Raw genomic sequence first — 144,179 nt, 5'->3', positions numbered from 1 at the left:
TGAAGTGCGGGCAATTACAGTGCCTTTTACCTGCCTCTGTGAACACAGAGTGGGTGTTTATCGTATGTGCAGTGTTCATATGTGTTTACAGTATTATTATCAGAATGAGGTTGGCATTTGGTAATGGTGTGTGAGCGAAAAATTGTGATTTTAGATCGCTCACTTCTAATGGCACTGCCCATCCAGTGATAGTCAACGAAATCATGAAACCTACATCATTGCAAAGCCGAAGGTTAGTACTTTCTAATGGTACCTTATTTTTCGCTCTAGATTTATTTGTGCAGAGTTATAAAGGTTTAACGTTTGTTTACATTTTGGCTGGAACCCCCGCGGGAGAGGCCAGTCGGGGCAAAACAATGCCCGCGGTTAAAGGGTTAATTGATGAATGAGGTGTGGCAGAGTGGAATGAGAGACTACAAATGTGTCAGCTCAAGGTGTATGTATGTAAAGTTCAAGTTTGAGAAGGTGAAAGTGGCAGTGATTGTAGCATATGCACCATGTGAGGACCTGGAGTGAGAGAGAGAAAGATAGATTTTGGAATGAGCTGGATGAAATAGTGGGAGAAATGCCCAGGAACTACAAGGTGATCATAATGGGAGATTTGAATGGAAGAGTAGGCACTGGTCCTGAGGATGACATAATGGGTTGTTATGGAGTTCCAGGAGAAAATGATATGGGAAGCGACTAAAGGATATGTGTCAGGAGAGGAGGTTGTGCATTTGTAACTCGTTTTTCAAACACAAAGATGCACATAAATATACATGGTATAGAGGAAACGGAGATCATGTTGAAAGAAGCCTGATTGATTACGTGCTTGTAGAGACGTTATGATGGGAATGGTTGTGGATACAACAGCCATGAGAGTATGATGTGGAGGTCTGTCAGATCATATGATTGTGGTATGCAAGATCAAGCTGAGAGGAGCGAGGTGGATCAGGAGAGAGAGGAGCAATCAGGGAGAGAGACTGAAAGTTGAGAGGCTGAGGATCAAAGAAATGGCAGATGATTACAGGATCAAAGTAGAGGAGGAGTTAGAAACAGTGAACTGGAATGAAATGGATCTGGACAGCCTGTGGAATGCATATATATAGGGACTGCTTAGTTAGGAATGCTAAAGTTATGTGTGGTGTGGCAAGAGTAACAAAAAAGAAGAAAGGTACAGCATGCTGGGATGAGGTTAAGAGAGCAGTGGAGGAAAAGAGGAAGAAGTGGCTAAAGTGGTTACAGGATAGGGGTTCAGTTGAAACAAGAACTGAGTATATTGAGAGCAAGGAGCACATAAAGAGACTAGTGAAAAAGAAAAAGGAGGTGGTAAACGATGATCTGAGAAGAATAATGAATGCGAACTACTCTGAAAATAGGAAATTATTCTGGAAAGAGGTGCGGAAATGTCGAAGTGAAAGTGGAAGGAAATGTGATGGTGTGAAGGATGCAGGTGGTAGATGATTAACCCTGGCACTATGCACAGCCATTTACCTCGTACACTGGCGGTGGTTGTGATCACGCAAAAGCAAGTTAGGAGTTTGATCCTCTGCCATGTTGTCTGAGCCACCAACATGGTCTGACTTAGTGGCAGTTTCAATTCTGTGGTAGGCCTTAGTGGTAATTGAGATTATGCAGTCTGGCTTGGTGACATTTCTGATTATGCAAAGTCTGGGTTAGTGACAGTGTAGAACTTGTGGTAATGGTTATGTGCTGTACTGTACACTAGTTTACTGGCCCCAGAAGAGAGTGTGTGTGTGTGTGTGTTACCACCAAGGACCAGGGCTAATATGTGAATGGATGCTACTTTAGTGCCTTTTTTACCTTTTTGTAGTTTTCAGCCATAAAGTGTTGTGAAATGTTTTTAGAATATTGACTTTCTTTTTTTTTTTCTTTCCCCATGAACTTGAATTCCAATTTTATACTTGTTGCCAGTAGGTTTTAATGTTGCTGTTACCTGATGATTTGGTCTCGCTGACACCACATGATTTAATTCAGCTTGAATTGCTCTGACTGAAAGCATTAATGTCCACTATACTTTACAGACACTGACTTGACTGCCAGACATGGAACCACATTAGCCTAGATATAAAAGCCAAGGGCTTACTGTATGGTTGCTGACATCATCTGTGTGGAATTAATTCAACATTGCCAGTGGCCTCCACCCTCATTGTAAGTGTCAAGTGTGATTCCGTTTTGTACATCAGGTGATCTTGATTTTATGTAGATAGAATGATTATTTGGCAGCTGTTTGTGATTGTGAGGTTGCTCTGGTGCCCACATCGTTTCCCATGACGAGTTGTAGTTTCACACAATTGTTATGTATTACTTACAAAGTTGTTTATTCATAATTAACCATGTATAATATAGTGTGAATGATAAGCAACCAAACACCATTTCACTGTAAAGTGTGGCTTGGGATAGGATGCGCAACCAGACAGCCATTTTCAGTCAAAACAACCTAGGGTAAAGGGAAGGCAATAGAGAAATATGAATTGTATATATGTTTAAAGTCTTGGGGAAATATTAACCTTGCTGGTATACTTTATTGTACTGTAATCAATACTATTTTACTGAGGTGTATAATATGCATGGTAAAATTGTGATGCTTCTATTCATGTATAAATCCCAGTTGTCTGTGGGATTTGGCATCTCTGAATATGTTGACCTCAGCGCCACTCCCAGAGGGGACGCCGACCAGCTAGGGCAGAACGCACTTAACATTCAAACGAGGGGGACGTATATACTCTGGGCTCTCTCTGTGTCGCAGTTGTATCTTTCTGTGGCCAATAAAGAGAGAGAAATCTGCTCAGTTTTCAGTTCACCTGCACACTCTACCTACTTCTACAATTTCTTCAATGGGATCTACACCGATTCCCACCATCTCCAGTGTGTGAGAAAGACACTTGGTGGAGAGTGTCAGCCGGAAGTGACTTCAACCAGGTGCAACATTATTAACCTTGCTTGGAACAGTGAGGTCACGTCTAACCTGATATATAATTATTGATCGGCTGTGGGGTTCCAATAAGATTATATATTAGTGACCAGTTGAGGAATTCATACAAATCAACACAAGGTGGAGTCAGGATTTGAAGGGCTTGAATGGTCAGTGAATGAGAGTGTGACTCATTTAATTAAGGGTCCAGTGTGATTCATTTTTATACACCAGGTGGTCATGATTTGTTGTAGATACAGGTGTATGATCATTTTGGAGCTTTTTATGTGAGGTGTAATCAGGATTTGAGGGCTTGAATAGTAAGTGAATGAAAATGTGGCCCATTTGCCATGCTGTTGATACGTCTCTCTCTGTCAGTCATTTTCTTGTACTGTGGACCCTGCCTCATCCCATCCTTGGGGTGGAAAAGAGGTTATTCCTGCTTCTATAAGCTCTCTGATCTCCTTTACACTTACCAACCCTCACCATTTTTCACCACACACACACACACACACACACACAGGAAGGAGGAACCAAAGATTAGAAGCCTTCAAGAAAAATTCAAAATCCGTTCATTTTGAGATTCTTGAACACATTGCATTTAAAAGACTCAAGATCTCAGACATTAGAAAGTATAAACAGGAAGACAGTTCCAGAATTGACCTGTTGCATACCTGAAGGACTGGGCATATCCAGTAATTCTTGCATTAGAGTTGCACAGAAAATGGGTGAAAGTTTGCTGCCAGATGGGTGCCACACCCCTGCCATAGTAGAGAAGAGTTGGTTAAATTGGAAAATCTTGGAAATCAAAACAACTTATATTTTAACTCTTGAAACTTAATGATTATTTACATTATATTACAGCATTCTGCATATTTGTTGCAGCAATGTTTGAGCATGTATGTATTCCATGTTTGCATATGTTTACCTTCATATATTTTTGTGTAATTTGTTGCAGATGTTTTTATGTATGCTTAATAAAAATATGTATATGTTGCAAACTTATTTTGCATGTTAATGTTGCAGGTATTTTGTGCATACTTTTGTTGCAGTTGGACAAGTTGAGAATGAGAGGCTGACATGGAGAGTGTATGTGGGTGAGGTTGAGAGGGGGAGGGAGAGATAGGGTGGAGAGGTATATGAGAGAGGGTGGTGTGAGTTGCAGAGAGGGGAACCTGATGGTGGAGGACAGGTTGACATGTAGTGATTGACACATTGTATATATATATATATTAGCTTGCTCTTTGCACTCTTGTGCTTGTTTCCAGCATTGTGTAGTGTTTTATGGTATGTTGTATGTATATTAAGAGTTCTCAAACCCACATGCTTACACTGAATTCATTTGTACCAGACTGTGGTTCAGTATATCTACAACATTTAATATTGTACTGTGAAAGTTTGTGAAACTGTTTATATGTGTATTAACCTGACTGGATGTTCCTTTAGTTTGATGTAGTGATGTGTTGCTGTAGTAGCAGTATATTCTATGCAGCTGTTGCACCACTAACTGAACTCATCTCCTTCAGTGGTGTGCCAATATCAACAGTGGATGATTACCTGACCCTTCAACCCTCTTGTCCTGCTGATGGCAGCAGGTGGTAATGTTGACAAGTAATGTTGTGGCTGACTGACTTGACCATTGTCATCCTTGGAGTCACAATGGTACCAGTTACTGACCCTGGCTGACTGGTGCTGGCCACACTGTGCCATAACATCTGTACTGTGTGAGGGGTCCTGTATGCCACAACAGAATCATATGAAGGATGTTGTTTTACTAAAGGAGATATTTACTGCAACTTCAGAGGTGAGTTACTCTATTTATACTCTACCAGTAATTTGTACCAGTGTTTCATACAGCAGTCAAGTCATATCATTTCAGATATATCACTTCCATGCTTCCTCACAAGGAATCCCATACTGTGGTTGGCCCTTGGTACTGCTGATGTTTTCTGTGGCTGGAAAGGTCAACCAAGCACCAAAACCAGCTAATTACATGCCACATCTGGTATTCACTCAGCATTAACCAGGCAGTCTAGACATTTTCCCAGTTAGTTTTTTAAAGCTCAGTCAGGGTTCTGAGGACATGGGTTTAATATATTTGATCTCTGTGAAGACTAAATAAGCTATGGAAGTATTGTCCATTTCACTGGCCACAAGGATAACCTGTTTACCTTCAGTAATGTGCTCATACAATTAATGTGCAGTTCATAATCATTTATGTTGAGAAAAATAATAAGCATACTTTGTTTTTATTTATTTATTTTTTTATTTTTTTTTTTTCCCAGTATATATAATTATTGTGGTAGGTGGGGGTGCTCCCCATCCACTCACTCAATGTAGTGTTCTCTAATGCCTGCCCCTTCCTTTCTTCTTTTCTTCCTTCCTCTTTTCTAAGTCTTTCCTTCATTTTTTCCTCATCTGTATGTGTGTGACTCTACACTGAGTGACAACCCAAATGATTTCCTGTACACCTGGAAACCATTTACCATGCTGGGTGATGACCATATAACCAGATTATGGCACCTGGTGGTTTAGTGGGTAATTACGGCACTCCAATGAGATTGATTCTGTGTAGGGTTATATCCAAGGGGTGGTTGGGGTTTATTGCCCACGTAATGCCACTCAGGGATGAGCGAGGCTGGTCACTCTTGTCTTAAATGTCAGGACCAACTTGCCTAGCCCCGGGCTTCTATGCTTCTCATGCGGCAACACAGGATTTGATGATGTGATTCTGGCCGTATCTGGATGTGAACCTGGTGGACTGCAGGCTGAACTTGTCTTTTTCCTGCAGCCCACTATCCAGCTTTCAAGGGACAGGGAGGAGGGTGAGGGAAATAACAGTGCCTCCACAAAAAAGCACCCCCAGTACCACACACTGAGTACAAAACAACAATATAATGTAAACTGGAGGAAACTGTCAAATCAGCTTTATTGGGTGACAGTGGAACTTTTATGTAGATATTTTTGTTATGAACTTTGAGAGATTTATAATGAAGGTGGACTTTATGACTGGTGGTAATAATAGAAGTGTTGCATCATTAACTAGTAATATCTTGCAGTGCAGTGTTGTCCATCATCAGCAGTGGAGTCACCTCAACTCATCATCCTGGCTTCATGATGGCAACAAGATGTGTGCAGCTTTTATGCCATTGCAGTGTTGCTGTGGCTCTTTACATTGCACATCAGTAACAGATAATAATCTGATGGACTGGAGTTTGATGTGCTGCTGCTACAGTAAGGCAGGTTCCTTGTTTGTGTACTATTTGTAAACAAAATACCACACATTTTTAAAGCTTTATATCAAGCAGTGTTAATGGTTTATATCAGGTATTGCTTATGACATACCAGATATTACTAATGGTTTATTCTAGACATTGTTAATGGTTTGTACCAGGCCCATTCAATGATGTTTTGATAGTGGTGGTGTGATGGCAGAAGAAATTAATTTGAATGATGGTTAGGTTTTGTGTGCCTGGCACCTGATCATCAGTCCTGTTATACTCTAGTGATTTGTTGTTATCCGACAGAACTGGGCCACTCCCACAACTTGTTTACCAGGTTGTGGTTACATGAAATATGATGAGCCTTAGTTATTTAGTTAGGAAGTAGTCTCTTTGGTTGTTAGTCAAATCTTCCCTCCTGTTTGAAGACACTTTGCCATCAGCTAAGATGAAAAGGGTTACAGATCTTTGTCAGGGTAGGGTAAATGCTGTGTGCCAGGGATATAGGTGTGTGTGTATCAGGGATATACTGTAGGTTTGTGTGTATCAGGGATATAGGTCATTGTCACAAACACAAATATCGTAGATTATATCTTGACAAGGGGTGGGGATATTACCATTGTTCAGTACAGTATACACGTTTGTTCGTTCATTTTTATCAAGGCGTCAACCCACTTGCACATGTCAGCGTTGGTCAGCCAGTGGCGGCTGTCCTCGCTGTCACAGGAAATGTGTGGGATAGTTTGGGTGGTGATTGTTGGCTTGATTTTGATCATTTCTGTATTGGTGTATTATGATGGGTTCATTTGTTATTAATGGACCGATAGTTACTGATAACCTTATGCCAGGAATTGGTCTCCCTCATAATTGGTGATGATAGTAATTAGTTGTGCTGGCAGTGGTAGTTGTGATGTTGATAATTTTAGTGTAGGTATTGGTGGTGGTGGTGGTGATGATAGTTGTGATCCTGTTAAATGTGATGGTGTTGGCAGTTGTGAAGGCTGTTTGTGATGGTGCTGGTAGTTGTAAAGGTTGTTCATGATGGTTGTAATTGTGATGGTGTTGGTAATTGTGATACTGGTAACTGGCATTGGTAGTGGTGATATTGGTACCCACTATTCACCCACCTGCCCATTCACCAAATCATGCAACTGTCTTTATCTGATTACCTTTTTATCAATTAACCCACCTACATATTTACCTGGTTACCTTTACTGGTTTACCCACCTGCTTATTTACCTGTATACTTATCAGTTTACCCACCTGCATATTTACCTGTATACTTATCAGTTTACCCACATACATATTTACCTGTATACTTATTAGTTTTTTTATCAGTTTACCCACATACATATTTACCAGGTAACCTTTGTTGGTTTACACACCTACATATTTACTTGTACTCTCATCAGTTAACCTACCTCCATATGTACCTACTTATATAGTTACCAGCCAGCTTGTTGACCAACATAAGTTTACCTGTGTATTTACTTTAATGTTTATTTATCAGTTGCTGCTAGTTTAAATACAGATAGTCCTCAACTTATGACGGGGTTGTGTTCTGATAGATCAATCACATGGCAAAAATGCCTATACAGTACAGTACTGTCAGAAGTTTGACATACAGTACTGTACACATTAGTCACACATGTGTGCAGACACTTTTATAGTTAATAATATGCATAAATACTGCAAATAACTAACTCAGAATATAGAGGAGTATTTAAATGATTACAGAACAGCAGGAATAAACAAATAAAAACAATTCCTCCATGAACGTCTCAGCTGCCGTCACGTTGGCACAGCAGCCTCACCTTGACGTTATGGAACATTCCTTTAGCATCACATAGAAAACAGGCTGTAGGCTTGGCTTTGAGATGAAACAAGTACATCCTTGGTAGCAAAGTGTATACAGTGTGATATATATATCTTTGCAGTAAAAGAAACTGTAAACAACATGTAACAATGAACAGTACATTCAAATATTGATGACACAGCTGTTTATTACAGCTGTACAGTATTATTAATTTGACATTCAGTGCCATTATTCATACCGCTGGCATCACAATCAGTTTATTGTGTGTGTGATCCTCGGGAACGCCACCACTGATGACTACAACTGCTGTCGGTTGCAACTCGAAAGTGCTTGTGAAGGCTGTGTGGGGCCTTTGTCGTAAGTTGAAGACTGCCTGTGTATTTTTAATAAGTGAACAAATAAATACAACTGAAATTAAGCATTTTTGATACGCCATTTAATGTATTAAAAATTGCTGATGTAATTCATGTTTAAATTGCTGTTCTTATATCACATTTTAAATTCTGCCAACTGCTTAGGAGGGAGTGTTGGAAGTGGAGGCCGTGAGTTGTCATGTACTGTTTAAAGAATTATGCATGTAGTGAGTCTCTGCTGATTAATGTTGATATAGAGTTGTATTGAAACAACTTTGTATGTACATACAGTAAGTCTTCTGATTTATGTTGTTATTTAACTATACTGTGATTGCACCTCTGTACAAATAATAAAGGCGAGCAAAGTGAGTGCAAGAATGATCGTGGCATAAGTTTATTGAGTGTGGTAGGGAAGGTATTTGGAAGAATTATTCTAGAGAAAGTAAGAGAGAGATCAGAAGTCCTAGTGACTGATGAACAGGGTGGCTTTAGGAGTGGCAGAGGATGTGAGTATCAAATATTTGCAGTGTGACAGATAGTGGAGAGAAGGCTTGTGAGAATGACTGTAAGGAGTTTATGGCATTCATGGATCTGGAAAAAGCATATGACAAAGTAGACAAGAGAAGGATTGTGGAAGGTTTTGTGCGTGTATGGTGTAGATGGTAAGCTGCTAGGTGCCGTCAAGAGTTTTTATGATGGTAGTGAAGCATGTGTAAGGGTTAATGGGCATCTAAGTGAATGGTTCACGATTGGTGTGGGGTTCGACAAGGTTGTGTGATATCTTCATGGTTGTTCTATATATATATGGATGGGGTGATGAGAGAAGTAAAAACACGAGTAATGGAGAGAGGGATGGCGTTGGTAATGAATGGTGATGGATGGCATATCTCAAATTTGTTGTATGCTGATGATGCAGTACTGCTTGCAAATACCAGACAAGAACTTGGTAGGCTATTGCAGTTTTGCTGATGTCTGTGAGCGTCATGCCTTGAGAGTAAATGTAGAAAAAGTGATGGTTATTGAGAGAGAAGGTGACTCCCAGTGCAATGTAACAGTGAATGGAGAGAGACTGGAGTTGGTAAGAGAGTTCAAATACTTGGGTACAGTGATAAAAAAGGGAGGAAAATGTGCAAAAGAAGTTAAAAGTCGAGTGACACAAGAAAGAAAAGTAGCTGGTGTAATGAGGGCCTTGATAAGAAACGAGGCTTGAGTGTTGCAGCTGCACAAGGATTACATGAAGGAGTGTTAGTGCCAACTTTAACATATGGATGTGGGACTAAGGTGTGGCATAGAAATGAAAAGTCAAGAGTAAGAGCAGTGGAGGTGGGACTGATGAGGAATGTATGTGGAGTACAGAGAGTGGATTGGATACAAAATAATGTGATTCGTGAAAGATGTGGCGTGAGGAAGTCTGTGGACACCAGAGTCAAAGAGTGTACTGAGATGGTTTGGGCGTGTGGAAAGAATGAATAACAATAGAGTGGTGAAAATGGTATATCTGAGTGAATTTGAAGGAGGGGGGAGGTGAGGTAGGCTAAGGAGAAGGTGAAGGGATATGGTGGATGAGTGTGTGAGGAAGAGAGGCTTGGAAGTCAGTGAGGCTAGGGAACTGACAAGAGATCGAGCTGGCTGAATGAATATTGTGAGAAGCACATGATCAGGGATTCGGCACCCCTTTTTAATGTGACTGTGTCCGTATTGACCCTGTTGGGAACATTTGTGTAAAGCTACAGAACGTGGTGGATGTTTTTGGCGTATCAGATAGAGCCAGGATTCCGGGGGCCTGAATGATGAGTGAATGGAAGCCTGGCCTATTGGATTGGGCAAATTTGGGCTGTCTGGACATTGCTACTCTTCACCCTGCCCTGGGTGGGAAAGGAGGTTCGGATAATGATGATGATATCCAACCAACAGCAGGACTACATTGTTCACCTCTCCACGCTGCCAAAATTGGGTTTGTAAATCCCCTTCCATGACATTCTAAGTTTCTTCTAAATTCACTCATTCCTTTTTTATAATCTTTTATTGTCTTTGTTCATTATTTAAAAAAGAAAAAAATTTGGATAATAAAAGACCAGAATATCGGATGATGTCATTTTTTGTGTTTGTGATAAAGCCGGATGTGTGGGGGAGATTTATGCATTCTTTTATGCACTATTAATTATTGTAATGCTTAATTTCTTTGTTTTTCTTTAGCTTTCATGATTATTATGAATGCATATACAGTATATTTATATGTTAGGGAAATATATCTGTACAGTATGAAGTTTTGTAATTGGTGTCATAGGTATGGGGCCATATTTTACAAACAACGTACAGGGTTTTGCCATCAGTGATCCACTAAATTGACGGTTTACTGTATGTCAGACGTGGCAGACTGACCAGCATACAGCTGCATTGTCCTGAGTATATACACTTACCCTGCTGCTATACACCTGCATTGTCCTGAGTATATACACTTACCCTGCTGTCATCCTTCATTGATGTAATTTATTAATAACAAAATCGTTCAAAATATATACAGGTAGGTCCTGTTACACAAGCCTGGGCATTGTAGATCCATTCTCGGACATCCAAGGTTCCAAGCTTTGCCAATCTGCTGTTATCAGTGAAAGCTTGGAGGTGAGAGGAAAATTTGCCTCTTACAGTGTTTTGATACAGATGATACTGCTTGTTGACATGTTTATTATTCAGGGTTGCTACACTCTCATCTTAAATGTCAGAACCAACTTGCCTAGCCCTGGGCTCTTACGCTGCTCATGGGGCAATGTAGGATTGGATGATGGATGCTACATTCATGTTTCCCTACAAGCTGTTTGCAATCACTAATCAGATTTACAAGTTTGTGGACTAGATGCAATATCAGTGACATTTCTTGGGATATTTATCTTTCTGTTACAACAGATGAACATTAGTATAGAATTTGTATGTGTTTTAAAGGTAACTTGTTTATAATTCCTTTACATAATATTATGGATGTCAGCTGGTGGTGGTCAGTTAACCTAACCTTTTTCCCATAAGTTATGTACTTTTTTTTACAAGTTTACACTCAACAAGCAGATTTCCATAAGCATAATTATTACTTGTAACATCAGGACCCACCTGTACATGTTTGCAATATTTGTAATGGAAATGTACACTTGCATATGTTTGCAATAGTAAGTTGTAATGGAAATGTACATTTGTAGCTTAAAGGTCTTGAGTAAGGAAGATCCAAATCCACAGCCATCATGACAAGATTTGTACTGTATACCCTTGGCTGAGTTGATCCATCATTTGGCCCAACACTGATGTACAGTGATGGATTCCTTCCCCACCCCCCAGTGAAACAACCCTTGGCTGAGTTGATCCACCATTTGGCCCAACTCTGATGTACAGTGATAGATTCCCTCCCTCCACCCCCAATAAAACAACCCTTGACCGGGTTGATCCACCATTTGGCCCAACACTGATGCACAGTGATGGATTCCTTTCCCTCCCCCCAGTGAAACAACCCTTGGCTGGGTTGATCCACCATTTGGCCCAACACTGATGCACAGTGTTGGATTCCCTCCCGTCCAATGAAGCAGTCATAGTTTTACTTCACCCCATAATTCAGGAACTTTCAGCTGCAGGTGTACCTAATGTACACACATAGATATATATAATGAACATATGTTTATGTATTAAGATGTTCAAACGTCAGACTTCAAACTTTATATTGTACCAATGCACTGCTTGTCCCAATTATAAATCATTAAGAGGGGTTGTTGTATATTATGTGCTTAGTTTCTGTACAGTTTTATTTATCTCAGGACTCTTGAAATGGAAGGGCCAGAAAATACCTTCTGTAACCCTTTGATACAAAACACCTTTTTGAATTAAAATGGTAGCAGAGCATAAAAGATGTTACCACACTGAAGGATAAACACCTGTATTATCATTCGTTAAAAATAAACCACCTGTAGGTAGTAAGCTTAAAAGATGTAACCAAACTGAAGGGCAAACACATGTATTATCATTGGTTAAGAATAAATTACGTATAGTTAGTAAGCATAAAAGATGAAACCAGACTGAAGGACAGACGCCTGTATTATTTTTGGTTAACAAGTGTATGTATTATTTTGTACACAACATTAGTCTTGTTATGTATTTCTCTCTCTCTTTTCTGTATTACTCCGTATCTTACTGCCCATCTCTCTCTCTCTCTCCTCTCAAACTGACCCTCTCTCTCTCTTCTCTCTTCACTGACCCCCCCCCCTCTTTCTCTTCTCTCTCACTGACCCCCCTCTCTCTTCTCACCTACTGACCTCCCCTCTCTCTCTCTTCTCTCTTACTGACTCCCCCCCCCCTCCTCTCTTGTCTCGTACTGACCTGCCCCCTCTCTCTTGTCTCATACTGACCCCTCCTCTCTTCTCTCTTACTGCCCATCTCTCTCTCTCTCTCCTCTTAAACTGACCCTCTCTCTCTCTCTCTTAAACTGACCCTCTCTCTCTCTCTCTCCTCTTAAACTGACCCTCTCTCTCTCTTCACTGAACCCCCCTCTCTCTCTCTTCTCTCTTCACTGACCCCCCCCCTCTTTCTCTTCTCTCTCACTGACCCCCCTCTCTCTTCTCACCTACTGACCTCCCCTCTCTCTCTTCTCTCTTACTGACTCCCCCCCCCCCTCCTCTCTTGTCTCGTACTGACCTGCCCCCTCTCTCTTGTCTCATACTGACCCCTCCTCTCTTCTCTCTTACTGCCCATCTCTCTCTCTCTCTCCTCTTAAACTGACCCTCTCTCTCTCTCTCTTAAACTGACCCTCTCTCTCTCTCTCTCCTCTTAAACTGACCCTCTCTCTCTCTTCACTGAACCCCCCTCTCTCTCTTCTCTTTCACTGACCCCCCTCTCTCTCTTCTCTTTCACTGACCCCCCTCTCTCTTCTCACCTACTGACCTCCCCTCTCTCTTCTCTCTTACTGACTCCACCCCCCCCTCCTCTCGTCTCGTATTGACCTGCCCCCTCTCTCTCGTCTCATACTGACTCCCCTCCTCTCTTCTCTCTTACTGCCCTCCCCTCTTGTTTCTTACTGACCCCTCCCTCTCTCTCTCTTTTACTGTCCCCCCCCCCTTCTCATTTTCATTTCCCCTCTTTCATTCTTATTGCCCCCCATTCTCATTTTCAGTCCCCCCCCCCTGTTCTCTTAATGCACCCTCACTTTCTCTTACTGTGTCTGTCCTTACTAACCCCCCCTCTCTCTTACTATTGCCTCACTCTTACTCCCCCCTTCTCTTTCTTGCTGCCCCCTCTGCTCTCACTACCCCCTCCTGCTCTTACTGAACCTCCCCCTCTTTTTCATACTGCCCCCTTCTCTCTTTCTTTAACTGTCCCCCTCTTGTTTCTCTTACTGCCTCCCCTCTCTGTTACTACTTCTTACTGAATCTCCCTCTCCCCCCCTTCTCTCTGAATCTCTCACTCACTGCCCCCCTCTCCTCTCACTCTCACACTGAAACCCCTCTCTCTTTCTCCTATTTAGTACTAGTGTCCCTTGTCTCTCTCTTATTGCCCCCTCCTCATTCTTACTACCCCCCCCCCCTTTCTTACTGTCCCTTTCTCTTTTTAACTGCCCCCTCCTCTCTATTACTGCCCCTCTCTCTTTCTTACTCCCCCCCCCTCTTTCTTACTGCCTCTCTATCTCTTAATCCCCACCCCTTCTCTGCTACTGTTCCCCTTCTCATTTACTTCCCCCTTTCTCTTACTAATCTTCACGCCTCTTGCTGCCTCTCTCTCTGCCCCCTCCTCTTCTAAGAACTGCCCCTTTCTCGTTTGCAGTCCCCCCCCCTTTCTCTCGCTGCCCCCCTCTCTATCACTTCCTTTATCATTTACTACCCCCCCCCCTTTCTCTCTCTTACTATCCCCTCTTGTACTTCCTGTCACTGAACTCCCTTCTCTCTCATACTATCCCCTCTTTCTTATACTGTCTCTCACTAAACTCCCTCTCTCTCTCTTACTGTCCCTTTCTTGTACTGCCCCCCCCCCTCTCCTCTCTCTCGCTGCCCCTTCCTCTACTTCTTACTGAACCCCCAATTTTTTTTCTCTTACTCCCCCCCCTCTTCCTCTCTGTCTCTCTTTCATACTGCCCCCCCCCCCCATCTCTCTGTCCCACCTCTGTCACTGCCCCTCTCACTCGTTGTCCCCTTTCTATCTCACTGCCCTATCTTCTCTCCCTCTCTCTCACTGACCCCTCCCCTTTCTTTCTGTAACTACGACTCACTCACTACCCTCCCCCCCTCTCTTACTGCCTTCCCTCCCTTTCTCTCTCACTGAACCTCCTTTTCGCTTTTTCTTACTGCTTCTGCTCTCTTTCTCATACTGTTCCCCCCTCCCTCCTCTCTTACTGTCCCCCTTCTCTTTTTTTTTCTAATTCTCTTCCTGTACCCCTTCTCTCTTTTAACTGCCTCACTCACTACCCTCTCTTATTGCCCTCCCTCCCTCTCTCTTACTGCTTCTTTCTCTCTGCTTCTGCTGTCCCCCCCCCCCACCTTTCTCTTACTGTCCCCTTCCTTTCTCGTTCTTTGTGTACCCCTTCTCTCTCCCTTGTACTGTCACTTCTTTCTATTGCCCCCGTTGTGTCTTTTACTATCCTCCTCTCTCTTACTGTCCCTCTTCTCTTTTTCTCTTAGGGTCCCCCCCCTTACCTCATTGGGCCCCGGATGGAGCATAATCACCTCAGGTGGGCCCTGGACGGAGCATAATCTCCCACCCAAGGAGATTATGCTCTGTCCGCCCCCTCCCCCCAGGTGATTACAGTATGCTCCTTCCAGGGCCCACAGTGATATAACCATCACATACTGTAACAGGCTATTAAATAAATACATAGTATAATAATTTTCTCTTTGTACTTTATTAAACCCTCTCCCAGACATGAGATGGAGGGGGAAGGGGAGGGGGAACAAGGAGGAAGGGGAAGGGGAACAAGGAGGAGGAGAAGAGGAAAGGGAACAAGAAGGAGAAGAGGAACGGGAACAGGAAGGAGAAGATAGAAGAGGCAGGATTAGGAGGGGGAAGGGGAAGAAGCATAATTAGGAGGAGAGGGAAGAAGCAGGAGGGGGAAGGGAAAGAAGCATAATTAGGAGGAAGGAAAGGAGAAGAGAGAGGAGGGGGAAGAGGCAGGAGGAGGAGGAGAGGGAAGAGGCAGGAGGAGGAGGAGTGGGAAGAGGCAGGAGGAGGAGAGGGAAGAGGCAGGAGGAGGAGGAGTGGGAAGAGGCAGGAGGAGGAAGGAGAAGGGGAAGAAGCATAATTAGGAGGAAGAGGAGAAGGGGAAGAAGCATAATTAGGAGGATGAGGAAGGAGAAGAGGGAGGAAGAAGGGGAAGAAGCATAATTAGGAGGAAGAGGAAGGGGAGGAGGAATAAGCATAATTAGGAGGATGAGGAAGGAGGAAGGGGAAAAGGGAGGAGGAGGAAGGAAAGAAGAGGGAGGAGGAAGGGGAAGAGGAAAAGGAGGTGGATGGAGAATAAGGAGGAGAGGGAAGAGGCAGGATGAGGAGGAGAGGGAAGAGGCAGGAGGAGGGAGTAGGAGTGGGAAGAGGCAGGAGGAGTGGGAAGAGGCAGGAGGAGGAGGAGGAGTGGGAAGAGGCAGGAGGAGGAGGAGTGGGAAGAGGCAGGAGGAGGAGTGGGAAGAGGCAGGAGGAGGAGGAGGAGTGGGAAGAGGCAGGAGGAGGAGGAGGAGTGGGAAGAGGCAGGAGGAGGAGGAGGAGGGGGAAGAGGCAGGAGGAGGAGGAGGAGTGGGAAGAGGCAGGAGGAGGAGGAGGAGTGGGAAGAGGCAGGAGGAGGAGGAGTGGGAAGAGGCAGGAGGAGGAGGAGGAGTGGGAAGAGGCAGGAGGAGGAGGAGGAGTGGGAAGAGGCAGGAGGAGGAGGAGGAGTGGGAAGAGGCAGGAGGAGGAGGAGGAGCGGGAAGAGGCAGGAGGAGGAGGAGGAGGAGTGGGAAGAGGCAGGAGGAGGAGGAGAAGGAGTGGGAAGAGGCAGGAGGAGGAGGAGTGGGAAGAGGCAGGGGGAGGAGTGGGAAGAGGCAGGAGGAAGAGGAGGAGTGGGAAGAGGCAGGAGGAGGAAGAGGAGTGGGAAGAGGCAGGAGGAGGAGGAGAAGGAAGAGTGGGAAGAGGCAGGAGGAGGAGGAGTGGGAAGAGGCAGGAGGAGGAGTGGGAAGAGGTAGGAGGAAGAGGAGGAGTGGGAAAAGGCAGGAGGAGGAAGAGGAGTGGGAAGAGGCAGGAGGAGTGGGAAGAGGCAGGAGGAGGAGTGGGAAGAGGCAGGAGGAGGAGTGGGAAGAGGCAGGAGGAGGAAGAGGAGTGGGAAGAGGCAGGAGGAGGAGGAGGAGTGGGAAGAGGCAGGAGAAGGAGGAGGAGTGGGAAGAGGCAGGAGGAGGAGGAGGAGCGGGAAGAGGCAGGAGGAGGAGGAGGAGTGGGAAGAGGCAGGAGGAGGAGGAGAAGGAGTGGGAAGAGGCAGGAGGAGGAGGAGGAGTGGGAAGAGGCAGGAGGAGGAGTGGGAAGAGGTAGGAGGAAGAGGAGGAGTGGGAAGAGGCAGGAGGAGGAAGAGGCAGGAGGAGGAGGAGGAGTGGGAAGAGGCAGGAGAAGGAGGAGAAGGAGGAGTGGGAAGAGGCAGGAGGAGGAGGAGGAGTGGGAAGAGGCAGGAGGAGGAGTGGGAAGAGGCAGGAGGAGGAGTGGGAAGAGGCAGGAGGAGGAGTGGGAAGAGGCAGGAGGAGTGGGAAGAGGCAGGAGGAGGAGTGGGAAGAGGTAGGAGGAAGAGGAGGAGTGGGAAAAGGCAGGAGGAGGAAGAGGAGTGGGAAGAGGCAGGAGGAGGAGGAGTGGGAAGAGGCAGGAGGAGGAGGAGGAGCGGGAAGAGGCAGGAGGAGGAGGAGGAGGAGTGGGAAGAGGCAGGAGGAGGAGGAGAAGGAGTGGGAAGAGGCAGGAGGAGGAGGAGTGGGAAGAGGCAGGGGGAGGAGTGGGAAGAGGCAGGAGGAAGAGGAGGAGTGGGAAGAGGCAGGAGGAGGAAGAGGAGTGGGAAGAGGCAGGAGGAGGAGGAGAAGGAGGAGTGGGAAGAGGCAGGAGGAGGAGGAGGAGGAGGAGTGGGAAGAGGCAGGAGGAGGAGTGGGAAGAGGTAGGAGGAAGAGGAGGAGTGGGAAAAGGCAGGAGGAGGAAGAGGAGTGGGAAGAGGCAGGAGGAGTGGGAAGAGGCAGGAGGAGGAGTGGGAAGAGGCAGGAGGAGGAGTGGGAAGAGGCAGGAGGAGGAGTGGGAAGAGGCAGGAGGAGGAAGAGGAGTGGGAAGAGGCAGGAGGAGGAGGAGGAGTGGGAAGAGGCAGGAGAAGGAGGAGGAGTGGGAAGAGGCAGGAGGAGGAGGAGGAGCGGGAAGAGGCAGGAGGAGGAGGAGGAGTGGGAAGAGGCAGGAGGAGGAGGAGTAGGAGTGGGAAGAGGCAGGAGGAGGAGGAGGAGTGGGAAGAGGCAGGAGGAGGAGTGGGAAGAGGTAGGAGGAAGAGGAGGAGTGGGAAGAGGCAGGAGGAGGAAGAGGCAGGAGGAGGAGGAGGAGTGGGAAGAGGCAGGAGAAGGAGGAGTGAGAAGAGGCAGGAGGAGGAGTGGGAAGAGGCAGGAGGAGGAGTGGGAAGAGGCAGGAGGAGGAGTGGGAAGAGGCAGGAGGAGGAGTGGGAAGAGGTAGGAGGAAGAGGAGGAGTGGGAAGAGGCAGGAGGAGGAAGAGGAGTGGGAAGAGGCAGGAGGAGTGGGAAGAGGCAGGAGGAGGAGTGGGAAGAGGCAGGAGGAGGAGTGGGAAGAGGTAGGAGGAAGAGGAGTGGGAAGAGGCAGGAGGAGGAGTGGGAAGAGGTAGGAGGAAGAGGAGGAGTGGGAAGAGGCAGGAGGAGGAAGAGGAGTGGGAAGAGGCAGGAGGAGTGGGAAGAGGCAGGAGGAGGAGTGGGAAGAGGCAGGAGGAGGAGTGGGAAGAGGCAGGAGGAGGAAGAGGAGGAGTGGGAAGAGGCAGGAGGAGGAGTGGGAAGAGGAAGAAGGAGGAGGAGGAGTGGGAAGAGGCAGGAGGAGGAGGAGGAGTGGGAAGAGGCAGGAGGAGGAGGAGGAGTGGGAAGAGGCAGGAGGAGGAGGAGGAGTGGGAAGAGGCAGGAGGAGGAGGAGTGGGAAGAGGCAGGAGGAGGAGGAGGAGTGGGAAGAGGCAGGAGGAGGAGGAGGAGTGGGAAGAGGCAGGAGGAGGAGGAGGAGGAGGAGGAAGAGGCAGGAGGAGGAGGAGGAGGAGTGGGAAGAGGCAGGAGGAGGAGGAGGAGGAGGATAACAAGCATAATACCAGACTTGTGTTATAACTAAAATATACCACAAAAAGTGATATGAAGTGAGACAAAATATATCAGAAAAAGCAATATGAGGCACAAAGAGCAAAATACTGTGACTTCATACTGACCTATAAAAGCCCATTTCAAACACACACACACACACACATATATATATATATATATATATATATATATATATATATATATATATATATATAGAAAATACAAAATTATCACACCATGCTTTGCTGTAGATTTTTTTTTTTTATGAAACTGAATCACTTTACGATGTCACCCTTATTATGTCACCAAACGACAAGATAATCCAAGTACCTCTTATGACTAAACCTTTAAGTAACGTCACCAAGTATTATGTCACCAAGCATATACTGGTACTTCGTCACCAAGCATAGATTTTAATGCCAACAACCATTTTATAATGCCACTAAGTAATTGTGTTACTAAACAAACTTTGTCAAAATTGCAGCTTTCAGCTAGAGTGATCTTCATTCATATGCTCTAAAATATGGTCATAGTGAGGGACGCCTTCATGTGGTGGCGCTGATGTAACTGGGTGCTTCTACTGCCCACCCACACAAACATCCCTCAACTATCTACCAAACAAGAGTCGTATCCTGCAGGAGAACAATTTCAACATCCCTCGCCTCATCTTCCAAACAACGGTTGTGGGTTGCAGGAAGGCAATTTCAGGCTGCAATCCACAGGGTTTATATTTCTAATGAACCTGGAGCCACAGCAACGATATATACATGAAGATCACTCTACCCAGGTCCACCACGAGGAGGTAAGCTGCTCGGACCCACACCATGCCCGTCCCAACCACCCTTCCATTGGACATGCTGCCATCATCATCATTGCATAGGCCTTGCAGTTTGATAGGCTGAAATCTGTGTTGAACGATGGCAATAGACGTTTGACATTTGGAGAAACGTTTCAAACTGGAAGCATTTAGTCTTCAATTTCTTCTTGATCTTTGTCTTTGGAACACTCCGAGAACAGGAAGCGGTGTGTGTGACAAAGAAACCACACCATGAGCAGGAACTGGTGTGTGTGACGTAGAAATCACACCAGAACAAGAACTGGTGTGTGTGAGATGCAAAGAAACCACACCAGGAACAGGAACTGGTGTGTGACGCAAAGAAACCACACCAGGAACAGGAACTGGTGTGTGTGATGCAAAGAAACCACACCAGGAACAGGAACTGGTGTGTGTGACGCAAAGAAACCACACCAGGAACAGGAACTGGTGTGTGTGACGCAAAGAAACCACACCAAGAATAGGAACTGGTGTGTGTGACGCAAAGAAATCACACCAGGAACAGGAACTGGTGTGTGTGACGCAAAGAAACCACACCAGGAACAGGAACTGGTGTGTGTGACGCAAAGAAACCACACCAGGAACAGGAACTGGTGTGTGACGCAAAGAAACCACACCAGGAACAGGAACTGGTGTGTGTGACGCAAAGAAACCACACCAAGAACAGGAACTGGTGGGTGTATGGAATTGTAAGCTCATGCCGAGAACGGAATCGAATGCTGGCCGCAAAGCAATCCCCGCTGGTGCAAGCTTAGCACCTTCCAAACGAATGTACATCGAAAGAGTTCTTTCTAGCGAATCAAGCTGGCCCATACCACAGGCTTTATCCGGATATACTTTTTATACAGTGTAGCTTGGTGACATTTTGGTGACATCGTACTTTAGAATACCTTGGTGACGTTTCGGTGACATTGTACTTTTATAATATATAAAAGTACGTCTAATCTGGAAACCTAGCAGCTTGGTGACATTTTTAACAATTAAAAATCTCATCCATTTAGGAAACTAATGAATTGGAGGCACCCTGGAAGACACACACACACACACACAAATGCCTTTCTAAAGGCTTGCCAGTTACTACAGAATATTCAGGTGGTCCATGTGGCTGTGATCAAAAGCGATCTAACTCAAGGGGTGTTTGGGGTGCCATGCCCATCAGAGCAATGGTGCATAAATCATTGCCATCAGAGCAATGGAGTGAACCATAGTCATCAGAGCAATGGAGTGTGAACCATAGCCATCAGAGCAATGGTGTGTGAAGACTGGGTGGATGTGAAATATGTATCAGCGTCCCACGTATGACATTCAGATAAGTGCTGGTGCCCTGATTAACGAGCAACACATCGGCCCAGACTATACTCAATTCAACAAGTCCGACACCATCAGGAATGACATCAGTGCCTCAGGTGTTGATGACCCCACAGATATGGTGCCAGGCAGGGTGAAAATGGCATATAGTCCGGTTGTTTGTTGTACCCAGGGGTTATGGCCTCAAAAGCGTCCTCTCAGGTACATCCAACACCCACACGGCACATAATAAACATTTGTGATAAAAATGACTAAAATCAAAATTGAAAATACATTATTCAATGGAAAAAAATAAAAAACAAACAACCACGTGATTGTCACACGCAAGGGCCGAGTGCATGTGATGGCCGGAACGTCCTCCCTTTGTGACATCTCGCCGTTCACCTTACGTGCCTGTTGTGGGTTCGCGCAGTACAACCTAGGGCCAGAGCATCACATTTAAGACCCCTTCTTAGCGACCCCCTCGTAAGAAGACCATCCCCACACAACAAGCAAGCATGGCGAGACGACATCAAATTGACAGAAACTGGGAAGATATGTATGTGTGGACTATTCTAAGTACCCAACCATCCAGACCTCACACGAAGAGAGACAGTGAGAGAGAGGTAAGGGGGAGGGAGGGGGGGACATGACTCAGCCAGGGAAAACACCTGATATTCAGTCAGCTAAACGGTACGGTAAACCGTACCGTGTCTGGGCTTGGCAAATTTTTACGGCCGGACACCCACTCCTGACACCAACCCTCCCCAATTCATCCGGGCTTGGGACCGGCATTGAGTTGAGCCGGCATCCTCCTGGGATCAAACGCAACTCAATGGCTGGGTTAAAAGGTCATATACTCCTTCTAATTTAACTTGGCCTAAAACTGCCATCTACCCATGATTCCCTGCAAGGTTAACAAGCACCTGTCATCTGGTGTACGGATTATTTCTTTATATTTTTCCTCCCTCTGTTCTGTTATTTTATAATCATCATCATTGAGACCTCCTTGCCCACCCAGGGCAGGGTGAGGAGTAGAAATGTCCAGACAGCCCAAATCTGTTCAATCCCATGGACCATGCTTCCATTTACTCATCATTCAAGCCCACGGAATCCTGGCTGTATCGGATAATTATTCAAAAACATTCAACATATTCTGTGGCTTCACACAGCCTAAACATATTCAATAGTCAATCTGGACACTGTCACATTAAAAAAAGGGTTGCCAATTCCCTGATCATGCACTTCTCACAATATTCACCTTCTGCTTGGCCTACCTCGCCTCCTCCCTCCTTCAAATTCATCCAGCCAGCTCGATCTCTTGTCAGTTCCCTAGCCTCACCAACTTCCATACCTCTCTTCCTCACACACTTATCCACCATATCCCTCCACCTTCTCCTTGGCCTACCTCTCCTCCTCCCTCCTTTAAATTCACTCAGGTTAACCTTTTTCATCACTCTATTGTTATCCATTCTCTCCACATCACCATACCATCTCAGTACACTCTCTTCGATTCTGGTGTCCCCAGACTTCCTCACTCTGCGACTTTCATGAATCACATTATTTCGTATCCTATCCACTCTCTGTACTCCATATACATATACAAGACAACAGCAATAATATGCAAATATATCAATGAAAATTACAATAGGAAAAAATCTACATGAGTAATCAGAAAAATCGTACATCACAAAACAACAATAATAATAATGATAATAATAATAATAATAATATAGAGCAAATGCATAATAACAGGGTGAGAAAACGAATAACTCCCCTACATTTATTGCAAGCTAATTCAATAAGCATTTTATAACCTGAGGCTGTTTCCCTCTTCTTTTCTTTCTCTCTCTTTCTCTTTTCTCTCTCTCTCTCCTTTTTTTTCTGTGTGATTGTAAGTTTACTGTTTCAACGTAAAAACATGACCCCTTTCAGCTCAGTGACTATTTCACTAGTAACCAAGGAGATTCTAGAGTACAACTGCAGTTGATTGATTTGATTAGTAACCAAGGAGATTCTGAAGCCTGATTGCATGAAATAGAAGATTCATTTGACTAGTAACCAAGAAGACTACTGTACAATCACATGAATGAGGTTTGATTTGACTAGTAACCAAGGAGTATGATCGCTGGGGAGGTCTGACTAGTAACCAAGGAGATTCTAAAGTATGATGGCTGGGGAAGTTTGACTAGTAACCAAGGAGATTCTAGAGTATGATCGCTCGGGAGGTTTGATTTGACCAGTAACCAAGGAGATTCTAAAGCTTGATTGCAGGAGTTTAATTTCACTAGTAACCAAGGAGATTGTACAGAACGATTGCTGGAAATAGGTTTGATTCGACTAGTAATCAAGGAGGCTCTTAATGAACTTAGACTATATTATTTTTTTAACAATCCAGAAATTAATTTGGTTTGAATAAAAAAAAAGACAGGTTATAAAATACTTAGCCACATGTTAATAATAATAATAATAATAATAATAATAATATCAACAATAATAACAAGCTGCTCCTCCACTTATGAAATTATAATTTATCATCATCAGTCATTATCTATCTATCATCTGTCTATCCGTCATTGTTCATTTATCTATTAGTTTATATATCACTATCTATAAATTATCAATCACCATCTATCTATCATCACCACTACCTATCACAACTGTCTAGCCATCATTATCACCATCTATGTATCATCATCATCATCACAACTGTCTATCCATCATTATCTATCATCATCACAGCTGTCTATCCATCATTATCTATCACCATCATCACAACTGTCTATCCATCATTATCACCATCTATCTATCATCATCACAACTGTCTATCCATCATTATCTATCACCATCTATTTATCATCATCACATCTGTCTATCCATCATTATCTATCATCATCTTTCCATCATCACAACTGTCTATCCATCATTATCTATCACCATCTATTTATCATCATCATATCTGTCTATCCATCATTATCTATCATCATCTTTCCATCATCACAACTGTCTATCCATCATTATCTATCACCATCTATTTATCATCATCACAACTGTCTATCCATCATTATCTATCATCATCTTTCCATCATCACAACTGTCTATCCATCATTATCTATCACCATCTATTTATCATCATCACAACTGTCTATCCATCATTATCTATCACCATCATCACAACTGTCTGTTCATCATTATCTATCACCATCATCACAACTGTCTATCCATCATTATCTATCACCATCATCACAACTGTCTATCCATCATTATCTATCACCACCATCACAACTGTCTGTTCACCATTATCTATCATCATCTATCTAATCATCATCACAACTGTCTATCCATCATTATCTATCACAATTGTATCTATCATCATCACAACTGTCCATCATTGTCTATCACCATCTATCTATCTATCTATCACCATCATCACAACTGTCTATCCATCATTATCCATCAGAATTATATCTATCACCTATCTATCAATCCATCTATCAGAGGAACTCAATTTAGTGGTGATGCAACTCTCAACATATCTATCCAACTATGTCAGTCTATCTATCTATAACATTTATCTACCTGCCTAACAGTCTACTGTACCTAAAAGGTGAAGGAACTTTTAACACTATTTATCCACCAATCTATCACTATCCACCAATCTATCAGTCTGTCTATCTATAACATTTATCTATCCTATCCACCAATCTATCAGTCTATTTATTACACTTATCTATCTGCCTATCAGTCTATCTAAAAGGTGCAGCAACTTAACATATCTATTTCACAGGAGCTCATATGGTGGAGAAACTAACATCTATCTATCTATCTATCTATCTATCATAAGTGGTGGTGCAACTGTCAACAGACTTTAACTTGGTCAAAGAAAATGCTAGTCACAAAGAAGTGCTATGGAGGGATGTATTGCATAGTAATAACACTAGAATATGATGCTAGTCACAAAGAAGTGCTATGGAGGAATGTATAGCATAGTATTAACACTAGAATATGATGCTAGTCATAATGCAACGCTATGTAGGGGTGTATAACATAGTGTTAACACTAGAATATGATGCCAGTCACAAAGAAGTGCTATGGAGGGATGTAGAGCATAGTATTAACACTAGAATATGATGCTAGTCACAAAAATGTGCAATGTGGAGATGTACAGCATAGTATTAACACTGGAATATGATGCTAGTCACAAAGAAGTGCTATGTGGGGATGTATTGCCACAAAATTACAATATATTGGCCAAGATAAACTGAAAGAAATATTGAATAACTCACGATTTTGATGCATTGTAGTTGTCATGGTGGTGGTGGTGGTGGTGGTAGTAGCAGCAGCAGTAGTAGTAACAGCAGCAGCAGTAGTAGTTGCAGTAGTAGTAACAGCAGCAGCAGCAGTAGTAGTAGTAGTAGTAGTAGTAGCAGCAGCAGCAGCAGTAGTAGTAGTAACAGCAGCAGCAGTAGTAGTAGTAGTAACAGCAGCAGCAGTACTAGTAGTAGTAGCAGCAGCACCAGCAGCAGCAGTAGTAGTAGTGCTGACAATTTCCTCATCATCGTCACTACACAGGATGGCCTTGCAGGAGTGCTTCTTGCCTGTGGTTGATGGGTTTGCTCCTTTAGACAACTGGGGTAACGCAACAACTGAAAAAATAATCTGATTTTAGCAAACGATATCTAGGAGGCGGTGGTTCAATCGGTAGGGAGGTGGCCTGCAGTCCCACCGGACCCAGGTTCGAATCCCGGCTGGGGCAGGGAACAGTTTAAGGATTTGAATTTCATTAAATCAGGCTTTACTGACCTACCAGAAGACCCGCCGACATGTCATAAAAATACCCCCGCTAATACCAATACACCAGTCCTGTATGAGACAGCCCTAGCATGTATTCAATATGGACGGTGGGTGTTAGCGCCGAAGTGGTGACATGTAGAGGTGTATGGTATGTAGGAGGACTGCTGGGCCTTGATAGCAGGCTGTGACGCCTATGCCCAGAGTCGGACACATAAAAAAAAAAAAAAGTTAAGGAACTCACTCTCTCTCATGGTAAGTTTTATCTAACCATCTATCTACCTATCTATCCATCTGATCTACCTTATCTATCTTATCTATCTATTCTTGTATCTACCTAGCAAACAGTCACTCTATCTTCTAACAATCAATTCATCTATTGAACATAATAAACAAACAATAACTTTGTGTGCAGGGGAGGCATCATTCATTTGTATCGTTTCTGGAACATATTATTAACATATTACAATCTTTTGAGTACCGGTAACATTATTAACACATTCCGATCACTGAGTAACACATTAACACATTCCAATCTTTTCAGTAACACATGAACCCATTCCAATCTTTAGCGCATCACCAATAACCCATTACAATCTCTTGCGTATCACTAACAACACATTACAATAATTTTGCATAGGGTGTGCCTGCTGAGACAGATGAGAATGGAAGTGCTTTAGTGGGCATTTGTGCCAGGAGGGGGTTGGTGATAGCCAATACCCTCTTCAGGCACAAAATGATCCACAGGTATACATGGTGAGTGATGATACGGATGGGTGGTGAACTGAATGAAAGGAAGGCAATGATTAATTATGTGTGTGTGGATGAAAGGATGCGAAGGTGTGTAATGGATGCAAGAGCATATAAAGGTTGGGGGCGTGGACTTTCTGACCACCACTTGGTGGTGGCCAGAATTAAGGTCCAAGTAAAACGGAGAAATAGAAGAAGGGAAGGACAGGAGGAGGGAGTAGGTACAAGGAGTGGAAAGTTACAAGAGGATAAGAAAAAGGCAGAATATAAGAGAGAAGTGGAGGAGCGATTGGGTAAATATGGATTGGAGCAGATAGAGGACGTGGAAGGTGTGTGCAAGATATTTACAGAAGAAGTCCGTGCAGCATGTGAGGTGGTGTGTGGGGTGAAGAGAAGACGAAAGGGGGTGCAAGGAACAACATGGTGGAATGAAGAGGTGAGACAGGCTGTGGCACAAAAGAAGAAAACATATAGTGAGTGGATGAGAAATAGGGTGTGAAAGAAGTTCAGAAACGGAAGAGAGAGTTATATGTAGAGAAGAAGAGAGAGGTGAAAGGATTAGTAAGAGAGAGTAAAAGGAGGGTGGATAAGGAAATTCCAAGGAATTTGAGTGTAAGGTAGAGGGACTGCAAGAAAATGTTCTGGAAAGAAGTAAAGAGAGTCAGACAGGGTGGAGATGAAGTTAGTTGGGGAGTGAATGATAAAAACGGTAAATTACTAGTAGAGAAGGGAGAAAAAGTGAGCAGATGGAAAGAATACTTTAATGAAGTGTTGAACACAGAGAATGAAAGTAATGTAAGTATAAGTGGCTGGGGAATGGCTGGGAGAAGGAGGGAGGTGAGAAGACAGGAAGGAATCAGTAGGATGGAAGTTGTAGAAGCAATGAAGAAAGTCAAAATGGGGAAAGCCCCAGGAATTGATGAAGTGTGCGGTGAAATGCTGAAGCATGGGGGAGAGATAGTAGTAGAATGGATGTGGAAGATGTGCAGGTTGGCCTGGGAGGAAGGTAGAGTCCCGGGAGGATTGGAAGTCAGGTATAATTATTCCTTGTACAAAGGAAAAGGGGAAGAAGTGTGTGGTAATCATAGGGGCATTTGTCTTCTTAGTGTAACAGGAAAAGTATATAGTAGAATACTTATTGACAGAGTTAGGGAAATAACAGAGGAATTAGTTGGAGATGAACAGGGAGGTTTTGGGAAGGGAAGAGGTTGTGTAGATCAGATATTCATTCTTAGATCATTAGTCGAAAAGTTTCTAGAGAAGGGAAAGAAGTTGTATGAGCCTTCATGGATTTGGAGAAAGCATATGACAGGGTGGATAGACAAGGATTGTGGAAAGTATTATATATGGAGTTCTTGGAAAGTTGTTGAATGCAGTGAAGAGTATGTATTAGGAGGCTAACTCTGCAGTGCTTGTGGATAGCGACCTGAGTGAATTTTTCTATCTGAAGGTTGGGTTGAAACAGGGATGTGTCATGTCTCCATGGTTGTTCAATCGGTATATGGATGGGGTTATAAAAGATATATAAGGTAGGGCAGTGGATGTTGGAGTGACCCTGGTGAGAGAGGGCAGTGTTTGGAAACTCCCTGTACTGTTGTTTGCAGATGATACTGCGTTAAGTGACGATGAAGGGGAGCTGCAAGGCTTGGCGGACGAGTTTGGGAGTGTGTGTAAGAAACGGAATCTAAAGGTGAATGTAGGGAAGGGTAAAGTTATGATCTTCGAGAGAAGTGAAGTCAGTGAATGTACAGTGAGGTTGGATGGTGAGGAAATGGAAAATGTGAGTACCGGTACGTTTAAGGACTTGGGTAGTATGATGAGTAAACATAGAAGTTTGGAGGGTGAATTGCTTGACAGGGTACAACAAAGAAGAAAGGTTGATGGTTCCTTGAAAGCAGTAATAAGAAACAGGGAAGTGAGCATGGAAGTGAAAAAGTTACATGACAGTATTGTGTTAACAACTCTAACGTATGGAAGTGATGCTTGGACGTTGTTGGAGGGACAAAAGTTAAGAGAGCAGTGGAAATGAGTTATCTGAGAGGAGCATGTGGAGTCACAAGGAGTGACAGACTGACAAATGAGGATATAAAGAAGCGTTGAGGTGTGGGTGTGATATAAAGCGTTAGGAGAAACACAATGAGGTGGTTTGGCCATATGGAGAGGATGGAGAGTGAGAGACTGACGAGGAGTTTATGTGAGTAAGGTGGAGGGGGAGAGAGGGAGGGGAAGGCCAAGGATGAGATGGTGGGATGGAGTGGAGAGGTACGAGGGGTGATTAGAAAGAAATGACAGTGAGTCCATAAACTTTTATTAGCATGAAGAACTATCAAACTATGACTCACATTCCTTCAAAGTACTCCCCTCCAACCTCTATGCAGCGTTCCATTCTCTTTCTCCACTTCATGAAGCAAGCGTGGTACTCTGAAGACGGTATACTTCGGAGTTCTGAATTGACGGTCCGTGCCAAGTCTTGGATGCGATGAAATTGCTTCCCAGCGATGGCAGATTTAATTTTTGGAAACAACCAAAAGTCACAGGGAGCCAGGTCAGGGGAGTAGGGTGGGTGGGGGAGCAGAGTTATACCTTGTTGTTCCAGGTACTGCAAAATGAGGCGAGCTTTGTGGGGTGCAGCATTGTCGTGGTGCAGCAAAAGGCGAGACCGACGGCGGGTTGGTGTGGTGTTGGCCTTGTGTTCCAAGACTTGTGGAAGGACCTGGTCTGTGTAGTATTGGGCTGTGATAGTGGACTTTTCAGGCATCACATCCACGCATATTGGTCCTTGAGAATTGAAAAAGATGGTGAAACGGCGCTTCCGGCTGCGAAATCCTTCCTTCAAAATCTGAGGTCGAGGGTCTTCATCGCCCAACCACACCATGTTTGACTGCTTGTCACGGGTTGTGAAGAATGAAATCCAACACTCATCTCCAGTAGCAACATCTGAGAACCATTTTGGACCATTTGGTTCAAATTCAGCAAGCCAGACACGACAAATCCTCACCCGTTCAGCCTTTTGCTCATCAGTCAACAAATGGGGTATCCATCGACAACACTTCTTCCTCAGGTGTAATTGTTCATGCACGATGTCATATGCACTCCCATAACTGATATCAAGCTCCAAGGCTAAGAACCTAAGAGTTACAGTTGGATCCTCGTCAATGATGGACCGTGCACGGACAGTTGTTGCTTCGGTCACGGATGTCCGGGGGCGTCCAGAGCGTTGTTCATCTTTCAATTCAGTTTTTCCTGCTGTGAAAGCACGAATCCAGCGGGAAACAGTTTCCAGGGAAGGAGTAGTGTCTGGATAAACTTGTAATAATTCCCCTCGAATCTCTGTTGCTTTCTTTCCCAGTTTCCACCTCGTAAAAATGTAGAACCTGCAGCCTTCTTTCGAGTAATCCATGTTTCTGGCCAGAGAGCAAAAACAAGAGTGAAGCATTCACTCACAACAATAAAACAAGAAAAGTCAGGCATACGGCGACAAGTTCAAACTCGTAAGGACAGGCAACTCTGCACTCTCCTTGCTCCCCTACCTCCCATCATTCAAGGTTTTCATGTTATAGCACGAACTGTCATTACTTTCTGATCACCCTTCGTATATGAGAGAGGGGTGTGTGCGCTGGGAGCTGGGCAGTGAAATGGCTGGGGACACGGCGACACGGAGGCGTTTTGTTTGTGGCCACCTCGTACGGGATTAAGGCGTCTGGCAATAGATAAACAGATCACTAATAACACATTACGATCTTTTGCGTATCACTAATAACACATTACGATCTTTTGCGTATCACTAATAACACATTACAATCTTTTGCGTATCACTAATAACACTTTATGATCTTTTGCGTATCACTAATAACACTTTATGATCTTTAGCATATCACTAATAACACATTACGATCTTTTGCGTATTACTAATAACACATCACGAGCTTTTGCGTCTCGCTAACTGCATATCACTAATAACACATTACAATTTTTTGCATACCATATCACTAACAACACATTACAATCTTTTGCGTACCATATTACTAATAACACATTACAATCTTCTGCATACCATATCACTAATAACACATTACAATCTTCTGCGTACCATATTACTAATAACACATTACAATCTTCTGCATACCATATCACTAATAACACATTACAATCTTTTGCGTACCATATTACTAATAACACATTACAATCTTCTGCATACCATATCACTAATAACACATTACAATCTTTTGCGTACCATATCACTAATAACACATTACGAAATCTGCGTACCATATCACTAATAACACATTACGAGCTTTTGCGTACCATATCACTAATAACACATTACAATCTTCTGCGTACCATATCACTAATAACACATTACAATCTTCTGCATACCAAATCACTAATAACACATTACAATCTTCAGCGTACCATATCACTAATAACACATTACGATCTTTTGCGTATCACTAATAACACCTTTCAGTCTTTTCAGTAACACATTATTAACACATTCCAATCATTTCAGTAACACACTAGTAAAACACTGTGATCTTTTCAGTAACAGTATAAAGTATATTACCACACTGATCTTCTGAGTAACACACTAACACAGTTCGATCTTTTCAGTAACACACCATCAGCACAGTCTTTTGAGCTACACACTGTATTAACACAATCTGATCTTTTGACTAACACTTTATCACATTCCGATGTTTATAGTAACATGCTAGTAACATATTCTGATCTCTGAGTAACAATAATAACACACTCCAACCTTCTGAGTAACACTTTTGTAACACATTTTGTTCTTCTGTTCCCATCCTCTGCCTAACACATTCTACCATGTAATCATGTACCTCTAGGTGAAGGGAACAATTAGTGAGACAGGTGAAAGTAAACTATGTTTCTTATTATTACCATCAAAAAAAGTTACACCCACATGCATATACTGAAGCTTTTTTTAGAACAGTAAACCCTCGCTTTCCCATACCCCACTACACCAGATACCAGGCCTAAACTCCCACATACATGTACTGATGCTGTTTTTACTACACCAAAACCTCGCTGAACTGTACCTCGCTGGACCGGAAATCGGATTTAATGAACACTTTGAGATCCCTCGACAAACCATTGTACATACCAGATACCATCCTGTTAAATGGGACAAACCATGAGGACCAACTAAACGACTCTGGGCCCTCCGGACACATTTTTATAATTTAACATACTGTACACTATCAATTACATGGGACGTAGGACACACCGATGCTGGTGGCGGTTCTTCCCTACTGTCTGGGCTAGTCATGAAGAAAAGCAATGCAAGGGTGTGAAATTATGGGCCAAGTCAGGGCAAAATGGGACGTTTTCATTTTTTGTACCAGAACCTGCTGCTTCACTCATTATTATTTCTATTATGAGTTTGAAATCCCACTTCAGGGGGGGACCATCAGACCATACCAGAATATCAGCTTCATCAGATTGGGAAGAATGTGAAGCAGTAATACTGTCCTATTCCGGCACTAAGCTACATGAAATTAATAGGCTGCAAAAGGACAACAAACTGGACAAAGTTAAGTGAAGAATACAGAACAATGTAAGAAAATTAGCTGCAAATGGAAAAGGTGTCCTCAGTAATTAGTGCAAGTTAACATTTTTCAGTTTTTTTCTTATACAGGATCACAACACAAAACCATTTAAAACCACCTTACTCCTATTTACCTCCTTTAACATACTTAATATTAGCAACTAGAATTGGCTTACCTAATACTGACAACTAGATGGAGGGATGGAGTGATGCAGGAGAGTGCAGTCACATGGCAGGGGCAGGGCGACGTGAGCGAGGGATGAGTTGAGGGGAGACAGCAAAATGGCTCAGGACAGGGCAACGTGGTGCCTGTGCCCATCCTCTACACTACACCTACGGAATTAAGGTGCCTGGCAATAAATACGATAATGTAGGAAAATCAGCTGCAAGAAGACAAAACGTGTAACTGGAAAAGGATAACTTTTCAAAAATTCCTATCAATAGCCGAGAACTATCCCAAAACAATTCCCCCCCCCCCAAAAAAAAAATCCTAGTTATCTTATTAACTTATAGATTAGTAAGTAGAATAATGGAAGATTAAAGTGGCAAAAAAGGCAAAATCAGAGCAGGAATTTCTTGTCTAAAAATTTCGGTATAAACCCTCAAAAACCGACAGCCATTAATCATATAAATCAGCAAATTCCTTTACCATACTTTTATTTTAGTTACCTCCACCAACTTATCTAACATTAATAAGTAGAATAAACTGTGTAAATAATTTAGCCTGTGATGAGGGGAAAAAAAAATGAGTATCTCAGAGTACTTGCTATGGCAACGTTCTTTGGTATCTGGTCTCACAATATAACCACTTATCAACCTAATTTCCAAAAATGCCTTAGTATACTTATATCCCAGTTCTCTCCATTAACTTTTCTAACATTGATAAGTATAATTAATGTAAGTAAATTATTCACAAGTGGTCAAAAATGATCAGAATACAAACATCCAAGGCAACCATCTTCTGTGTACCTCTCACAATAAATCATCACATAATACACCAAGATTATCTTCACATATATCCTACTAATCTCCATTCACTTCTCAAACATTAATCATAATAATAATGTACGCAAAATACCTATACGTAGTAGAAGAGAACGGGATAAAGAGTAACTAACAGGACGAAATTTGAAACGACTTAAAAACAATCAAATAACAGTATAGTTTTTCACACTAACTTGGCCCAGATATTTGTCCTTTGCAGCATATTTCACACAGCTTATTGATAGAAAAAGACAATTCTACGGCTCTACATCCATTCCATAGCACTTCTTCGTGACTGGCACCGTATTCTTGGGTTAATCTCTCGTTAAAACCCAGTATTCAAGGCAGAGATCTGACAATTTTAGGACAAGTTAGGGTAAAATGGGTATAATCACCTAAATGCCCTAACCATATTCACCTCTTTCTTACCTCTATTAACTGATTTAACATTCATAAATGGATAAACAAGCTGTGCCAGTAAGTAGGTAAAAGGTGGAATTAGAGATGGGGACTTAACAACTTTCTTAGACTTCACCTCACAATAGCACCAATCATATCCTCAAACAATCCTAATCTCCACTTACTTATAATTACATGTACCGGTAAACAGAAACGTGTTCATAAAATAGCTGCAACTAGAAAAAAATTAATTAAATGTGGATACTTCTAAAGACGAAATTTGAAAAAACTAAAATCTACCTATCTATCTATTGCTGTCAATAATTTATCACAAAACACCAATTTCTTTACCATACTCTCATCCTCCTTATCCCTATTATATAACTTATTTAACATAACAGAAAAAGGTGAATAAAGAGACTGTAACAAGGTAGAAAAATGGAGTTACATCAGGATATCGACAACTTTCATCACCTCACAGTAACACAATTTCATCTTAAAACATAAAAATTCCCTTAACATTTATATCCTAGTTATCTCCATTTGCTTATCTAACACTAGCAGGCATATTATTGTACATAAATTACCCGCAAGAAGTCAATACATATAGAATTATACGTGGATAATTATCTAACTTTCTTACATTTGTTCTCACAAAAACACGAAGATTTTCTTAACTGAAATCTAAGAGTGGTTCCCAAACTTTAACATCTGCCGGAACGCTTTCTCAATCGCTGTTGCTTCTTGGCACACACACACACACACACACACTTAATGATGTGAATCAATTGAAAATCACTGCAGAGCTTCGTCATTCTTACAGTTTTCAGCGTGATGTATTGGCTTGCTTTTGGTCACAAAGACTATCAATATCTGAAAGGATGCTTGTTAGTTGCAGGCGCTTATCAGGGTCTGCATACAACTTGTGTCTGCGTTTGTTTTTAGTGGCAATATAGCGTGAGAAACCAGCTTCACGCCTAGACGGTGTTGCAAATGGCATGATTCAGATGTTTCATAGCTCGTTTTGTAATATCAGGATACTCGTGCAAGAGCTTTGCCCAAAAGGTAAGCAGCGAGTCTTTAACAAATGTTGTTCTGAGCGTTTGATCTGTTGAAATTTCAATCAGTTGCTTATTCTCGTTCACAGACAGGGTTTGTCCTATTACAGAACCAGAATCCATAAATGGACAGAGGGTCTGCCTGCCTGGGAAATTATTCCCTCAAAGTATTACTTAATTGTTTTAAATGGCGAACAACGCATTCTCCTGAACTTCCATCCAACTGCAAGGAATATTTAGTCAGGAACAGATGAAGAGTTGGAAAACATTCACTTTGTTTTGCCTTTGCACAATCAACCTAAAAGTTTACTTTGAGAAGATTCAATTTTGTCCTGAACCTTCAGTATGTCACATCTGAGCCTTGCAATGACAAGTGCAGTTCGTTTAGTTTTTTAAAAACATCTTGTAAGATAGCCGTTTCATTGACTAGACTTCGTCACTACTGTAAACCTATCTGAAAAAGAAAAGGTGTTTCCTGTAAGAAAGATTCTAATCTCATCTTTCGTATCACACACACGTGACAGAATTTTGCCGCGGGATAACCAGCGCACCTCCGTGTGCAGTAACTGAGGAGTATGACTGGGCCCCATCTCCTAGCAGAGCCATACGCAGCTGCGAATTTCGTGGTCTAGCTTTGATGAAATTTACCACCTTGAATACCTCATCAAGCATAATTTTCGTTCGCATGGCATCTTCATTACTGCAAGTGCACGTCTATGAAGGCGACAGTGTCTGCCCGATGGAGCAACGTTTCTAATAAGAGCCAAAACACCTTTTACTGGGCCTGTCATTGCTTTTGCACCATCAGTGCAAACGGCAGTACGAATACAGTACTAATTTTAGCGAATTTAGTTCCCTTAGGTATGTTGTATAGTTACCGTACAGTACACCAATGACTTCGAATTTAAAATTCAAATATTCTAGTTTCTACCCTTCATTACAAAGTAGCTGTCAATAATCACAGATATTTAAGTCAGACACGTATTGGATGTGTGCCTTGACACACGGAAACTTTGGTAGCCTACCACGGAATCGCGTAACACTGGGAACCAGTGATCTAAGAAATTTACATTAACTTATCTAATTATACTAAGTAGAATAAAAGTAAGTAAATTACCTGTATCCTGTACTGTATATGGGAAGGAAGGGAACTGGTGCAGCATCCTTACCGGGACGAAATGTGGGGACGTAACCTGAAAAGCAGTCAACAGTTTTACACCACAAAACAATAAAAGTTCCTGACCATTCTAACCTCTAAACAATCTCTATTAACTTGCCTAAATTTACCAAGTGCAATAATGTAGCTAACTTGGTTGAAAACGGTTATAAGTTTGGAATCAAAGCTAAGTACGTGGGACGCCGGCCTCTTGGGCGTCTGTTCACTCCATCACCATTTACCATCTCAAAACACCAATAACCCTTATGATACCTAATTCAAAGTTATCTCTGTTACCTTTACTAAAACTAGCAACAAGAATAAAGGGGGCAAAATATGTGTAAGTAGTCAAAAATTTGAATTAGGATGGATACTTACGAAGCCAACTTTTCGGAGTCGCCTGCCCCATCTCATGTCACCTAAAATCATCACCATTAAACCATTTCCCTACCATACCCACCTCCAAGTGATCACCATTAGCCTATCTAAGATCAGTAAATATAGTAATGTTTGCAATTTAACTGTGACTAATAAGAAAAAAGATGAATTAAGGTCGGATGCTTACCAGGCTGTCCTCTCTTTCTTCAAAATGGCGTCGGGAACTCGGGATACAACTTCCAGTCCGATCTGTTTGGCATTCATAAAACATCGTCAACAATTTCTGGGATTTTCTGGCGTCCATTAGCAACTTACTATTACCCGAAAAAGGCTTGTTTGGTCAATTTTTTTTCAGTTTAATATTTCCCTACCTTGGTTGCAGTGAAGGAAAAAATATAAAAAATAAAACATTCTTATCCACGCGCACCTGCTGAAAACCGTTTATAATTTTGGAATCTGCCCGCCGATTTCAAAAGTTCAAAGTTTGCTTCACTCATTTCACTTTAAACAGACCAAAAACTGCCACCTGTATATTTTGACCGATGAGTTACAGCAATAAATTAATAACAGAATATGAAGCTGCTCATGACTTGGTGTAGAAATAATGTAAGGCTGCACTATTCTCTATGCCATTTAGCTACGGGACGAGCAACAAAAATTTGAGCCAAGGAGTTTGTAGCTTTGCATTATGATCAACAGCAGTGTAAGAGATTTTGTGCTAAATAAGCTATTTGCATGATTTCTAAGACACTGCATGATAATTTAATTGGTTGATGAAAAGACGAAACCATGGCTAATAAGTACGATAAAAAAATAAAAAAAATCCACATCTCCCTTTATCTTAAGGTTTTAGTGTTTTTATTCTATTTTGACCTAAAACTGACACTTAATGCAGAGTTAACTACAGATAAACAATTGAGTACGAGGCTTGTCACGAAAATTAATCTAACGTAATTCTCAGGATAAGTTAAAACCCAGCTACTGGGGGCACAAGCCAGTGCAACTCAGTGCCGGTCCTAAGCCCGGATAAATGGGGAGGGTTGCGTCATGGAAGGGCATCCGGCGTAAAAACCCTAGCCAACTCAATATGCGGAGCACAAAAGGAAACTTCATACCGGGTCGGTCGTGGCCCGGGTCAACAACGACCGCCACTGGTGCTGTTGTCCAACAGGGGGCCGGTGGAAAGTATGCGACTGTTGGACAAAGGAAGAAGAGGAGGAAGACAGTCCCAGAGGAAGCGGGAGAGTAGAAGAGTGGAGATAAGAGTGGGATCTTTGAATGTGGGCACGATGACGGGTAAAGGAAGAGAGCTGGCCGATATGATGGAGAGGAGAAAGTTGGATATACTGTGTGTGCAGAAGACAAAATGGCAGGGAAGTAAAGCGAGGATGATTGGAGGAGGGTTCAAGTTGTTTTACCATGGCGTGGATGGGAGGAGAAATGGTGTAGGGGTGGTAGTGAAGGAAAAGTATATAGATAGTGTATTGGAGGTGAAGAGAGTGTCGGGTAGAGTAATGAGTTTGAGGATGGAAACTGAGGGGTTCCCGATTAATGTCATCAGTGCATACGCCCCGCAAGTGGGGTGTGACTTGGAGGAAAAGGAAGAGTTTTGAAGTGAAGTAGAGGAAGTTATTCAGAGCATACCCAGGGAGGAAAGAGTGGTTATGGGAGCGGATTTGAATGGGCACGATGGAGAAGGAAATAGTGGTGATGAGGAGGTGATAGGCAGGTACGGTGTCAGGGAGAGGAACGCTGAGTGTCAGATGGTTGTTGATTTTTCAAAACGGATGGAAATTTCTGCAGTAAACACTTATTTCAAGAAGAAGGAGGAGCACAGGATTACGTATAAGAGTGGGGGAAGGAGGTCGCAGATAGATTCTATCCTATGCAGGAGATGCAATTTGAAAGAATTCAGTGACTGTAACGTAGTGCCAGGGGAGATTGTAGTAAGACAGCATAGGGTGTTGGTTGGAAAGATGAGTCTGAAAATGAAGACAAGCAGGAAAGTGAGAGCTGAACCAAGGATTAGGTGGTGGAAGCTGAAGGAGCAAGACTTCAGTAGTAAATTTAGGGATGAGATGAGCCAGGCTTTCGGAGGCAGGGAAAACGAGGACGGATGGGCAGTTATCTCGGAAATGATGAGGGAGAAAGCCAGGAAGGTACTTGGGGTGACATCGGGACAGAGGAGAGAAGACAAGGAGACTTGGTGGTGGAATGAGGAAGTACAGGATAGCATAAATAGGAAGAAGCAGGCAAAGAAGAATATGGATAGACACAGAGACGAAGAAAGCATTCGGGAATATAAGGAGACGAGGAACATAGCCAAGAAAGAGGTTGCTAAGGCAAAAGAAAATGCTTACCAGAAGCTGTAAAATGCCATCCGCCGGACCACCCACCCCGCCACCCCCCACCCCACCACCGGGCCACCACCACACCACCACCCCAGGACACAACGGGGGGGCTAGTGACCCAGGTCAAGAGGGTCACCCGTTCACTACTGACCTGAGCCCCTCTTCCCCGCAACTGCCCCGACACCAGGTGACCGAAGAACGACAACGACCTTGCAGGCGGGACAACCATCGTCAGCAGTGGGGTGGGACTGAACAGGATTCAGTCCCAAGTAACGTCTTGGCGACGGCCATAGTTACACACTCAAGGGCAGGAGGCCCAAGGCTATGGCCTACAGTGTGCACCAGGGCGCTTGCGCCCTTAGCCACTTCAAGGACAGGAGGCCCTAGGCTTCGGCCTACCGTGTGCACCAGGGCGTCAGTGCCCTTAGCCACTTCCAGGGCAGGAGGCCCTAATGTGTGCACCAGGGCGTCAGTGCCCTTAGCCACTTCCAAGGCAGGAGGCCCTAACGTTTGCACCAGGCCGTCAGTGTCCTTGGCCACTTCAAGGGCAGGAGGCCCTAACGTGTGCACCAGGGCGTCAGTGCCCTTAGCCACTCCCAGGGCAGGAGGCCCAAGACTACGGCCAGAAGAGTGCGCAAGGGCGAGAGGCCCCTTAGCCACTCCAAGGGCAGGAGGCCCTAGCAGACAGCTAGAAGTGGGTCCCAGGGCGAGAAGACCTGAAGCCACGGCTGTAACAGACCCAGGAGAGAGAGTCGCCTCTGTGCTTCCCTCCCTGTATATAGGAGAGGACACGGTCTCCGTGGACACTCTGCCTATCTCGTTCCCCTGTGGGAACTGTTCGTCACCACCCGGGAGTGTTGCCCCGGAGGTGTCGCCAGAGTGGTGACAAAGTCCGAGATCGGACCTGCCTCCCACGCCTGGGAAATCTCTGTCTTTTACAGACACCAGACGGAGACGAGGCCGCAGTCCAACCCTGACGGCGCGTCTCCCAGCAGACGATTGCACCCCCAGGACCCCCAGGCGAGACAAAGCAGACTACAGGCGAGGGCGACCCTGACTCCCTCACCCCGCGGAGCCGCAGACGCCAGGCCCGCCTCCTCCAGCTGTTTGGCCCCAGTCCCCAGGGCCTCCCCTCAGGTCGAGGCCCCCAGACAGGAGGGTCTCCCTGCACCTAACCGACAACCAGGACCCGGGCAGTGACTCCCCTGCGGGTAGTGTGTTGCCCATTGTAGGCAGAGTCCCCCTAAGGCCCTCTCCTCACGCCCCGACGACAGAGTGTATCAAACCCAGGACACACGGGTAAATAAGTGACGCCCCTTATACCGAGAATAAGCCAGGGGAAAAACAACAGTGAACAGTGACAGAGTGCGACTAATGTAAAACCAGTGACAATTGTTATTAACCTAAAAGAACTCTATACCCGGCAGAATAGAAAAGTACTTGGGCCGCCAATCATAGAAAGTAGAGTAATTATACCTGCCCCAGAATAAAAGAACTTTCAGTACTTGTGAACGAAGACCAGGGTGCGCGGGAGAATCAAAAGCCTGTGTAAAGTGCCGCCGCGACTAGGTGACTGTGTCAAGTGTCGCGATCCGCACCCTGTCTTCTTTATAGTAGTATTTCCCTCACGGACTCTTAACCTTGTTTATTCCCCTTGTTCTCAAGTGCATATATGTTTTGGATTTAAATGAAATACGGGTATCTCCATATATATAACTAAAGACATTGGTATACATGTATCATATCGTGTGTTAAGTGCAACTGTATTTTGTGATATCAAAGTCTAACTCTGTGTCCCTGTATCTTAAATATCACTCTGTGTTATATTGTAACGGTTTAGAATTAAGGCAATAGATGTGTTAAGGTATACTGCCTGGTTTTTATGTCCTGTTCCTTTGTTGGTGCTTTACTTCCGGTCCGGAAAGAAGACCCCGCTCAGTCGCTAGTGTTTTTAGGACGAGGAGTCGACCTAAAAACACTCAGCATAACAAGCTGTGCGAGAAGTTGAATAGTAGAGAAGGGGAAAAAGACCTGTACCGAGTAGCCAGGCAGAGAGACAGAGCTGGGCGGGATGTGCAGCATGTTAGAATGACAAAGGATGCCGATGGCAATGTACTGACAAGTGAGGAGAGTCTACTAAGAAGGTGGAAGGAGTATTTCGAAGAGCTGATGATTATAGAAAATATGAGAGAGGGAAGGTTGGAAGAGTTGGAGGTAGTGAGTCAGGAAGTGCAAGAGATCAGCAGACAGGAAGTGAGGAAAGCCATGAAGAGGATGAAGGATGGCAAGGCAGTGGGCCCAGATAGTATACCAGTGGAAGCATGGAGGAGCTTAGGAGAGATGGCTGTGATGTGGTTTACCAGATTGTTTAACAAAATCTTGGAGGGTGAGAGGATGCCGGAGGAGTGGAGAAAAAGTATTCTAGTTCCGATTTTCAAGAACATGGGTGATGTGCAATGCTGCAGCAACTACAGAGGTATAAAGCTGATCAGCCATGCAATGAAAATATGGGAAAGAGTGGTGGAAGCTAGGCTGAGAAGAGAAGTAAGGATCTGCGAGGAGCAATTTGGTTTCATGCCAGGGAGAAGTACTATAGACGCCATATTTGCTTTGAGAATGGTGATGGAGAAGTACAGAGAAGACCAGAAGGAGTTGCATTGTGTGTTTATAGACTTGGAGAAGGCTTATGATAGGGTACCGAGAGAGGAACTGTGGTACTGTATGAGAAAGTCAGGAGTGGCAGAGAAGTACGTGAGGGCGGTGAAGGACATGTACGATTATAGTGTAACAGCAGTGAGATGTGCAGTAGGAATGACTGGGGGTTTCAAGGTGGAGGTGGGATTGCATCAAGGATCGACTTTGCGTCCCTTCTTGTTTGCAATGGTGATGGACAGATTGACAGATGAGATTAGACAGGAGTCTCCATGGACAATGATGTTTGCGGACGACATTGTGATATGTAGTGAGAGCCGGGAGGAAGCTGAGGCAGAGTTTGAGAGATGGAGATATGCACTGGAGAGAAGGGGAATGAAAGTAAGCAGAAGCAAGACTCAGTACATGTGTGTAAATGAGAGAGATGACAGGGGAACCGTGAGGCTGCAAAGTGTAGAGGTGGCAAAGGTACTGCAGATGAATTCAAATACTTGGGGTCAACTGTACAAAGTAAAGGAGAGTATGGTAGAGAGGTAAAAAAGAGAGTGCAGGCGGGATGGAGTGGGTGGAGAAAGGTGACAGGAGTGATCTGTGACAGAAGGGTCTCTGCAGAAATGAAAGGGAAAGTTTATAGACTGTCGTAAGGCCAGCCATGTTGTACGGAATGAAGACAGTACCACTGACGAAAAGACAGGAGGCACAGTTGGAGGTAGCAGAATTGAAGATGTTGCGTTTTTCCCTAGGAGTGACGAGGTTGGACAAAATTAGAAATGAACATATTAGAGGGACAGCACACGTAAGTCAGTTTGGGGACAAAGCTAGAGAGGCGAGACTGAGATGGTTTGGACATGTGCGGAGGAGGGATGAGGAGTATGTCGGGAGGAGGATGCTGGAAATGGAGTTACCAGGCAGGAGAAAGAGAGCAAGGCCAAAGAGAAGGTTTATGGATGCAGTGAAGGAGGACATGCGGGTGGTAGGTGTAAGAGAAGAAGATGCAGAAGACAGAGTAAGATGGAGACGGGTGATCCGCTGTGGCGACCCCTAAGGGGAGAGCCGAAAGGAGAAGAAGAAGAATTCTCAGGATAAGTTAAGCTACCATAACTTAACCTACATTAATCTAAAGTAACTGAACCTACACTAATCTAACATAACCCTTTCGCTGCGCTTTATGACTATAGTCGTTCTATGAATTATTCTTTTTCACGCAGAATACAGTACGACAGCAGTCGACGGGCATGTCTCGTCAACGTTGCTATGGCAACGGCGTCCCAGAACGTACTGCCCTCATGCGGATAATGGTACACAAGCAAAATATTTGTTTACATCGGCGATGAGCGTGGAGGAGAATTCTGACTCGAAACCCATTCGTCTCTAAATCGTTCAGGTTAGTTGATCCTAGATAGGAAGACTTACCTTCTGACCTCGGGATATAAAAGAATATATATACAAAGATGTTTTAATCACTATATACTAATGGAGCTGAAATACACATGTAACTCCTGTGGAGACCAGGATGACTAGGAATTAATAAAAAACTAAAATAGATACATTAATAAGTTACTTGAAAAACAAAAATAGTGAAGGGAAAAAGTAATACTGACATATTCTCTTCCAGAGGTGCACATACATGGAATTGAGCAAGAAAAACACCTAAACCTATAAATCTAATATCTAAATATCACACAATCGGCCTGCCAACCCTGGGTTCCACAGAAAACTGGGTGCATGGCATAAATGGAAACAGGTAATAAATATATACACCGCTAGCCTCAAAGCACTCAATGTGTCGGGCTTCTGTTGTGGGTCCTTGTGTGGTGTAATGACGGCCGTCACACCACCACTAGGGTCACTGGTACACTCAGTGTCATATCACCCACACTAACTAACATCATGGGTTTCTGTGTCACTCTGGGGTCCGGTTGAACTCCTCCGACTTCAGACACTGTGCCAGCTCTTCATCTGGCAGATATCTTGTTCCTTTGGGTTCCATGACTACACACCTGTAAATAATGATTCCCAATTCCCAATTATTCTGGCCACCATTGACCCCCCAAATCACCCCGTTATGGGGTCACTGCTACACTAGGTCAGTTTCCCATCACCCACAATAACAATCAAGGGTTTCTGTGTCTCTCAGGGGTTCTAATGTGATGTCAACAGTCCTCTTGAAATACACCAGCTTCAGAATATTCTGCCAGCTCTGTGTGGGACAGCTGCCTAGCTCGTTTTGCCTCCATTACCTTTACAAATACACTAAAAACCAAAGAAAACCATATATACTACTTTATACTGCATATAGTGGGACATGTTACATGCATGTACATGGTCATATTGTGCCTAAACACTCAAACTGTGCATTCAGGTCTTCAACCTTGGCCAGAATGGCCCTCCTCTCTCTCTCTCTCGCTCTTATTTTGTACAAAAATTATATGTTACAGGAAGACATGTGCCAATTAGATACACAGGCACTCACCAGAGAGTTAACAATGGTTGGAACTTGAACCTGCGGGCAGAAACAGCATAGACTGGCTTAGGACTGCATGGTGTAAATACAGAAAAAAGTTGCCCATTACCCATTATTCTGAACACCATTAACTGCGAAACTTAAACGCACCCTGGCCATGTAAAAATATGGTACAGGTCTTCCTATCTAGGGTTAAGTTAGGTTAAATTAAGTTATGTTTGGTTGAATTAGGCTAAAGTAGCTTATGTTAAGTTGTCTTAGGTTAGGTGAGGCTATATTAAGTCAGGTTAGTAGGAACGAAGAAATAGTGCCATATTTACCATGAAGTAAGGAGTTCTGCATGCTGGTTTGTGTGAGTAAAACCAGTTTCTCAGTTGTGTCATTGGAAGAGACTTTCTACTGAGCTCGGTTGCCCGGCATGTTTGTTGGTGGGGGGCTATGTGAGGTGGACGTAATGTGCATGCTAAAATTAAACTTTTGTTCAGTTTTATTGGTTCCCGGTTCATCCACATCAACACAAAATTGCGTCTTAATTTGTCCTTCAGCCATCATTTTTTTTTTTTTTTTTTCTCAGCTTCGTCATTCTGGTAAATTTTTACAAGTTGCCTATACACCCCCCAAGTAGTGCAGTATATTTTACTGGTAGTTTTTGATGCGATTCGAATGATTTTGACCTTCATTTTTGTCGGAAATGCCTCATTTCCCCTCTTTTCCAATCATGAACTTTGATTGGACAAGTAGGTGAAATCAAGCATTTTCCAAAAAAAATGAAGTAAAAAACAACTCAAATCGCATAAAAAACCACCAGAAAAATATACTGCACCACCGGTCAATGTAATGGAACAGACGAAACTTAACCAAACAGATGTAACATAACCTCACCAAACACACTAAACCTAACCAAACCTAACCCAACATACCTAACTTATCGTAGGGGAATACGTAACGTAACCACACTAAACACACTAAACCTAACCAAACCTAACCCAACGTACCTAACCTGTCCTAGGGGAATGCTTACCCGAGAGATATGATGGTCCAGGACGAGGGTTGTCTGGCAATAATGTCGTGGTTCCAGAACTTTTGAAACCAGTGGTTTATGAACAATATAATTTGCCAAGCAGGATGGTGTGTGTTGACCAAAAAAGTTCCTTTGTAGTCAGAAACACAAAAACTACACTGTACCCGTTTCTTGGTTTTTGCGTACTTTTGTACCGACCACAGTACCACTGATGTCTGTCTTTTGTAAATTTACACGGTTCCTGACAGTCTGAGCAATAAGCTTCCGAAGGTAACACACTGTGTCTTCTAAGAAACTCAATAGCCTCCTCAGGTTCCGAGTGGAAACGCTTAATCACCCATAAATAATCAGTATCACACCCGGGACACAGCACGTCTTTCTTCTTCAAAGGCCATACCGAGCAGGATTTGAATTTTCCATCCACAAGGAATCAAAGACTGCGGTTCAGATTCATTGGTAGAATATCATCATGTGACCTAAAGTAGGCCTATGAGTGGGTGATACAGACCTACGAGACGCATGCGGAGTCAAAGGGAAGAGAAACACACGTATGAACGCACGCATTTTTAACACGGACTAGCCGAGTGAAGATCCAGGGTATGTATTTTTTGGAATTTTAAATTAAATTCATTATCTCTGAAAATATCAATTTCCAAATGGGGTTACGGGGGTTCATTATGATCCTAAAGGAATGTACTGTATGTTAACGGCACTAAAATTCCTGAACTGCATATTGGCAACTTGTAAAATGATACCCTCATTCCTTTAGTTAGTTATCTGGGTATGATTTCTTGCTGTTTGGTACCTATGATTTATATTAATTGAAATTAAGTTGGAGAAGAACAAGGGGGATTTAGGAGGGGAGAAGGGTGTGTAGATCAGATATTTGTTCTAAGATGTTTAGTGGAGAAGTATCTAGAGAAGGGAAAGAAAGTGTTTGCTGCCTTCATGGACTTGGAGAAAGCTTATGACAGAATAGATTGGCAAGGTATGTGGAAGGTATTAAGAATATATGGAGCGGAGGGGAAATTGTTGAGTGCTGTGAAGAGTATGTACGAAGGAGCTAGGGCTACGGTGCGAGTGGATGGTGAGCTGAGTGAGTTCTTTTATCTCAATGTGGGACTGAAACAGGGTTGTGTGATGTCTCCATGGCTGTTTAATATATACATGGATGGGGTTATAAAGGAGGTGCAAGGTAGGGCAGTGGATGTGGGGGTGGCTCTAATGAATGAGGGTGAGATTTGGAAGGTTCCGGTGTTGCAGTTTGCTGATGATACAGTATTGTTGTGTGAAGATGAATGGGAGTTGCAAGGTTTGGTGAATGAATTTGGGACAGTGTGTAGGAGGAGGAAGCTGAAAGTTAATGTAAACAAAAGTAAAGTTATGGTGTTTGAGAGGAATGAAGTCACAGAATGTACAGGGAGGTTGGATGGTGAGGATATGGAGAATGTGAGTGCATTCAAGTACCTGGGTAGTGTGATGAGGAAGGATGGGACTTTGGGGGATGAAGTGCGTGAAAGGGTACAGCAGGGAAGGAAGGTTGTTGGTTCACTGAAAGCAGTGATGAGAAATAGGGAGGTGAGTATGGAAGTTAAGAAGTCACTGCATGATAGTATTGTGATCCCTACTCTGACATATAGAAGCGAGGCATGGACTTTGCAAGAGGGGAACAAGTCAAGAGTGAGAGCAGTGGAAATGAGTTACTTGAGAGGAGCATGTGGAGTGACATGGAGGGACAGGTTGACGAATGAAGAAGTGAAGGAACGTTGTGGGGTGGATGTGGATGTGGTTGAGAAGATTAGGAGAAATACACTGAGGTGGTTTGGACATGTGGAGAGAATGGAGAATGAAAGACTGACTATGAGGGTGTATGTAGGTGAGGTGGAGGGAGGGAGAGGAAGGGGTAGACCGAGGATGAGGTGGAGGGATGGAGTTGAGAGGTATATGAGAGAGAGGGGAGTGAGTTGGGGGGATGGTAGTCAAATGGTGGGTGATAGAGCGACTTGGAGGCATTTTGTCTGTGGTCACCCTTTGCAGGATTAGGGCGTCGGGCTATAGAATAGATAGAATAGAAATTAAGTTCTGTATATACATTCTTCTTGCTTTAACTTGGTCTAGCCTAAAATAGCCATTTCACCATCTTGAATGCTGAGTTGTAAGAGATTAACATAAGAAAATGCTGTTAGGTTAGAATTATAATTTCAGCCAATAACAGAATTTTGAGAGTTTGATCCATTTCTTTCAGTAAATAGACGATTCTGCGACACTTTTCATTAATTATTTTCCAAATGGATGCGGCCATTCCATATGGTCTAGTTAAATGAGTCTTTCACAGGTTACTTGTTATTCCTGGATTACCACAATTACTGGAGATTTTTGTAAACATATCTCTGAAAGCTATAAATGAGGATGTAGAATGCGTAAAGATTCTGCTGACATCTGCCAGTAGCCAGCCATATTTAACATTCCTAACATGCATTTTTAAATTTGAAAGCTGGCTGTCAAATGCATGTGAGGTTAGGTTGGATTAGATTATGTTTGGTTAATTCATTAAGTATCCCTTTGCTTTGACACAGAATACCAGTATGTTAATACGTCCAGTTGAAGTGATGATTGGTAAACAACGCAGTCAGTCGGAGAGATCATCGGTAAACATTGCTTGACTCCTTGCTCAAATACCCGAGAATAGGTATATTCTGTCATTTTCCAGTCGCCTCATGCACTTACAGTGGAAGAGTTAACAATCTGTGTTGCTTATTTACCAAAATTAGTTACCTTGAGATTATGAGTTTGTTATATTATAGGTGGAATTGTCGTGCCCGTTTGGTACATAATTACCCACTTTTCTTCTGTGGCGTTTTTGACGCAAATTATTTTTATTTTACTTCTGAAGATAACCTGACCAAACCTAACCTTCAAGAGTCAAATAAAAATAATTTTTGACAAAAATCTCATAGAAGAAAAGTGTATTAGAAGTGTTTGCTAGCAAGTAAATAATTCCTATTTGCCAACGGCCATACCACGTTGAGTACACCGCTTCCTGTCTGATCAGCGAAGTTAAGCAACGTTGGGTCTGGTTAGTACTTGGATGGGTGACCGCCTGGGAACACCAGATGCTGTTGGCATCCCTACGTGTCAAGTGGGGTTGGTGGAGGATTAGTGCCCCTCCCTGTAAAACAATTAACTCTAAAGCCGTTGGCCACCCCGTTTGGGATACATGGCGTCTGGCAATGAATGAATGAATGATGGTTAGGTTAGGGGTGGAACACCCAGTGACTAACTGACCTTGGACAGAAACAAAATGAAAGCCGACAGTACAGCTAGCCATTTGTCATGGTTTGTGTGTAAAGCTGATGAGATTGATTAATATGATATTTTTGGATTTATGCATTTTTGCAACTTTTGAAATGCTGATGTTTAGAATATAATTTTTTATTTTTTATTTTTTTTTCTTATTTTTAGACAGGATGAACAGAGGAAGGAAATACAAATACAAAAAAAATCCATTAATGTATAGTGTGATGGCACTTTTCAGGTTGACACGATTTGCTGCATCAACCGTCATCCTCCCCCAGAATGGCAGCATCTCATGTATGTATAATATGTACCAGTATGATGTTTATAATACAGTATGTGTACTAGTCTATATGTTAATGCATAATTTATGGTAGTATTGTGGGCTCAGTGTTTTTTTTTATAATGAGTTTGTGGTGAAATGCTGAAGTATGGGGGTGAGATTGTAGTGGAGTGGATATGGAAGTTGCATAGATTGGCCTGGGAAGAGGGAAGGGTTCCAGAGGACTGGAAATCAGGTATAACTGTTCCTTTATACAATGGAAAAAGGGAGAGAGAAGTATGTGGTAACCATAGGGGTATTTGCCTTCTTAGTGTGACTGGCAAAATATATGGTAGAATACTCATTGATAGGGTTAGGCATATAACAGAGGAGCTAGTTGGAGAAGAACAAGGGGGATTTAGGAAGGGAAAAGGGTGTGTAGATCAGATACCGGGGTATTTGTTCTATGTTTAGTGGAGAAGTATCTAGAGAAGAGAAAGAAAGTGTATGCTGCCATCATGGACTTGGAGAAAGCTTATGACAGAATAGATATGCAAGGTATTTGGAAGGTATTAAGAATATATGGAGTGGAGGGGAAATTGTTGAGTGCTGTGAAGAGTATGTACGAAGGAGCTAGGGCTATGGTGCTAGTGGATGGTGAGCTGAGTGAGTTCTTTGATCTAAATGTGGGACTGAAACAGTGTTGTGTGATGTCTCCATGGCTGTTTAGCCCCTACACGCCAGGGGTTTTCCGATGTTGCACGCTTCTCTCTAGGGGGGATATCCCTGATGGAAAAAAATACCCTTACTTTAAACCCTAATACCTGCCAAACTAAAACAGCTAGAGAAAAAAATTAAAGATACATAATAATGACCAACTCTTCCTCTTTCAAATGAAAGTATCCCCACATCTCTAGGTGATCCCCTTGATGAGTAAGGATAACTTAAAGTTCAAAGGGTAGTGGGAAGATGCCTGCGTCTATACACATCAACCAGCGTTGCTCTGTGCCCAAAATCGTGACTTGTATACATGTCAGCCGGCGGATAGGGGTTAATATATACATGGATGGGGTTGTAAAGGAGGTTCAAAGTAGGGCAGTGGATGTAGGGGTGGCTCTAATGAATGAGGGTGAGATGTGGAAGATTCCGGTGTTGCTGTTTGCTGGGTAATGATGAATGGGAGTTGCAAGGTTTGGTGAATGAATTTGGGACAGTGTGTAGGAAGGGGAATCTGAAAGTTAATGTAAACAAGAGTAAAGTTATGGTGTTTGAGAGGAATGAAGTCACAGAGGTTGGATGGTGAGGATATGGAGAATGTGAGTGCATTCAAGTACTTGGGTAGTGTGATGAGTAAGGATGGAACTTTGGGGGATGAAGTCATTGAAAGGGTACAGCAGGGAAGGAAGGTTATTGGTTCACTGAAAGCAGTGATGAGAAATAAGGAGGTAAGTATGGAAGTTAAGAAGTCACTGCAGGATAGTACAGTAAAACCTCAATATAACGGACTTCAATAGACCGGAATTTGCTTTTATCGGGCTTGAGGAGCTACCGGGCTAAATTCCTATATATCGGAATAAGTCCGATAAAGGCAGAAGCAGTCCAGACTGCCTGACCACTTCAGGTATGCTCACCACAATAAGGTAAATAAAAGACATGTTTATCACTGTACAGTACAGTATTATTATATATACTATACCATTTGATTAATGTAGTGAAGTTATAACACAGTACAGTACTGTAGTGGTAGTCAAAACAGCTTAAAAACTGTTTATGAGATCCGGACTAATGTCTGATATATCGGAAAAAGTCAGGTTTAGCAGGGGGAAGTCCGGATGTGGCTTTTATTGGAATTTTGCATTTTTCAGAATGGCTTGGGCCCCAATTAGTCCGTTATAGTGAGGTCTTACTGTATTGTGATCCCTACCCTGACGTATGGAAGCAAAGCTTGGACCTTGCTAGAGGGGAACAAGTCAAGAGTGAGAGCAGTGGAAATGAGTTACTTGAGAGGAGCATGTGGAGTGACATTGAGGGACAGGTTGACGAATGAAGAAGTGAAGGAACGCTGTGGGGTGGATGTGGATGTGGTTGAGAAGATTAGGAGAAATACACTGAGGTGGTGTGGACATGTGGAGAGAATGGAGAATGAAAGACTAACTAAGAGGGTGTATGTAGGTGAGGTGGAGGGAGGGAGAGCGAGGGGAAGACCGAGGATGAGGTGGAGGGATGGAGTTGAGAGGTATATGAGGGAGGGGGGAGTGAGTTGGGGGGATGGTAGTCAAATGGTGGGTGACATAGGTACTTGGAGGTGTTTTGTCTGCGGCCACCCTTTGCGGGATTAGGGCGTCGGGCTATAGATAGATAGATAGACTGTACTCAAGATCAGTAGGTATCCCTCTGCCCTTCCCCCTTTTTTTTTTTTTTATTGACTGCTTCAGTCACGGTACATGCACTAGACTGCATCGATATAAGTTTGTGATAACCATATTCAGACCATTGCAGATTACCATGTGGTTTAACTCAGTTGCCTCATGCCTTGCCAGCTATAGATAATTGACAGTAATTCATCTCACATATACACCACTTTCATTGTTTACCATTCCATACATGCTTCTCACCTTCTTAGATGCTTAGTTGTGTGTTGTTGAAATGTTTTTCACATCTTCCTTCCACCTTCTTGGTTTCCCATTCCTGTCACTTTTTCTTCTTCCATTCTGTTAATCCTAGTGCCCACCAGGCATGTTAATGTGCCTATTATTTTAGCCATGAATCTGGAAATTGTGAATCATCACAAGCCTAGTGAGTGCGTGTCCTGCCTGTGCTGTCTTTAACCTCTCATCTTCTACCATATGCACTAAACACATGGCTAACCTGGCGATGGACCATGACCTGCAGATGGATAGAGCTTTGGAGTAAAACACCAAGCTAATGGAGATGGTGAGTGCATAAAGTCTGGCTTACCTAGTCAAATTTAGTGGGGGAATAAGAAGAGATCTTCTCGTATAGTCCCCACCTCCACTGACTGTGTGATCCTTACCAATGTGTTATACCCATTTGCTTACCATATCTGGATTTAAACGCGGCTATGGTTGGTGCTCTGAGAACATGGTCAGGTAGAGCATTCTACTTGTCAATGGTGTGGATGGCGAACCAGTTGCCCTTCAATGTTGTTCTCTAGTGTTCAGGTTTGGCTAGCTTGAAGGAGTGGCCTATCAGTTTTGTGGTGATCTGTTCGAAGAAACTGGAGGCGGGGACTTCATCATAACCGTGGAGGATCTTAAAAACTTTTATCATATCCCCATGCCCCCTTTGATCCTTCAGCATCTGCAGTCCTAGGGCTGTGCATCTCTCTTCATAGTGATTGGGGAATCTCTTTGTTCAGGTAGTCAAAGTTTCTCTCAATTATACAGAGTCTGCTGTTTGCTATCGCTGCTACCGTGGCTGCGTGTGTTGAGGACTTGAGATCCCCTGAGACCACTATTCCGAGGTCCTTTTCTACTGCAGACTTGTCTGAGGCAATTCCATTCAGGATGTAGTCATATCGTTTGTTCTGGCTCCTGAAGGGCAATGTCTGCTCCAGCCCTCTAGCCTGTCCATGACCCTCTGCAGTGCATCTACATCCACTTGGGTCTTTATCTTCCTGTAAATCTTTGCATCATTGGCAAACAGGCTAGCCTGTGATTCAAGGCTAGAGACCAGGTTGTTGACATATGCAATGAAGAGGACAGAGCTACTACTGATTTGTGTGGTACTCCACCATGCACTGGTAGCCAGTCCAAGTAACTACCTCTTATTGAGATTCTGTGGGATTGGTTAGCCAGGAAGTTTGCCAGCCACCTTTTTGTAGTTCCCCTGAGCTCCTGAGAGTTCATCCTAATGATCAGCCTTTTATGCAGTACCTTACCAAATGCCTTCTCGAGTCCAGGTAGTTTGCGTCGACACATTCCTTTTTATCCACTGCATCAGTGATGTCCTCCAAATATGTCAGCAAGTTTGTCACAGTTCCTCTTACCCATGAACTCCTGTTGGGCATCCAACACAATGTTATTCTTTTGAGGTGGCTGACTATCTCATTTCTGATCAGGCTCCCCATCTCTTTAGATACAGTGCTGGTTAAGGACACAGGTCTGTAGTTAAAGGGGTCGCTCCTACATCCTTTTTTGAAAATTGGTGTGATGTTCGCCCTTTCCAGTCATGTGCTGCTGTGCCAGTATTCATAGAGGACTGAAGATATGAGTAGGTCTGTAGCACAGGACTTCAGCACAAGATTTAAATGGTGAGATACCATCTAGGCCAGGGCATTTGTTTTCGTTAAGTGAAAAGAGTATCTTGCCCACAGTTTCTTTGTGAATTGATTCTGACAGTAATTCTGCACCCTCTGATGTTTTGGCCAGGACTGGGAGAGCCTGTGCCACATCTTCTCGAACAAATAATCTGGTGAAAGGCCAGTTCATGGTTTCTGCTGTGTCGCTGTGTGTGCTGGTCAGTTTGCCCTTTGGTATCTGTAATCTCATCACTTTTTCCTGTATGTTTGTCTTAGACATGATGTAGGCCCAGAAGTGCATTGTGTTTTCCATGGAGTCCAGTGCTACCTTCTTTTTACAGTTGAATTTAGCTTACTGTACCTCAGCTGTAGCTCGGTTTCTGACTGAAACATATATTTGGCTTCATTGGGGTGTCGTTCTTTGTTGGTAGTTCTGCCATGCTTCTTCCTTCTCAGTTATTGCCTGGAGTCTGTTGTTCATCCACTTAGGCCTAGTGCACTGTTTCCTGTTGCTATACATTAATACATGTGATTGACTACACTTCTGTGTGTCTCTAGAAATTTGCCCCAAATTTCCTCAGTGTCTGGGATATCCATCCCAGTGAATCTCTCCAAACAGCTTTCATCTGTTCTTTGTCTGCCTTATGATAATTTAATCTTCGTGATGTACTTTCACTTGACTGTTGCTTGTTCTCTCCATGGAAGGTGAATAATAACACCACATGCTTGCTGCAACCTAAGGGAGCTAGATACTTTACATCTACCTCATTCTCAGATTTAGAGAATATTAGGCCTAACCTGGACAGATTATCTGTCTCACTGAGGTGTGTCAAGTCTTGTACATGCTGTGCAAAGAAGCGGTCAGCAACCAAGTCCTGTAATTATTTCCAGTGTAATATTCCATCTGTTATTCAGTAATGGTATGTCAGTCTATTATACTTGTGAAATAGTAACTTGTATTATATGTCTGTTGTTTACCAAAGTTACAGTAATAGAACTAAATGTTACCCCAGGCATTGGATTATCCTGTTCTCTAAACAACACAACCTTTTACCCAACAGTTTATGCCCAACCTAAGTGATGGGCCTTGTTTTTTCTGTGGGCAAATGTCCCCAGACAAGCCAGAGGATCTACTATGTTGTGACTTGTGCCGACGCCAAGCCCACTTAACCTGTCTGGGGTCAGGCAAGCCTTGTGGAACCCTGTTGGCTGATAACTTCTTCACTTTGATGTGCCAAAGATGCTGTGACTCAGGGGACAATATTGCTTCTCGTGCCAAGATGACAACGTAAGTACCGCTGTTATATGAGGCGTAGATTAATTAGGCCCACATTCAGTAATGAAGCTATATTGTGTTTGTTTTCATATGAACTGGGTCACTCCCACAACTAAATACAACCAAGCTTTGCTTAAAAAACATCAGAACCAACATACAGAATTTTCCTTTTTCTAGGGGGAAAAAAAAAAAAAATACAGTAGTAATAGTGGTACAGTAGTTGTAACTCCAGATGCATCTGGAATATGAACCTGGAACACTGCAGGCCGAAGTAGCCCTTCTCTGGCTGTCTGCCATTCCCCTTTCAGGGAATAGAGAAGGAGCTGAGAGACATCTTTTTAACTCAGCATCTCTGGGTACAGTCACACCTCACTGTGCAGTGCTTGAGTATGCAGTTGACTGATAGAATGATTGCTGAATATTTATACAGTACCCAGTTTTGGGTTAATGGTGGCAAGAACCACATGACTCTTTTGATGGCCAAGAACAATGATCCCATGTGGTACAAGTGCCACTCACACAAGCCATTAGTCATATGTTTGAGCCAAAATGGCCACCCTGTGTTTACATGTGCACCACTATTACAAATGTGCAGTACAAGTGCATGATGAATGGTGGAGTGTGTGATATTTGGTGGAGATAACAGTACAAGTGCATGATGAATGGTTGATGAATGGTGGAGTGTGTGAAATTAGGTGGAGATAACAGAACAAGTGCATGATGAATGGTGGAGTGTGTGATATTAGGTGGAGGTAACTTTTCATGTGTGAAATACTGAAACTTTTGACTAGGAAAACACTGCATCATTCTCTCTCAGCCTCAGGGGGACCCTTGGTGACATTTCAAACCAGCCTGGGACATACCTTAGATAGGTGGCACAAATGTTTGTTAAGATTTTGGGTTATGTGGGCTCTTTATCTTCTCTCAGTCCTGATGGACCCATGCTAAATTGACCTCAGTATGCGATTTCTTTGTATGCAGTCTGTTTTCACATTATGTAACCCCATCGCATACTGTACTGGGGGCATGACTGTATATTGGTGCCACCACTTTAAGGTGTCCCTCTCCAGCATCAGAAAATTTAGTACATTTGAGTAACAGTTTTGTGCAAGGCCAAATATTGATTTTTTGACTGGTATGGAGTGAAATAGTAAGGAAAAGGGCTTACTGCTATACAGTATTATAGCACCACCCTACTGTTTTTAGTGATGATGGGATGAATAATTTCAGATTGGAGAGCTGAAGGGAGATATATTTTTTTCTTGTTTCCAATGTGAATGTATTGTACAAGATAGTAACCATCTCCCCAGGGTCATCGGTGTCTTAAATATTTTGTTATGCATGGGCCCAATCTGTGGGCTGTATTCTTGGTGGCACAGAAGGATTCACAGCACCTCTTGAGTGTTGTATTTTGAGTAGTACCTCCTCCTGTTTACATATATGATATTTATAATATTTTAATACAGGTATACCCCAGTTTAAGGATACAATTGGTTAGGTAAAAACCCATCATTAGGGGGGTATTGTATATCGGGGTAGATCTAACATGTAAAGTAATGGAATGAATTTTTCAGCCTTGGGTTTTCCCCCAGCCAAGTCCAAAACCCACCCAAATGAGCCCCCAAACAAGTTTAACCCTGGAATAGTAGCGCTGTCAACATCACATGCCTACTAGCGATGTCTGGAATCCTGGACAAACTTTGGGGGTAGAAATATACATATGGGAATGGTACAGTTTATTTTAAAAATTTTTCGCTTAGATGCTAATCTTAACTCTAGGAACTATGATCTAAATGTATTTAACTAAAACAACATTATAAAAAAAAAAAAAAAAAAAAAAAAGTTTAAAAATGACAAACAATGCTACATCCTTGTAATCCTTTCACCACTGCCAGCCACAGTGTTGCCTGATGGTGATGACTTGTGCCACACATGAAGTCCAGACGTCCCCTGATATGCTCCAGCCTCCCTAGACAAAATTCGACACATTACATGATATGTTTCGTTGGCATACTCACAAGGTCCTATTTTAAAAATGTTGTACGGAATACCAGACAATTGTCTACAGCAGATGAGAAAAAAACAGGAGCAACACGAACACACTTCACACACACAGGACAGAGTACAAACTTAAATGTCATGGCAGCTGAGCGCCGTAGGCCTTGGAGCATCTCCTCCACAACGCAAAGTAGGCCTAAATTCGGAATCCCGGACAACGCTACTGAACTAGGGTTAAAGCCAATCTACAACACATTAATCTAAGTCTAAAAACAGTTTATAAATCAACCTAAACACACAATTTTAGTCTAAAATATCATCAAAATCGGTTTTAAAAAAAATAAAAACCCATTGTTAAACCAGGGTTTGGCCCTCATTAGGCAGGGTATGGTGGTATTTCTACCCCCATCATTAAGCCTGGGCATCGCATCTAGGGGTATCATATATTAAGGTATACCTGTATCTCCGCTTCTCTGAATTAGAGAATGACAGTACCATTGACTCTAAACCTTCAGCATGGATCTGCTGTGCACCTGGTAAGCAAAAATAAGTAAATAAATAAATGAAAATAAAAATAGATAAATAAATGAAATCCATCCATCCATCCGTCATCCAATCCATGTCACCCCACTAGGAGTGTAGGAGCCTGGGACTAGGCAAGTTGGTCCTGATATTTAATATGACAGTGGCGAGCCTCACTCATCCCTGAGTGGCATCACATGAGCAGGAAACCCCAGTGACCCCTTGGATATAAACCCACACCAGCTCAATCCGATTGGAGCACTTTAATTACCCACTAAACCACCAGTGCCATAATTTGGTTATATGGTTACCACCCAGCATAGTAAATGGTTTACTGGTGTACAGGAAACCATTTGGCATGTCACATAGTGCAGAGTCACCCATAGGCAGAAGGAAGAGGAAAGAATGAAGGCAAGAAGGCAGAAGAGGAAAGGGCGGACACCCAAAGTGGTTAACATTGAATGAGTGGATGGTGACCACCCCATCTACCTCTAAAAATGAAATAAGTAAATATATAAATTAACTTGAAAAGTAAATCCTGTTGATTTTTTTGGTCATACTGGCTGTAAAAATGATTGGTTTTGGGGGTGTGCAGAGAAGGAATGCAGTGCCAGGGGATGTGACACTCACACAGGTGAAGCATGCTGTGAAGCGGCTGAAAAATGGGAAAGCAACTGGTATAGATGAGGTGTATGCAGAGATGCTTAAGTGTAGTGGAGAGAGTGGAATGAAGTGCTTGTTGGAGAAATGTAAGAAGACATGGATGAGTGAAACTGTGTCTACAGAGTGGAAAAAGGCTGTGATTGTACCCCTGTACAAAAATAAAATTGAGCGAAGTGAGTGGAAGAATTATAGTGGCATAAGTTTATTGAGTGTGGTAGGGAAGGTAAATGGAAGAATTATTATAGAGAAAGTAAGAGAGATATCAGAAGTCCTAGTGAGTGATGAGCAGGGTGGCTTTAGGAGTGGCAGAGGGTGTGTGGATCAAATATTTGCAGTGAGACAGCAGAGAATGCTTGTGAGAAGGACCATAAGGTGTTTTTGGCATTCATGGATCTAGAAAAAGCATACGACAAAGTGGACAGAGAATGATCGTGAAAAGTTTTGCGCATGTACTGTGTAGATGGTAAGCAGCTAGGTGCCGTCAAAAGTTTTTATGATGGTAGTGAAGCATGTGTAAGGGTTAATGGGCATCTACACCCACTGCAAATTGACTTAGGACCTACACACAGAATTACTATTGGAGAGTTGTCTGTCTTTGCTTTGTGTTTTCACCTCTACCAAGTGAAAATTATTTGGGTAAGAAGTAACTGGCAACTCCTCTGGTGTTGGCGGGAGGTGGTGAAACACTCAGCATGTCAGTGCTTCCCCAGAAGAGAGAATGGGAGTATACGTTCCCATCGCTCCGAGCTTGCACCTCCCTCTTTTTTTCGTATGCATTACTGTTTGCCCTGTTATTTTCCTAGAGTCGAGTTGTCATGCCTGGAAAGTACTGCACAAGGGATGAGAGGGTCCGTATCATTGCATGGAGGCAGGATAATGTCCCTATCAACACGATTTGTGAACGTACTGGACGCGCAAAGTCGACTGTCATGAAGATCCTTGCTGCAGCCACCTGATGTCGTACCAGAGCAAAAGCATTGTGGTGGAAAGAGGAGCACAACTTCCAGAGGTACAGATACACTTCTGAAGAGGGAAGTAATGAAGAATCCTCAACTGACAGCAGCAGAATTGATGAGAATGCATCCCCAGCTGTTACAAGACGTCTCAATTCGAACTATCCAAGTTTGCCAAGCCACACCGCAGCCAAGGAACCACTTCTCACTGACCACATGAAGAAGCAACGCATTTAGTTTGCCAAGAAGTATGCACACAGGACATTGGACGAGTGGAGAAAAGTTATGTTTTCCGATGAAAGCACATTTCAAGTGTTCCAGGTGCATTCTGCCAAAGTCTGTCGCCCTGCCTCCTGTAGTCGATATGACCCTGCTTACACGGTGCCGACTGTTAAGCACCCACAATCAATAATGGTATGGGGGTGTTTCTCAGGTGAAATGGGAAAGGGAGGCCTCTACTTTCTTCCTAAGAACTTGATGATGAATGGTGGCTGGTACAGTACATTCAAGTTCTGAAAGATCATTTGTTAAAGTTTTTTGCTATTCATGTGTGCAACTTTTTCATGCATGATTCAGCTCCATGTCACAAGTCAAGAAAGGTGACAACATGGCAGCAGGATAATTGGATTGAGGTCCTCAGCTGGCCTGGCAACAGTCCAGATCTAAATCCGATAGAAAACTGTTGGGCAAAGATGAAGAAAATCATGGCAGAGAAGGAGACACCCAATCTGGACAACCTCAAGACTGAACTGACAAATGTTTGGTGCAAAGAAATGTACATTAGAGATCCAAGTGATTCCATACCAAAATGCATCCAACTGGTCCTGAAACACAAGGGAAACATGATTTCATATTAATGAATGGCATTTCATGAACAAACATTGTGATATACTCTGATTTCTGTGTTTTTTAATACCTTGTGGGGGGAGGTCCTAAAGTCAATTTGGGGTAGCTGTAAATGAATGGTTCACGATCAGTGTGGGCGTGCGACAAGGTTGTATGATGTCCCCATGGTTGTTAAATATATATATATATATATATGGATGGGGTGATGAGAGAAGTAAAAACACGAGTAATGGAGAGAGGGATGACATTGGTAATGAATGGTGGTGAATGGAATATCTCAAGTTTGTTGTGTGGTGATGATGCAGTACTGCTTGCAAGTATCGGACAAGAACTTGGTAGGCTAGTGGAGAGTTTTGCTCATGTCTGTGAGCATCGTGTATTGAGAGTAAATGTAGAAAAGAGTCAAGTGATGGTTATTGAGAGAGAAGGTGACTCCCAGTGCGATGTTACAGTGAATGGAGAGAGACTGGAATTGGTGAGAGAGTTCAAATACCTGGGTACAGTGATAGAAAAGAGAGGAAACTGTGCAAAAGAAGTTGAAAGTAGAGTGACACTAGGAAGAAAAGTAGCTGGTGCAATGAAGGCTTAGATAAGAAATAGAGGCTTGAGTGCTGCAGCTGCACAAGGCTTACATCAAGGAGTGTTAGTGCCAGCTTTAACATATGGTTGTGAGACTATGTTGTGGCATGAAAATGAAAAGTGAAGAGTAAGAACAGTGGAGATGGGACTGCTGAGGAATGTATGTGGAGTACAGAGGGTGGATAGGATGCGAAATAATATGATTCGTGAAAGATGTGGTGTGAGGAAGCCGATGGACTCCAGAATCATGGAGCGTGTACTGAGATGGTATAGTCATGAAGAGAGAATGGATAACAATTGGCTGGTGAAAAAGGTATATTTGAGCGAATTTGAAGGAAGGAGGAGGCGAGGTAGGCCAAGGAGAAGATGGAGAGATATGGTGGATGAGTGTGTGAGGAAGAGAGGTTTGGAAGTTGGTGAGGCTAGGCAACTGACAAGAGATCGAATTGGCTGGATGAATGTTGTGAGGGGAAGTGCATGATCAGGGATTTGGCACCCTTTGTTAACGTGGCAGCGTCCGGATTGTCTCAATCGGATACGTTTATGTGAAGCTACAGATTGTGGTGAATGTTTTTGGCTTATCCGATAGAGCCAGGATTCCAGGGGCTTGAATAATGAGTGAATGGAAGTGTGGCCCATTGGATTGGGCAAATTTGGGCTGTCTGGACATTGCTACTCCTCACCCTGCCCTAGGGTGGGAAAGGAGGTCCGGATGATGATGATGATGGTGAAGATGATAATGATGTTGACTGGCTCACAGTAAATGTGATGAAGAATATGTATATCAGTTTTTCCAGTTGATATCTACAATAATTGGTACCATACAGTGTGCAGATGATTTTTTTTTTTTTTAATTTCAGTTAGAAAATTGTGTATACAGTAGTTTATACATATTGGAAGTCAGGTATAATTATTCCCGTGTACAAAGGAAAAGGGGAAAAAGAAGTGTGTGGTAATCATAGGGGCATTTGTCTTCTTAGTATAATAGGAAAAGTGTGTGGTAGGATACTTATTGACAGAGTTAGAGAAAGAACAGGGAAATTAGTTGGAGAAGAACAGGGAGGCTTTAGGAAGGGAAGAGGTTGTGTAGATCAGATATTCATTCTCAGATCTTTAGTGGAAAAGTTTCTAGAGAAGGGAAAGAAGTTGTATGGGGCTTTCATGGATTTGGAGAAAGCATATGACAGGGTGGATAGACAAGGATTGTGGAAAGTGTTAAGAATATATGGAGTAGATGGGAAGTTGTTGAATGCTGTGAAGAGTATGTACGATGGTGCGAAGGCTGCAGTGCGTGTGGATGGTGAACTACGTGAATTTTTCTCTTTGAAAGTTGGGTTGAAACAGGGATGTGTCATGTCTCCATGGTTGTTCAATCTGCACATGGATGGGGTAATAAAAGAGGTACAAGGTAGGGTAGTGGATGTTGGAGTGGCCCTGGTGAGAGAGGATAGTGTTTGGAAACTCCCTGTACTGTTGTTTGCAGATGATACTGTGTTGTTGAGTGAAGACAAAGGGGAGCTGCAAGGCTTGGTGGATGAGTTTGGGAGAGTGTGTAAGAAATGGAATCTCAAGGTGAATGTAGGGAAGAGTAAAGTGATGGTCTTTGAGAGAAGTGAAGTCAGTGACTGTACAGCGAGGTTGGATGGTGAGGAATTGGAAAATGTGAGTACGTTTAAGTACTTGGGGAGTGTGATGAGTAAAGATGGAGGTTTGGAGGGTGAAGTGCTTGAAAGGGTACAGCAGGGAAGAAAGGTTGCTGGTTCTTTGAAAGCAGTGATAAGAAACAGGGAAGTGAGCATGGAAGTGAAAAAGTTACTACATGACAGTATTGTGATACCAACTCTAACGTATGGAAGTGAAGCTTGGACCTTGTTGGAAGGACACAAGTCAAGAGTGAGAGCAGTGGAAATGAGTTATTTAAGAGGAGCCTGTGGAGTCACATGGAGAGACAGGCTGACGAATGAGGATATAAAGGAGTGTTGTGGTTTGGATGTGGATGTGATAGGAAGCGTTATGAGGAACACACTGAGGTGGGTTGGCCATGTGGGGAGGATGGAGAGTGAAAGACTGACGAAGAGAGTGTATGTGAGTGAGGTGGCCACACACCCTCTGCATTGACAGTACCACCACCAGCTGAAGATATCATTTCTGTTTTGTCTGCATTTACTGTCAAACCTCTGTGCTCCATTCCATCTCTCCTCTTCCTAAATCATTCCTCCACCTCCCTTCCAATTGCTGCAATCAACACCTGGTCATCGGCATGCATTACTTTGGAGACCATATCTGGAGACACTTGAGAGAGCTTCAAGCATCGTGACAAACAATAAGGGGCCCAAGACTGACCCTTGATGCATGCCAGCATTCATGAAAAACTTGTCACTCAAAAATCTCCATTCACTCTTGCTTGGGTGCAAACACCCACATACATAGCCATAACCACTCTAACCAGCCACTCCTTGATCCTAAGCTTTCTCATTGCCCAGTTCATATCCTCCGTAAGGAGGTCCTAGCATTGTTATTTGTTAGTGTTTGAGGTGTCTTGTTCGATGAGGTGTCCATATACATATACAGTTATTGTGTTGAGTGTTCGCAAAGACCTGCAGTAGACTCTAGCTGTATCGCTAGTCATGTCCCATACTGTACAAGAGTAAGTAATTCATCATCTTATACTCAAGAACATTGTGTGTAATCATTAGTGCTGTAAAGAATTGTTCATTATGCTCCTATTCTGTACTCTACAAATGTAATGTGTATCATGTGCATTTCAGATTGCAAGTCTTACTATTAGTGCTGTACAACCTTCATATCAAAGAACCCCACTCAGCACGTAGTGGATTTTACCACTGGAAGATCCATATTTACAACTTCATCAGCCACCATTGGAAAGAGATATATGGTCCAGAGAGGTTAGTAACATCTTATTGTCACTATACATTACTGTCAACCCTAACTTAGTGAAATCACTACTACATCTCATAACTCGCTGGTGCATACAATCACTGTACAGTTGCAAGCATGTGAAAAAGAGATTCTGTGGTAGATCTTACTCAGAAGTACTAGGCTGCTTTGACTAGCAAGTTGCGGTGTGGGGAAGAGGGTGGTAGTAGGTGGAGTTAGGTGAGGGTGATGATGTTACCATTCCATTATGTCATCCTTCCACCAGTGTGACTTATCAGCCAGAACCACCCTAACTATTGTGTCAGATTCATGTGCTTGCAGCTGTACATTTATGGTATGTGCTGCGTTTATTATCAGTATGTTATATTAGCAACCACGGTAAATTTCCAGCTTCTCTTTTTTCTTTTTCTTCTTTTCCAGTATGTTATATTAGCAACCACAGTAAATTTCCAGCCTCTCTTTTTTCTTTTTCTTCTTTTCCTTTCTTCGTTCCGTCTTTTCATTTTTATTCTCTTCTTTCTTTGTTTTCCTAACTTCTCCCTCTCTCTTCATTTTTCTTCCTCTCTATTAAGAGTTCTTCTGTCTGTGCTTTCTCTTTCCCCCCACTGTCCTCACTCTCTCTCCTTTTTCCTTTTCTGTTATGCCTTTTCTGCTCCTCTTCACCCTTTCTCTTTCACCTCTTTTTCTGTCTTCTGTACATCCCCAGTTGCTTGTCCTTTCCATCTTCCTTCTCTTCTCGTATCCCTTTTTCTCTTCTTTTTTTCATATCTTCCCTCCTTTCTCATTGTTTTCTCCTCATTTATCACAGGAAGAGTGCTCAGCTGTCATCGGTTTTCTTGTAGTGATTAAAATTTCAGAAAATATTGTTAAGACTCATTTTCAGTACTTGGATGTTTTCCCTCCTCTTTTGAATGCCAGTTCTGCTGTTCATTAGTGCTTATGGTTTAAATACAGTAAAAGCTTGATATAATGAACTTGGAATAAAACGGAAGCTGGAGAAAACGCAACAACTTTCTTTCATAAGGTACTCGCAACATACTGGAAGTTTTCTGTTCTGTCGTGAGGCGTTTGGGTTTCTGTAATGGAAACAAGCCATTTTGTCCGTGGCTGTGGAAAAATCACAATGCCCAAGTCATATCCCCCTCATTTGGAGGTGAGTTTTTTACTGTTTTTTAATTTTTATTATTGTATTATTATTATTGTGGGTTCTGACTGCTCTTTGTGTATCATTATGACTAGCATAGGCATCATGTCTGTGTGTAGTAAAAGAAGCTATTTAGTAGCAACTGTGTGTAGGCTTCAGGTCACGAGTTAGGGAAGAAATATCGGAAATATCACAAATTTCCGGAAAATTCCATTCCATCTATGGTTTTGGAACAGAAGCTTGAAAAGCGGAATTTTTGATAAAACGGAATAGGGGTTGGCTGAATTATTTGTTATATCGACCTTTTACTGTATAATGTTTGGGCAGGTATTTTCCTTGTTATTGTTTAATGTGAACTCTGGCTAATAAATTTGTGGTCACTTAATTGAGCGAGCTAGACTAGATTTCTGTAAATTTGAGATATCAGATCGCTGGATCCAGACATGACCAAACTCTCATAACCAGATCTCAGTTGTAGAAGCACTGGGGAAGGTTTCTCCATTTTCATGACATTTAATAGAATCATCAACACCCTAACCACAGGTTTCTTTTGTCAAGGATGAGTGTCCCTAACTCCCACAGTATGCTAATGTGCTAAAATGTGATTATTAGTTAAGCAAATTATTCTCTCTGTGGCACCAGATTGCTAGGGATGCCTGTTCATTAAACTGATTCTCGTGTCCTCAACAGCCGGAAGAAGAAGAAAAAGATGGTGCAGGCATCATTAAGTGGTCAGCTGTCACACTATTCTCAGTTCTTCACTAGTGGACATGACATTCTTAAGGAGGGAGGATGGTACCAGCTTAAACAACCACTGCCCCCTGCTACACTCCTGGCCAGACATAAGCTGGGCAGGAGAGCAGCAGCACAGGTAAGCACAGTACCAAGTGGTTAATGTGGCAGATTGGCTTAATAGAACTTTGATAGTTTGTTATAGCCATGGTACACTGACTCAGTCATTCACAGAAATGATACATTAGCCCCTTCATCTGGAGGTCATCATTTATGTTCTATTCTTGCTACCTCCAGATGATTTGGACAGCTTAAGAGAGCTTTTTCTGACTGGAGGGATTAGCCTTCATGACTCACCTCACTACAAGAATAACATCGAGTAGGAACAGCACATTGTAAAGAAAAATGGCATGTGCAAGTTGAAACGTTTATATGTACCGTCACAGCTCAGTTTATGATTGGGTTACGCTAAGTAAGAACCATTTGGATACTGATAAATCCTAAATCAGTTTTGATTTAACATCGGTTCAGTGAGTTTACGGTGGAGATCAGGGGCCATGTAACCTAACATCTCAAAATGCATTTCTGCCCACCCATCTTAAGTATGTCGGAGGCCGGTCAGAGTCGTCACAAAAGGTCCCCGCCACCCCATCCCACCACATTGAGGCTAATGTGGGGGACAGCTGGAGGGCCTGGGTAATCACTCCAGGTCATCGGGATGAGGTGATGAGTGATGGAAAAAACGATGTGGTGGGGCCGAGGGAGAGTTTAGTGGTGGGGTGGGTGGGGAGCGATCCAATGAGGCAGCGGGAGAGCGATACAATGAGGCAGCAGGAGAGCAATGCAATGAGGCGGCAGGAGAACAATGAAATGTTTTCCAGGTCGCAAGTTTTGGTATTTTGCACAAAAATAGTGATCTCGGCAATTGATATTGCACACTGCACCATTCATCATGCACTTGCAGTGTTATTTTGCAGTAACAATGGTGTTCCGATGCGCATGTAAACACAGGGCACCCATCGTGGCACAGATGTATGGCTGTCGGCCTGTACGAGTGGCACACGTCCACACAGGATCATTGTATGCGAACATTGCAAAAATCATTTAAGCAGTTATTGCTCACATTAACACAAAACTGGGTATAAGTTTTCATTTATCATTAAAGTGATCAGTTGCATGCTAGATGATTGTACTGTAAAACCCCAGGCTTTGCACCTAATTGGTTCTGTGAAACATACAGGGAGTCCCCAATAAACGAAAGGGTTAGGTACCTTTAAAAGCTTTTGTATATCGATTTTTCATATAATGAAGCATTTTTCCCCATAAGAAACTTAAGAAAATGAGGTGATGCTCTTCAGAAGCCCTCCAAAAACTGTCATTTAACTACTCTGTACTGTACTAGGCTGGTTGTAAGCTCTTAAATCTACAGTAGAAATGTTAATAAAAGCTAAATAAACTTTAAGCAGTTGTTTATTTATCAAATTACTGAGCAAAAAATAGAAAACAGTACTGTACAGTATATACAGGTGAGGCTCAATCTTACTCACGCCCTGGCCTTCCTCGTGCCTCTTGATAATTTTGAGCTTGCTCTCCAGTGTCAGGGTTCGGTGTTGTTTCTTCTTGAGAGGTTCCACAGATGATGATGATGATGAAGAAGGTGAAGGACGCTTGGGTGGCATGATGCAAGATGTGAAAGATGCAAAAGATTCTCAGAGTACAGAAGGCACGCACTACACAGCCGGGGAGTGGGAACAGAATGGGATGAAGCGGAGGTAGTTGCTTGCCTTGCCATACACGATGGTGGTGCTGAAGACGGTCACGCGCCAAATTTAAATCATTTTCTCGTTGCGTTTTTTGTACCATCGAAGCATATGCCTTTCGTATAGGGGAATTTTTTCTATATTTTTCACTTTCCTATGTTCGTATTTTTGTATATTGGGGCTTCGTATATTGGGGACTCCCTGTACCGTCAACCGTGAAACTGCTGAAGTTTGGTAATTGATCCTATGGAAAATAGGCTAATTGGTTGCGGGTCCCATGCCAACTCCTCCTAAAACTCATTTATGCAATGTAAAATATACTGATCACACCTGAAAAGAAACTAGTATTAATTCAAAAGTACTATACATAATAGGCAAGGAAACACACGTAAGGCTGGAGTGAGGTGGAAGGGATGAGGGTGTAATTTCTGAGGCAAGTGGTGAGGCTACTGCTTCCCACCACCTCTGGCACCTCCACAAGTGACGATCACTTTCCATGCGTGGCTAGTTTACGTTTTTCTCACTGCAAACATAGGAGTTTTTGCATGAAACCCGGTGTTTGGCAATATTTGCAGACCACTGCTAACCATGGAACCACAAATGAAGATGTCGCTAAACCTGGGGCTTTGCTGTATACCAGATTGTGGCTGTATCATATTGTACATGTTTCTTAATGGATACATAGGTGCAGTAGAAAAAAATTTACAAGGCCAAAGACCATCATATTTATACATATTGAACCTGGAGGTGCCTATAGGGTGTGCTCACAGAGAAAGCGGGTCCCCGCGCGTGGGCAATCGGCGCCGACCTGCGCCAAGAATTAAACCTTACACACAAATGTAATAGAAGCGAGTTCAAGCGTGCTGGCATGTGCAGCCCACACCGACACATTTTTTGGTTTCCTCGGACCATTCTTACCTGCTCAACCTGTGTGGTAGACGTGGAGAAGATCAAGATGGATGTTGGGATCTTGATTGCCAGTGTATTTCAGAGACCACTATTGTAGGACAAGAGGAGTAAACTGCTCGCCAACAGAAATGTTGATAAGTTGTGGGCTGAAATCAGCAAAGAATTAGATTGCAATGGTAAGTAAATACAGCGAGCCCTTATGTTTCACATGAATCAGGTTTGCTAATTTACCTTTCACAGGAAAGCCCAAAATTTCCAAGAACTTATGTCTCACGATCAAGAATTCACCTTTCGCATCAACTCAGTGTCATTGACACTGAAACAGTGAAGTGTTGTTCAAGGCCGGCAGTTATGAAGGGGTTAATGGAATACTGTATGAAAAATTCAAAATGGGTGCAGTGCATAGCACCGTACTTGCTTGCCGAGAGAAAACAAACTAACCTCTCTCTGGTAAACAAATTTTCACGCGCTTCTCAGTTGAGTCCACGTCCCTTCTCTCCTCACAGCCATGCTGTACGTGAGGATATTTTCGCTGCCCTTCACCTTTTCGTATTGTTTCGCCATGCCTCCCAAGTGCCTTTCATCATCTCCAGCATTGGGGAAGCCTGCTGCAGAGAAGCAGCGGCATCGTACTCTAATTCTGGAAAGGAAATTGGAAATTATAAGACCCCATGAGGAGGGGCAGGGAGTCTCAGAGATTGGGTGTGCTTTAGGCCTTGCTGTTTCCACCACTGGGACTGTGACGAAGAAAATGGAGATGTACAAGAATATGGCCACCTCCATCTCTGCAATTGTGGACAGGTATTACTTACTTCTTAATAGGGGGGGGGGTGAAGTTTAGGTGGTGGTTTGAGGGTGTCCTGGGACACATCCCCCCATTTATATGTATATTTCAATGGGGAAAGTCATTCCGATATACGAACTTTCGAATGACGAAAGTTTTTTTTTGTTCCGTATCCTTTTTGTATATCAAGGACCCACTGTATTATTATTATTATTATTGTTATTATGAATGAAGTGCATGTGGGAGATATTTAAGAAGGCAGGGATGAGTGAAACTGTGCCAGCAGAGTGGAAAAAGACTGTGATTGTACCCCTGTAAAAAAACAAAGGTGAGCGAAATGAGTGCAAGAAATATCGTGGCATAAGTTTATTGAGTGTGTTAGGGAAGGTATATGGAAGAATTATTATAAAGAAAGTAAGAGAGACATCAGAAGTCCTGGTGAGTAATGGACAGGGTGGCTTTAGGAGTGGCAGAGGTTATGTAGATCAAATATTTGCAGTGAGACAGATAGTGGAGAAGGCATGTGAGAAGGGCTGTCAGGTGTTTATGGCATTCATGGATCTAGAAAAAGCATACGACAAAGTAGACAGAAGGATTGTGGAAGGTATTGCGCATGTACGGTGTAGATGGTAAGCTGATATGTGCCGTCAAGAGTTTTTATGATGGTAATGAAGCATGTGTAAGGGTAAATGGGCATCCAAGTGAATGGTTCTTGATTGATGTGGGCATGTGACATGGTTGTGTGATGTCCCCATGGTTGTTCAGTATATATATATATATATATATATATATATATATATATATGGATGGGGTGCTGAGAGAAGTAAAAGCTCAAGTAATGGAGAGGGGGATGGTGTTGGTAATGGATGGTGATGGATGGAATATCTCAGATTTGTTAAATGCTGATGATGTAGTACAGTACTACTTGCAAATACAGGACAAGAACTTGGTAGACTAGTGCAGAGTTTTGCTGATGTCTGTGAGCATCATGCCCTGAGAGTATATGTAGAAAAGAGTAAAGTGATGGCTGTTGAGAGAGACGGTGACTGCCAGTGTGATGTTACAGTGAATGGAGAGAAACTGGAATTGGTGAGAGAGTTCAAATACCTGGGTATAGTGATAAAAAATAGAGGAAAATGTAAAAAAGAAGTGGAAAGTAGAGTGACACAAAGAAGAAAAGTAGCTGGTGCAGTGAAGGCCTTGATAAGAAACAGAGGCTTGAGTATTGCAGCTGCATGAGGCTTACATGAAGGAGTGTTAGTGCCTACTTTTATATATGGATGTGAAAGTATGGTGTGGCATGAAAATTAAAAGTCTAGCAAGTGGAGATGGGATTGCTGAGGAATGTATGTGGAGTACAGAGAATGATTGGATATGAAATAATGTGGTTCGTGAAAGATGTGGAGTGAGGAAGTCTGTGTACACCAGAATTGTAAAGAGTGTACTGAGATGGTATGGTCATGTGAAGAGAATGGATAACAATAGAGTGGTGAAAAAGGTTTATCTGAGTGAATCTGATGGAGGCGAGGTAGGCCAAGGAGATGGTGGAGGGATATGGTGGATGAGTGTGTGAGGAAGAAAGACTTGGAAGTTACTGAGGCTAGGGGAAGATCGAGCTGGCTGGGTGAATATTGTGATGAGAAACGCGTGATCAGGGATTTGGCACTCCTTTTTAATGTGACAGCGTCTGGATTGATTCCATCAGATATGTTTATGTGAAGCTACCGTATGTGGTGAATGTTTTTGGTGTATCTGATAGAGCCAGGAATCCAGGAGCTTGAATGATGAGTGAATGGAAGCATGGCCCATTGGATTGGGCAAATCTGGACTGTCTTGACGTTGCTACTCCTCACCCTGCCCTAAGGTGGGAAAGGAGGTCCAGATGATGATGATGATGATGATGATGATCATTATTGTCATTATTATTATTATTTGTCACCACTCACTATGTAGGTGGAGACACTTGTCTTCGCTGGTATTATTATTATTAATATCGCCTCAGAGTCTCACAACGATTCCTGGAGAACCGGAGACTATGCAAAGAATCTGAAGGGCCCAGGTTATGTGTCCTGGCATGGACCATCATTCTTTCCTCTTCCTTCAGTCTACAGGTGACTCGACACAGAGTGATAAGCCAAATGGTTTTCTGTACTCCAGGAAACCATTCACTATACTGGATGGCGACTTTATAACCAAATTATGGCGTCTGGTGGTTTAATGGGCAAGTAAGGTGCTCCAGTCAGATTGAACTGGTGCAGGGTTATGTCCAAGGAGTGGTTGGGGCTTATTGCTTATGCAGTGCTACTCAGGGATGAGTGAGGCTGGTCACTCTCATCTTAAATGTCAGGACCAACGTGCCTAGGCCTGGGCTCCTATGCACCTTATCGGGCAACACTGTATTAGATGAATGAAAAAATTATTATTATTATTAATATTATTTTATTATTATTATTATTATTATTATTATTATTATCATCATTAATATTAATGCAAGCATCCATCTACCCACCCTCAAAACGACATTACCCCATCAAAGCACGTGGGTCTGGGGTTAGGTTACTCTTGCCAGATATTTAAGACAAGAGTGACAAGTTACTCCTCCATTAGCAGAATTACATGAGAAATGAACCTCAACCAACCTGTAGTACAAAACAATAATAATAACTATTGTCTCAGTTTTCAGGAAGACATATCAAAATTGAACCCTCTACACACCATGATGAAATTGATGAAGCAAGGAAAAGTGCAGAAGAGGAGGAAGAGAAAAGAGGATCATGGTTCACAGAGAGAGAAATTCTGAATCCTGAAACACAACCACCTTCAGAACTGTTTGATAGTGGTGGTGAAGATGAAGTGCCAGGAGACATGGAAGGTGATAAACAAAAGGTAAATATAAAGTAGAGGTAAGTGGAGGCAGTGTGGAGGGACAGTAAGAGCAAAAATTATAAGCAATAATACCTGGAGTTTAGATTTTTTTTTTTTTTTTTTTTTTTTTTTTTTTTTTTTTTTACTGCATGAAATAAGCTACAATGGTTTAAATCTGAGCCAAATTAAGATGAAAGAACTATTGATCACCCAACCAAAGTCATCCTGACTTGACACCTGTGAATTCAGCAAAAGAGCCAGGGATCTGATCTATGCTGTCCCATCGCCAGGGGCCTGGTACTCTGCAGATATGTCAAATGGGTCCCACACTTTTCCAGAAGTAGCTCCAAACTCTCCCGACATTTTGACAAATGATCATTGAAGAGTGAAAGAGAACTGACTGTAATTCACCCTCCATTAACTTACCTTCATAATGCCGTGGATACTTTTTAAGGTTATCATAAACTTATTCTTAAATAAATGACTTAGTTCCATCCATCCATCATCCAATCCTATGTTGCTCTATGAGAAGTGTAAGAGCCTGGGGCAATGCAAGTTGGTCTTGACATTTAAGATGAGAGTGACCAGCCTCACTTTTCCTTGAGTGGCATTACTTGAGCAATAAACCCCAACCACCCCTTGGATATAAACCTGCACCAGCTCAAACTGATTGGAGCACCAGAATTACCTTACCACCATGTGCCATAATTTGGTTATATGGTTACCACCCAGTGTTGTAAATGGTTTCCTGGTGTACAGGAAACCATTTGGCATGTCACTTAGTGTAGAGTCACCTATAGGCAGAAGGAAGAGGAAAGAATGATAGAAAGAAAGACAGAAGAGGGGATGTAAAGTCACCCATTCTTTCTGAAATGAATATACACTACTGTGAGTTGTTTACATCAGCTTATATGGGCAAGTGAAATGTAATATTTATCCTGGCTTCTGTTATACGATGGTATATTCTTAGAAAGAAGCAGCACTTTTTGAGGTTCATATCTCAGTGAACTTAGGGAAAGAGTGCTCATAGGCAGATCAAGGAATATGTGGAGTAAGACCCATCACAGACACATCCAGGCCAGGGAAATGACACACAATTGCAGCATGTGGAGGGCTGCCATTGAGTGAAAGCACTTACACATTCTAGCATAGTCACTGGTCTCAGAACATATGTGTAAATATACAGTAGATGGTTGACTTAAACCTTCATGTCACTAATTTAACTATAAAACTGCTTAATGGGAGGTAAAGGACAATTTGATGTTAAGTCTAAGACTTGGCTGTACTGTATCTCTTGCCCATGGACTCTCAAGCATCACCCAATCATGTTTCAGTATTGATGCTGGCAGTATGGCCCTTTTTGGCCTAGTTAAAATAAGTTGAATGAGTAGGACAGGGGTTCAGTTGGAATAAGAACTGAATATATTGAGAGCAAGAAGCTTGTAAAAAGACTAGTGAAGAGGAAGAAGAAGGAGGTAAACGATGATCTAGAAAGAAAAATTAATGCAAATTAATTTGAAAATAGGAACTTATTCTGGAAAGAGGTACAGAAATGTAGAGGTGACAGTGGAAAGAATAATGAAAGAGGTAAGTAGTAGAGTATTAACCCTTGGGGATGAAGTAAGGACCAGATGAGAAGAATATTGTGAAAGCCTGGTGAATGTGAATGGAGAAAGCAAAGCGACTGTTTACATAATTGGTTTTGGGGATGTACAGAGAAAGAATGCACAGTCAGGAAACGTGATACTCGCAGAGGCAAAGAACGCTGTGAAGTGGCTGAAAATGGGAAAGCAGCTGGGGTTGATTAGCTATATGCAGAGACGGTTAAGTGTTGTGGAGAGAGTGGAATGAAATGCTTGTTGGAGATATGCAAGAAGGCATGGATGAGTGAAACTGTGCCAGTAGAGTGGAAGAAGGCAGTGATTGTACCAATGTACAAAAGTAAAGGTGAGCGAAGTGAGTGCAAGAATTAACTTGGCATAAGTCAATTGAGTGTGATAGGGAAGGTATATGGGAGAATTATTATAGAAAGTAAGAAAGATATCAGAAGTCCTAGTAAGTGATGAGCAGGGTGGCTTAAAGAGTGGCAGAGGATGTGTGGATCAAATATTTGCAGTGAGACAGATAGCAGAGAAGGCTTGTGAGAAGGATCATAAGGTGTTTATGGCGTTCATGGATCTGGAAAAAGCATACAACAAAGTAGACAGAGAAGGATTGTAGGTTTTGCGCATGTACTTTATAGATGGCAAGCTGCTAGATGCTGTCAAGAACTTTTATGATTGTAGTGAGGCACGTATAAGGGTAAGCAGGCATCTAAGTGAATGGTTCACGATCCATGTGGGCGTGCGACAAGGTTGTGTGATGTTCCCATGATTGTTCAGTATATATATAGATATGGATGGGGTGATGAAAGGTAAAAACACAACTAATGGGGAGATGGATGGCGTTGGTAAGGAATGACGATGGATGGAATATCTCGAATTTGCTGTATGCTGATGATGCACTGCTACTTGCAAATAGCAGTGAAGAACTTGGTAGACTTGTGCAGAGTTTTGTAGATGTTTGTGAGTGTTGTGCCTTGAGAGTAAATATAGAAAAGAGTAAAGTGATGATGGTAGGTGGGGGCGCTCACCATCCACTCATTTGATGTAGTGCTGCTCTCAGGTGTCTGCCCTTTCCTCTCCTCCATCCTTCTTTCCTTCCATCCTCTTCTTCCTTTCCTTCATTCTTTCCTTGTCCCTCTGCCTATGGGTGACTTTACACTCCCTCTTCTGTCTTTCTTTCCTTCATTCTTTCCTCTTCCTTCTGCCTGTGGGTGACTCTTCACTGAGTGACAAGCCAAAAGGTTTCCTGTGCACCAGGAAACCATTTGCTACGCAGAGTGGTAACCATATAACCAAATTTTGACACCTGGTGATTTAGTAGGTAATTAAGGAGCACCAGTCGGATTGAGCTGGTGAAGGCTTATATCCAAGGGGTGGTTGGGGTTCCTTGCTCATGTAATGCCACTCAGGGATGAGTGAGGGTGGTCACTCTCATCTTAAAGGTCAGGACCAACTTGCCTAGCCCCAGGCTCATGCACTCCTCATGGGGCAACATAGGATTGGATGATGATGAATGAATGATGTAAAGTGATGGTTATGGAGAGAGAAGGTGTCTCCCAGTGTGATGTTACAGTGAATGGAGAGAGACTGGAATTGGTGAGAAATTTCAAATACCTGGGTACAGTGATAAAAAAGAGAGGAAAATGTAAAAAAGAAGTGGAAAGTAGAGTGACACAAGGAAGGAAAGTAGCTGATGCTATGAAGGCCTTGATAAGAAACAGAGGCTTGAGTGGTGCAGCTGTGCGAGGCTTACGGTACATAAAGGAGTGTTAGTGCCAACTTTAACATAAGGATGTGAGACTATGGTGTGGCATGAAAATGAAAAGTAAAGAGTAAGAGCAGTGGAGATGGAACTGCTGAGGAATGTATGTGGCGTACAGAGAGTTGATAGGATATGGGATAATGTGATTTGTGAAAGATGTGGAGTGAAGAAGTCTGTGGACACCATAATCAAAGAGTGTACTGAGATGTTTTGGTCATGTGGCGAGAATGGATGACAATAGAGTGGTGAAAAAAGTATATCTGAGCAAATTTGAAGGAGGGAGGAGGCATGGTAGGCCAAGAAGAAGGTGGAGGGATATGATGGATGAGTATGTGAGGAAGAGAGGTATGAAAGTTGGTGAGGCTAAGGGACTGACAAAAGACCAGGCTGGCTGGATGAATTTTGTGCTGAGAAGTGCATGATCAGGGATTTGGCACCCCTTTTTAATGTGACAGCGTTCGGATTGGCAGTATCAGATAGGTATATGAGAAGCTAAAGAACGTGGTAAAATTATTTTTGTCCCATCTGATAGAGCTTGGATTTTAAGGGCTACAATGATGAGTGAATGGTGGCATGCCCCATTGAAATGGGCAAACTTTGGCTGTCTGGACGTTGCTGCTCCTCATCCTGCCCTAGGGTGGGAAAGGAGATCCGGATGATGATGATGATGAATGATGATGGTAATAATAATAGTACTATATCTGTCTATAGCCAGATGCCTTAATCCCTTGATGATGATGATGATGGTGATGAATATATCAGTGATTAATTGCTTCATATGTGAAGTTGCTAACACGCTTTCATGTGACATCGTTTGTCAACTAACTGCAATTGTCCATATTGCCTGATCTCTAGCAGCCTCTCTATCCAGTCCCTTATCCCCTAGGTCACACATTATTTGAGTTTGTCCCAGGTCCTATTTGGTCTGCCTGTGGCATCCCTCCCCCTGTTGTCCACACCTCTGACCCTCTGCACACATTTGTCATTCTTCATCCTCTCCACATGCCTAAGCATCTTAATTACTCCTTTACATCACAACATTAATATAATCTTCTTCCATTCTTCCTCTCTTCATTCATAATTCTTACCCCCTAGGCATGTCATTCAGGGATGAACTACACATCAGTCCAGTCATCATCATCTTCCTTTAATGACCAAGCCTCACTGCCTTACAGAATTACACTCCTAATACATGCTGAATACAATGACTAGAAAGCACAACTTGGTAAGGAAAAGTATTACAGTAGGCAGGCTTTATAGTAGTGCTTGTTGGTGCACCTGATTCCTGTTGTATTTCATAATACTAGAAATTATACCCTTTCCTTTATACTGCACAGTTAAGTACTCATATTTCTTGGTGGAAGGCCAAGAAAACAAAAAAGTGAATGGCAATACATCAGTGTCTTCTCATTTCATAAAGTTAGCCAGGTGACAGTTGAAGGTTCAGAGGTTTGTTTGCTGCCTAACCACTCACATTAATGTCTCCCACTACAAACTAGCTACATTCATTCATGATCTGTCTCCATAGTGTGAATATATGCATGGACCATTATCAGTCTTCCTCTTCATTTTGAGGTGTCTAAGTGTCCAGCAAGTGTATCTTCACCCTCCTCAAGGCTCAGGCACTGAGAGGGCTTCAGAATTGAGGAAAAAGTCAAGTTTTTGATGAGCTGAGAAAATAGTTTTTTTTTTTTTTATGTCATCAGCTATGAGTGCCATGTTCAAGTTAGCGTACTCTTCTACTTATTAGGACAGATTTAAAATATGCAGTTTAGAAGAAATGTACATACACCCACTGCAAATTGACTTAGGACCTATGCACAGAATTGCTATGGGAGAGTTGTCTGTCTTTGCTTTGTTATTCCACCTCTACCAAGTGAATTTTTTGGGCAAGAAGTAACTGGCAACTCCTATGGTGTTTGCGGGAGGTGGTGAAACACTCTGCACGTCAGTGCTTGCCCAGAAGCGAGAGTGGGAGTATATGTTCCCATCGCTCTGAGCTTGCACCCCCCCTTTTTTTTCGTATGCATTACTGTTTGCCCTGTTATTTTCCTAGAGTCGAGTTGTCATGCCTGGAAAGTACTGCTGAAGGGATGAGAGGGTCCGTATCATTGCATGGAGGCAGGATACTGTCCTTATCAACACGATTTGTGAACGTACTGGACGTGCAAAGTGGACCATCATGAAGAGTCTTGCTGCAGTGCGTGGCCTGCCACCTGATGTACCAGAGCACAAGCATGGCGGTGAAAAGAAGAGGATGACTTCCAGAGGTACAGATACGCTTCTGAAGAGGGAAGTAATCAAGAATCCTCAACTGACAGCAGGAGAATGGAAGAGAATGCATCCCCAGCTGTTACAAGATGTCGCAATTCGAACTATCCAACACCGCTTGCAGAAGGAGCTGGGTTTGCCAAGCCGCACCGCAGCCAAGAAACCGTTTCTCACTGACCGCATGAAGAAGCAGCGCGTTCAGTTGGCCAAGAAGTATGCACACAGGCCATCGAATGAGTGGAGAAAAGTGAAGTTTTCCGATGAAAACACATTTCAAGTGTTCCAAGTGTGTTCTGCCAAGGTTCATCACCCTGCCTCCCATAGTCGATATGACCCTGCATATACGGTGCCGACTGTTAAGCACCCACATTCAGTAATGATATGGGGGTGTTTCTCAGGTGAATTGGGAAGGGGAGGCCTCTATTTTCTTCTTAAGAACTTGATGATGTGGTGGCTGGTACATTCAAGTTCTGAAAGATCATTTGTTAAAGTTTTTTTTTCTATTCATGAGTATGACTTTTTCATGCACGATTCAGCTCCATGTCACAAGTCAAGAAAGGTGACAATATAGCCTCAGGATAATTGGATTGAGGTCCTTGACTGGCTTGGCAACAGTCCGGATCTGAATCCGATAGAAAACTGTTGGGCAAAGATAAAGAAAATCATGACAGAGAAGAAGACACCCAATCTGGGCAACCTCAAGACAGAACTGACACAATTTTTGGTGCAAAGAAATGTCCATAGATTACTTTAAAGATCTATGTGATTCCATGCCAAAATGCATCCAACTGGTCCTGAAAAACAAGGGAAACATGATTTCATATTGATGAATGGCATTTCATGAACAAACATTGTGATATACTCTGATTTCTGTGTTTTTTAATACCTTGTGGGGGGAGGTCCTAAGTCAGTTTGTGGTAGCTGTATAACTTAGTGTGGAAAAGTGTGTGTGAAACAGACTGAGAAGGGAAGTTTGTGAAATGGAGAGTGCTGATGAAAAAAAAGAATAGAGTGTACTGAGACCAAACTGTGGAAAAGTGATGGAAAAAAGTAAAATGCTTAGGAAAATTAAGCATCATTGTGAGTTAGTTAAGTGGTTGGTGGGGGCTTTCACCATCCACTCACTCAATGTAGTGTTGCTGTCAGGTGCCTGCTCTTTCCTCTCTTCCTTCCTTCTTTCCATCCTTCCTCTTCTGTCTTTCCTTCCTTCATCTTCAGTCTTTCCTTCCTTCATTCTTTCCTCTTCCTTCCTTTTGTGGGTGACTTTACACTGAGTGATAAGCCAAATGGTTTCCTGTGCACTGGGAAACCATTTACCTCGCTGAATGGTAACTATATAACCAAATAATTGTGCCTGGTGGTTTAGTGGGCAATTAAAGTGCTCCAATTGGATTGAACTGGTGCAGGTTCGTATCCAAGGGGTGGTTGGGGTTTACTGCTCATGTAATGCCATTCAGGGATGAATGAGGCTGGTCACTCTCATCTTAAATGTCAGGACCAACTTGCCTAACCCCAGGCTCCTACGCGTCTCGTGGGACAACACTGGATCAGATGATGAATGAATGTGAGTTCATTGTCATTGATGAGTAATCCTGGTCCATCCAGCTGAGCATACCCATCAACCATAGGCAAGCAACTTCTCCTGCTTGGTCATCCTATGCAGTGAATAGATAATCCCATGCTACGGACAGTGCTTCGCCACAGCTGGGTGTGGAGAACAATGTGGAGATCTGGTTCATGGATGGATGTCACAATTGTGTCTCCACCCAATTTACAGGGGCGCCATAGCTGTCTCTACATTGCCATTAATTAATGGTTACCACCCAGCATTATAAATGTTTTCCTGGGTTACAGGAAACCATTAAGGTTTTCACTCAGTGTAATGCCACCAAGAAGAGTTATAAAAATTGACAGGAATCATTTGGTTTCTTTATAAAGGCTCCACCACGTGTGCATGCGTCTGCCCAGGTCACCTAATGGCGGTTCTCCATGCTGTTCAATTTCTGGCAACTTCCCTGCTCATTCCTCTATCCCTGAGATCACACTCTATGACCCTGTCCCAGGTTTTTAAAGTCTGCCACTTGCTGCCCTACCTCCAACATTCACACTTTTCACTTTCTGCATCCAGTTATCCCCCATCCCCACCACATGCCTAAACCATCCCAGTCTGCCTCTCCTCATCACAATACCAATACACTCCAGTCCCATCCTTCCTCTCAACTCTTCCACTGTAAACCTAGCCCCCCCCCCAGGCCTTGCATTCAAGGAATGATGGGAGAAATTGGAAGAGAGGAGGGGAGACATGAAGAATGATAAAGGTGAAGGAAGAAGTAGGCAGTGCTACATCAAGTGAGTGGATGATGGTTGCCATCACCTACAACCTGCCATATTGAAATGATTAAAAGAGTGAAGAGTGTAAGTGCAAAAGCTCTGTAGGAATGCAATAAAAAATCACACAAAAAATGTATATAAATGGGGTACAACAAAATTTAATTATTTTGTACAGAAAGAACCATAGCCACTAAGAATGCTTTACTATGGCTGGAAACAAATTGAGCTGATAGCAGGTGACTTGGTACATGAGTAACAAAGGAGACTGCACAACTGAAATTTATAAACAAACTGGTGCTTCCTGGGTGGGGGACAGCAGTATACAGAAGTGACGAGGAGTGCCGTTCTGGTGCAGTTAATTATTATTTACTGTATATCAGCTGTTTGCATGTATTTATATTTTTCTATACCTTTTTATTTATGCTTATAGGTTTTTAATTGAAACTCCTGTTTGAGAGGAGCATATTGAGTTACATGGAGAGACAGACTAACAAACAAAGTGAAGGAGTGTGGTGGTGTGGATGTTGATGTGATAGAAAGCGTTAGGAAAAACACATTGAGGTGGTTCCGCTATATGGAGAGGATGGAGAGTGAGAGACTATCGTGGAGAATGTATGTGAGTGAGGTGGAGGTGGGCAGAGGGAGGGGGGAGACCAAGGATGAGATGAAAGGATGGAGTGGCAAGGTATATGAGAGAGGGGTGTTTGAGCTTGGGGTAGGGCAGCAAAATGGCAGGGGACAGGCCAACATGGAGGCAATTTGTTTGTGGCCACCCCTTATGGGATTAAGGCATCTGGCAGTAGATAGATAGAATTTAAACACCATAATGTATATTTCATGTTACTTATTTTAGTCTCTCTCTCTCTCTCTCTCTCTCTCTCTCTCTCTCTCGTACTCCTACAGTCCGTTGATAACACATATGGTCATCTTTTTTCAGTATTATTGTCAGTTTAATTCTCAGACACTTTTTTTGGCATTGTGCCTATGTGCTTTTTTTTTTTTTTTTTAACTATGTCCATGTCATCTCATGTGGCTTGTTGTTAGACAGAATATAATAAAAGATGTTAGTATGTTGGTGGGGTTAAAGTATCCCGTGTTGTCTCTGCAGGTTCATATAAAAGATGAAGTTGATATCAAAGAAGAGGAATTATTTGAAGAGCCAATGGAGGGTATGGAACAAGAAGATATGATTGTAGTGGATGGAGGAACCTCAGAATTCATCCAGCCTTCTTGTCAGCCAGCTTCAGACCCTCTTGATGTGGGTAGTAAGCCCTCACTGTTCACCAAAACTCCTGTCATAGAGCCTCGTCATATCATCTTACCAGAACAGTCTCTCAGCAGTGGATGTGTTCAGCAGAAAAGTCAAGAGAAAAAGTAAGTTTCGTCTTTATCAAAACTTTTCTCTTTATTTTCTTTCCATTTTATTACAGCACTGGACTATAGAAAAAGCACAGGCTAGTCTGTACTAAATAACATTTACTGTAGTAAAGCCAGGTACTTTAGTACAATTTAGTTAAAGTGGACACTGTTATCTTCTTCAGTATCTGATCCATATAATTAAAAGCTTCTCTCATGTTTGTCATCAGTTACTGTGAAGTGGAGATAGTGTGAAGTGTGTGAAGTCAGGTATGAATGTATATGGATGATGTAAAGGAAGTGAGCTATTGGTGAGTGATGAATGGCAGAAGGTAACAAAAGAGTACGTAATAGTTCAGGAGCCTTAGATCATATGTAGATGGAACCTGGACCAAAAAAAAAAAAGTAAAAAGCTGATTTTTTCAGGAGAGGTACAGTCAACCCCCACTATTCACGGGACTGCTGTTCGCGGGTTCTCATATTCACAGATTTTTCTGGGAAGTCATCAGCTATGTAATTTACCATAACTTCTTATAACCATATCCATTAAAAAATTATTTATTACATTTTTTTATTCAGTAATTCATGATATATTTGTGATATCAGTATTTTATGCTGTTTACAGGTCCTAGAAATGGTTATTAAGGTCTTTGTGCACATTGCCACGGGAGTCCATGGGAGTCAGCAACAAAATTATCCTAAAGTCTTATAACTGTACCCATTAACAACTTCTTTATTACTAAAGTATTGTATACAGTAGTACAGTATATGTTTGTGATGTATGATGTTGGTTTTGGTTCCCTAAAATGGTTTTTAAGGGCCTACAGGGGTAATTTGATACTGTATGGGCATTTTCTGGGGTAGCTTCCAAAATTCATGGATCCCCCCCATTCTCAGGGGTCTGTGTCCCCTAACCCCCTTGAATATGAGGGGGGGAAACCTGTACTTGAATCCCTCTTGAGTCAAAATAAACAGTCTCCAAAGGCATCACATGAACTAACTGTGTGGTGGTCAGAAGTCCAAGATGACCAGCATCATGTATAATGTGGATGGTTATTCACAGTAGACCTTCACTTTAGCAGGCCTCGGTAGACCAGATATTGGATTTAATGGACACTTCGAAGGCCCCTGGACAAACCATCAGATATACTGGATGCCATCAATTAACCCGTGGATTGTGCAATTGCCCTTTTTTATCCCACCTTGTGGTGTGCAAAAAAAAAAAAAAAAGTTTTTGTTTATTATAAATTTGAAGATAAACATCCAGGCCATCATCTGGTGAAAAAAAAAAAAATCTCTTTCCCTCCATCTTTGTGTAGCGCCATGGGTAATTTTGCATAGGGGTGTAGTGAAAAAAAAATAATAATAATAGTTATTGTTTATTATACACTTGAAGATAAACATCCAGGGCATCATCTAGTGAAAAAAAAAAAAAAATCTCTCTCTCCGTCTTTGCATAGCGCTAAGCGTAAGTTTTAGAGGTGGAGTAGTTAGCGGTAATGCACAGCCACTGGAATGTTAGCACAGCCTGAGCTGTGGCTCGCAGCACGACGTTTCCCAGCCTGAACTGTGGCTCGCAAAGCAACGCATTCCAGCTTGAGCTGTGGCATGCAATCCACGGGTTAGATGGGAAAACACCACACGGACCTCTGGGCAACTCTTGGCCCACCGGATACTTTTTAGCCTTTAATGTATAATATCTGCTACATGGGGTGCGTGATGCATGCCTGCTAGATTGCTTCCCGCAAACAGGGTGATTCAGAATGCAGTTACCAACATTGGCTGTGGTTCTTCCCACCCACTTGGGCTAGGTTGGGGAGGAGCAGGCTGGAAGTGGTGGCTTGTTGGGGTACTTCTGGTAGGCCTGGGTTGGACAGAGGGCTGTGGAGACAGTGCACTGCACATGGTCAACCTCAGTCTTGCTGTGTCTTTCATTGTGTTAATATCCCAGTCTGCACTTCTCATGTCTTCTGAGTGTGGCAAGTGTTTTCCCATAATGATTGTGACAAATGGTTTCTTGTAAGGAATCTTCTAGTACCTCCTCTACTAACAAAGGAAAGAGGAGGATTATGACCATTGCTGAAAAGATGGAAATGATCATGGTGCATGACAAAGGCACAAGCAGGAACAGCCTTATTTGTAAATACTGTACAGTAATCTCTTATCCTTTTGTCACAATATCCGGCCTATCGTAATATCAGGGTCTTGCTGTTTGGCTGTATTAAAATTATATGCGGCGATATTAGGCAATATCTGACTCAGGAATGGGAAGCAGTCACCGGTACTGTGTATTTTTGGGTGGTAATGCATATTATCTGGCTCAGACATGGGACATAATTGTTGCGTGGGCAGACCCCCGCAGCGCACAACATACTCCAGCTAATCACAGTGGGTTACAAGAGTGGCCCACCTGACGTGCCAAACCCACCATTGCCCAGGGCTGCCATTCAGTGAAAATTCATCTGCTAGTCATTAAACAAATAATTATCGATGACGTCTGTGGTAGTCTGTGACGTCGTTCCTCCGGAAGTCAAAAAAATTCAACATTTTTATCTGTGGGCTTTTGGGGGTACAGTAAACCCTCATTATACGATGGGGTTCTGTTCCTGAAAACCCCATCGTAAAGCAATCCATGGTATAGCAATCCCATTATAACATGGAGTCAATGGGGATACGTTCCCAGATGTGCCTAAACTCTCACATACACACACCATAGCACTCTATCTATCTATCTATTGCCAGACGCCTCAATCCTGTTTGGGGTGGCCACAAACAAATCGCCTCCAAGTCGCCCTGTCCCCCGCCATTTCACTGCCCTGCTCCCAACTCACACCCCCCTCTCTCATATACCTCTCCACCCCATCCCTCCATCTCATCCTTGGCCTCCCCCTCCCTCTTCCCCCCTCCACCTCACTCACATACACTATCTTTGTCAGTCTTTCACCCTCCATCCTCTCCACATGGCCAAACCACCTCAGTGTGTTCCTAATAATGCTTCCTATCACATCCACATCCACACCACAACGCTCCTTTATATCATCATTCGTCAGCCTGGTTCTCCATGTGACTCCACAAGCTCCTCTTAAATAACTCATTTCCACTGCTCTCACTCTTGACTTGTGTCCTTCCAACAATGTCCAAGCTTCACTTCCGTACGTTAGAGTTGGTATCACAATACTGTCATGTAGTAACTTTTTCACTTCCATGCTCACTTCTCTGTTTCTTATCACTGCTTTCAAAGAACCAGCAACCTTTCTTCCCTGCTGTACCCTTTCAAGCACTTCACCCTCCAAACCTCCATCCTTACTCATCACACTACCCAAGTACTTAAACATACTCACATTTTCCAATTCCTCACCATCCAACCTCGCTGTACATTCACTAACTTCACCTCTCTCAAAGACCATCACTTTACTCTTCCCTACATTCACCTTTAGATTCCGTTTCTTACACACTCTCTCAAACTCATCCACCAAACCTTGCAGCTCCCCTTCCTCTTAACAACACAGTATCATCTGCAAACAACAGTACAGGGAGTTTCCAAACACTATCCTCTCTCACCAGGGCCACTCCAACATCCACTACCCTACCTTGTACCTCTTTTATTACCCCATCCATGTACAGATTGAACAACCATGGAGACATGACACATCCCTGTTTCAAACCAACTTTCAAAGAGAAAAATTCACGTAGTTCACCATCCACACGCACTGCAGTCTTCGCACCATCGTACATACTCTTCACAGCATTCAACAACTTCCCATCTACTCCATATATTCTTAACACTTTCCACAATCCTTGTCTATCCACCCTGTCATATGCTTTCTCCAAATCCATGAAAGCCGCATACAACTTCTTTCCCTTCTCTAGAAACTTTTCCACTAAAGATCTAAGAATGTATATCTGATCTACACAACCTCTTCCCTTCCTAAAGCCTCCCTGTTCTTCTCCAACTAATTTCTCTGTTCTTTCTCTAACTCTGTCTATAAGTATCCTACCATACACTTTTCCTATTATACTAAGAAGACAAATGCCCCTATGATTACCACACACTTCTTTTTCCCCTTTTCCTTTGTCTATCTATCTATCTATTGCCTGATGCCATAATCCCGTTAGGGGTGGCCAATTGACTCTGAGTTATTTGTTTTACAGGAAGGGGCACTAATCCTCCACCAACCCACTTGATGACACGTAGGGAGCACGTAATTGTTTGGTTATATGGTTACCACCCAGCGTTGTAAATGGTTTCTTGGCTTACATGAAACCATTAGGCTTGTCACTCAATGTACAGCCACCTGTAAAGGAAAGAAAAGCAATAAGAAGTGACAGGAAAGATGGGAGAAACAGGAAGAGAGGAGGGCAGGCACAGAAAAAGAATGATAAAGGCTGAGGAAGAAGTAGGCAGCACTACATCAAGTGAGTGGATGATGGTCGCCACCACCTACCACTACTTTTCCTTTGTACAAGGGAATAATTATACCTGACTTCCAATCCTCCGGGACTCTACCCTCCTCCCAGGCCAATCTGCACATCTTCCACATCCATTCTACTACTATCTCTCCCCTATGTGCATTTTATAACCACTGTATTTAATACAAGAACACTAAACAACTACTTTATTTAATACCAGAACACTAAAAGTTGAAAATAATGAATAGTGTACTTGTGCATGGCCTCTTCTGACAACTGTGGTCATCCCAGCTCCCTCCAAAAGGAAGAGTGTCACAGTATATTTCATTCACTGGATAATGCCATTACTGTACTAAAACAGCCACAGACTGTGTCTGGGATAATGTTACAGTGTTAGCAGAGTTCAATGAGATAATTTTTTTTTATTCTGTAGCCATCCGCGGATATTCAAAACTGTGAATGTTAAAGTCGCGAATGTTAAGGGATGACTGTATATAGATATAGATATAGATATACAGTATATATTTTAATGCAAGGAAGAAGGAACCAAAGGCCAGGAGCCCACAAACCATTCCTTCCAAGAAAAAAAAAAAAAATCTCTCTATCTACTGCCAGATGCCCATAATCCCATAAGGAGTGGCCATTTGACTTTGAGTTATTTGTTTTACGGGAAGGAGCACTAACCCTCCACCAACCCACTATTTAACACATAGGGAGCACATATGGTTTGGTTATATGGTTACTACCCAGCGTTGTAAATGGTTTCTTGGCTTACAAGAAATCATTTGGCTTCTCACTCAATATAAAGCCACCTGTAAAGGAAAGAAAAGCAATAAGAAGTGACAGGAAAGATGGGAGAAATAGGAAGAGAGGAGGGCAGGCACAAAATAAGAATGATAAAGGCTAAGGAGGAAGTAGGCAGCACCACATCAAGTGAGTGGATGATGGTCGCCACCACCTACCACAAAAAAAAAAAAAAAAAAAAAAAAAAAAAGAGCCAAATTCAAGATCCGTTCATTTTGAAATGCCTGTACACACTGCGTTTGAAAGACTGGAGATCATAGGAAGTTGGAAATTCAGACAGAGGGAGACAGTTCCAGAGTTGACCAGTTGCATAAATGAAGGACTGGGAATAACAGTTAACTCTTGCATGAGAGTTGGACAGAAAAGGGGTGAGAGTTTGTGGCTAAACGGGTGCCACGCACCTGTCGTAGAGGTGGAGGGATGCAAGCAGACAGTTCAGAAGAGCAGTGACCATTGAAGTAGCGATAGAAAAGAGATAAAGATGCAACAGTGCGGCAAAGAGACAGAGGTTGAAGGGAGCCAGTAAGAGGAGGAGAGTTGATAAGACGAAAAGTCTTTGACTCCACTGTACTGAGAAGAGCTGTATGTGGGAGCCTTCCCACACATGAGAGTTGTACTCTACACAGGGGCGCATAAATCTCATGTTTAAAGTCAACAACTGTGCAAGGGTAAAGAAGATACGGAGTCAGCTTAGCACACCTAATCTCTTGAAAGCAGATTTGACAAGAGATGTAATGTGATCCGAGATGTAATGTGATCTTTCCAAGATAAGTCCTGAGTGAATGAAACCCCAAGCACGTTCAAGGATGATGCAGGATTGAGCTGGATATTATTAAACATTAGTGGGTACTCCTGTGGAAGTTTTTGTTGGGTTGATAGGTGTAAGAACTGAGTCTTTAATGCATTAAAAACAACAAGATTATTTTTACCCCAGTCAGAGATATGAGCCATGTCAGACATTAGGTATGCCATAGCCTCATCCCTTATTTGTTGAAGTAACTGCAGAGATGGATGTTGCGGGAACCGAATGGAAAGGTGAAGGGTGGAATCATCAGCGTACGAGTGGATAGGGTTAGATGTACAGCTTAGAAGGTCACTGATGAATAAAAGGAAGAGAGTTTGTGATAGAACAGAGCCCTGAGGAACACCACTGTTGATAGATCTATAGGAGAAGAACGATGGCCATCTACAACAGTGGCTATAGAATGACCAGAAAGGAAGCTATAGATGAAGGCATTGATAGAAGGATAGAAACCATGAGAGGGCAGTTTGGAAATTAAAGATTTATGCTAAACTTGATCGAAAGCCTTTAAGATGTCGAGTGCAATGGCAAAGCTTTCGCCAAAGTCTCGAAAGGAGGATGACCACGAGTCTGAAAGGTGGGCAAGATGATCACCAGTGGAGCGTCCCTGACTGAACCCATACTGACGATCAAAACGAAGATTATGGTAGGAAAGATGCTTTAAAATTTTTCTGTCAAGAATTGACTCAAAAAACTTTTGAGACACAGGATGTTAAAGCAATTGGCTGATAGTTAGAAGGTTGGGAATGGTCACCCTTCTTTGGGACTGGCTGAATGAAAGCAAACTTCCAGCAAGAAGGAAAGGTACAAGTTGATAGACAAAGGCAAAAGAGTTTACCTAAGCAGGGCGTAAGCACAGAAGCACAGTTCTTGAGGACAACAGGAGGGAGTCCATCAGGCCCATATGCCTTGTTAGTATTAAGGCCAGTGATGGCAGAAAATACATCAGCTGAAGTTGTTTTAATGTCAGCCTGAGGAAGTCAGAGGGAGATGGAGGAACAGCACCAGAATCGACTAAGGTGGAGTTGGAGGAGAAAGTCTGAGCGAAGAGATCTGCTTTATTAGGAGAAGAAATAGTTGCAGAGCCATCAGAGTAGAAAAGAGGATGGATGGATGATGAGGTAAAGTTGTTAGAAAGGTTTTTGGCAAGGTGCCAGAAGGAGTGGGAAGAATTCGAATTGGAGAGTTGAGGGCATTTTGTACGGATAGAATTATTTTTAGCAGAGTGAAGAACAGAGAGCACAATTCCGTGCAGGAACATAAAAAAGATGTGATTCAGGGGTGGGTTGGCTCTGGTACCTTATATAGGCCCTCTCCTTGTTGTGGACAGCATTAGAACAAGGGTGATTAAACCAAGGCTTTCTTGCATTAGTCAAAGGATATAAGAAGGGAATGTATGCTTCCATTCCCAAGAGAATAACCTTTGTAATGTGCAAGGCACACTCAGATGGATCCTGGCCATGGAAGCAATAATCATTGCAGGGAAAATCAAAGAAGTACTGCCTGAGGGCCTCCCAGTCCACAGCTCCAAAGTGCCATGATTGACATTTCTTTGGAGGGTCCACAGGCTGTACCGGAGCAATAGGACAGGTTAACCCCTAAATACCGAAGCACGTCAATGTACGTGTTGACCACTTTAGCCATCTTGGCTGAATCACATCAGTATAGCGCGCCTTGTAAAAAACTATCTCCACATTTCTCCGCCTCGATTGTGACGTATATCCCTTCAAGCCAATGAAAACTAACCCCTTCGGCCTCAGGTTGAGTGATCTGGCCACTCTGGGGGAAGGGGGGGCCATCCCCCCTCTTGGCCCACCCATTGCCTGAATGTTTCATCATCTGTCACATAATAACCCTCTCTGAAGACCCTCCCACCCCTCTGTACGCCGCAATTGGACGTTATTAGTCGAAGTTTACCCCTCCCCCAACCACGAGGCCCATTCCATCCTCCTTCAGCCCCCCCCACTTTCCACCCCTACCTTGTATACCCCTACCTAGTATACCCCTACCTACCCTACCCCCTCCCTCACTTTCGGCCCCATACTACCCTCCTACCCCCAATAAACCATCATGTGATAGCGAGCACGCAGCTTGGCTTGCTGTCCTCCCCCTACACCTCCCCTCCCCCACTCCTCGCATCCCCAACACATGTACACATGGTATATATGTATTGCCTCTTTTTTTTTTTTTTTTTTCCCGTACCTGAACATAATAAATGCTTCTCTGTATACTATTCTATACATGCAAGCATGTGCAATCACAGGCATCTGAGCCTCAGCCCCCCACCACCACCCAGCCCCCTCCCCCCACCACCACCCAGCCGCATCCCTCCACCACCACCCCTCCACCTTGATACATCTATTACTCCCCATATATGAATTTATCTCTCCGCACCTGTAAACACACCTGCTTGCACGGTTGATATGCTAAATCACATAGATTTTGTTTGTTTCAACTGGCCAAATTGGTTGTTACCATAGTTGTTACCATAAATGATCTCCCAGGGTTCAATGTACTTGTTGTGGGTCTTCTCCCCGATCGAATTTTATCTCCCCACACGTACATACACATCTGTTTTCATAGTAGTTGGTCAGGAACAAACTATAGTGCTCTACTTTGATGAGAAAAGATGGTTTTATCCAACCTCCATACCTACAGACCTTCTCCCCATAGGGTACTTTATCTCCCCAAAAGCAAGTAATCTCCCCACACCCCAAAACACCTGTTCTCGGGTTGGTGTGACATATGATATTCCAGTGACCTATTTCAGTAATAGAAATAGTTAGTTATCAAAACTTATGGGGGCTTTCAAAAATTTTGGGGTAATTACTGTATTTAATTTTTTTTTCAACTTTGACTCTCGATTGTGCGGTAACCATTAGGCCTAGGGGGCGCTGATTGCGCTGTCAGGTGCGTAAATTCTTCCTCTTTAGCCAGAACATATTGATTTTTCCCTTGGTGAAAGTTGAAAAAACACCCCTGAATTACGGTTCCAGTGGCAGACGAGCCAGATCAAATTGCGGTATTTAGGGGTTAAGATAATAAGGTTGTGATCGGAGGAGCCCGACGGAGAGGAAAGATAACAGTATATGCAGAAGGATTAGTTGTAAGGAAAAAGTCAAGTATGTTGGAGCTCTCTCCTAGGCAGTCAGTGATATGGTTAGGATGCTGTACAAACTGCTCTAGGTCATTAACCCCTCACGACCGATGCCGCACGATTGTGCTTTTGTGTAGTTTGACGCGCCAGCCTATCTGGCATGATTGCTAAAGACACACAAAAACCTGGGGGAGGGTAACTTCGCCCCTTTGGTGACGTATATGGGATCAGACTAATGAGAGCTAGAGTGTCTGGGGTGGTATGGCATGATTGGCCCCCTAAGTTGGGGGAGAAGGAACCCCTCCCCCCCCCCACCACCGTCACTTTACCTCCCCTCAGCCCCATTGTGTCATCCCCACATTGTCCCCTCCCAACCAACCATACCCCAACATTCCCCCTACAGCGGTGTGTGCATAGCAACCCTTCTCCCCTCTCCCTCCTCCCCCTCCCTCCTCCCCTATCCCTCCATCCTCTTCCCCCCTCCAGCCATACACACTCCACCTCCACTTTTCTCCTGGCTTGTTTTGTTGCTGTGGGCATATGCCACACTGACAGCTTGTCCTACCAACTCTAGGGAACACTTCACATTGACATTAGTTATGTATATATGATTATTTACCGTAAATACTGTAATGCATTTTCTGTACATTTTCTGTTTTCGCCCATGGGGTATTGGTAACTTTTTTGCATCTTCAACAGGCGATTGTGCGATAACTATTTGGTCAGTCTGGCTGAAACATACATTTTCAGGTGTGTAAATTCAGTCTCTTGAAATGTGGAAGAAATATTTTTACCTTGGTGAAAGTTGAATAATCGACCCTGTTTTACGGCTGGAGGGACAGACCTGCTGAGCGAATTGCGTACTTTAGGGGTTAAGGACAGAAAAGATGTAGGCTTGTTCACCAGGTGGATCAGTGAAAGGAAAAGAGAGCCAAAGGTGGTGGTGAACATTGAAATCTCCTAGAATGGAGAGTTCAGAGGAGGGAGAAATGGATAGAATGTGTTCCATCGCAGAAATAAGATAGTCAAAGAATTTTTCATAGTCAGTAGAATTAGGGGATAAGTAAACAGCACAGATATATTTAGTCAGAGAATAACAGGAAAGCCGAAGCCAGAGAGTAGAGAATTCAGAAGAATGGGGAGTATTAGGGGGCAAAACTAATCGGTTAGGTTAGGTTAGGTTAGAACACAGTATGCTTTGATGTGTCCAGTCGGTGAGATTGTATGTAAACACACTATCTTGGGAGTCTTGACCCGTGGATTGCGAGCCGCAGCTCAGGCTGTGCTGGCCGTGCATCACCATTAACTACCACACCCCAACACAAACTTATGCATGGTGCTATGCAAAGACAGGGAGAGAGAGAGAGAAAGATTTTTTCTTTTCACCAGATGATGCTCTGGATGTTTATCTTCAAGCTTATCCATCATCCATCATCCAATCCAGAAACTTTTTTTTTTTTTCCATTATTTTTTCACTACTCCCCTACATAAACTTACGCATGGGCCTATGCAGAGATGGAGAGAAAGAGATTATTTTTTTTACCAGATGATGCCCTGGATGTTTATCTTCAAGTTTATAATAAACAAAAACTAAAAAAATAATTCTACTTATGTCTTGGACTATTTGATAAAAAGAAGAGTATCAAAGCATTTTATTAAGAAAAAAAAAAATTTAGAGATTGCATCCATTGGACTTTCATCAGCATGGAATGCCCCAATATATGAGGTCTGTCCTTTTCAGCATATGCCGCTTGAGCTACTATGAGGAACGAGAACTGCTGAAGAGACTAGAACATGGACACCTCTCATCTCACCTTCACAGACTGAGACGCAAGCTGGCAGTCAGGTGGGTTGGTTCTCACTTGCCATGTCTTGAGATGTAACGGTTCTTTTACACTGGATTACTGAGCCACCTACACTATGATAATTGCTTTAACTTTCAGAATTTAGCACCAATTTATTTCCACTTCACTTGCAGGCTCTCTTCCCTGTTTTTTATCACATCTTTCAAGGAACCAGCAACCTTTCTTGTTGTACCCTTTCAAGCACTTCATCCTCTAAACTTCCATCCTTACTCATCACACTACCCAGGTACTTAAATGCACTCACATTTTCCATTTCCTCCTCATCCAGCCTCATTGTACATTCACTGACTTCACTTCTTTCACAGAGTATAACTGTACTCTTCCCTACATTCACCTTTAGATTCTGTTTCTTATGGAACAGAAATCAGGAGTGAGAGCAGTGGAAATGAGTTATTTGAGAGGAGCCTGTGGAGTCACATGGAGAGACAGATTGACAAATGAGGATGTGAAGGAGCATTGTGGTGTGGATGTGGATGTGATATGAAGCATTAGGAGGAACACATTGAGGTGGTTTGGCCATGTGGAGAGGATGGGAAGTGAGAGACTGATGAGGAGAGTATATGTGAGTGAGGTGGAGGGGGAGAGAGGAAGGGGGAGGTCAACGATGAGGTGGAGGGATTGAGTAGAGGGGTATATGAGAAAGGGGGAAGTGAGCTGGGAGTAGGGCAGTGAAATGGCAGGGGATAGGACGACATGGAGGTGAATTGTTTGTGGCCACCCCTTATGGGATTGAGGCAACTGGCAATAGATAGAAAGACAGATTATTTCCATTCCTTCCATGTGTTGTTTTGTGTGAGGAGACCGTAACCCCAGTCAAACAGGGCATTACTCTTAATGCAAATAGAAATTTGATGACAAAGCTTCAAACTTCATTTTGATCCTGACTCTCTGCACCAATAAAACTTAGGGTTGCCCACTGTGCACTCCAAAAAACTCTCCTCAAACTGTATTCATTAACCCGTTGAATCCCGCCTTCGGCATGGCGCCAACAGTGCAAAAAGTCCCGCTTAATCCCACCGACATGATGGTGCAAACAGCTAAATTCGAGCGCTGTAGTGTGTCTCAAACTGCATCAGTCTAGCTGATTTTTTGTTAAGGAGTAGCTTAATGTATTGGCAACACTATGTCTAAGCACTTGTAGCACTGAGTTGGGTTCTCTGCCTGGGTGGGTAACATCAGTGTGGCACTGTCTGTCATAGCATTAGGATGTCGCGAAAATCACGCCAAGTTTCCACCTCATTGGCTGGGGGGGGGGGGAGGTCACAGTCCCCTCTGTGCCTTCATTTAGTGCTTCTTCAGAAGAGGAAGATGTGGATGACTCTTCTGGGGAGGAATATGAGCCAGTGGAGGAGGATAATAAGAACGAGGAATCCCGCATTCTCCCCTCCCTTCCAGCTGGGAGGGAAAACGTCGCTCATGGCTTGGGAAACTGGGTTAAAAACATGACGGACAGCCATCCTGCTCTTATTTCTCCTATAAGGAGTACTTTTTTTTGCTTTTTCTTGATTTATATGTCCTTTTGGATCGTTTTATGCAATAAAAATTTTTTCTGTTTGGGCTGGGATTGGGTGGGATATAATTGCAAAAATGCCTGGGGTTGTACGGGTTAAAGCTCATCATTGTTGTCATCATCGTTGTTGTAACCTCCACCACTACCAGGATCCAGAGAGCCAGAAAAAATCTGATAGAACAAGATACTGACCAAAATTTGGCCAGTTGAATGGAGCACATTCCCATTCTTTCACCATTCAAGCTCCCAGAATCCTGGCTCCACCTGACAGGTCCAAATTATAAGGAAGAAACCAAATTATTTAAATAGCACACCAACTAACCGACATTGCGTGATCACGTCAGGAGTGCTGTGTGGACCCACGAACGCATAGAGCCCAATTAAATGGGTGGAAATTTTACTTTTTAGAAACACTAATTTTATCTAAGTTTACCAGAGAATTTACATTCTTATTGTTGCAGGATGTAAAGAAAACATAACATTTCTCAGCTGATGATTCATATTCTAACTCACTTTGTAAACAACAAGTAAATGAAGGAAGGAAGGAGAGCTACTTCATTGCTTCTACCAAAATGTCTGGACATAGGTAAGTTATTGTTTATACATTGCTGCATTTGGGACTTCTTATAGTGAGCGATGGTAAAAATGACACATAAAGACTTGTTTTAATGTGTGAAATTATTGATTTGAGGGAAAACCACATTCTGTCACTTTTATTATCAGTGAAAATATGATGCCAATTTAAATGGGCTCTATGGAGCTCAGTCAGGGCACTGCTGCCTAAGGAGAATACTTGAATCAAAATACTTGTTCACTTTTAATGCTTGTGTTACTTTATTTTGATTATATCTGATATATTCTTATCCCCAAGGGTCAATATGTGTATGAATATATATTTAGGATCCTAAAAAATTGTTTGTTGCGTAATATATTTTTACTTTTACTAATGTTTATAATAACTGGGTCTTTTCTCAATATTACAATGTATTCTCGGGTAACACACCTGATCCTTTTTCTTGCATACCTTCTTATGGGCATGTGTTTTCTCTTTCAGAAATCTGAGAGATGTTGAAGAGGCAGTCAACTACCTGTTTTCATTACCTGATGAAGAAAATGCCACAGGCATCGAAATTGCTTTGGAGCCTCCAGAAGATGGGGAAGAATCTGATGTAGACGACCCTAGTGAGGATATAGCTGTTGTGGAGCAAGAAAATGTCCGATTGCTGGGAGCAAGACTTCTGGCACAACCCCCCCATATAAATCTGACAAACCGAAACAGTCGCACTGAGCCTTCTTCTGCATGGGGTGCATCAATTTTTGAAGAGCAGGAAGAGTTTGAGCGTGATGAGCATGTAACTGACGTTGGCCCACCGAGGAGAAAGAAGCAAAAACGCTCAAAGCCTGTTTATGAGTGGAAGAAATGTGAATTTCAGATTTGTGATGAAGGTGATGCCCTAAGCTTACATGAAGTACATAAACCATCTATTGTAGAAAAATGGGCAGATGAAGGATTTACACCTGTGGACATATTCAGATACTTTTGGGACAAAGAATTGATTGAGGTGATCAAGACAGAGACAAACCGTTATCATCAAGTTAAATTTGGGAAAGATTTATGTGTTACCGAAGAAGAACTGCATCAGGTACTTGGCATCTTTCTTCTCTCAGGATATAACCCAGTTCCAAACCGACGGCTGTATTGGACGAAGCAGGCGGACACCCGAAATCTGGCTGTAACTCAGTGTGGAATGACAATAAACCGATTTGAGGAGATTGTGCGAAGCCTGCACTTTGTGGACAACTCAAAGAAGCCTTCGGATGATAAGATCTTTAAGATTCGTCCTCTTTTTGAACATTTCAACAAGCTCTTCATGGATGTCGCTTAACCACTTCCTATGACATGGGCTATTGATGAAGCCATGGAACCATATTATGGGCTACATAGATTCAAACAATTCATTAGAGGAAAGCCCGTGAGATTTGGCTACAAGTTTTGGTGTCTATGCTCCCATGAAGGACTGTTAATGAATTTCCGCTTGTATGAAGGAAAAGACTCTGGGTTTGAGGAAGGAATGCCTGTGGGTGAATCTGTAGTCCATGCATTGGCCAAAGGAACAGTACCTAAGGGTAGCAGTGGATATGTTGACAACTTTTTTACAACACTGCCTCTTCTCCAGTCTTTCCAGGAAGCTAATATTAGTCTGACAGGTACAATTCGTAAGGACAGAGTCAAGGATGTCCCAGTGTCAGACATTAAGAAAAAAGAGAGAGGGGAGGCAGAGTTGTTTCAGGAAAAAGAAAAGAAGATTGCTATTTGTGCATGGAATGACAAGAGTGATGTTAGGGTGGCAACAAACAGAAGTGACAGTGCATCTCTCTCAATGGGCAAATGCAAACGGTGGTCAAAAAAGAAGAAAGAAGTGGTAGTAATCCCTCAGCCAAACATTGTGAAGCTTTATAACAAAGGAATGGGAGGAGTAGATCTGTTTGATCAATTTAGGGGAAAGTATAGGGTGTCATTTAGGAAGCGAGTGTGGTACTTTCCTCTTTTCCGCTTTCTCCTGAATGGCTCAATTGTAAATGGGTGGATTCTCTACAGAAAGATTCACAAGGTGTCACAGCTAGAGTTTCTGAGGGAAATTGTCAATGTTCTGCTAAAACCATCAGAGAAACCTTGTAGACTTGTGCCCCTAACTTCACCCGAGCATGTACGCTACGACAGAACAGATCATTATGTTGTGATGGGAGATACTCAACGGCGTTGTGGTGTGTGTAAGAAGAATGTGAAGCCTAAGTGCTCCAAATGTGATGTGGCACTGCACATCCAGTGCTTTGTGGAATATCACACAAAGAAATAGGAATGTGTATTTTTCAGTCAACTGATGTAAAAGCCTATGTCAAAGCTCTTAGTATTGCCTGCAAATAATATACAGTCATAATTTCTCAGTTTAACAAATTTATGCTTCAAAATATATAGGAGTAAGCTTTCCTGGAATTCTTTTTTAACTACTATGAATCTTATTATAGACTTCTACTTTATATTTGTGTGGCAGATTCTTGTAATAATTTCATTAGCTATATATACATTTTTTCTGTTAAAATTACTCTCTTTACAACAAATATTTATTAAATGAGATGGTTCAACACATAATTCTTTCATTTAATCCAGATCCATCAATACATTTTATCATATCAATTCACAGTGATGAAAATTGAGAGTCACACAAAGGAGGACTGCTCCATAGAGCCCATTTAAATGGGTGTGCCATATTTCCTTATTGGAGGAACAAAATTGAAAAAAACATGCATAATTCTCAGTTTTAGATCAAAATTGTTAAGTTCTATAAGAACAAACCAATTTGGATGATAAAGAAGAGTAGTCCGTGCTAAAGGGTTCTGACGCTAGCCACATCACGGCACATCTATCAGTCATCTGGGTACACATGCTTGAGTGAATATGTGTTTAGTACACTTGGCTAATTTTTTTTTTTTATCTCTTCTGTCATCTGAAATTGGTGATCTTTCAGGGTGGATTCCAACTTTGGGGGGGGGAAAAAAAAAAAAAAAAAATCTGCAGGAGCCAAATCCGGAGAGTATGGTGGCTAGGAGATGGTAGTTGTCTCCTGTTTTGCCAAAAAGTCATGGATAAGGAGTGGCACATTAGCAGGTGCAGCATTGTTGTGATGCAGCATCCAGGTTTTGTTTGTTCATACTTCAGGCCTTTTCCTTTGCACTGCTTTTCTAAAATGCATCAGAACATCCAAGTAAAAGTCTTTATTTACTGTCTGACCATGTGCTACAAAGTCATGATGAATGATGCCCTTCCAGTCAAAAAAAGATCAGCATCACCTTCACATTTGAGTGCTCTGACTTGTTTTTTTTGGTCACAGTGATGATGTTCTAACCCACTGAGACAGTTACCATTTTGTTTCAACAGCATAGCCATACACCCATGTTTCATCACCTGTCATGACATTTTTCAGAAACTTTTCATCCGCAGTTGAACAATCAAACAGCTCCTGACTGTGATAAGGTTCTTATTTTGCTCATCTGTCAGCAGATGCGGCACAGATTTTGTGGCAACATATTGCATCTTCAGCTTTTCTGTTAAAATCGTGTGGCACGAACTTTCACAGGTGCCTTTTCCTTTGGAAACTTCACAATCAGTCGGACAACGATATTTGTGGATCAGAGCATGCACTTCTCAGCATGATTGTTGTCCCTTGATGTGGAAGGCCATCCAGATTTGGGATCGTCTTCGGTGGATGTTCTTGCCAGTTCGAACCACTGAAACCACTTGTGACATTGCTTATGGCCCAGACAGTGCTCCCCATAAGCTTGTTGCAACAACTGAAAAGTCTTCATAATAATTTTTCTCGGTGTGAACCAGAATTTCATGCAAACACATTGCTCTTCAAGATCCTTCATTTTTCATCTATCTATCTATCTATTGCCAGACGCCTCAATCCCGTTTGGGGTGGCCACAAACAAATCGCCTCCAAGTCGCCCTGTCCTCCGCCATTTCACTGCCCTGCTCCCAACTCACACCCCCCTCTCTTATATACCTCTCCACCCCATCCCTCCATCTCATCCTCGGCCTCCCCCTCCCTCTTCCCCCCTCCACCTCACTCACATACACTCTCTTCGTCAGTCTTTCACCCTCCATCCTCTCCACATGGCCAAACCACCTCAGTGTGTTCCTCATAACGCTTCCTATCACATCCACATCCACACCACAACGCTCCTTTATATCCTCATTCGTCAGCCTGTCTCTCCACGTGACTCCACAGGCTCCTCTTAAATAACTCATTTCCACTGCTCTCACTCTTGACTTGTGTCCTTCCAACAATGTCCAAGCTTCACTTCCGTACATTAGAGTTGGTATCACAATACTGTCATGTAGTAACTTTTTCACTTCCATGCTCACTTCCCTGTTTCTTATCACTGCTTTCAAAGAACCAGCAACCTTTCTTCCCTGCTGTACCCTTTCAAGCACTTCACCCTCCAAACCTCCATCCTTACTCATCACACTACCCAGGTACTTAAACGTACTCACATTTTCCAATTCCTCACCATCCAACCTCGCTGTACATTCACTGACTTCACCTCTCTCAAAGACCATCACTTTACTCTTCCCAACATTCACCTTTAGATTCTGTTTCTTACACACTTTCTCAAACTCATCCACCAAGCCTTGCAGCTCCCCTTCGTCTTCACTCAACAACACAGTATCATCTGCAAACAACAGTACAGGGAGTTTCCAAACGCTATCCTCTCTCACCAGGGCCACTCCAACATCCACTACCCTACCTTGTACCTCTTTTATTACCCCATCCATGTACAGATTGAACAACCATGGAGACATGACACATCCCTGTTTCAACCCAACTTTCAAAGAGAAAAATTCACTTAGTTCACCATCCACACGCACTGCAGCCTTCGCACCATCGTACATACTCTTCACAGCATTCAACAACTTCCCATCTACTCCATATATTCTTAACACTTTCCACAATCCTTGTCTATCCACCCTGTCATATGCTTTCTCCAAATCCATGAAAGCCGCATACAACTTCTTTCCCTTCTCTAGAAACTTTTCCACTAAAGATCTAAGAATGAATATCTGATCTACACAACCTCTTCCCTTCCTAAAGCCTCCCTGTTCTTCTCCAACTAATTTCTCTGTTCTTTCTCTAACTCTGTCTATAAGTATCCTACCATACACTTTTCCTATTATACTAAGAAGACAAATGCCCCTATGATTACCACACACTTCTTTTTCCCCTTTTCCTTTGTACAAGGGAATAATTATACCTGACTTCCAATCCTCCGGGACTCTACCTTCCTCCCAGGCCAGTCTGCACATCTTCCACATCCATTCTACTACTATCTCAGCTTGCAATAAATTGTCAAGTGCACTAAACATGTGTTCACTCAAACACGTGTACCTTGGTGACTAAATGACATGGCGTGATGTAACTAGTGTTAGACTGAAGCTTAAAGTTGCCACTTCTGAGCGCTTCCGTCGCAACACTGTGCCAACTAGTTGGTGCGCTATTTAAAAAGTTTGGTTTCTTTTTGGACAGACCTCATACAGTATTCCACACAGAGGTTCACGCTCACCTGTCGGACAGAGTCAGTCTGACCACTTCAGTTAAAAAAAAAAAGTGCCAAACCTTGGACATAAACTCTTCCGCACAAAATTCATCCAGTTAGGTTGATCTCTTGTCATTTCCATAGCATTATTAGCCTTCATACCTCTCTTTATCAGGCACTCATTTACTGTATCTGTCCACCTTTATTGTGGCCTACCACAGCTCCTTACCCCTTCAAACTTGCTCTGATGTACCATTTCAACTCTCTGTTCACACCCATCCTCTTTACATGCCCTTTCCATCTAAGTGCACTCTCCAGCTTTGGTGCAGAGAGACTTCCTTACTGTGCATCTGTCGTGAATCATTTTATTCCTTATCCCATCCACTTTCCACACACATGCCTCAACAGTCCTGTCTCCAGCACTTTTATGCTTGACATTCCTTTTTCACGTCACACCATGATCTCACCCTTATGTTACATTAAGCACTAAAATTCCTTCATGCAAGCCTCATGCAACCACTACATTTGGACCTCTGCTTTTTATCAAGGCTTTCATATCTCTTACCATTTTCCTGTGCTGTGCCACCGTGCATTCCACTTCTTTTGCTTATTTACCTCTTTGCTGTTTGATACTGGAACTGTAACAATTTCATTTATCTCATTTCACCATAAAGTCTCAGTGGGAGTTGTCTTCTCTCTCAAAAGTCATCACTTTACTCTTAACACATTCATCTTCAAGGCACAATGGTTGCGGACATCTGTAAAGTTCTGCCAAGTCTACCAACCTCTTGTAGTATTTGCAAGCAACACTGCATCATCTGCATGGATCTTATTTGAGATATGGTATTCTGTCTTTCACCACTCATTTCCAGTTCCATTAATTTCTCTGTTACTCATGTTTTTTTTTACTTCTCACAGAACCCCATCCATATATGTCTACCTTTTTACTGACAGGAGTTATGTTCCTAAGATGCCATCAATAAGCAAATCCTGTCAGTATCAGTTTTCAACTGACCATTATATAATTCTTATGCAACCACTCATGTATTATGTTAATGTGATTTTTATTTATTAAAAAAGCATTTCTTTTATACATACTGTTCCACCATGGGCCTGTCTCATTTGCATTAAATAGTTGTTCTGCAGTGGTCACTAAGGATATTGTTACTCTGGAAAGACGTGTGGAAATGTAGAAGTGAAAGCAGAAAGAAATGTGATGGTGTGAAGGATGTAGATGGTCGATTATTAACCCATGGTGATGAAGTAAGGACCAGACGGAAAGAATATTTTGAAAGCCTGATGAATGGGAATAGACAGAGCAGAGCAGCTGTAAACATGCTTGGTTTTGGGGGTATGCTGAATGGGAATAGACAGAGCAGAGCAGCTGTAAACATGATTGGTTTGGGGGGAATGCAGAGAAGGAATGCTTTACCAGGAGACGTGACACTCGCACAGGTGAAGAGCACTGTGAGGCGGCTGAAAAATGGGAAAGCAGCTGGTGTTGATGAGGTGTATGCTGAGATGATTAAGTGTAGTTGAGAGAGCAGAATGAAGTGCTTGTTGGAGATATGTAAGAAGGCATGGATGAGTGGAACTGTGCCAGCAGAGTGGAAAAAAGCTGTAAGTGAACCCCTGTACAAAAATAAAGGTGAGTGAAATGAGAGCAAGAATTATTGTGGTAGTGGAAAAAAAAACATAAGTGAACCCCTGTACAAAAATAAAGGTGAGCGAAGTGAGTGCAAGAATTATCGTGGCATAAGTTTAGTGAGTGTGGTAGGGAAGGTATATGGAAGAATTATTATAGAGATATTAAAAGAGATATCAGAAGTCCTAGTAGGTGATGAACAGGGTGGCTTTAAGAGTGGCAGAGGATGTGTGGATCAGATATTTGCAGGGGGACAGATAGCAGACAAGGCTTGTGAGAAGGACCATATGGTGTTTATTGCATTCATGGATCTGGAAAAAGCATATCACAAAGTGGACAGAGAAGTATTGTGGAAAGTTTTGCACATGTATAGTGTAGATGGTAAGCTGCTAGGTTCCGTCAAAAGTTTTTATGACAGTAGTGATGCATGTGTAAGGGTTAATGGGCATCTAAGTGAATGGTTCACGATCTGTGTGGGCATGCGACAAGGTTGTGTGATGTTCCCATGGTTGTTCAATATATATATGGATGGGGTGATGAGAGAAGTAAAAACATGAGTATTGGAGATGGGGATGGTATTGGTAATGAATGGTAATGGATGGAATATCTCAAATTTGTTGTATGCTGATGATGCGGTACTACATACTTGCAAATACAGGACAAGAACTTGGTAGGCTAGTGCAGAGTTTTGCTGGTGTCTGTGAGCGTCGTGCCTTGAGAGTAAATGTAGAGAAGAGTAAAGTGATGGTTACTGAGAGAGAAGGTGACTCCTATTGTGATGTCACAGTGAATGGAGAGACTGGAATTGGTGAGAGAGTTCAAATACTTGGGTACAGTGATAGAAAAGAGAGGAAAATGTGCAAAAGAAGTTGAAAGTAGAGTGACACAAGGAAGAAAAGTAGCTGGTACAATGAAGGCCTTGATAAGAAACAGAGGCTTGAGTGTTGCAGCTGCACGAGGCTTACATGAGAGAGTGTTAGTGCCAACTTTAACATATGGGTGTGAGACTATGGTGTGACATGAAAATGAAAATTCAGGAGTAAGAGCAGTGGAAATGGGACTGCTGAGGAATGTATGTGGAGTACAGAGGGTGGATAGGATATGAAATAACGTGATTTGTGAAAGGTGCGGAGTGAAGAAGTTGGTGGACACCAGAATCGAAGAGAGTGTCCTGAGATGGTATTGTCATGTGGAACGAATGGATAACAACAGAGTGCTGAAAAAGATATACCTGAGTGAATTTGAAGGAGGGAGGAGGCGAGGTAGGCCAAGGAGAAGGTGGAGAGATGTGGTGGATGAGTGTGTGAGGAAGAGAGGTTTGGAAGTCGGTGAGGCTAGGGAACTGACAAGAGATCGAGCTGGCTGGATGAATATTGTGAGGAGAAGTGCGTGATCAGGGATTTTGGCACCCCTTGTGAGCATGGCAGCGTCCAGATTGACTCAGTCAGATACGTTTGTGTGAAGCTGCAGAATGTGGTGAATGTTTTTGGTGTATCTGGTAGAGCCAGGATTCCGGGGGCTTGAATGATGAGTGAATGGAAGCGTGGCCTATTGGATTAGGCAGGTTTGTGCTGTCTGGACATTGCTACTCCTTACCCTGCCCTAGTGTGGGAAAGGAGGTCCGGATGATGATGATGATGATTATATATATATATACATATATATATATATATATATATATATATATATACAGTATATATATATATATATATATATCATATATATATATATATACAGTAATCCCTCCACTATTCAATGTAATAGAGCCAAAGGCATGTCTGGAAAGTGGTCCCGTCCAGAAAGTGGGCCCCTGCCTGCTGGACTGGTACTTATGGACCGTAATCCAGCCTAACTTTGAAAGCCACCTAAATAACTCGCTACCGGACATGCAGAGCACCTATTTAAACCTATTTAAGACCCTATTCACACCAATAATGGACATAAAGCATGAAATAAATGAAAAGTAACTAGAGAATGAGGAATTAGAAGTGAGTATGGAAAATACTTAGCAGTGTACAGGGTACGTACAGCATGTCTGTGGCTGCCTCCTCTAAGGCTCTGGTAGTGGTGAAAATGCTCTTGAAGCATGTACAGTATTCCAGTGTTGTGCTACACTTAATTCTTTGCATTGTGAGTTATAATTGTTTAACACTGCACATTCTGTTCTTAATTGCACCACGCCAGTTTCAGCCACCAGTTTCAGCCGCCACTTTGCACTCCACACTTATTCCTTTGCACTCTAAATTCTAATTTTTTAAACACTGCACAACACTGTAAATTCCCATGTGGTCTAGTGGTGAGGTATTGCAGTTTATTCACTGTTTATTCACAAAAGCGAGCATATGTGGCATCCATTGCGATGAACATCTACCCTCGACCGTGGTTAGGCGGTAACTGGGGACAGGGTTGCCAGATCTGAGCTTGGCCACATTACCAAACTCCTCTGTTTTCAATACCAAATTCTTATAGGAAGCATTTATTCTTCACTAATTATATGTAGAAATGGAAATAATCACACTCGTTATAATCAGCAGCATGTTTATTTTTTGCACTATGTATCTTAGCAGATTAATCAGAGAGAGCAAACAGTCCGCCATCTCCATTCTCCTTATCTTCATACATGTAAAAAATCTGTTTGGTAATGGATCATGCTGATTCACTGCCAAACAAACTTTTCAATACCAAATTGGCCCACATTTGGTAATGAAAAATACCAAATGGCAACCCTGACTGGGGAGGGGGGAGGAAGGAAGGAAGGGGTAATATAAAGGGGCCATGCATAAAATAACAGCTGTTCGGTGCTGTGTGGTGCCACGCGCCAATTTGAAATTACAGGTGGGAAAAAATTAGGATTTGGCGGGGATTTTTTTCTTTTTTTGGCCATTTTTGGGTTCCGAAGGTCCAGGCCTACAATGTCTGGTAAGTGGGGAGTCTGGAAAGTGGGCGTCCAGATAGTACAGGGATTCTATCTATCTATCTATCTATTGCCAGATGCCTCAATCCCGTTTGGGGTGGCCACAAACAAATCGCCTCCAAGTCGCCCTGTCCTCCGCCATTTCACTGCCCTGCTCCCAACTCACACTCCCCTCTCTCATATACCTCTCCACCCAATCCCTCCATCTCATCCTTGGCCTCCCCTTCCCTCTTCCCCCCTCCACCTCACTCACATACACTCTCTTCGTCAGTCTCTTACCCTCCATCCTCTCCACATGGCCAAACCACCTCAGTGTGTTCCTCATAACGCTTCCTATCACATCCACATCCACACCACAACGCTCCTTTATATCCTCATTCGTCAGCCTGTCTCTCCATGTGACTCCACAAGCTCTTCTTAAATAACTCATTTCCACTGATCTCACTCTTGACTTGTGTCCTTCCAACAACGTCCAAGCTTCACATCCATACGTTAGAGTTGGTATCACAGTACTGTCATGTAGTAACTTTTTCACTTCCATGCTCACTTCCCTGTTTCTTATCACTGCTTTCAAAGAACCAGCAACCTTTCTTCCCTGCTGTACCCTTTCAAGCACTTCACCCTCCAAACCTCCATCCTTACTCATCACACTCCCCAAGTACTTAAACGTACTCACATTTTCCAATTCCTCACCATCCAACCTCGCTGTAAATTCACTGACCACCTCTCTCAAAGACCATCACTTTACTCTTCCCTACATTCACCTTTAGATTCCGTTTCGTACACACTCTCCCAAACTCATCCACCAAGCCTTGCAGCTCCCCTTCGTCTTCACTCAACAACATAGTATCATCTGCAAACAACAGTACAGGGAGTTTCCAAACACTATCCTCTCTCACCAGGGCCACTCCAACATCCACTACCTTACCTTTTACCTCTTTTATTACCCCATCCATGTACAGATTGAACAACCATGGAGACATGACACATCCCTGTTTCAACCCAACTTTCAAAGAGAAAAATTCACTTAGTTCACCATCCACACACACTGCAGCCTTCACACCATCGTACATACTCTTCACAGCATTCAACAACTTCCCATCTACTCCATATATTCTTAACACTTTCCACAATCCTTGTCTATCCACCCTGTCATATGCTTTCTCCAAATCCATGAAAGCCACATACAACTTCTTTCCCTTTTCTAGAAACTTTTCCACTAAAGATCTAAGAATGAATATCTGATCTACACAACGTCTTCCCTTCCTAAAGCCTCCCTGTTCTTCTCCAACTAATTTCTCTGTTCTTTCTCTAACTCTGTCAATAAGTATCCTACCAAACACTTTTCGTATTATACTAAGAAGACAAATGCCCCTATGATTACCACACACTTCTTTTTCCCCTTTTCCATTGTACAAGGGAATAATTATACCTGACTTCCAATCCTCCGGGACTCTACCTTCCTCCCAGGCCAATCTGCACATCTTCCACATCCATTCTACTACTATCTCTCCCCCATGCTTCAGCATTTCACCACACACTCCATCAATTCCTGGGTCTTTCCCTGATTTAACTTTCTTCATTGCTTCCACAACTTCTATCCTACGGATTTCTTCCTGTCTTCTCACCTCCCTCCTTCTCCCAGCCATTCCCCAGCCACTTATACTCACATTACAGTACTTCCATCCTCTATGTTCAACAATTCCTTGAAGTGTTCTCTCCATCTGCTCACTTTTTCTCCCGTCTCCACTAGTAATCTACCATTTTTATCTTTCACTCCCCTGCTAACTTCACTTCCACCCTGTTTTACTCTTTTCACCTCTTTCCAGAACATTTTCTTACAGTCCCTCCACTTTACACTCAAATTCCTTCCAAATTCCTCATCCACTCTCTTCTTACTCTCTTTTACTAATCTTTTCACCTCTCTCTTTCTATCTACATATAACTCTCTCTTCCACCTCTCAACTTCTTCCACGCCCCTATTTCTCATCCATTCATTGTATGCTTTCTTCTTTTGTGCCACAGCCTGTCTCACCTCTTCAGTCCACCACGCTGTTCCTTGCACCCCCCTCCGTCTTCACTTCCTTCCACACACCACATCACATGCTGCACATATTTCTTCTGTAAATATCCTACACACACCTTCCACGTCTCCCATCTGCTCCAATTCATAATTGCCCAATCGTTCCTTCACTTCTCTCTTATACTTTGCCTTTTTCTCATCCTCTTGTAACCTTTCCACTCTCCTTGCAACTACTCCTTCCTCTCGTCTTTCCCTTCTTCTATTCCTCCATCTTACTTGCATCCTAATTCTGGCCACCACCAAGTAGTGGTCAGAAAGTCCATCCCCCAACCTCTATAAGCTCTTGCATCCATTACACATCTTCGCATCCTTTCATCCACACACTCATAATCAATCATTGCCTTCCTTTCATTCAGTTCACCACCCACCCTTCTCATCACTCGCCATGTATACCTGTGGATCATTTTATGCCTGAAGAGGGTATTGGATATCACCAACCCCCTCCTGGCACAAATGTCCACTAATACACTCCCATTCTCATTTATCTCAGCAGGCACACCCCACTCACCAACTATTCCACCCACCTTCACATTCCCATTTTTATCATTCATATCACCGATCAAAAACACTCTCTCATTCCTTCCAAACTTTTCCATGCACACTTCTACATTTGTCCAGAACTCTTCTCTCACTCTTCTAGCACGATCTTGCATTGGCGCATACACACACACAATCGCCCACAGGGATTACTGTATTATAATTGATAGACTGACTGTCTGGCAGGTGCATGTGAAAGCTCAAATATAATGAAAAATACCAACAAAATATGTGTAAATGTTCAAGTCTCTAAGGTGGAACCAGAATTTCAGGTGATAGATTTCCCACTTTCTTACTTTCTCTTTCCTTACTTTTTGATCCCACCATATCTCAATCTATACTGTAGGTGGGAAAGTAAAATGATGATGTGTGAATCCGTTTTTTTTTTTTTTTTTTTTTTTAAGGCATGGAGCAAGCTTTTGCTTACTTAATGTACATAGAAAACACTTTTTAGAGTCTTCCATGCTGCATAATGCAGAATAGTCTGGTTTGTGGGGGAGGGGGGAAAGATTCTGAGACCATAAAATCCTTTTTTTTTTTTTTTTTTTTTTTTTTTTCCACCCCCATGGTGTTGTATCAGCATTTTATAACATATACAACCTTATTTCTAGGAAGCAAAAGATGGAACATGGCTTGCCTTTGTGGAACTTGGATGCCGAGGTGAAATTCTTGGTTGAACGTGGTCGAGTGAGAACACGACGAGAACGACACCACAGCTACACTGTCCACCACCACGCATCATCACACACCAGAGTTCTAGATAGATTTCAGGTTTGTTTATTTAACTGTACAGTATAGTTCTTGGTTCTGTAATGGGACTTTAGGTGTAGAGCTTAAAACTGAATTGTATTATATAGGGCTCGATAAAAAATCCAACTGCAAGCACATTTATGATGTGGGTTGCATCCAAGTGATATCAACCACTAACATTTTTTCACAGGTTGCGTCCAACCATACTTATAGGTTGCGGTATTTTTTCGCCACGATTTTCAGTTGTGTCATTCAACTTTCTCCCCTGCCCTAATTTATAACTGTATTGTTATGAAATTGCTACATGTTATAAATGAATAAATGATCTTCCTAATGAACAAACAAACAAAATCATTTGCTCATTTATCCAATGCTGATGTCTATCTATCTATCTATTGCCAGATGCCATAATCCCATAAGGGGTGGCCATTTGACTTTGAGTTATTTGTTTTACGGGGAGGGGCACTAACCCTCCACCAACTCACTTGTTGACACGTAGGGAGCACGTATGGTTTGGTTATATGGTTACCAACCAGCATTGTAAATGGTTTCTTGGCTTACAAGAGACCATTTGGCTTTTCACTCAATGTTAAGCCACCAGTAAAGGAAAAAAAAATAATAAGAAGTGACAGGAAAGATGGGAGAAATAGGAAGAGAGGAGGGCAGGCACAGAAAAAGAATGATAAAGGCTAAGGAAGAAGTAGGCAGCACTACATCAAGTGAGTGGATGATGGTTGCCACCACCTACCACTAAAACATTTCGTCAGTGCTTGATGAGAGAAAGTTGTAGGGCATTCAACAAGCACTGATGAAATGTTTATATGAGGCACTGAGTTCATTGCCGGGCTAAGTGCCAAAACTACAAAGTGTCAGAAAATGCTTTTAAAGTCTGGCGATTTTAAAACTTTGATATCTCTGTAACCACTTGTGTTATTTTGATTTTTTTTTTTTAATATAGCTTATGGTATTTCCTTTATTGCAATAACCCCTATTTTGCGCTATCTGTCATTAATCATGATGATATCGTGTGAAGAAGTAAAATTTTGCCCCCCACTGCTGGACCGATCGGCTAAGAAAATATTTTTATCCTACAACATAAGAGGTCAATAACATATTAGCAACAGTGCCCTCAGCTGGACCTCTCACATCAGATCACTTGCTAAAACTGCCTCAAAGAAACTTGGATTATCGTACAGAGTCCGTAACTTCTTCGCTGATGAGCGGTTAGCTATAATTTATAAGAATCATGTGCGCTCTCGGCTTGAATATTGGTCACCCTTGTGGAATGGATGTGGAGAGGTTGCATTAAAACAACTAGACAAAATTCAGAACAAAGCTGTTAGAATTATTAACAACCCTGCCATTACAAATAAACTGCCTCCCCTGCAAGTAAGAAGGAATGTTGCCTCCCTTGCATTATTTTACAGATATTTTTTTGGCAAATGCTCAGACAAAGTTGCGTCCATGGTGCCACCTCTCCATGCCTTCCCTCGTGCTACATGGGCATCTGGTAGCGCTTATGACTGGAATGTCACTCAGCCATATTGCAGAACTTCTGCCTATCAGAATTCTTTCATTCCCTGAACTACATCTCTCTGGAACTTGCTTCCCCTGAGTTGTTTCCCTCCAAATTTCAACCCACAGCTGTTCAAGTCTAACTGTTACAGATATTTTATGAACAGAGGACACCAGTAATCTGGTGTATGGATTATTTTTTTTATTCATTTGTTTTTCCTTCGTTCTGTTATTAAAAGAAAAAAAGAAAAAAAATTATAAGGCTTGGTAGGCATGGCTAGACTATGATGTTTGGTTGAGTAGTTGTATTAAATGCACTTTCAACTTACAAAAAATTTGACCTACGATCAGTTTCTCGAAACGTAACCTGATTATAAGTAGGGAACCGCTGGACTGTATAATCGTATTTATCAAGTCAGTGACCAGCCCCATTCATATATTGTATCTCCTGAGTCGTTCAACATTTCAGCAGTCAGTCCAGACATATCTGCTGCCTTCCCCACCTGCATCCTGCCTATTGTACTGATCACAGTAGCAGCATCAATCAAAGGCAAAGGGCCAAACACTGGATCTGCTTGCTCCAAACCTTCCCTGTTTCAGTCAAACTCCTCAGTCAACAACCGATTGTAATGCTCTCTCCAGGCATCATATCCCTATGGTTCGCCATTACCTTTCCTTCATCATTCTTCACACATTGCTCAACTGTGATATCCATGTTTTCCTTCTTCATGTGATTTGCCACCTTAAATACTGTATCATATTCTCCCTTTCCATACAAGTTTGTTAACACCCTCTTTCCATACCCGGAAAAGCTTTCTTTTCTCCTTAACTACAGCTTCTATGCCCTTATCCCACTACCAAGTTACTTTAAGTCTAGGTGGGCCTCTTGTCCTCCTACGCACTGAATCAGTAACTCTCAGGCTGTTGTTCTTGAGAGTTCTGTACTGTTCATTAACACTTCTGTAAGTGGCCCCCTTTTCAGCCACCACTAAACTCATCTTGCTATAGAAGGCATGCCCTACTGCTTGTTTTATCAACTTCCATATTTTCCTCCTAGATTCTTAGGTCGTCTTTTTCATCACCTGCTCCTTAAGCACCATGTCACATATCAATAACTTGTGTTGCTGGACATACTCCTCACTCCTTATAACTTTTACATCTCTCACTAACATCCTATCAGCCCTCCTGACCAGAAAATAGTCTATCTGGCTGCAATATCCTCCAGACTCATATGTAATCAACCTACTCTCTCTTTTCCTAAAATGTGTGTTACACATAATCATGTTCATTGCCTCCCCAAACTCAAGTATCCTTTCCTCTTCCTCATTTCTTGTACTATATGCATATCCACCATGTACTCCTTCATATCCTTGAGCTGCATCATCTACATGACCATTCAAGTCCCTCGTGAAACTACAATCTCATCATCCCCCATACCACTTACTACATGTATTATGTCATCCCAGAATCTATCCTTCTCTGCCTCATCCAAGCCTGCCTGTGGAGCATACGCTGATATAAATGAAAATATTATCCCACTGAACAAAATTTTCACTACTGTTATCCCTTCACTTACTCTCAATACATTCATGACGTATTCCTTCCATTTCTCCTTAACCAGTACACCCACACCACCATATCCATCTGCCAGACCCTGCCAAAATATCTTGTAACAACAATCCCTCCTGGCAGTTATTCTGGCTGATCCTCCCATATATCTGACTTCTTGCACACATCCAACATCCACCCACCTCCTACTCAGCGCCTCAACTACTTTCCCCCGCGCAATTGCTGAAACTTCCCACATTCCATGATACCACTCTGATCTCCTTGGGTGATTTAGTTTCCTCAGGCTTGCTTTGATTCCCCTTCTTAATTGTCATAATTGATAAAATTAACAGGGAGAGAGATACCACAGGCCCCACCCACCTGCAAAGTCCCAAGTCCAGGCATGGGATCTGGGACCCTTAGCCCACCAGCCATGACCAGTGGCTGTGGCAGTGGCCTTTGGGCACCCTACCAAGACAGCTACAGGGACACCCTCCAAGTGCGCCTTGGCACTGTAACTTCTTCGCCATTATACACTCACTGATAGGGAAGCCTCCTGGGTCGCAACTCCCAGGTCCCGGCCCCTCTCTATTGGGCCAAAGTGGCAGCCCGGGAACTGCAGTGCCCTGTATCCTTTAGTACAGGTTCAAGTCCTATCTCATCCCGGCCCCAAAATCTATGCTGTCAGAGCCCTCATCACGTCTCCCTTCAACAGGTCCGCCATTGGGTAGCAGGGGCAAAGTTTTCTGGCCATATGCCATTTCTGGCATCAACCCCTGAGATGTAGTAGGGTACATTGTGTGATATGTAAAGCGCATGTAGGGTAGTACAGTAGATAGTTAGAGGAAGTGTGTGGGAGAATATGCTCGTCCACTCTCCATGTTAGTGTCGCACTGAAAAGGTCAGCATAAGGGGATGGTCAGATATACTGGTAGCTAGTGAAACGAGAGCTCCAGCTCTCCCTGTCACCAGCATTCCCATTCCACTTGGGATTACCACACTGATTGGATGATGCCACAGCCTACTCCCTTCAGTATACTTCAGTATAACTAAAAAAAGTTCATTGGGCTCAGAGGCATTCTGTAAATCCAAAATATGTTATACAGTAAAAGTCCTCTCATTTGGCGTCTTCGGGACCAAGCAGGTGCCGAAAAAGCAGAAATTGCCGGATGGCCAGGAAAACCTGCTGAAAAGTTTCTGGCAATCATGATTGGTCACCCCAGTGCAATCACAGTGTCTAGCTAGTATTATTAGTCAACCTTAAGCACTAAATTGGCCTTCTGTTTCGTAAGATCGTATATAGTGGAAGAGCTCACACCATAATCTTCCATTATCCTCTTTCTAGGAACACCTGCCTCCAATTTTTTCAATAACTCAGTCCTCTTGGTGATAGTCAGCACCTTGTGGGTGCATTTTTTCACAACACCAGTAGGCTTTCCACTGGTAGGCTTTCCACTAGTAGAGGCCATAGTGCAACACAAGAATGAGAGAATGATCTTAAAATGGAACAACAAAGTTTCCAAACTTTCTAAATGTCCTCCTCACAAAGCCACTCACGAGTGATGATGGCTGACAGCACATTCAGTGTTGGCAAGCAGAAATCTTCAAAGCACTAAACTTAACTTTAAAACTTGCTAAGCTATAGATGAACTGTTCAAACTTTTGCGCTAAATTGGACTTCAAAACATGCCAGATATGGAAGAAAATCTTTCATTGGCACTAATTATGATGAAAAGCACTGAATTATTATGAAAAGCATTAGATCTAGTGCCAAATTGGCCAATCGGCTCAGCATATGTACCGGAAGAGCAGAGAACTTTTGTAATGGGATTATTTATGAAAATCGCCAAAAGACTGGAAATATCGTAAGACCAGATACCGAATGAGAGGACTTTTACTGTACAGTATTGGAGTTTGATAAAGTGAGAGTCAACTGTACAGTGTAGTGTTATACACGAAACTGGGTTCATATCCACATGATTGTGGAAAAATATAAATTATCATTCTATTGTAATATGTTACCTGAAGCAGTGAAATATATTTATTACAAAATATTTTATCTTCTCAGGTGTGCAGCAGTGATGTAGCCTACAAAAGACAGGATGAGAATTCCTCCTTCCTTATGAGACTTGGTGGCCAAGTGGAAGATAATATAACTTTCCTCTACAGTCCCTATACTCTCAGGTACTGTACATTGTTCCATCACAGGCAGGTATTAGAGAAAGAGAGAGTGAGAGAGAGAGAGAGAGAGAGAGAGAGAGAGAGAGAGAGAGAGAGAGAAAGGGACAGACAGTCAGACAGACAGACAGAGAATATTGCAGTATATTAGAACACTGTTGGTATAGTGGTAGATTAAAGTTAATAGTGCTCTGAATACAGTAAGCTTTGTACCAGAATGCAAGAAGATACTTTTATGGTCTTAAACTCATTCTGCATTATGCACTCCAACTGTAAGCTTACATTTTCTGTCTCCTCAAATATTTGTCATGTCAGATGCCACTTGAGTATTTAAGTCCAGTTAACTCATTCAGTCTGGTGATGGATTGTTTGGATTAACGCTGTCCAGATATTTAATCTTCTTTTGAGAGATCACTTATTATGATGGAGTTAATGAAGGTTGTAACTAAATTCACCAATTCAAGAAGTCTTCCCTATGCTTGATAGATTTGAAGTTGGCAAGAAGAAAATTAAAAGTATGTCATGGTACTGAAGACGTTATTACCAGACAGTATGGTTCAGCTGAGAGAGAGCCATGCCTAACAGAGGGCCATAAAGTCGTATCACCGAGGAAAACCTCCCCTGCCCAACAAAGAGGTAATAAGTCCCTGACTTTAAGTATTAATAAGAATGAAATTGTTTAGTCCCCAGATATTGCCTTGTTTTTATGTTCAACCAGATGTGTAGTTGAAAGAAGCTTTTCTCATATACTGTACATTTTTTCATATACAGTATGAGGTCACAGAGTGTGGCCTCAGGATTAAGAGACTGAAGAGAAAGGGTGCAAGAGATCAAGCAGTGTGGAGAGCCACTGTTAGGTGGCCAAGGCTGATGCAGGCAGGCATGTTGGAGCCTTTATAAAGAAAGTAAATGAAGCAGATTAAAGAAGAAACCAAAAGCTGAAGGTCTGCATTATTATCCCTTCCAGAGAATGCTAAACCAGAGTGCCACAATCATGACCTCTTCAGTTTGAGGTGCATGGATACGTTGCATTTAAAAAAAGTTGGAGGTTGTGGGCATGGAGGAAATACATGAGGGAGGATTGCTTCAGAGTTTTCCTAATGTATACATACAAAGCTGAGAATGCTGTTTAACTCCTGAATTAGAGAGTTGGGCTGAAAAGGGGTGAGAGGATGTGCTCAGTTGGGTGCTGTGTTCACACTTAAATGGAGGCATGCCAGCTGAGAGATGAGAACAGAGACCTTACTAATGGTGATAGCACTGGGAGAGTAATGGAACATTGCAGTTTAAATAAAGAGAGAGGGAGACAGAAGGAAGTTTTTGAGGGAGACAGAAGGAAGTTTTTGAAAGTAATAGAGTTGGTGATATTTAAAACTGAGTAAGAGAAGGAGTGTCAGTGGTACGAAAAAGTTTTGACCTAATGCTATTAAAAAGAGATTTATGTGGCAGGCACCCTTGCACATGGGTGCTGTACTTCACATCACTGGCAGATTCAGGAGCAGGGTCCAAAGAATTTGGACCCCATTTTTCATGTGTGGCAATCACACAGAATTATGTGATGAACGTGCATAGAAGTACAATGCTCCCTCCCTTTTTATGGGGGTTACATCACAGAGATTCCCTCAAATACTGAATTTCAGCGAATATTGTTTGTGCCCCCCGAAGGGGCCCTGCAGTAGCAATAAACCTATGTGGGTACCTTATCACCCTTTGCATTACCCCAGAATATCATCAGACATTGGACCATGCACTGTACTGTATATAATTTTATAATTAAAGCCAGTAATACTGTAATTTCCGTATAATACTGGCTATTAACCTCAAAATATTTATCTTGCCTCTTTCTTCATGCTCTGTATGCTTTTGATGTGGTGCTATAATACTATGCTCCTTGTGTGTGCATACATGACCCAGAATGCTTAGTTTATTGTTTATCCATCCATCATCTAATCCTGCGTTGCCCCATGAGAAGCGTAGGAGCCTTGGGCTAGGCAAGTTGGTCCTGATATTTAAGATGAGAGTGACCAGCCTCACTCATCCCTGAGTGGCATTACGTGAGCAGTAAAACCCAACCATCCCTTGGATATGAACCTTCACCGGCTCAGTGTGATTGGAGCGCCGTAATTACCCACTAAACCACCAGGTGCCAAAATTTGGTTGTATGGTTACCACCCAGCATAGTAAATGGTTTCTTGGTGTACAGGAAACCATTTGGCTTGTCACTCAGTGTAGAGTCACCCACAGGCAGAACGAAGAGGAAAGAATGAAAGAAAGAAAGACAGAAGAGGGAGTATAAAGTCACCTGTAGGCAGATGGACGAGGAAAGAATGATATATTTATGATGTTGCTCACTTATCTAAGTCTGCATTATTGCAATCTTGTAGGAATATCAAAATCTTAAATAGTAATACAATACACTGGCCCCTCCAGTCATGCAGCCATTGTATCATTGAATTTTTTTGTGAAAATGGAATTTGCCCAAATGGTACCATAGAAATCCCTATTGTAAGGCCAGTTGGTTGGATAAAGTCCAAAAATTATCCCAAAGCCCCCATTTTGTACCTGTTAAAATTTTTTTTTACCCCTCCCCCCAGATCATCTATCTATCTATCTATTGCCAGACGCCTCAATCCCGTTTGGGGTGGCCACAAACAAATCGCCTCCAAGTCGCCCTGTCCCCGCCATTTCACTGCCCTGCTCCCAACTCACACCCCCCTCTCTCATATATCTCTCCACCCCATCCCTCCATCTCATCCTCGGCCTCCCCCTCCCTCTTCCCCCCTCCACCTCACTCACATACACTCTCTTCGTCAGTCTTTCGCCCTCCATCCTCTCCACATGGCCAAACCACCTCAGTGTGTTCCTCATAACGCTTCCTATCACATCCACATCCACACCACAACGCTCCTTTATATCCTCATTCGTCAGCCTGTCTCTCCACGTGACTCCACAGGCTCCTCTTAAATAACTCATTTCCACTGCTCTCACTCTTGACTTGTGTCCTTCCAACAATGTCCAAGCTTCACTTCCGTACGTTAGAGTTGGTATCACAATACTGTCATGTAGTAACTTTTTCACTTCCATGCTCACTTCCCTGTTTCTTATCACTGCTTTCAAGGAACCAGCAACCTTTCTTCCCTGCTGTACCCTTTCAAGCACTTCACACTCCAAACCTCCATCCTTACTCATCACACTACCCAAATACTTAAACGTACTCACATTTTCCAATTCCTCACCAGATCATACCCAGTATTAATTGTAGTAAACATACAACCTCTAGGAACATAATTGGGCACCAAAAACGGTTAGAGTGTACAAAGTGGTAAATAAGTGGGTGATCATCTACCATGACATGGGATGGAATGATGCTTGGGTGGGAGGAGTGTATCACTCACTTTTAACCCCTTTGCCACGATGACGCTTATACATCATCATAACCCTCCAGTGCGGACACACTATGACGCCACTGTGTCATCATATATCAGTGCCACCAAAGGAGACAGCAGAGGGTTTAGTTTATTGTGCTAGGGCCTTTCGTATTGGATCGTATATGTTACTGGGGATAAAATAAGCTCCACCCACTTTGCCCACCCACTTTTTTATTCAGCCAGTCCTAATATATATAAATATGGGAGGGAACGTGATTGATGGGATGGTGGACAGTAACTCTGCATCCCACCAGGATCAGTCCTGGCTGTATCATAGGAGATTGTACTGCTGCATCCTCCACAGTGAATTATGGCCGAATCACAGAGCATTCTTGAGGAATCTTGCAATTCCTCGAGTGATGAGGATTATCATCTGACGGCTCAAGACATGGATATCAATGATTTGTCGAGTGAAGAACTTGAGAGTGGTGAATTTGATGAATCTGATGATATTTATGAAAAAGAAATTGAAGGTGGCTGGCAGTTGATAAGCAGTGTGTTTACTGACGCACGCCCCAACCACGTGCCTGAATTTACGACTGATTTTTTTGGGCTGAACCCAGCTATCAGTGGATCTGAAGCTGTGTCGCCTTTGGACTCTTTCAAGCTATTTTTTGATGCAGATGTGGTGAAATAAATATGTGAGTGGACAAATCAGAAGGCAATATGGTACGCGAAATGAGGAAGGGGAAGGGTTACTCGAGTTTTGGGAAGGCAATGAACATGACTGTGTGCATTGCACATTTTAGGAAAAGAGAAGGTAGGTTGATTACTTACTTAGAGTTACTTAAGGTTAATTTCCAGCACAGGATCCATATGGTTTCTGTATGCTGCACTCAGGAGCCTTTGGTACTTGTGTGATGCTGCTGGGTTCAGCTTTGAAATTATCATACTTTAATTCAAGGTGCTCCCAGAAACTATTTAAATTACTTTAAAACTGTTTAGGCTGACTGCCTTTACCATTTCCTCTGGTAAACCGTTCCAAGTTTTCACAGTTCTCAAAACGAAAAATTCTCTTCTCTTTGTTGTGAGTGCTGGTTTCAGGTATAACTTGAGACTGCGACCTCTTGTTTCCATTTGTTGATTGGTATCCTTCCTAAGATTTATGACGTCGCAAGCTGTTTGATCATAGAACCATGAAGAATTTTGTATATTCTATCATATCTGCCCACAACATGCAGTACCTCATACTAGGCAGTCCAATCTTTGTAAGTCTTTCTGGGTAGAGAAGGTCTTTCGTTCTAGGAAGTTGCTTAGTGGCTTTCCACTGAACTGACTCCAGTTTTATTATTAAACCCTTGGAATAAGGTTGCCATACTGTACTGGCAAAATCAATTTAAGAATGAACCATTGATTTGTAGAGTGGGACAAAAGATCCAACATCAAGAAATTGAAAAGTTCTGCTGGTCAATCCCATCATCACATTAGCCTTATTAACTTTTTCCATTAATTGATCTTCATATTTCAGGTTAGAATCTATTATAACTCCAATGTCCTTCTCCGATTCCACATGTAGCACTTCAGTATCTTGTACACCCATCCTGCTGCTATCGTGGCTAATTGGTTACGCAACTACGCATGATAGCAGAAATACGTGATAGCTGAGTTGAAGAATCAGTGGGAATAATTCTGATTGGTTATTTAAGAGGAACCTGTGAGTCAAATGGAGAGACAGGCTGAGGATGAGATGGAGGGATGGGGTGTAGAGGTATATGAGAGAGGGGGGTGTGAGTTGGGAGCGGGGCAGTGAAATGGAGGGGGACAGGGAGACGTGGAGGCGATTTGTTTGCGGCCACCCACAACATCCACTATATTACATGGCAACACATCCACCCACACCAAGGAACATCAAAACAACACCCAGCACATGGTACCATACACAAATACTGTCATCTCTCCCCTCTCGCCCACCTCAGACCAGCTTCCAGAAGCATATCCACACTCAGATCACTCGCCGCTCCATACAGTCACTTAAAGACAACACACAGCTGCATGCCCAGCCTCCTGACATCCACCCTTCTGAATCATATCTCCCTCGTGAAGATAGGGTCCACCTGGCCAGGCTGAGATGTGGGCACCATCCAGCCCTCTTAAGCTACCAGAAGAGGCTGGATGACTCCGTCGCTGATGCCTGTCCAGGATGCAGCACGGCACCCCATACTATTAAGCACATTATGGAAGACTGCATTGTTCACAATCTTCTACGCCAACAACACAACATACACTCTTTGAAAGCTCTGTGGGAAAGCCCGGTCTCGGCCATGGCTTTCCTAAGGGGCTCAGGGCTGTTTGGCCAGACTGCCTAGGGAACAACTACTACTACTATACTACCACTACACCACGGCCAGGTAAAAGTTATGTCACTTTGTCAAAATCTTGTAACCAGTGTCCCTCTGCCCCCACTGTGGGCCTGAAGAGGATGAGATAACCCTTTGGCACTCGGGCAGCTAAATGCTTTTAATCTATCCCAAGCACTTATGGCAATTCAGAATGAAGAGAGAAACCTGTACTTTACACAGGAAAAAATCATCCAGTGTATTACCACTATGCCGGGAATCGAGCCCGGGACTTTCAGGTGAGAACCAGGCAGCATACCACTACACCAGTGCATCAAGGGTCAGTCTGGAGTCCCTTTTATTGTTTGTCGTGGTGCATGAAACTACAGTATCTCACATGACTTCAGAAATAGATACCCATGGAAGGTGTTGTATGGCGATGACTTGGTGTTGATTGCAGAGAGTGAACTGGAGACACAGGAAAGATTTAGGAAGTGGAGAGATGGAATATGGCACAAATGTTTGAGAGTAAATGTGGAAGAAACAAAAGTGCCGATATCCATGGCTGGTGGAGGCACTGTCAAAGCCAAGGGAGAGTGGCCGTGTGCAATTTGCCACAAAGGTGTGGGAAGTAATTCTGTCTTGTGCAGTACTTGTGATAAGTGGATGCATAAGACATGTAGTGGGGTAAAAGGTATACTGTGAGATAATGCTGATTTCGTGTGCATGGTGTGTCGGTGAGAGCATATAGAGATTGTCAGGCATGAAAGGATTGATCTTGCTGATGAATCTCTTGAGTGTGTGGAAGAGTTTTGATTTTTGACGGATTTATTTTGAACTGGAGTTGGGGCTGGAGCAAGCATTGTCCCTAGAATGAGGAGTGGTTGAAGGAGGTTCAAGGGGCTGTTGCTTCTGACATTTAGAGGGTTCTCCCTCCACGCTAAGGGATCTTTGAATGCAGCATGTGTAAGGAGTGTAATGCTGTATGGTAGTGAGACCTGGGCAGTAAAGGAGGAGGATATTTGTAGGCTCAAATGTACAGAAATGACAATGATTAGATGGATGTACAGTGTGTCCTTGAATGCGAGGCCTGGGAGGCCCTAGTTTACGATTGAAGAGTTGAGAGGAAGGATGGGACTGGAGTGTATTGGTGCTGTGATGAGGAGGGGCACAATGAGGTGGTTTGGGCATGTGGAGAGAATGGAGGAAGACAGTTGGGTGCAGAAAGTGAGAAATGTAAACGTTGGGGGTAGGGTTGCGAGAGACAGACTAAAAAACACCTGGGACGAGGTCATAGAGTGTGACCTAATGGATAAGAGACTGAATAGAGATCGTGCAGCATGGAGAACCACCATTAGGTGACCAAGGCTGATGCATGCAAGCATGTTGGAGCCTTTATAAATGATATGATTAGGTTTCTCTCTGGCACGTGTTTCTTAGTGATTGATCTTGAATATTACACCACAATTCTCTTTTATGGTCTTATATCTCATTGATACTGATATAAATTGCACGAATAACATACAGAATAATAATAATATGCCATACACAGAAATAATCTTGTAAGGAAAGGGTGGTAGAAGATGACCTGAGCTGATGAGAGTATGACCTTTGGAGTGTGAAAGACTGTGTCTTGCCAAGATTGTGAGAAGTGGCAAGGGTATAATAGAAACACTTACTACTTCATCATGAGATTTACCAACAAAGTATGTCATTCAGCCATTATTTTGTGGAGGGAGGGAGACAGAGAAGTGAAATTATTTTTATTTTGCTTTTAGCTGTTACTGTATATCCTTGTACCTATCAGTACCACATTGGAGGCAGCTCATGCCATTGGTGAAAGTATACATTATCCACCCATGCATTATTGAGTCCTTTATTGCCCATTAGGAGTGTATGTGCCTAGGGTTAGGCTATTCAATCCACATATACGAGTATAGGGCAAGAGTGACTTTCTTTCCGCTGAGTGGAATTTTGTGAGACATAAACCCCAATCATCCCTCAGACTTAAACACCTTTGGGTCACATCCAGTTGCAGTGCCTTAAACTGTTAAACCATCAGGCATCAAATATGCAGCATGGCATCAAGTGGAAAGAAATGTTTTGAAAGTAGGATCTGTAGGATCTAGTTTGCAAAATGAATTGATGGCCCTATCTATTTATCTATTGCCAGACGCCTCAATCCCGTACAGGGTGGCCACAAACAAATCGCTTCCATGTCGCCCTGTCTCCTGCCATTTCACTGCCCTGCTCCCAACTCATACCCCCCTTCTCTCATATACCTCTCCATTCCATCCCTCCATCTCATCCTTGGCTTCCCCCTCCCTCTCCCCCCCCTCCACCTCACTCACATACACTCTCTTCGTCAGTCTCTCACCTTCCATCCTCTCCACATGGCCAAACCACCTCAGTGTGTTCCTCATAACGCATCCTATTACATCCACATCCACACCACAATGCTCCTTTATATTCTCATTTGTCAGCTGTCTCTCCATGTGACTCTACAGGCTCCTCTTAAGTAACTCATTTCCATTGCTTTCATTCTTGACTTATGTCCTTCCAACAACGTCCAAGCTTCACTTCCATACGTTAGAGTTGGTCATGTAATAACTTGACCAACTGCAACTACTGTCATGTAATAACTTTTTCACTTCCATGCTCACTTCCCTTTTTCTTATCACTGCTTTCAAGGAACCAGCAACCTTTCTTCCTTGTTGTACCCTTTCAAGCACTTCACTCTCCAAACTTCCATCCTTACTCATCACACTACCCAAGTACTTAAACATACTCACATTTTCCATTTCCTCACCATCCAGCCTCACTGTACATTCACTGACTTCACCTCTCTCAAAGACCATCACTTTACTCTTCCCTACATACACCTTTAGATTCCGTTTCTTACACACTGTCCCAAACTCATCCACCAAGCCTTGCAGTTCCCCTTCGTCTTCACTGAACAACACAGTATCCTCTGCATTTGATGGCTGTATTATAGTTTAATTATATTAAGCAAATATTCATTGAAACATTTAACTGTACTAACATGGTATCCCTCTTCAGGACACTCAAGCCATTCATCATGCGGGATTATGAGTGTGAACCAGTGAAGCTGCGCTTGTTACGAGAGGTTGAGATGTACCCCCATCGCAGTGATCCCAAATGGACACCCCCACCACGCCACCCCCTGGATTATTGTTACGTGACACCACAACACGTCCCTGCCATCAACCAAATGGCCAGGCAATTCTTTTGGCCAGGAATTGACTGTGAGTTGTTAACACTTCTGCCAGTACACATAGTCCAGTCCCCTAATGCCAAAATAGGGCCTTACCATGAAATTGGGTATACTGTATAGAATTTTTCTCTCTCTCTCTCTCTCTCTCTCTCTCTCTCTCTCTCTGACACACACATATCTTTTTTCCCTTCAGGTTTGAGTTCATTAGGGTGTCCAGAATGAGACTGATAGGTGCCCTTGGGCATTTTTTTTTCTCCAGCCATGTATTTCCTTCAGCTTAGCAAATATGGTGCTAAAACAAAGGTATATTCAGCTGTGACACACACACACAAATATATATATATATATACAGTATATATATATATATATATATACACACACACACACACACACACACACACACACACACACACACACACACACACACACACACACAAGGTGCTACCCAAAAGTTCCAGTAATTTGAATATTGTAGGGAAAGGAGTTACCTTACCTCCTAGTTCTTACTGTCGCCTTCAAAGTAGTCCCCTTGGGTATGTATACAATAGTCCCAGGATTTTTTCCATGAGTCCATGCATCCCTGGAAGGCTTCAGGCGTAATGGTCTTGAGCACCTCCTGCGATTCTGTCTGGATCCCTCAGTCAAGTCAAATAGACACCCTTTCAGTTGAAATTTCAGCTTGGGAAACAGGAAAAAGTCACAGGGGACAAAGTCAGGTGAATAGGGTGGGTGGGGAATGACTACCATATTAGTTGAAGCCAGGAACTGCTGGAGAACAATTAATGTGTGGGTGGGGGCATTGTCACGATGCAGGACCTAGTCCTTGTTCTTCCACTGTGGTGGATGTTTGCAGTAGATGTTCTCCCTCAGATGCTGCAAAACTTCACAGTAAAACTTTCCACTGACAGATTTACCAGATGTGACGAATTCCTTGTGAGCAATCCCTTGGATATCGAAGAAAACAATCATCATTGACTTGACATTGCTGCAAACTTGACACATTTTTTTGGCTTTGGGGATTTGGGAGACTTCCATTGCTATGACTGATGCTTTGTCTACGGGTCATAACCATAAACCCATGATTCATCGCCAGTTATGACCTTGGAGATGAAGGTGGCATCATCTCTTACCTGATTCTCGAGCTCCCAGCAAACTGCAATGCAATGTGCCCTCTGCTCGTCACTCAGCAGTCTTGGCACAAATTTTGCAGTGATGCTTTTCATGCCAAACATGTCCAACAAAATGTGTTGCACGCTCCCGTACAACAATCCAGCGATATCACAAACATCATGGATAGTTCTGCAACGATCTGCAAGGATAGCCTGATGAACATTTCCGACGTTTTCTGGTGTTGTTGCCATTGATGGTCGTCCAGAAAGGTCATCGTCTTCGACGGACGTTCATTCTTCCTTAAACCACTTGTACCAGAAAAATGTTCTGCTTTGGGACATGGCATTGTCACCAAAGGCATGGTGAAGCAACTGGAGAATTTCTGCAGCTGTCTTGTTGATCTTGAAGCAGAACTTGATGCAGGTTCTTTGTTCCGTGAGGGCTGCCATTGCGAAACCACTAAACCACCTGCACACCACATTACAATAGTAAGCGTAGCTCAACAACACGTCCGCTCACAGACACGGCCGGGGCCACACTGATGCACAAGGGGTGCTGCTGACTCCTCCTAATGGCAAAAGGCAGAACTGCAAACAGTTAGCTCCCTCTGTTCAAATTCCTGGAACTTTGAGGTAGCACCTCGTATGTACTCGTGTGTGTGTGTGTGTGTGTGTGTGTGTGTGTGTGTGTGTGTGTGTGTACAGTAATCCCTCCAAGATCCAACATAATAGAGCCAAAAGCATGTCAGGGACTTGGGTTTGTCCGGGACTTGGGAAAATGCCCCTGGACAGGTACTTACAAACCCCAACCCAACCTAACTTTGAAAACCACCTAAATAACTCCCTACTGGACCTGCACAGCACCTATTTAAGACCCTATTCACACAAATAAGGGACAGAAACCATGAAATAAATGAAAAGGAACCAGAGAATGAGAAATTAGAAGTGAGTATGGAAAATATTTTGCATTGTACAGGGTACTTACGACATGTCTGAGGCTGTCACGAAGATTAACCTGCCTCCTCTAAGGCTCTGACAGTGGTGAAGGTGCATTTGAAGCACATACATTAATCCAGTGTTGTCTATCTATCTATCTATATCTATCTATAGCCCGACGCCCTAATCCCGCAAAGGGTGGCCACAGACAAAACGCCTCCAAGTCACTCTGTCACCCACCATTTGACTCCCCTCTCCCCAACTCACCCCCCCCTCCCTCATATACCTCTCAACTCCATCCCTCCACCTCATCCTCGGTCTACCCCTCCCTCTCCCTCCCTCCACCTCACCTACATACACCCTCTTAGTCAGTCTTTCATTCAATCCAGTGTTGTGCTGCACTTAATCCTTTGCATTGTGAATTATAATTGTTTAACACTGCATATTCTGTTCTCACTTACGCCATGCCAGTTGCAACGCGCCAGTTTTACGCTCTGCAGTTAATCCATTGCGCTCTGAATTCTAATTTCTTAATGCTGCACAACAAGGTAAATTCCTATGTGGTCTAGTGGCGAGGTATTGCAGTTTATTCACTGTTTATTCACAAAAATGAGCACGTGGCATAACCATGTCGACGAGCGTGCAGTCACGATGGTAGGTAGGCGGAAACTTGGGAGGGGGCATTCTGCTATGCGCCAAAACACAGCTGTTCATCACTGCATGGCAAATTTAAAGTGGAGATGAACACATATCAGCTTCCCCCCCCCTCCTCCCCAAGGACCCAAGCCCAAAATGTCCAGGACTTGGGTGTCTGGGTCTTAAAGGGATTACTGGATTACTCTCTCTCTCTCTCTCGCTCTTCTACTCTACTCTACTTTACTGTGCTCTGCTCTGCTGTATTCTACTCCATAATACTCAGCTCAGCTGAACTCAAGTGACAAGCTGAATGGTTTCTCATAACCGAGGAAACTGTTTACAGCATTGGGTGTAACCATATAACCAAATGACACCTGGTCGTCTGGTGGGTCAAGGCACTTCCACCAGATGAAGCATATAAGGGTTTCCATCTCAGCGATGGTTGGAATTAATTTTTCACGTTATGCAGTTCAGGGACCAGTGAGGCTGGTTGCCCTTGCCTTAAATGTCGAGACTGAGTAACCTAGCCCTGATCCTTTGCAGTCAATGGGCAAAAGGAATTGGATGATGATGGGATGGATGGCTATTACTGTACAGTTCTGTTGCGTATTATATTACTTAATACTGTATATTTTTGCCTTATGCAAAATTTTATATTTAAAATGCAGATTATCAGTGTAACTGTTGTGAACTGTCCTCATTTTCAGTATCTGAGGTGCTGCAATACCCAGACCACACATGTGTAGTTCTCTATCGCAAATTGGTGGTAGGATTTGGGGTTGTTGTTCCTGATACAGGCTTCAATGAAGCATACCTGTCTTATCTGTTAGTTCATCCTGAGTGGCGCAGGGCTGGTGTGGCAACCTTTGTTCTCTACCATCTCATTCAGGTTAGTTTTCTTCTTTATCTTGCTGATGTTGTACAGTCAAGGACAAAAATTTGCCTACTGTCATCGAGGCACACGCGCTAGAGTGAATGTGTGTTTCATGCACTTGGTGATTTGTTGCAGGTTGAACAATGATGGATCTTGAGGAGCAACATGTTTGCATGAAATTCTGTTTCAAATTGGGAAGACCTTGTACTTTCTGATAAGTGTCATAACAGGTGATCAAATGCGGGTGTATGGCCGTGATGTCAAAACAAAATGGCAGTCATTTCGGTGGGTTGGAACATTGTCACCACGATCAAAAAAGGCACGCCAGAGTCATTCATATGTGATGGTGATGTTGATCGTCTTTTTTATTGGAAAGGTATCATTCACCATGAGTTTATTCCATGTGGTCAGACAGTTAATAAAGAATTTTACTTAGACATCCTGAAGCATTTGAGGGAGGCAGTGCAAAGGAAGAAGTCTGAGGTGTGGACAAGCAAAACCTGGATGCTGCATCACGACAGTGCACCTTCTCATACATCACTCCTTAATCATGATTTTTTGGCAAAGCAGATGACTATTGTCCCCCAGCTGTCCTACTCACTGGATTTGGCCTCTGTGGATTTTTTTTTTTTTTTCCCCCAGAGTTGAAATCCACCCTGAAAGGTCACTGATTTCAGATGATAAGAGATAGGAGAAAATTTGCCAAGTGCATTAAACGCATGTTCACTAAGTGGATGTGCCACGATGACTAAGTGACGTGGCATGATGCGGGTAGTGTTATACTAAAGCTCAAAGTTGCTGCTACACAACACTCTTATCTCTGTCATGCTGTGCTATCTAGTGGGTGTACTGTTTATAAAATTCAGTTTCTCTTTAGACAGATGTCTTACATTATGGTCAAAGGGTTGAAATGAGTGCAGTGTAGAGGTTCCTGTGCCACGTGCCTCATGCTTCCCTCTGTATCAGCAGGGAGTTCACATAGTTCTTGATGGCCAGCTTCCATTTCTGCTGAATTCTTCCCAGTGAATGGTAAAATCCCATCTTATATTACTCCAAGTGAGATGTAGTGATCCAAGAATAGACTACTCAGGTTCAGTAGATTTAAGGGTAGATGACCAATCTACTACCCATGATGGCACTATATGGTAAAGAAAAAAAAAAAAAAATATCCAGCAACTTCTTGGGGATGAAATTCATGTGCATGGCATAGTTATGTCAGTGATGGGGGTGTTGTGACCATTAGACCACCAGGTGCCTGGTGCTTCGCAGTGATATTTTGTAATACAATAAGTAAACCCAAAATCCAGTAGAAAAGAAAAATAAGGTAAGAGGTATGAATATAGAAAGCAGCCAGAAAGAATCAGACTTACTGCCTGAGTTTTGCTCTAATCATGAGTGAGCAAAGTTTACTGCTGGTGTATGAGTGGAAAATTACAATGAACAATCCAGCTCAACTGTCAGGGTTTTCAGAGGCTAATAGCTTTTTACCTAATAAAGCTAGAGCAGTGATTTTTTTTCCCCCTCTGTATTGATCACTTCAGTTTTGTATGACTCACTAAACCATTATCAAACCATAATACTGTGCAGTTTGCAATAATATGAGTGTTATTCAAAGATTTTGTGTGTTTCTGCTGCATTAAAACAATGTGAATTCAAATTATTGTGGAATCAATCTCTACATGCGATTCATTTTTATGTTGTTAGTTGTTCTGCAGACAGTTGTATCATATCATATCGTTTATAAAGACACCAACACGCTTGCATACATCGGCCTTGTTCACCTAAAGTTGACTCTCCACACTGCACGATCTGTGGCAGCCCTTGTATTCAGTCCCATAGCCCTGAGATCAGAGTCCATGGAATTGAAACTAGCAACAGGGAAAAACAGTTACAAAGCTCACTTGCTCATTATACACAGAAACATCTTCACACTTTAAGACTTCTGAAGAGGGCATTACAACCAGTTGTTGAATGAGGAGCTCGACTGGAACAGGGAAAGGTTTGGAGCTAGCATATCCAGTGTTTGGCCCTTGGCCTTTAATTGATGTTGCTACTGTGAGCAGGGCTATAGGTAGGATGCGTGTGGGGAAGGTAGCAGATGTGTCTAGATTGACTGCTGAAATGATGAAAGCCTCAGGAGATATATGAGTGAGGTTAGTTACTGACGATAAATACAATTATAAATGAGTGTGTTGTCTCAGATGATTGGCCAAAGAGTGTAATTGTAAATGTGTACAGAGTGAAGGGTAATGCCCTGGAAAGAGGAAATTATAGAGACATAAAGATTTTGGATCAGATAATGAAGGTAATGGAGAGAGTTCTAGAAGGTGTGATTAGAGAAAGAGTGAATATTGATGAGATGCAGTTTGGGTTTATGCCAGGCAAAGAGACCACTGATGCCATATTCATTGTTCAACTGGTGGTGGTTCTGTCAAAGAAGAGGGAGAGTGGCCATGTGCAATTTGCCACAAGTTGTGGGAAGTAATTCCATATTATGCAGTGTTTGTGATAAGTGGGTGCGTAAGAGATGTAGTGGTATTAGAGGCAGACTGCAAGAAAATGCTGATTTCCTGTGTGCAGTGTGTCGCGGAGAGCATGTGGAGGTTGTCAGGCGTGAAAGAATTGATCTAGCTGGTGAGGCTTTTGAGAGTGTGGAAGAATTTTGTTATTTGAGAGACATGTTATATTCTGGAGGTGGGGCTGGAGCTAGCTCTGTGGTTAGAGTGAGGGGTGGTTGGAAGAAGTTCAGGGAGAGGGCTCTCCCTCTGTGCTAAGGGATCTTTGTATGTGGCATGTGTTACGAGTGTAATGCTGTATGGTAGTGAGGCCTGAACAGTAGAGGAAGAGGATATTCGCAGGCTTAGACATGCAGAAATGGCAATGATTAGGTGGATGTGCAGTGCATCCTTGAGTGCGAGGCCTGAGAGGGCTAGGTTTACAATGGAAGAGTTGAGAGGTAGGATGGGACTGGAGTGTATTGGTTTTGTGATGAGGAGAGGTAGATTGAGATGGTTTGGGCATTTGGAGGGGATGGGGGATGATAATTGGGTGTCAAAAGTAAGAAGTGTTAATGTAAGGGGTAGGGTTGCGAGGGGTACACCAAATAAGACCTGGGACGAGGTCATGAGTGTGACCTCTGGGAGAAGGGACTGAAAAGGGAAGCTGCCAGAGATTGAGTAGCATGGAGAGCCGCCATTGGGTTACCAAGGCCGACGCATGCAAGCATGTTGCAGCCTTTCAAATGAAATGATACTTGTTACACAAAATAATAGGTTTAGTGATGCAGAAATGCAAATGAAATAATCATACCCATGATCAGTGAGTAAGGAGGTAATGGGTTAAAAGTGGAGTGATTGGACAGATAAATGTATATTAAGTGGGGAAGTGTGTAAACAAACTCACATACATTGGCATACGAGTAAATCCTTAAAAAAACTGTTTAGAGATCTGTGGGCTGCACCTGGTCTGGAAGGAGACTCACAGGGCAGCATGAAATCTTTCATGCTGTGCAAAAGTTTGGGGCTGTTTATGTTTCTTTTTTGCAGAACAGGTGAAATACATTTACTCATGATGTACTTAGACAGCTCAGACATCAGACTACTAGTTGGCTGAGATGTGCCCTCCTTCTGCACTGTGCTTGAAAGTCATTGAAATTGAATTTGAGTTACTTCCAAAAGGAGTGAAGACACTGGCAGAGTTTAAGGGGGAAATGTTTTTCATTTGACCTAGATAAATCATGGGTTCTTTATTCATATTCAGCATGGTATCTCATAAAAATACATGATATAAAATAATATTGTATATGCCTGAATCACTTTTAATACAGATGATAAATGCAGCAACAGTTCTTTCTCAGGAATGTAGCTTTAGGAATCATACTGCAGTTAATATGTGTAGTTAATTGTTCTTCCACTCTTGCTATTATCATCAAACAGACCTGTGCTGGGAAGGATGTAACCTTACATGTGTCGGCAACCAATCCAGCACTCATCTTGTACCAGCGGTTTGGTTTTAAAGTGGAAGAGTTCCTGTCGGATTTCTATGACAAGTATTTACCAGCTGACAGCCCCGAGTGTAAACATGCTATGTACCTCAGGCTGAGTCGCTGATTGTTAACTTAGCTTTTACCAGTCCAGTTTTGTTCAGATTTACCTATACTTCTCATTTTACTTTCATGACCCAGATTATCATTCTTTTGCAGTTTATTTCATTTGTGTCAGTGGTAGATAAAGCAGTAACAAACAGCTGTGGCTCTACATCTTTCCATGACACTTCTTAGTGACAAAGTATCATTCTGGTGTTAATCTCTTGTTACAACTCATCATTCATACTTGAGATACAATGACTCAACCACCGACTCAGAACTGGTCGGGACAATTCGCCGTCAAGTCATTTCCCCATAATAACAATAACAAGACAGTTCGCCATCATTAATGAAGACAGCTATGAGTGATGCTAGAATATAATTCAAAGGCGACTACAGCGAGGAAGAAACAAGTTAATTATTGACTACAGGTGCAACTAATAAGTACAGTACTGTAATACCCAAAGCCTACACTATTGAACATAGACTCTGATGGATCCCCTTGATATATAGTTTTTAAAGTATTGATTAAATAATAATATGTATATTTATAGAATGACGGGGAATCGTACAGGGTGCGAATTTTCGTGACGGGGAATTGTCCATGTTTTAACGACGAATTGTCTGACAGTGAATTGTCTCAGAACCCAACACTCACCACATGAGCTTCATTCTTTCTATATCAAAGTGTGTGCAGCCTGTATTTCTTGCTTTTATTGCTAATAGTAAGTAAATATGTACTAAATATATGCAAATATATGGCTGTGTTAAGATTTTGGGTGGGTATAAGTGTACAGTATATGTAAAAGTTGACATGCATTTGTCGGCGACAAGCCGGTCCCATTTATTTTTTTTCCATAAGTTTATCAATTCACACTTCGAAAAATCGCATTTCGATTGTTTTTTTCGGTCCCAAAACCGATCAAAGATCGAGAGCCTTCTTTACTGTACCGTATCATCCGGCACTACTGGCTCGGCTCTATTAAAGCAGTATCTGGCAAACTTATGCAATATCTGGTGCTGAAATGGGACGTACCGGCAGCTCTATGTGATATCTGGCATTGAGTTGTATCAACGGCTCATAGACAGTAGCTAACCAGCGCTGTATTACTGTATTGCTGTACTGTATCATTATTTTATTGTACTGTATTTTATGCCTAATTTTCATCTCTTACTCATGGGAAAGTTTTTGGGATAGAGCTTCAAGATGGATAGTAACACAATATCTGGCGCGATGCTGATTGTTGAGCTGACTGGGGGTAGTATGCAAAATAGCCGGCATTTTGCATTAACCGATGTAGGGCATGGTTGAATTACGCAATATTATTTATAGCATGTGGCACAGTGCCTGCTATATACAGTAAACTCTCAATTTTCCATCGTTGCAATATCTAGCCAAACACAATATCCAGTGCTGCTGGCCCGGCTCTATTAAAGAAATAACCTGCAAAATTATACAATATTTGGCACCAAAACGGAACATAACTGGTGGTTCTATGCCATATCTGGTGTTGAGGCTTATCAGTCAGCTCGTATGTGGTAACTAACCAGCACCCAGGAAAACCCTGAAACATGACACGCAACGAGAAAACCTGCTATGCCCCTGCCAATCAGAATCCATTGCGGTAGTGGCTCATCTGGCATGCTGCACACATCGCCATGGTCTCATTCTTGCCCATGGGCCTCATAAAGATGTGTCTGTGCACTCCACTCTTCTGACTACGAGGTCACGAAACCCTAGTGCATTGACTAACTCTGTAGTGTCGTATGCTAATTGCTTTTAAAGAGCTTATGGCTTGTCAGTGCTGATGTCCTAGTGCTTTATTGTGATCCTGAAATTACAACTGCGCATCAGTACTGCATGGTGTACAACTGTACCCTCCATTGATGCCAACACTTGATGAGTACATACAGTAGTACACCATGTACTTTATTACTATACTGTATCATTACTGTATTGTAATTTATACTTAGTCTTCATCTCTTACTCATGGGAAAGTTATTAGGATAGACAGTCAAGACGGATAGTAACACAGTACAGTAAAACCTCAATATAACGGACTTCAGTAGACCGGAATTCGCTTTTATCGGACTCGAGGAGCTACCAGACTAAATTCCTATATATCGGAAAAAGTCTGATAAAGCCAGAAGCAGTCTGGACTGCCTGACCACTTCAGGTATGCTCACCACAATAAGGTAAATAAAAGACATGTTTATCAATGTACAGTACAGTATTATTATATATATTATACCATTTTATTAATGTAGTGAAGTTATAACACAGTACAGTACTGCAATGATAATCAAAACAGTTTAAAAACTGTACATGTGATCTGGACTAATATCCAATATATCGGAAAAAGTCCGGGTTAGCAGGGGGAAGTCTGGATGTTGTTTTTATCAGAATTTCAGTTTTTTGGAATGGCTTGGGCCCCAATTAGTCCGTTATAGTGAGGTCTTACTGTATCTGGCTTGACGCCGTATGTTGAGCCGATGGAAGGGTACTGTGCAATAACTGGCACTTCACTTTATTCGACACAGGGCTTGGCTGAATTATAATGGATAATTGAGAATTTACTGTAATGGTATATCTAATGTAATGTAAGAATGACATCATGTTTCCACTTGAGGAATCCCTGTATTTGGGTTGGCAATGGCAGAGCTAAAATTTTCTAGGAACTAGAAGCTACCAAGTGCCAGAACCAGCTACATTTGCTTCCCAGCAGTTGTTAACTGTTAGGAAAAAAGAAATTTGAGATATGTAATAAGATTTGTAACAATGTGAGAGTCTCAGGTTGGACTTTATGAATACTCAGAAGGATCACCAATTAATTGTACTTGTGGCTTAGTGTTTCCTGCGAAAGGGTGATGATTGTGTGGCCAGTTACCAAGCTTCTAGCCACATTTGTCATGTTAGTTCCTCCATGGGTCCATGGTAGCCACTCATCTGCCATCTGTAATGGTACCTGTGTATTGTAGGCAGAATGGATGTAAAATGTTTTTTGATTCAGGTATTATGAACATTTATAAGTTGCAACTCATTGCAAAAATCATTATTGTGTTTAGTGAAAATTAAATGTAAAAAGTTTTATAAAAACCATGAATTCATGAGTATTAAATGGAAAAAAAGAATTGTATTAACTGGTGTCTTACATATAATATACAGTATATATATATATATATATATATATATATATATATATATATATATATATATATATGAAATGAGCAATTTAAGAGGAGCCTGTGGAGTCACGTGGAGAGACAGGCTGACGAATGAGGATATAAAGGAGTGTTGTGGTGTGGATGTGGATGTGATAGGAAGCGTTATGAGGAACACACTGAGGTGGTTTGGCCATGTGGAGAGGATGGAGGGTGAAAGATTGATGAAGAGAGTGTATGTGAGTGAGGTGGAGGGGGGAAGAGGGAGGGGGAGGCTGAGGATGAGATGGAGGGATGGGGTGGAGAGGTATATGAGAGAAGGGGGTGTGAGTTGGGAGCAGGGCTGTGAAAGGCAGGGAACAGGGCGACTTGGAGGCGATTTGTTTGTGGCCACCCCAAACGGGATTGAGGCATCTGGCAATATATATATATATATATATATATATATGGTGGTAGGTGGTTGGGTCTGGTTAGTACTTGGATGGGTGACCGCCTGGGAACACCAGATGCTGTTGGCATCCCTACGTCAAGTGGGGTTGGTGGAGGTTTAGTGCCCCTCCCTGTAAAACAATTAACTCTAAGCCCTTGGCCACCCTGTCTGGGATACATGGCGTCTGGCAATGAATGAAAAAATGAAGGTGGTGGCAACCATCATCCACTCGACGTAGTACTACCTACTTCATCCATCACCTTTATCATTCTTGAAGCTTAATAAGAGTTTCATTATGGATGAAGGATTAGAAACTGTAACAAAATGTGTGCAAACTAAAGATCAGAATGAGACAAAGGTGTAATGAATATAGGTAGGCATAGAGATTTTTGCTATTATGAATAGGGGTGTACAGTCGACTGCAGGAGTTCGTCCCCATCAGCCTGCGTGACACGAACCTGTTGATGCGGTAACACTTTATGAGACAGAGTTATGTGGTATGGTTTTAATGGCTGATGTTTAAGATATTTAAGTCACTGATATTCAATTCTTCAATCCAATGACGTACTATGTATTTTGTTTTTGGTACCACCAGGCGATTTTATGTGTCAGGAAGGACTTATAGTATTTAACCCGCCCCGTCCCGGAGACGTGAATTCACGTCCTCACATGATGTGTACTCATATCCCGGAGACGTATATTAATGCGGCAACATTGCAAGGTCCTTAATTTGCACAATTTTCAATTTAATTTGCACAATTTTCAATTTTCATGAGTGATTTTTGGCACGTATACATGGGACACCATCCTCTACAAGATGCCAGGCAGGAACAATGCCTTACCCAGCATGACCTCCTCCCCCCCCCTGCATGCCCTTTTCTCAGCAATTCACCTGTTATCAGTGACCTGGCCAGTAAAGCCATGTCATGCCACGGTACGAAATTCAGGGCCAGAGTGATTCCCCAATCGATGACAGTGTGGAGGACAAACATTAGAGGAAGAAACAGTCAGAAATGATGATCAGGTATTGTGGCAAAAAAAGGCCAGGAATGGTGATGAGTTAGTGAGTGAAACAGTGCTTATAATGCCTATATTACCGTTTGAAAACCAATATACTCTCGTACTACATATACATTCGTACCAAATAAATAAATAAATACCGTTTATGAGTGGTGTGGAATAGTTATCCTCCCATAGAACTCGTTTTCTTTGCAGCCAGCCTGATAGAAAACTCTGTAAGGTAAGGAGGTACTCCTACCTGGATCGAGTATTTTAAACCTCAGGTGAGCGATTTCTCTATGAATTTTCGATGTTTCTCACCAAAAGCGGATGTTTGAGCCCCCCCAAAAAAAGGTCCAAAAATGTCGGGACTGGGGCGTACCACTGCCCAGAAAACGTCGGGATGGGGGGGGGGGTTAAGAAAGCAATGAATTCCAATTCTCAAAGGTTCCCCCACATGGAATAAAATCGTTTGGAGATATGAAAAATGAGAAAAATGGTTATGACGTTAGATTAATGGTGGCTAATTAAGAAATATAATTGGTGATAAGCGAAGAATATGTCATGATAATATTCCTGTACCACTCACTTGATGTAGTGCTGCTTACTTCTTCCTTAGCCTTTATCATTCTTTTTCTGTGCCTGCCCTCCTGTCTTCCTATTTTTCTCATCTTTTCTGTCACTTCTTCTTGCTTTTCTTTCCTTTACAGGTTGCTTTATATTGAGTGACAAGCCAAATGGTTTCCTGTAAGCCAAGAAACCATTTACAACGCTGGGTGGTAACCATATAACCAAACAATACGTCTCCCTACGTGTCAGCAAGTGGGTTGGTGGAGGGTTAGTGCCCCTCCCCGTAAAACAAATAACTCAAAGTCAAATGGCAACCCCTTACGGGATTATGGCGTCTGGCAGTATATAGATAGGTAGACGTACATGAGGTGGATTAATGTTATTAAGAAATGTATTACGTTGGTGCATGAAAATTCTTGAGTAGGATCTCGGATGCACAAGGCTGATTTATATGATGTTTTAGACGAATATTACTTGGACCATTACAGAATATCGTCAGCACTGTAGGTGAAGCAACAGCATTTATTATGGTTTATGATGTTACTTATTGTGGAGCCAGTCATATCAACACCTCTGTTAAGATTACCTAATATTAAATGTCTCACGAAGCAGTAGCCTGCATTGGAGCTCAATGTTTTTAATGTGTGCTTCATATTCGATAAGCAAGGAGGTGGAAAGGGGCAAAAAATGGGGAGAGGATGAGGAATACTTTGGCTAAGAGAATTGGGTCGAGATGTTCGAAGCTGATATTCAGATAAACAAACAAATATTTTGTGTACTGAAAGGTAAGATGCAGCAAAGGGGAGAGAGAAGAGGAGGGAGGGAGTAATGATCGGTCAGACCGGGTGTGGGAGGGGGTGTTATAATCCTGATAGTAACAGTGCATACGTAAGTATAATGGCTATTTGGTGAGTGATGGTGTCGAAAATAAAACGTACGATTATTGCGTGTATAGTACTACGACGATTTCAAAAAAAAAAAAAAAAAACGGTAAGAAAAACCGCTCATAGCGAAGAGGCAAAACGAGGCATTGGTAACTAATGAACCCGGAAACGAGGCGTGGAGGGGAGGGGGAGATGAGGGAGTAAGGAGAGTCGGAGGCAGGTGGAAGAGAGATGAACTAAAGGGTCGCTGTGAGACGGAAGCTTTGAGAACGAGAGGATGTAGAACTGTGATACAGGCTATGGGTTCCAGCTTGTTTTCCTGGCATTAACCTTCTTAGTCCTCTCCTGAACACTTGAATTGGGTCAAAACAATATGGTGTGAAGTCCTTTAAAGGTATCTCTGCACATCGGCGACCACGATTGCCGTCATAATGCGAGACTCGCCCTGCCTCTTCGCTTGCTTGGGGTAAGGAAGGGGAGTGGGGGGGGGGAATCACAGCGCAGCCAATCAGCGACCGGCAATTGACAGACTTGCCCCAGCTCAGCCAATGAGAGTGCGGCTCATGGCCCGTGGGCAGCTGTAAACCATGCTTCCTCAGTCAGTTTTTCTGCGTGGTTGTGTAAGTATCCACTCGCCACCACCCTCCTTATTCCTCCATTTAACCATTATTGTGGCGGATTTTGACTCGTCATCGTCCTGCAGTGGCCGTCCAACACGTACGCGTAAAACACAAAGGATCACTGAGTGGAAACGTACTGTGCTTAAAAAAAAAAAAAAAAAATGTAATCTTGGTGAGACTTGGAGCAGGTTGGGAGACAGTCAAGTTAATAGTGTGGCTGCTTCGCTGAAGGTGATCGTGATAATGATGAGTTTTGGGACGCGGCAAATTAAAAAAAAAAAAAGTATAAATGAACTACAGTGTGTTCCTGGATTCTGGTCTAAAGAAAAAAAAAAGTGCATCATGGTGAACGATTTCGTTAGCTCAACACATTTTTCTAATATCAAGGTGATTGACACTGAGTACAAGTGTGTGCAGCGGGATATCTTCGATTCATGGATTAAAACAGAAGTGGATACGCACTGTTACTAAGGAGATCCAATAGGAGAGAGACAGAGGGGGTTGAGTATGCTGCCGTAAGTCCTCCAGTGCCAGTGGTGAACAACATGAACTTGTGAAACAGCATAGCCCCATTTTCCTTAAGGAACCACTACAGTAGAACTTAAAAAATCCCAGTCGGCGCTACCTACCCGGGCAATACAGTACAGTGCATCTTGCATCAGCCTAGATGATGATCTACTCGACCAATAACTTCTCCCCTCTCCCCCTTTCTGCTTCCCTTCTCTAGGATCGGTGAGTGTTATTTACATTGTGACCAGCTCGTTCAGTCCGATAACATCCAAACGATTTTTTTAAAAACTATTTGCGGATGTATATTGTAGTGCATTCATGCTAACTCCAATTTTTCTGAAAAACTTTGCAAATGAGATATTTTTGCACTTTATTAATGATGCATGCAGACTTTTTCTTTGTTTAGAAACTACAAATGACATTTTAGTAGTTTATTCGTGCTACCTCTAGACAGGTTTTTCCTTTTTTTTATCGGGACTCCGTTTGCAGTGACAGGCTTAGAAACATCTGCATACACCCTTTTACAACGAAATTTCGTTCCTTAAGTTGCATAAACTCATCGGAAGGTAGCAAAAATGAAATAATGCCCCATCGGGTTCACGGGTTTATTTTTAGTTATTATTTTTACAGATACAGGTAGTCATGGTTTTGGAACTCGAATATTTAATGCTTTCCTTGTTGCTGTGTTACAGTTTTGAGAATTAGACTTCCTTTTTCGTGAAAGATTAGGTTTTGTGGTGTGGAAAACTGTTTAACTTAAAAAAAAAAAAGTTCAAAAGTAACAATTTAGGTCAGGTTCTGGGTTCCTGTAGTGTAAAAAAAAAAAAAAAAAAAAAAAATCAGCGCCCATCCGTCATCAGCTGGAGATACTTCATCGGAGGTAGCTATCTTTGCACCTCCCCCTTTTGCCACTCATGAAGGACACCTGACGGTAATCTTTGACATTTTATTCAGTTGTTTTTTATATTCATAAGCAAAAAATTACCGTTTTTTCTGTAGGGAGGTAGACTTTTGGGTTTGTTTCAAATTTCGAGTCAGTTTTAGTTTTGTTGTTGCATCCCTTGCATTATTTTACACTTGTGACAAATGTTCAGACGAAGCTGAATCCATTGTGCCACGACTCCACGCCTTCCCCTATGCCGCACGGGCATCTGGTAGCACTCGTGACTTGACTGTCACACTACCGTATTGCTAAACTAATGCCTATCATAATTCCTTTATTCCCCGAACTTATTCTTTCCGGAACTCGCGTCCCTCGATTAGTTTCCTCCCAATTTTCAACCTACAGCATTTGAAGTCCAACTGTTACAGATTGTTTATGAATGGAGGACACCTATAAGCTTGTGTATGGATTTTTAAATATAATTTGTTTTCCTTCCTCTGCTCATCTTCTATAAAAGGGGGGGGGGTGGAATAAAACACCTTTATATATTTTAGGATGCAGGGATAATCAGTTATTTAGAACATAATGGTACTGAATGGAAAATTAATACCTCAAGCAAAATTAAAAGTTTTAAAATAAATATTCTTCTCTCCCATAAAGTGGTAGAATCCATTTTCCACACTCCCACTTTTTCATAGAGTCTTTGACAAAATGAAACTCTTCTGTTGCCAAAATTGCTATAATTTCCTTACATACGAGTAAACACAATCACGTAAGCATCACCACCACCATTTTAGCACCATACCGTCCACCTTTAACCACACTAACACTTTTCTGAATCCCTCTGTCAACTTACAGTCTGAAGAGGCTAATAGCAATCTGTGGATACGTGCATGCTAAATAGTGTTCTTACGGCTAGGAATCATGTTTGCAGTGTTTAATCCTAAAGCCTCGTACACACCAAGATACAAATTCGCGCAACATGGTCTCTGGACTGTCTCGCATCTGTCTCAGAAAAATCTAAATTTGTCTCACAACAGTCGCTAGACACTGTCTCTGGGTCACGTACACACCAAGATACTTTATCCAGCACAAGTCGCACGACAATGTCACTAGACTGTTGCGCGACTGTCTCAGGGAAATCTAAATCTGTCGCTGGACAGTCGCGCGACAGTCCAGAGACATGATTTCCGGTTGTATCTTGTCTCCCACTAGATATGGAAGACAAGATACAAGTTGCTCGGTGCGGAGGGATTTGACAACGGATGACTTTTTTTTTTTTTTTTTTTTTTAGCACGCCTCCTGCTATGAGGCGTCAGTATTCACATATTTTAACATTATTTATGCATAACAGTTGTACATACATTCAGTAATTATATGTATATGGTTACGGTATATCCTAAATAAATATAGAGTAGTCTACATATATATATATATATATATATATATATATATATATACATACATACACTAATTTTTGCATAAAAGTTATACATCATCTTTGAAAGATTATACTGTATGTATATGGGTCTGTCCTAATAATAATTATGGTATATATACACGTTTTACATACATCGTTGAAAAATTATGTGTACATATATGGTTCAGTCATGACAATTATTCGTTTGAGAGATTCCACTAGTGGTAGGTGGGTGCTCGCCATCCACTCACTCGATGTAGTGCTGTTCTTGGGTGTCTGCCCTTTCCTCTCCTCCACCCTTCTTTCCTTCCATCCTCTTCTGTCTTTCCTTCATTGTTTCCTCGTCCTTCTGCCTACGGGTGACTTTACACTCCGTCTTCTGTCTTTTTTTCCTTCATTCTTTGCTCTTACTTCTGCCTGTGGGTGACTCAACACTGAGTGACGAGCCAAATGGTTTCCTGTACATCAGGAAACTATTTACTACGCTGGGTGGTAACCATGTAACCAAATTTTGGTGTCTGGTGGTTCAGTGGATAATTACGACACTGAATCGGATTGAGCCACCCACAGATGAGTGAGGCTGGTCACTCTCATCTTAAATGTCAGGACCAACTTGCCTAGTCCCGGGCTTCTACGCTCCTCATAGGGCAACGTTGGATTGGATGATGGATGGATGGGGTGATCCCACCGTTGGTTTTGGCAGTTATACATACATTATATATATCTATCCCCATAATCCATCTTTCTTCCTACATTGCCCTCTTTGGCTGATTAGTTTTCTGACCACTTCCTTCCCTCCTCAGTACTAGGTTCTCCATCACTCCCTTGTCTGATGTGATTTGCTTTCTCTTGGATCGTTGGGACCAGCAACCATTTCCTTGATGTCATTAAAGGAAGTACCGGTATATATATATATATATAAAATGTGCAGTCATCATCATCATCGGCCATTGCAAGTCCACTGCTAAACAAAGGCCTCCACTTACATTCTCCACGAATTCCTTAACTGAGCCAATCTCTGCCAGGTTTTGCCTGCAGACTTCTGTATCACACCTCTCCACCTCCTGTTTGACCTTTCTCTGCCACGCTTCCAGTCAGCTGAGTTCAGTCAGTCAGCCTCTTGCTCCATTGGTTATCCCTTATTTTTTGCTACGTGACCTGTCCATCTCCATTTCTGTTCTTTCATAACTTACATAATGCCTTTGACTTTAGTCTGGTCTCACACTCAAGTTGATCTCCTGTCTCTCATATTCACAACATTGATCTTTCCATTGCTCTTTGAGAACGGATTAATTTGTTTTCCATTGATTTTGTCAATCTTCAGGTTCCAGAGTTTAGGCTAGCCGCTCATTCCTTGTGGCGTTACGATATGTGAGCATTACAGTATGTCTCAACCAACCCTCGGATGTACTGGGTAATTCCTCGTGAGTCACTTTCAGCTGGAGCACCTTCAGCTACTTTGCCACCAGGCATTTGTGCTTCAGTGTCTGTCTGTCTATTTGTTCGTTTATAGTTGTTTATCTTTGTATTTGTTTCTGCCTGTATCTGTGTATTTATATTTATATTTATATCTGTGCATCTATATAGTTGTACACACACACACACACACACACACACACACACAATCACACAATCACAAGATGAGAGCACTACCAGGGAGCCCTCACAGCTCTGTACCAGGTAAACCCTCCCCAAAAGGTATCGGCCCCATAGGGTACGATGGTTGTGATAATGAGCAACTTCCAAGGATACACATGAGTCTATAAACATGGTGACTTAAAACATACACCACCCAGTATGTGATTCTTTTTGTAATTTTGAGTTATAAGAATTGCCAGAGATAATATCTGCACCCGTAATTACAGTATGCCTCATATATTACAATGCTTCGTCCATGTTTCAGAATGATACTTGCTATAATGAAGCCGATACTTTTTGAGGAGGGTGTACGGCAGCATGCGAAGTGTGGGTAGTGGCATTTTTGTTTTGTCAACTGACAGATTAGGAGAGAGAGAGAGAGAGAGAGAGAGAGAGAGAGAGAGAGAGAGAGAGAGAGAGAAACGCTAAGCATTGTGTAAATGAGCTACGTCAGTGAAAGGCACTTGCCCTTATTAACCCCTTCGGTCCGAGTATTATCGCCCACCTTTACCAAGGCGGAGCAATAATGTTTTTGCCCGCATGTGTGTGTGTGTGTGTGTGTGTGTGTGTGTGTGTGTGTGTGTGTGTGTGTTCCCATTATATCTCATGAACGGCCTATCAACGTGGAACCTTCAGGGTATCAAGATATGGCCAAAATCTTGGACGAGTTCGAAAATGGGCAGTCGGGGTCAAGATCAAGGTCACCAAAATGGCTGCCAAATGTCAACTAGTTTTTATCGGCCGCCTTTTGCACCATTATATCTCATGAACGGCTTGAGCTGGCGCTGCTCCCGGGGAGGCCTGGGACGGCGCCCTCCAGATGGGACCAGAAGATTTCGGTCATATCTTGATACCTAAAGGTTTCGAGATTGGTGTACACTAACCACTGGTCGGAGGAAGACGTACACACACACACACACACACACACACACACACACACACACACACACACACACACACACACACACACACAGAGCCGCAAGAAAAAACATTATCGCTCCGCCTTGGTTAAGGCGGGCGATAATAAAATTGGAAAAACTTTCAGATTGTGATTTTTTTTTTTTTTTCATATGTGGGATGAGGTGGGGTTCAGAAAGGAAAAAAAAAAAAGTTGGAGAAGTAACCAGCAACATACCCATTGAAACAGCCAAACAGGTCACACACATTCACTCACCATTCAAGCCCGCGAAATCCTGGCTTTGAAATGCAGACGCGTCTGTTGCCTTTTTTTCTTACCCTTCGGCCCAGCTATATATATATATATATATATATATATATAGAGAGAGAGAGAGAGAGAGAGAGAGAGAGAGAGAGATGCATGGTTATGAAGTAGGCTATGCTGAGGGAGATAGAACATGGTTTGTAGGGGAGAAGCAATTGAACTCCACAAAATGTTGATCCCTCTTCAGGAGGGGAAGCTGAATATTGTATTAGTGGAATCGCACTCTATCGCGTACATCCTCCAGGTCGCAATGATTTTTAAAACTCCTTTCATTCTTTTTATGTTTCCAACTCAGAGCATAGATCTTACAATCCATTCTTGAGACCCATCGGTCTTCTTAGCACCACAACCTTTCAGTTGTCACTACATCAGCGGTAATATCCAAGGTCCATATTGAACTGCTCTGTGCTAGGGCTCACATTCGAGATTGGTGTAATAAATATACTGTTTGATGATATATTGATATGTTTTGTGAATTATTGGTAAAGTCTGTTTTAGCTAATTTCCTTACCTCAGTCTGGGATCGAATCGCGTCCTTTCGAATAGCAGACAAATCATCTAACAAATTTACCATCACCATATCGGCGTAAGAGACTTCGTAACACCACTACCTCAGGGAAATACAGTGCGTGTTACACTTTCATATCCTCACCTGTGGTATTCACATCTAGTTTTAATACCGTACTGAGAGAGTTCAGTTAGTGTCGGCCTTTTTTTTTTTTTTTTTTTTTGCCGCTCCTGCACATCCTTTGTTTATTGTTTTCTGGTCGACTTGTAGTTTAATTGTTTAAGTTTCTAGAATATAAAAATGTTCAGCAGTATGATTGTCTGATTTACACAAACAAATATATACAAAGTAAAACATTAAAAAAATGTCAAACAACACTTAGTCATTTCGACTGACTGCAATCTCTATATTCATCCTTCATCCCGGTGCCTTGATTGTTTCCTTTATTCCTTCCTTCATTTATTCATTCCTTCAGTTTCCCTGTCTCTCACCTGTTACCCTTTTTCTTTCAAAAATTTTCCTATATTTGTGTAGGCTACTTCATTCCATCCTTTACTCAACGACCCTGATGCATTACTTTCCGCCTTGTTTCTTCATTCTGTTCCATCCCTCACATCCATCTTCCTCCCATCTCTCTACCCTCATCTCTTATTTCGCTTGTCCATCTTATACTTCCTGCATCAGCCGTTGTTCCTTCACGTCAGTATTTTTATCATTACCTCCAACTCGTCATTCCTTTCCTTCCACTATTGTCTCTCCTCTCCTCTCCTCTTCTGTCATCCTTTCTTCGTTACATATCTTTCTACCCAGTATTTCTTTCACCACCCGCGCCTCTTCACTCTTGCCTCCTTTCCCCTATTCCTGTTTTCCAACACTTGTATCTTTCGTCTCCTCCATCGTTTCGTCCTTCCTTCCTTCTCATTTCTTTTATCTCCCTTTCTGTCCCATTATTTCTTCCCTACACCGTTATCTTCCTTTCTCAGCATCCATCTTTACCTCCTCCCTGTTTCTGCTCGTTCCCTCATCCTTTCTTTTCTCTCCTTTACTCTCACCCTTCCCTCCTTTCCCTCCCATTTCTTACTCTCATATCTTTTCTTTCTTCTACATCCATCCTTTTCTCCTCCCTTCTCATTCCTTACATAGTTTACTTTCATTCTTTCCTCCTTCCTTCCTTACCCTTATTACTATCCTCCTCCTCCTCTTTCTTTCTTTTTTTTTAACTTGCATCTTAGCCTTTTCCCATCCTTCTGTTTCCCTCTTCCTCCCCTCCCCTCTCCCCATTCGACCGCGTTCCAGCAGTTCAGAAAGTTACCTGCTTGTCAAGACCTTGTGAATCCATTACCATAATCGAGTTCCCTTCTAAACTCGTAAGCTAATTTTAGTTTGAAGAGGATTTTTTTTTTTCACAGACTATACATCATCATCATTATCATCACCATCATCGTCATTATTGTCACAGTTCCACTGTTATCCTCTATGTGGAATGGAAAAGAACCCCGACAAAAATACACTACAAAACCGTCATTAGAGTGGCGGACATGTCGGTGGGTGCCTCCATTTGCTGGTATATGTTCGCACACCATTGGTTCACAGTAATGACATCTGTGAACCCTGAGCTCCATTCTCGTTAGTATAAGAGGTTTTGTAGCTCTTGTATCTCCAGACGAGGGAGAATTCCCCTCTGACGGGAAATTTTGACATTGCATGGGAGAGGGAAGGGAATAAACAGGTAGGGCAAAAAATGGCCAAGGTAGCTTTTTTGATGAGTTGTTGGTTATAGATATGATATATGGTCAGGTGAGGTATTTATTTATTTACCGTATTTATTTATTTATTTTTTTTGAGTAGGGTCCGAATTTTGATCCCCGAATAATTATCATGCTACATAAAAACACAAAATATTTAAAATTCCCAGAGCTTATAAAAATTTCTATAATATCGCTAGATTTTATGCTTTATACGTTTTTAAAAAAGTGCCGCTAAATGGAGGCGAATAACTCTAAAATATTGAGTAATTTATAATAGGCTAACTCCCAAGGGGGCGGGAGTGAGCTCCTCCCATTGGGAACTGAGGGGAAATCAAAGATTTTCCGGCAAAAGTGGGGACAGCAAAAGTTTGGGAACCTCTGCTCTGAGCGATTTGTTGTGTATAATAAATATTGATATCGTGCATGTTAATTTATGTCTTCTTAATAGTGACACTGTACCATCAATATAATACAAGAGGATATGAAGGGGTGTTGCATAAAATATGTCGCTCAGGAAGAAGTGTTGTGTCTCCCAGCCGACAAAAATATCATGACACAAACGTAAACAGTTCAGCGCCACTGTAGTTCAATAATCTTAACTTGCTGGAGATTTTCGTGCTTTTGTGGCTAAGTCCATGATCTCAGTGGCAGAAGAAGACAAAACAATGGCTTTGCATCCTTTTCATACTTCTTGACTAGCTCCATAGTTTAGTATTAACCAGCTGGTACAGCTCAGCATTCAAGGTGCAGAGATGGCAAATTTTCGCCTAGTTAAAGATAACGCTATACTCTGTGTTCTATGAATATTTCTTCCAGAATCGTACCATGTCAGCACGAGGTAGTGTTACTTCTGGCACTCTCCCTCTCTCCTGTGGTGAATTAAAGATGTGCCAAGAGCGGAAATAGCTACAGATTACTTCCCCCTTTCACAATCACTTATCTTCCACCTGCTTCTCTCCATTTCACCCAGCCTTCTTCTTAACATCAGCAATACAGACCTTTTCCCTCTGTCTCCATCACTATCGCATTAGCCACTCTTAACTCAAGCGATTTCCTCTTTCAGCCTATTTCCCTTATCGCATCCCATCCATGTGCTCCTCCTCACTCCACCTCATCTCACTCGCCAGACCCAATAGTATATACAGGAAATATAGAACACTTTCCATTGTCTCCATCACATGACATTAACCACTCTTATCCCAAGTTTCCTTTGTCATCCTATTTCCCCCGGCGCTTCCCTTACTCTTGCTTCTCTTCCTCTCAGCCCATCTCCTCTACAAGGTACACTCGCTCCAGAAAGTGTCGGTGCACTGTGGGTCCGTTGCCATCCGGAATGATTCGATCATGTGGCAGTGACAGCCCGTTAATACCCGTGTAAACTGTAACATTTACGGTGATTCCCTACTCATTGTGAAGGACATATGAGGTATCTGATATAGCAGTCATCTATCGTTTGGAATGCCTGCGTCTGGGAGGACAGAACAGCAATTTGCAGTTTCCTCTGGTCCCTGTGTCATAATATTTAACACATATTCTGCACCAATACTCTCTGGAGCGAGTGTACACTCTATCGAAAACGTATCTTGACGCAGGTAATCGATGGTTTAACAATGAGCGTTGCTGCTGTTACGTTCTCTTCCTAAGGCAGTTGATTCTGAATGATAGTTTATTTTATATGTCGTATAAACATCATGCTTTACGAAGTGTTGATAGTAATAACACACAAACGAGAGGTGACTGAAGAACACTTTCAAATGGCTCGTCTATGGTTTCAGAACCTAAAGGCGGGAAAGTGGAAAGATTTTTTTTTTTTTTTAATCGTGTTTACAACAGTTCATTAATATTCTAGAACACATACTCTGTCACCATCATTATTTATTTTGATGCTCTCCATCATTTTTTAT

At 42.6% G+C, this 144,179-nt stretch overlaps 1 protein-coding gene and 1 non-coding gene across 2 annotated transcripts; both read left to right on the top strand.

The window, feature by feature from the left end:
* The first annotated feature begins 42,054 nt into the window (after positions 1-42,054).
* Positions 42,055-127,776, top strand: Atac2 (Ada2a-containing complex component 2). The gene is made up of 14 exons (XM_080284905.1): positions 42,055-42,178; positions 47,815-47,870; positions 53,158-53,384; positions 61,702-61,839; positions 63,666-63,846; positions 66,474-66,552; positions 69,844-70,046; positions 79,102-79,367; positions 90,204-90,308; positions 105,724-105,883; positions 110,994-111,109; positions 119,868-120,073; positions 123,431-123,612; positions 127,533-127,776. Exons 2-14 carry the CDS (start codon positions 47,856-47,858, stop codon positions 127,704-127,706), a joined length of 2,052 nt encoding a protein of 683 aa, XP_080141031.1. The 5' UTR covers positions 42,055-42,178; positions 47,815-47,855; the 3' UTR covers positions 127,707-127,776.
* Positions 47,286-47,404, top strand: LOC145415823 (5S ribosomal RNA). The gene has a single exon (XR_013900130.1). It is a non-coding gene; the product is annotated as a 5S ribosomal RNA (ribosomal RNA).
* Positions 127,777-144,179: the final 16,403 nt, after the last annotated feature.

Source organism: Coenobita brevimanus, chromosome 103, assembly GCF_032717465.1.
Source record: "Coenobita brevimanus isolate Jiangsu-jjx chromosome 103, ASM3271746v2, whole genome shotgun sequence".
NCBI lineage: Eukaryota > Metazoa > Arthropoda > Malacostraca > Decapoda > Coenobitidae > Coenobita > Coenobita brevimanus.
The sequence above is the reverse complement of the archived record's forward strand: the minus strand, read 5'-3'. Positions and strand labels throughout refer to the sequence as shown.

What these genes read in the sequence shown, in the direction of transcription:
- Atac2 (XM_080284905.1), top strand. An exon ending in GAGATATATGGTCCAGAGAG is followed by an intron (nt 61,840 to 63,665) that starts GTTAGTAACATC and finishes TGTCCTCAACAG; the next exon opens with CCGGAAGAAGAAGAAAAAGA. An exon ending in GAGTTCTAGATAGATTTCAG is followed by an intron (nt 105,884 to 110,993) that starts GTTTGTTTATTT and finishes TTATCTTCTCAG; the next exon opens with GTGTGCAGCAGTGATGTAGC.